Here is a 131,146-nt window from a genome sequence, read left to right on the forward strand (position 1 = left end):
CCTGGCATGCACAGAGCTGTGGGTTCAACCCCCAGCACCACTTAACTCAGGTATGGTGGTGCACACCTGCTGGCACTTTTGAGTAGAGGTAAGAGGCCATAAATTTTTTAAAATTAATTTATTCTTGTTACATCTCAATGTTTATTCCATCCCTTGTATCCTCCCATTCTTCCCTCTCTCCCATTTTCCCATTATTCCCCTCCCCTATAACTGTTCCTGAGGGAGATCACCTCCCCCTGTATATGCTCATAGGGTATCAAGTCTCTTCTTGGCAACCTGCTGTCCTTCCTCTGAGTGCTACCAGGTCTCCCCCTCCAGGGGACATGGTCAAATGTGAGGCACCAGAGTACGTGAGAAAGTCATATCCCACTCTCCACTCAAGTGTGGAGACTGTTCTGACCATTGGCTAGATCTGGGTAGGGGTTTAAAGTTTACCGCCTGTATTGTCCTTGGCTGCTGCCTTAGTTTGAGCGGGACCCCTGGGCCCAAATCTACCTATCATAATATTCTACTTGTAGGTTTCTAGGACCCTCTGGATCCTTCTACTTTGCTATTCTCCCATGCTTCTCTCATTTAGAGTCCCAGTAGGATGTCCTCCCCTCTGTCCCAGTTTCCTGGTAAGTGAAGGCTTTCGTGGGACATGCCCCTTGGGCTAGTATGCAGATATAAGTGAGTATATACCATTTGATTCTTTCTATTTCTGGGTTAACTAAGTCATTTTGATAAATTTCTGGCTCAATCCATTTATCCACAAATTTCGGGAATTCCTTGTTTTTAATAGCTGAGTAGTATTCCATAGTGTATATGTACCACAGTTTCTTTATCCATTCTTCTACTGATGGACACTTAGGCTGTTTCCATGTTCTGGCTATTATGAATAAGGCTGCTATGAACATGGTTGAGCAAATTTTCTTGTTGTGTGCTGGAGCATCTTCTGGGTATATTCCAAGGAGTGGAATAGCTGGGTCTTGAGGAAGCCCTATTCCCATTAAGAGGCCATAAATTTAAGATCACTTTCAATTACATAGGGAGTTGGAGGCCAGCCTGGGATGCATAACTTTATCTCTAAGTAAATAATAAAAATAAGAATGATTAAAAAACAGCTTACAAAAGCAGAAATCCTCTTGAAAAATATTTTATTATTGTTCATATGCACATGTGTGGGGTCATGTGTGTGTGTAGGTCAGAGGACAACTCACAGCAGTTAGCTCTTTCCTTCCACATTTATGTGGGTTCCAGAGATAGAGATTGGGATGTAAGTTTGGGCAGCAAGCACCTATACTGCCAAAGCTACCTTGCTGCTCCACTCCCAAGTTTTATATGTGTGTGTGTGTGTGTGTACATTACAATGCACATGCTGCGTGATTCTTGCCTCCCCCAAAGAAATTGTGTTTAATATATTATATACCCTACACTATACAACCTATCCTTGCCTGGGGAGGGGGTCAGTAGAGCATTTTCTGCCTTCCAAGGCTGATTCATACAAACATCTTTGAAAAACCAGTGTAGGAAAAAAGCAGTTACTGTCAGTGCACTGCCAAAATGCAGGTCAAGACCTATAAAGAATTGCCTCCTGGTATGGGAGTGTAGCTCCCATATGCAGTAAGGCCTGCATATGAAGATCAGTTGGGGACTGGTCATGGTGGCGCATGCCTTTAATCTCAGCACTTGAGAGGCAGAGGCAGGTGGATCACTCTGAATTTGAGGCCAGCTTGGTCTACAAAGTGAGTCCAGGACAGCCAAGGCCACATAGAGAAATCCTGTCTTGAAAAACCAAAATTAAATAAATAAAAATAAAAATAAAATAAAATAAATAAATCAGTTGGCAATTTAATGGAGTTGGTTCTCTTCTTCCATCCTTGGCTGGGTTCAGGAAATCAGACGCAGATTGTAAGGTATGGTGGCACCTTTACCTACTGATCCATCTCACCCTCCCTTAGCATACTTTTAAATGAAAATTCACATGCAAAAAAAAAAAAATGTAACAACAGTTACTTTAAAAATGTCAGAAAATAAAAGCTATGAAGGGTATAGCTCTCTTGGCTGTGGAAATTACAGTATAAACTTCTATAATTAAAGCATGAGTTAGGCAAGACAGCAGTGGGCAGATGAAATACAGGGTTAACAGTAAAGGTGGACCTCAAACCATCAGGACACATGGGGACATAAGAAGCGGGCGCTACTGGGTGACTGAGTGCAAACATGAGCGGTGAGTGAGTGAGCTGACCGGTCTGTAATGGGATAGGCTGAGGCTTCCCCTCAGTGTGCCAGCTGCAGCCCCTGTTCCACTGAGCCTGTTTCAACAGGTAGGGCGATTCAGGCTATCTGTTTATGGCTCACCACACCCTGGCAGCTGTGCTGGCCAAAGTACATTTCCATATCAATGCTCAGTTAAGACCAGGCAGACCTCTACTCAGCAGTTCAATTTCCTTGGACTTCGGTTTCCTCATTTGCTCCCTAGGCAATTTGGCCAAATCAGTGACTCTCAATGGTAGCAGCTCATTACAATCAGTTAGAGGACTTCAATCACCCCAATGCCTACAGTACCCCAGATCATTTAACTCACTCTTTGTAGGGTGTCCAGGCAGCTAGCTTTCTGCAGTTGGTGTACGTATATCTACGACTTACAGGATCTTCCAGTGTTTAGAGACTGAAGACTACTCAGCTCCCTGAACCTCCCTTTGCTGTCTTCTGACTCGGGAATGCCCCTCGCCCCCGCCACCCCCAGACAGGGTTTCTCTGTGTAGCCTTGGCTGTCCTGGACTCACTTTGTAGAGCAAGCTGGCCTTGAACTCACAGATTCACCTGCTTCTGCCTTCCAGAGTGTTGGGATTACAGGTGTGCACCACTGCGCCCTGCTCTGCCTTGGGAATGTTAAAACATAACTACCCATACATACTGTCCCAGTCCATGCCCCTCCTGCCTTGCAACCTGCTTTTGAGTTTGGGACAGCAGCCTCACCAGGGACTTTGTCCAGACCCACCTACCCCTGTCTCAGCCTACCTCTTGCACTTTGATGCTTGCACAAGGGGTCACAGTCACAGGACAGTCCACCCAGGTATGGCTAGGGGGCTTCCAGCTTCTTTCTAGTCATGCACAGCAACTGAGGAAGGGGCTGGGAAAGAGGGGGTGTTCAATCCCAGAAATTAAGGGTTTGACATTTCTTATCCCTGATGTAGATCAACAAATCTCTTCAAAGCCTGACCCTGGTGGAGGGCATTGAGGTGCCTGGCTGGTCACTGGTACTCAGACTACAGCAAAAGGGTCCACTCCCATCCTGCACTGTATCCAGGGGTCACAGCCTAGGAAGGAGGGAAAAGCCTTGAACTTCAGTCTCTGCTTTCACTAGCAGCATACTATGTAGGTCACATGGCAATAAACATGACCTTGCCCATTTTACAGGACTGGTGACAACATACTAGCTTACTGAATATACTTGCGCTGAGGTGCTAGGAGACTGGTTGGGAGCTCACAGACGTGAGAGGAACCACTCATCTGCCATGGAAGAGCCTGAGCAGGATAGCAGGGAGAGGTTGGCAGGTGAGTCAGGATCTCGTTCCCAACACAGTCCTCAAGGGGAGTGGCGGTAGAGGGTGGGAGGTTGGGAAAGTGGTGGCTACTGCTGTAGCAGTGGACCAGTCATGAGCAGAGCAACAGGGCCAAGGGTTCTCTCCCAGGACCAGTTACACAAATGCAAGCAGCAGCCAGCTCACTTCTGTCTGCTCTGAGCATTCCTTTTTCTTCTCGCCACCCTGTGAGCAAGGGCTTGTTAGCCTCATTTTCCTGATCACAAAACAGGTTCAGAGCAGTTAACCTATTTCAGGCCAATGTGTCAAAGGAAGAACTCACCACCCAGTTAGATTTGGGAAAGTCATGATGAGTTAGCAGAGATGCACAAGCCTATCACCCCACTTGCAAACTGATGTCTGCAACACTCTTCAGAAAGATGCCCGAGTCTCCTCCTTGGCAGAGGCAGATGAGACCGTGCCAATTCCTGTGTGCTGAGGAAGAGACTTGAAGCTGTGTGAGGGGGGCCGTGATGGGTAGAATTGTCTCCCCACTGCGAGTATTTGATGCCGCTGTACAAGCAGGGCTTGCATTTGGGGAGACTCAGGGTTTCAACTTTAATGCCCTATGCTGTTGGCTTGAAATTATTCAGCTTCTATACTGCCAAGGATTGTGTTCTGCCTTTCCTCCCTGGGCAACGCCGCGATGTTCTCCTTACTGCCATCTGCCTCTTCCACTGCCCTATAAAAGCTCACTCAGTTCTAAAGACTCATTCATCTCTTTGGAGTTTTTGCTGTTTTTGGTTTGGTTTTTCTTTCTTTTTTCTTTTTGGTTTTTCGAGACAGAGTTTCTCTGTGTAGCCTTGGCCATCCTGGGCTCACTTTGTAGACCAGGCTGGCCTCGAACTCATAGCGATCCGCCTGCCTCTGCCTCCGGAGTGCTGGGATTAAAGGCGTGCACCACCACGCCCGGCTCGGTTTGGTTTTTCAAGACAGGGCTTCTTTGTGTGTTTAACAGCCCTGGCTATACTAGATTTGATTTGTAGACCAGGCTGTCCTTGAATTCAGAGATCCTCCTACCTCTGCCTCCGAGTGCTAGGACTAAGGGCGGGCGCCACCACGCCAGACTCTGGAGTTTTGACATCCTCTGTGTTGGTCAAACCCAAACCTCAGGCATGACAGACAAGTAATGTACCACTGAGCAATAACCTTAGCCCCACAAGGTTCTTGTTTTTCCGAGACAAGGTTTCTCTGTGTAGCCTTGGCTGTCCTAGACTCACTTTGTAGACCAGGCTGTCCTCGAACTCACAGTGATCTGCCTGCTTCTGCTTCCCAAGTGCTGGGATTAAAGACTTCTTTTCCTAGCTAGGTGTGGTAGTGCACACCTTTAATCCCAGGCAGAGGCAGGAGGATCTCTATGAGTTCAAGGACAGACTGGTCTACAAGTCAAATCTAGGATAGTCAGGGCTATTACACAGAGAAACCCAGTCTCAAAAAACCACCCCCCACCCCCAAATAAATAAGACTTACTTTCCTTCCTATGGGTCGGACAGTTTCTCTATAATTGGGACTTTTCTGTTGTGTAGCTTCACAGAGACCTGGAAACAAAACACTGCATACCAGAAATTTAAGGGCACAGATTGCGTTTCTTTCCTAGATTAGACATACTTTTAGAATATAGACTTGCCTTCCTTTCATTTCACTGGTAATTAAGAAAAATCACTCAAGATTGAAACTAGGGCTTGTGGGATGGCCACTTGCCACACAAGCCTAAGACTTGTGTCCAATCCCCAGAGCCCACTTAAAGGTTCCACAGTGCAATGTGGCATGCCCCACCCAGAAATAAAGCTTGATTAGTTGAGATTAAAACTAATTACTGTCCATTTCCTGCCCTACCTGTGAGGGTTAGGTGATGTAGAAGGAAGAAGCTGAGGCAGGCACTGCTTACTTATCTGACTGGCAGATCAGGCAGGCACAGCCAAGTGCTGGTACTGCTGCTTCTCAGACCAACTCTTTCCTAATTCCCTTCCAGGTGGAAGGCAACAAGGCATGAACCCACGCTTGCCAACTGACCCACATGATGACAAGCCTGACACCACTAGTTTAGGTAAGGACCAGGCTCTTGAACAATGTTGTAGAACTGTGCTCACCATTTGGTTAACCCAGTGTAGTTTTAGTCCATACTGTTCTTGAAATAGGAAATTGGCAACATTTACACTCAATGCCATGTGAATCTTCATAGCTCTTATGGGGTGCTGTAAGAATCAAACCCAGTTACTGACGCCCGCCCAATGACACAGATTTCCTTTAACTTTTCAAATCGCCAACTAAGCATCACAGCTGCTACACACTGTCAATGTCCTGAATACCCACTGTGGACTTTACTTTTAAATGTATGTCTGCCTAGCATGCGTGTGCGTGTGCCTGGTGCCCTCAGAGGCCACTGGATCTTCCTGGAACTGGAGTTAACAGATGGATTTCAGGAACCATTTGGGTGCTGGGATGGAACCCAGGTCCTCTGGAAGAGCACCCAGAGCTCTTAACCACTGAGGCACCTCTCCAGCTCTCCCCACTGCTTATTTGAAATCTCTTACTGAAAGTATAGCTTAAAGTAGAGTGCTTACCTACACTCATTTAACACTCCGGCTTTAATCTCTAACCCTGAGAAAGTAAAAAGACGGGTGTGGTGAGCATGCCTGCCACTCTAAGGCTGAGGTAGGAGAGCCCTGAGTTTAAGGTCTGTTTGGGCTATATAGTGAGGCCTACTTCCAAATACAGAGGTTGGAGAGATGGCTTGGTACGCTGAGTGTTTAATCGCTCTTCCAGAAGCCCAGTTTGGTTACCATCTGGAAGCTCCAGCTCCAGAGGATCCCACTCTTGTTGGCCACAGGAACGCGCACACACGGCACTCAATGACACAGAAGTCTTTCTCAAACAAATGCACACCTTGAATGACCGGCATGGTGTTTGTAGTAGACTTGACAGAGGCACACACCTCAGTTGGCCTATGTTCTTAAGTCTCAGCTCGTATCTACCAAAGCTCCAAGTCTACTTATAGTTCAGTTTTCAGGGTTATCTCTGCTATAACTAGTAATGCCAACAATCTTTAAAATGGGTATTTTACCTCTTAAAAACTATGTTTAAATTTTTGGGTGATCAGAACTGGTGCTTAAAGTAAGAATTCAGAACTCCAAAGAAAACGACTTTATTGAAATTGAACTACACAGACAAGCACTGAGTTATCAGAACTTACTACAAGTGAGCTGCTGTGAACTGGGGATTCCCCCAGAACAAGTGGAGAAGATGAGGAAGCTGCCAAACACACTGCTCAGAAAGGTAGGTCACATAACCACCAAATACATAACTACAGTGGGTGAAATGATGGCCCACAAAGCCAATCATTCAGATTTTATGATCTAAGTATAAAAGTCAAGATGGTAGAAACTGCCTCAAGAGAGCCACAAAGCAGCTGGGTCACTTCCAGTCAGACACTTCTGTTCAATGCAGAAACAATGTTTCTTTAAATTCTTTCCTCAGGCTAAAAATGTAGATCTTAAGTTTCAATATCAGACTTCATTAGTTGAGAGAGAGCGAGAGAGCGAGAGAGCGAGAGAGCGAGAGAGCGAGAGCGAGAGCGAGAGAGAGAGAGAGAGAGAGAGAGAGAGAGAGAGAGAGGAGAGAGAGAGAGAGAGAGAGAGAGAGAGAGAGAGAGAGAGAGATATGATGTAGAGGTGGCTCAGAGGTTAAGAGCACTGACTGCTCTTCCAAAGGTCCTAAGTTCAATTCTCAGCAACCACATGGTGGCTCACAACCACCTATAATTAGTTCTGGTTCCCTCTTCTGGCCTGCAGGCAGAGAACTATACATAAAAAATAAATCCTTAAAAAAAAAAAAAGGAGTTTTTTCAGAGGTGGAGATGGCTCAGTGGCTAAAGGTACTGACAACACTTCCGGAGGACCTAGGTTCAAATCTCAGCACTCACACAGCAGCTCATAACTATATGGACATTCATGCAGGCAAAATACCATTGTATATAAAAGAAAAAACAAATAGATTAAAAAAAAATTTTTTTCCAGCTCAGCATGGTGGCATATGCCTGAAATCCCAGCACTCAGGAGGCAGAGGCAGGCTGATATCTGTAAGTTCGAGGCCAGCCTGTTCTACAAATCAAGTCCAGGATACGCAAGGATATATACAGAGAAAGCCTGTCCGTCCCCGACGCCGCCCCCCCCCCCCAGCCCCAAGATGGGCATGAAGGCACACACTTTTAATCCCAGCACTTGGAGCAGAGACAGATCTCTGACTTCCAGGCATAGGGACCCTGTCTCAAAAAATAAACCAATTAAACTATTTCCCAAGGAAAGGGAAAAGCAAACATGAGTGGTCATCAGTAACAGTAAGCCTCATTTCAGTGATTTCACATAGTATTCTTAAATCACTAAATCTCTCCCCATCATGTAGGACAAAGACATCCAAAGACTCCAGGACTTTCAGGAGATAGAGCTCCTCTTGGTGAAGAGTGGAAATTCTGAATGGACCCAACACACAGCATCACCTCTGACAGAGAGACCCTGCTACAACAGTAACGCTGCAAAAATGACTTACTAGCTACAGAAGAGTCTGAAATCATTTTGTCAATAATGAGACTAGTCCATGTGACAATTTGGCTAACCACATCTGAACTTTGGAAAATTTCCTCACCTTCAACTTCTCATAGTAACTGTTTGACAAGCACAGCGATGGTACCCAGGTGAGGCTAAGTTTTTTCTGAAGTGCTATCTATATATAGCCCAATACTGACCCTCTGCTTGCTTGTGAGCTCCTCTTTCCTACACAATGGAAAGACTTATGATCTGAGTCAACTCACTTCTACAGGCTGAGACTCGTGAGAACAGCTCACATCTCTACAGCTGGTGGCAGCTTCATGAGTGTAACTCGTGCCCATGTTCACTACCCATTCCTCTTATTAACTCCTTCAACATCAAGTCACCCCTGAGTTTAGTTACAACACCAGGGCGCCTCGGGGACCAACACAATTTGCAATCCCAGCAGCTGAATTTTTAGAGAAAAGACACACAATAGGCATTACCCAATTGTCAGAGCAAATGGTTTATTATAGCAACCCAGTGTGATTCTTACTGGAATGAGCCTACACCTGCAATCCTAATGGCAGGAGCACTGTAGGATTTGTGCTTTTAAAGAATGCTAGCTCCAATGTTCCAGCGATGGCTGATTGTGACTGCAAGGATGGATCCTCAAGTGACAACTCCCCTCACTGCCGTTTTGCCTTTGATAATAAGGACGTTTTAGACAGGAGCTTAAGGCTGGTTAATAGCTAGAAATCACCTTTTGCAAAATGTTAAAGATTGTTTTAAGATTAATAAATTAAATTGAAAAACAACAAGTTAGTCAAGAAGGCAATGTTATCCTCTATGCTAATGGCAGAACCGATGCAGTGGCTAGTTACAGTTCGTTAGGACAGTGATCCAATCACTAAGCTAGTGGGCAAGTTCTTTTTTGTTCTGGTAAGCACACTAAACTCCAAAACAAAATGGGAGTGGGGCAGAGCATGGGGCTCTGGTGGCCCAGAGGGCTTTAGACTTTCTGTGTAGCTGAGGGATGATCCTTAACCTCCCACACGCTGGCATCACAGATGCACAGACCCTTTTAAGTCCTAAGACAAAACCGGAGAGCTTCAAGATGAAGCATGTTTTCATTTTTTCCCCCAACTTCTTACCTTGAATGTAAAGACAACCCCTGCACAGGCAGTAACTCCACTAAGTGATTTCCAAATTGCTTTAAGTGAAATGAACCAGGCAGCAGGATGTAGACTAAGATGCCCCCGGAACTTACCTGGGTTAGAATAAAACCAACACTCTTGACTCCTAGCTGCACAAAACTGCTTATTTATAATGATGGAGACGTCCCTTTGTGCTTGTCAGCTATTGAAAGTCTTGGTGCAGCTCACGGCAGTATTGGCATGCTTACATGCACGCTGAACTCACACCTCAGAAGGACCAAGTCTCCCCTGAGTAGGCTGTGGCGGAAAGGGCTTGGGACTGACACTGGCTATGTGAACCCTGCACATCTGCTCGCGTTTTAAGTCATAAGTAAAGGTTTTTGTTAATACTTCATGGTACTTAACCCTTTCTTGTTTAGAAGCATCCTTTCCCTGACTGCATCCAAACAGAATGAGTCCACACAGCACATGTATGCCTTGTCTATAGTGTTCAGAATTCCAAATCTGACCCAAGTGTGGTGGCACACTTAACCCAAGCAATCGGAAGATTTGCAACTTCCACACTAGCCTGGGCTATGCAGTGAGACCATCTCAAGAATAAAAGGAGAAAGTGTAACTTAATCTGCCATGCATTGATGTTAACTCAGTATGTTAACCAGTCACTACCTACACCAAGACCTTTTCCCACTTAAATTTTTTTTATTAAGAGCAGCATATATACAAAAGCACAAAAACATACAGTTCAAAAAGAAAAAAGCCCGTCCAGCTTGAGAAAAAGCAGTGGCCATTCCTCTAAAACCTTTGCCCTCCAAGGTCATTCTCAAGTAGCAGCTAATGATCTATGTCAACTGATTCTTGTTTCTCTTTCATTTACCGTGTATTTTTAACAGCCTGTCTTGACCTTTACCAAAGTGAATCATAATGGATAGATCCTTCTGTGGCTTGCTTTTTGGAAACAGTATTACATCATGTGTCATCCATGGTCACACGTGGAGCTGAAGTGCATTTTCATGCCTGTAGAATTCCGCAGTGGGGAGGTGTCATACTAGTTATCCAACACAAATGCTGACAGGATCGTCCCAGGATTTTCTTTTCTTCATTATACAAGATGACATTAAGACATTTGTTCATCCTTCTTCTGACAACATGTAAGAGTTTCTGAAGAGCATGTACCTAGGGCTGAGTTACAGCACACTTAGCTGTGCCAAACTGTTTCCAAAGTTGCTCCTAAACAAACCTGTTAACAGACAACTCATCTACTTGGGATGGCTGAAGAGAAGAAATAGATCAGTTGTGAAACTCCGGAAATGCATTTTAATAGAAAATCCGTAATTCTGACACAATGAAAAAACCATTTACCTTCTGTTTTAGCTTACTTGAAACATATTTTTTAAAAGCAACGCATTCAACTTCAAAGTGCTATAGCCTACATCTCAAAATAAATGTTTCCAAATACAGTAACTGAAAATGGAAAATTCAGATCATATATGATGGACACCATCATATATAAAAAGACATTTATATGTATCTTATATTCCCCACCTCCTGCTTCCTGCCCACTTCCCCAGTACTTGGAAGAAAAGGTAACATCAGGATCTCCTAGCTAGCAGCTAGGAATAAAGGAAAGACAGGAATAAAGGAGAGATCACTGAACACTTTCAGCTGTTGCTTTTAAACCAAGAACAAGCATTACAATTGTAGTTATCAAGTTAAAATGCATAGCTATCTTGAGTCCTTTCACAAGCAAATAGAAACCAGTCAGAAACACAAGCTTGAAAACCTCCCCTGAAAAAAGTGTTACCCATAGAATGCTTCGTGCATAAATGGCATTTAAAGTGTTCTCAAGTCACTCATCTACACTGCATCTACCCATCTTTAAAAACAGAATTGATGTGAACTCAAAAGCTTCCACCATAAAAATTTCAGTTTGTATATAGTCCTAAAATCTTTAATTAGGTGGCTCAGCTCAAACGCTATGTGAACCAAGTCTTCTTAGACCTTGGAATGACCTTTGGTCCCCTTCTGTAACACTACCTATATCCAAGGCAAGAAACATTCAAGAACGTATCTAAGCGGAACACCATGAACAATTTAACAGCTCATGATTACAAAGGTACAAAAGTACTTTCAAACCCAGCTGGAATCTACAGTAGAGGCTATCCGTTTAGTCTGTCCGCCCTCTTCAGGAGTGGTCTAACAGTAGGCTCCAGTTCTCCACCCTCTTGAGAGTTAAAGAGCAAAGAGCCATCAGTCTGTGAACTACTGAGTAAAAAGCTCATTGGATTTTACAACACTATTTAGGAAACCTCCTCTTTCAGAGACATAGGTTACACAGCATAACCGAGACTTGCTTGAGAATACCTAAGAGACATGCATGTGCACGCATGAGCACGCGCGCGCACACACACACACACACACACACTTATGCAACCCCCTCATACACACAGACACATGCAAACACATGGGACTAGCTATAGCTATGAGTCACTCCAGTGATTGATTGATTATACTGCTATGTGGTTAAAAAGTTCCAAAATAAAAGGCATTAAAAAAAAAAAAAAAATCAACTAACTGCTTGCTGTTTCCAAAATTAAGATCAGCTCTCCAAAGAGATATGACACATACACAGTATTCTCTCACACACGCCAAATGACAAAGACAGTTATTTGGTCTATAAAATAGAAATACATTACTTATAGTAAGTTAGTACCTAGACTCTACACCTCACACCCTAAGGAGTAAGTTCTCTCAAATCCTGTATCTGCATTAATTGATCTCAATGTTCAGAGGACACCTTTTCACAGGAGCCCCAATTGCTGTTCTTCATTTTAATTCATTGTTCAGTCTAGTCGAGGCAGAAGCAAGCAACCTGGTATTTTAATACTTGAGCAGGCTTCTTAATACATCATCATCAAGCGACACACTACACAAAACAGAGCTTTGGACTGGGTGACTCTGTGCTTGTCAGACTGTTGTTGACAATTACCTTCATCTTCACCTGTCTGGTCTCTGACAAATTCAAAGACAGCCCCCTCACCTACTCTGGCATCTCTACAGCAGCCAGGGAAGCCAGGAAGGCTCTGACCCCATTAACATTTTCTCATATAGAGCTTCTAAAAGTGATGGCTTCATGATCTATCCCAGTTTCTCTCTGCATTGACCCATAATGCACACTAGAAGGAGCACAGTGGCAAAAAGAGTGAGAAAAGCTGAGACCCAGTCTCCATGTCCTAGCACTGATCAACATAAGACCACTTCCTACATAAGCCACTTGCCCACTTTTGTCTCCTATAAACTGATGGCAGTATTAAAAAACTAAGTCACAAGAAATTGATATGATATATAAACATTTGTAGTCAGGGACAATACTTTATATAGTTGATGGAGCTAGATATAAACATGCTGCTCCTTCCATGTGAACTGTCACCTGCTTTATTTTTTAAAATGTCTTCATTATATATACACTCCATACATGGAAATATGTACATTTATAAACAGACAAGACTGGGTTAAAAGAAGTTTTTGGTATAGGATTTAAAGGAAAAGAAGAAAGAACAAGTAGCTCAAAGTGTCTGAATGTCTGCCTAAATTATTTCATAGGTCGACAGAAAAAGACACTGCACGCTTATTCAGAACCTTTTACTACTAAAGAAACCTCTCAGGGGTGTAAAAATATATTCTAGTTCACTGTACACCTTTGCTATTAAAAGCAAATCCAAATTTATTCATAACCACCCAAAATTGAAGCACCATTAAAACATCAGACGGGAAGTTCTATAAAAAAATCACCCTTTAACAGGACAAGTTAGAAAAAACTGTTCACTAACCCCTGTATTAACAGTGCGCCTCAGGGTTAGAAACAAGGGACTACTTTGGAGTTGACACCTTTATTAGAAAAAGAGCAGTACTAAAGCCTTTCAATGACACAGACAATCAACTTTGTAACAGAAAGTCAGAGATACTTTATTTTCACTTCTAAATCCAAAGGCTAAAGTGTAGCCGAAGTGTAAAAATGGGATCCCACTTTGTTTGCTTCCTTCACACAAATACTAACGCTTAATCCTGTTTTCAAAGTCCGAGACTGAAAACTTGCAAGTAAACACTGAGCAAGCCACATGTTTAGATAGTATTTCTTAAAAAGTCTTAAAGAAAAAAATATGATACAGGACCTAAGTTTTCAAAGTGGCATTATGTGCTATTAACACATGTTCTGAAATCTGGTAGGTCACAACAGTCCTGAATTAATTTTTAATAATAATAATAAAAAAACAAATAACTAACTGAGCTTTATACTTTTTCTATGCCACTATAGCTTTCTTTCACCTCATTTTAATGTTGATCTTCACTTTATGCCGTTTTCAGTATTCTTCAAAAAATCTTCAACAGTAGTCCTACAATGCAAAATTTGGGGAAAATTGATAATTAGACAGCATATAAAAGGTAATATTTTATGACTAAGTGTTGGCCCAGTCGCTAACTGCTAATCATGATACATGTGTATATGAAATGTTTGTATTTTTTTACATCAAGGCATCGGGGTGGTTCTTAGAGCCATGAGCCTGTGTATGCTGCCTATGTGTGAATGGCTCACACAGTCACAACTACACTGCTTTTCTAAAACAGGAATGCCACCAGTAAATAACTAATTGGTACTTCCTTTCATTAAGAGTTTTTTATCCCACGCCACTAGCCCAAAGATCAAACAGTTAGAGGTTTAAAGAACACCTACAAAACCTAGCTTCAAACAGTTCTTTAAGAACCCAACCTCATCCGATAGTCAATCAGTTCTTCATGTTACTGATGCAAGCGTCTGTCCTTGCTAGATGCTGTTTCTTTCAATGTCTCAGCCAGTGACTATTCCTCTATACTATGGCTGACTGCAAATTCTCCTACACAGTAGGAAATGTTAAACACATACCTCTTAAAGACTTGAGAATTGCACTGAATGTAACAAGGCGGATAATATGAAGTGTTTATTGTATTTTAAATTCTTTAAAGATATCTAATTCTGGGCACCACTGCATCCCTACACACAGTTGAAAAAAAATTCCATTCTGTTAACATATGATTTTTAAGATTTCACGCAATACACAAAAAACCCCTCCTATGCTTCTCGTAAAGAACAAAAAGGATACACAACAGTTAAGCGTAAAGGTCACAGGCAATAGCATTCAAACACGGATGTGGGTAGAGAAAGGAGTACCTGGCATGAGTACCTGCTTAGTTTGACTGAATCCTTGATTTCTAATTTGGCTTTTCATGGGCCGCTCACAACACCAACGCTGTGTGAGGTATGGTAGTCAGCTGCAATAATTCATAAACCCTACACTTCCATCAATCCAATGCTACTGGCTCTCGAGTTACAGAACAAACTGCATTAGAATGCAAGGCAATAAAGCAAAAAACTAGAAACATCCTTGACAAAGAAATACTAGCAGTTTAATTAAAACAAAGTAGTCCAACATGTGCCTCAGAAATAGTTAAGTTTTTAAAGCATATGTTTCTGCCAATGTACCAACACAAGATGGACTTAATACCAAAAAGAAAAAAACAAAAACAAAAAAACAGTTCAACCTTTTTATTAAAAAAAAAAAAAAGAAATGACAGCAAAATCCCTAAAAAAAGGATAATTAACTTTTCAATGGCGACTATATTACATAGGTGGACAATAATTTCCAAAGAGGCACACTAATGGGGGCACGAAGTCTGCTACAAAATAGCTGAGACAAAACAATGTACCTCAAAATGTTTTGCAGGACTACACTGTCTTTTCCTTCAGAAGAGGCTTTTGTATGTCTTCTTACTCGGCTTAGATCCATCTTCATCTGTGCATACTTACGCTGCACTGTCAAACAGTAACAAAAAGCCCTAATCAAAGTGAGAAACAATACACTTACCTCTGTCTGATCTGAGGTCTTATCAGATCAGTTTTAATTGGACTGAGTGTCACCTTCAGATTTAATGTCTTCACTGGTCCCATTGACCTCATTCTTAGTATCACTTTCCTTCGATTCAGCGTTTGTGTCTTCACTTTGTTTTTCTCGACTACTGGGCTTCACACTACTTTTTTTATCATCAGATCCCCTCTTTTCTGCCATAAAAGAAGACAGACATTGACCATGGAATTTAGAGTAAAATAAAAACACATTACTCTTTAAAAAGGGAAACAATAGAAATAAAAGAACCATTTCCCACAGCCCGCAAGAAATAGTCTGCAGAATTCACCAGTGATGTTGCCTGAGATTATAGAGGGAAAGGCCAAGAAGGGGACTAAGAGGAAACAGAAGGCAAAACAGGAAAAGTTCTCATACTAGTGAAGACTTGCTAAATTCACCACATGATTTAAAACTTCAATAAATTTCATTTTAGATAAAGAATATACAAAGGCAACAGAAAGGTTCATAAGACAATACACAAAACTGTTAACATGAGTTAATTAAACTGCAAGGGCAAATGGCAACCACAAAGAACATTAGACATTTAAATGACACGTTCAGCCAATGAAATGTTTTATTTAAACAATATTTAGGAAAAGTTAAATACCCAAGAGGGACAATTAATAAAAAAATGGGATCTTAGAAAAATTCAAGAATCCAAATCTCTGTTTTCACTAGATGTAATGACATCTAAGAGTTTCTCCTAAAGGAAAAATTAAAACTCAGTTCGAATACAAATGTAGTTTCCAGCTTCCCTCTACTGTTGTGCTGGAAAGTAAAGCTAGGCTAAGGGGAGGTGGCATACTGTCTTCCATGCTATGTAACCCTTTAAAGAAAGATTCTGTAGAAAATGTTAGACACCTAAGAATAACTGGTCTAGCAAAGTAGGTCGTGATAGGAAAGAGAGAAACTCTATATGGACAGTACCTGGGAGAAGGGTGGAAATGCAAACAATGTCGTGAACTCATATCTTAGAGTGTATGAGGTTTAACATTTATAAAACAAGCGAGCATTGTCTAAGCAGTTAACTATAAGACCTGCTCTGCGTCTGACTGCGTGTGGGAGCTGTACTCTAACTGACCTTGTGGGGAAGTCCTCCCTTTGTGCCTTATGGGCTTCTCCGGGTGCACAGGTAGCTCCAATGAGGACTCCAATGAGGAAGAGTCGTCTTGTTTCCCCGTAAAGGACTAGTAGTCCAAAAATCTTGTCTTCTGGCCTATGTAAATATGGTAGATCTTAATAGTCCTAAGGATATCCATAATGTGTGGTGGATTTTAGAGTTATGGATTAAATGGAAACTCTCTGAACAAAGAGAGCATAGGTAGCTATGTGTGGGAAATGACTTCTCATTTGTGGAGTTAAACTGCTTCTGTTACGATTATTGCACCTGGAGCAGAGAACAGTGTTACTCAGCTGCCCTTATCAAATGTTTGCTAGTACAGATGCCTGCTCCCAAAGGCCAGAATGTTATCATTTGTATACTCAGGTGTTTAGAGCTGGACTCATTTCTAAAAGGCATCAGTCATCCTCCAGTTTACGTTAACTCTATAATGACATGCCCAACCAAGATAGGCCTGGTAGTGTTCTCAGTATCCAGTCTTCTCTTTTCCTGCCTCGCCAGGAAACTTAAGAGTCTTACTAAATTCACCTTGTCACCGGTCGGTAATTCAGGACACATTTTTGCTTTACCTATAAATTATACAAACATGTCTATTTAAGTGGCTGGAAAAGAATAACTAATACAACAATAGCAATCTGTAGTCAAAAACATCACAAAACACAGGTGATTGATTTGACCTGATACAAGAGTCACTAGGTGACATTCTTGGATATATATATATATATATATATATATGAGGAGACCCTCTCAAAATAAAAGCAGTAACCCTTTAACCCAACTGCCTTTTAAAACACAAAAGCAATTTCTGAATTTAAGATGGCAAATAATAAAGCTTCTGAGGTGTGTCATGTGTCCACCTCTGCAAATAAACGCGGGGGGGGGGGGGGGGGGGGGCGCGGCCCTGTTTATACTGCTCGTTTTTAACAGTCTAGAAAAAGTATCCAAGTCTAGCAAAATAGCTATAAAAAGCAAAACAAAACATGAGTGTAACAGCCATGGTCAGTGTAACATAGCAGCAAAGAACAGATATGTGGAAAAGGACAACATGGAATTAGGATTGAAAAGATCAGAAACAGGCCCTTTCTCTCGTCCAACTAATGTAAAAACCGAAGATGCTAAAATAATCCAAAAACAAAATTAAGTTTTAAGAGGAGTTCTTGGTGATTAAAAACACTATCCTCCAGTAAAGGCTAAAAGAGTATTTCTGTGAAAAGAGGCCAAACACAAAATTGGTAGTCTGTCACTATCACTAATACAGTACCTAACTACTGAGAGCTACAGATCGAAAGCAGAGGGGACAGCATGTAGCTGCCACACAGAACACTGTTGGGACACTTAGGTAAAGAACACAGAACCTAATTGCTGAGTTAAGCCAAGGCTGCACAACAGGACCAACAGTGTGCGTGTATTTTGCAAGACAGTATGGAATATTGCAAAGTTTACAAAGTGACTCCAGGACAGCCAAGGCTACACAGAGAGACCTTGTCTCAAAAAACAAACAAACAACAAAACAAAACAAAAAAGTAGCCAAATAAACCCAAAAAATCTACAGCCTAATCACTCTCCAAGGTGATACAAACTACAAAAACCTTCAGGGTACCAACTGAATAATGAGGCTTTAATATGATCTTAAAACCTCAGGTCAATTACCCATTTCACACATCAGAGCAGAAAAGAAAAAGAAAAAGAGCTTGAAATTGAGCTGGCTGTTCTGGAGCACAGTGAGTGGGATACGGGCTATCGACAGCACCTCTCATAACAACCAACCTTTCTCCTTGGACTTTCTATCTTGCTCTCTGTCCCGACTTTTACTCCGGTGTTTATATGACTTTCGATCTCGGCTTTTTGATCTTCTTCGATCCCGACTGCGAGATCTATGTTTTCTTTCTGATCTGTCATGGCTTCTGCTTCTTCGTCGATCTCTACTTCTTAATAATTTAAAGAAAAAGGAAACAACTTCAGCTGACATTACTATAAGGACTCATTTAATAATTTACTGCTTAATAATTAAAAAAAATTTAAGTAAAACCTTCCCTAAAGAAACAAATAAGGAAAGCCGGGCGTGGTGGCGCAGCCTTTAATCCCAGCACTTGGGAGGCAGAGGCAGGCGGATCACTGTGAGTTCAAGGCCAGCCTGCTCTACAAAGTGAGTCCAGGATGGCCAAGGCTACACAGAGAAACCTTGTCTCGAAAAAAAAAAAAAAAAACAAAAACAAAAAAACAAAAAGAAGAAACAAATAAGGAGCCAGGTGTGGTAGCACTCTAGGAGGCAGAGGTAGGTGCATCTTTTTGAGTTTTTGAGGCTAGCTTGGTCTACAAAGTGAGTCCAGGACAGCCAGGATTCTGTTACACAGAGAGACCCTGTCTTGAAAACCCAACAAAACAAGGTGCACACTTTTAATCCCAGCACTTGGGAGGTGGGTCTCTATGAGCTCAAGGCCTGCCTGGTCTACAAAGAGAAACCCTGTCTTGAAAAACCAAAAAAGAAATCTCAAGGCTGAAAATCTTCTTGCAGCTGGGTGGTTGTGGCGCACGCCTTTAATCCCAGCACTTGGGAGGCAGAGGCAGGCGGATCTCTGTAAATTCGAGGCCAGACTGGTCTACAAGGTGAGTCCAGGACAGCCAAGGCTACACAGAGAAACCCTGTCTCAAAAAAACAAAAAAAGAGAACAAATCTTGCAAATCAAAACTCAACAAACCAAACCAAACAAACAAAACCAACAGATATAGCGTCTGGTATACTGAGTCCCTGGAAAGATTATTTCAGATGCCCAAACAGGAGGGAACTAGCCAAGAATCCTCCCTAAAGATGGAAGCTCATATTTCTTTTGTTTTGGTTTGTGGAGACAGGGTTTCGCTGTGTAGCCTTGGCTGTCCTGGACTCACTTTGTAGACCAGGCTGGGCTCGAACTCACATCAATCCACCTGTGTCTGCCTCGAGTGCTGGGGTTAAAGGTGTGCGCCACCGCGCTAGGCAGAAGCTCACCTTTCAACCCTCATGAATCTACCTAGCACACAAGGGTGTAATGTCTTTTTCCTTTGACTTTATGACAGCACACAAGTAATATACATTCATCAGTCATTATATTTCTTTCTTTCTTTAGACAGGGTTTCTCTGTGTAGCCTTGGCTGTCCTGGACATGCCTTGTAGACCAGGCTGGCCTAGAACTCACAGCGATCCACCTGCCTCTGCCTCCCTGAGTGGTGGGATCAGTCATTCTATTTCAAATTTAGGATTTTAATTGATCATCACCGAGGGTAGCAACATGTGTTAGAAATAAAACCTAAACTTGGGTGGCAACAATCACTTACAGTTCTCCATCAGCCATGCAGGGTATTATGTCACTATGAGACAGTTTCAATTGATGACATTATATGGAACCCCACCATGATAAAAACCCATTTCATGTTCTTTGCTCATGACTGCACTGCTGTGTCATCATGAGCAAGGCTCTGTTAGAAGGGTTACATACCTGCTCCGCCTTCTGTCTCGACTCCGTGATCGTTTATGGTCCCGAGACCTGCTGCATCTTCGGTCGGAAGTTCGGCTTGAGTGTCTACTCCGGGAACGACTTCTCTTTCTTCTTTCTCTGTCACGAGCTCTCTCTTTCTCTCTTTCTTCTTCTTCTCTTCGTCTTTTCCTTTCCCGTTCTTCCCTTTCTCTCTCCCGTTCTTTTTCTCTTTCCTCTCTTTCCTGCTTCTCTTTTTTGAGACGTTCATCCCGGTCAGGTTCCTCTGTTCGTTTTCTTAACTTTTCCTAAGGAAATCAAGTTGTGTTTTTGGTTTGTTGTAGTACTGGGACCAACCAGAAAGCCTCAAGAACAAGTGATCCATCAGTAAGCCATCACCCCAGCTCAAGGTGGACTTTTATATAACTTCAGCCTTTCAGACATTCTCAAGCAAATTACAGACTAAGTTGTTTATGGAATCTCATATCCTCAGGGGGAAATGAAGAAATTTTGGCATCATATGTATGTATAAAACACCATTATTCGAGTACTTCTTTAGGTACTAAGTCTCAAATTCTGGTATTTGAAAATGAAGGAAATAAAATACTTTGATATTTTCCCAGGAATCATCACTGTTTGTTTTCCTTACATTTGTTCTGGGGATCAACCAAGAGCGGTGGGCGTGCTCACCAAGCAGGCTAACAGCTATATTGACACATCACTGCTTTAAAGAAATAAAAACATCAACAAAATGCTACAACAAAATACAGCATTTCAGTGGCAAACTATTACTATTGTTAGAAATTACAGCTTTTTGAGACAGGCAGGGTTTGTTATACAGAGCCCTACCTGTCCTGGACTCACTTGGTAGACCAGAGTTCGAGTGAGAAACTTACTTTTAATTCTTCCACAGTTGCTTTAATTTTGGCATAGCCCATGTGTTGTTTTCCCATCAAATGGTCATCTACCCGGGACTGGGCATCTCCTACTATCAAAAAGGCTCCACACACTTCACAAACTTCCATTTGTTTTTCTTGGGCAGCAAAACTTTCAATAGTCTGAAATGAGAAGTCAGTTGCTATGAGAGTATCTGAGGAAGAGAATAAACAAACTCCAAAAGGAATTTAACACTCCAGTTCTCCAGTCATAACTGAATACCAACTGCTCAGGTTTTAGAAAAGAAAGGCTGGAAAAGAGCCACCAAACCTGCCTTTTCCAGAAAAAAGGGCAGAGCAAATGCTCACCTGACCTAACTGCTAAACAGCAAATCACCCTGGAAAAGGTATGCTTAGAAAGCTACTTTAGCCTAAATTGCTTTCATACTGGCTTGATGACTCAATCATTAAGAACCTAACCTGCTGGTGAGCACTGGGGGCTTGCAGCACTGCAGGCTAGCAGTAGGAGCAGAACAGCCCATCGCCAGGACCTAAAGGACACTTTAAGACTTTGCCCATTTTAAGCTAAGGTAAATAGAAGTACCGAACAATTTAACAAAAAAGAAGATATAATTCAGGCTCAAATGAGCATTTATAGTTTAAGGCAAGGCTCAGCAGGTATGGGATGACATGAAAAGTTCACATGGAAGGAGAGAACTAATGCCTGTGAGTTGTCCTCTGTTCTCAACACACAGGCTGTGACAGGACCACACAAAGACACCACATAAATAAATGTAAAAAATAAAGAATACGGTCTGTTTGCAGTGAGATAACATATGGTGATTATTTCTATCCACAGTTCTTCCTCCACAAGGCAAGCCACAGAAACTTTAATCTTCCTTCACATTTGAGATTTGGGGTAGACCATCAAGAAATTCATTGACCTATATGTTTGATCATAAGGTCCTTTTTTGGGGGGGTGGGGGGGGGGGGAAGACAGGGTTTCTCTGTGTAGCCCTGGCTCTACTGGACTCGCTTTGTAGACCAGGTTGGCCTTGAACTCACAGTGATCCACCTGTCTCTGCCTTCGGAATGCTGGGATTAAAGGCATGCACCACCATGCCCGGCTTACAAGGTCCCTATTTTAAAGGGATTCTGCACAGCAGACAGAGTAAAGGATGCTGCAGGGAGGTCACAAAAAGATCTGGGCAGGCAGGCTGCTGGGTTCCCCCACTTGGTCTATTGCATTGTATCATATTCTTTTTATCTAATCACATTTCTACCCAGTAGTCCATGTTTGCATTATGCTTATTATAGAAAAGTCTCCAATATGACCCAGAAAAGGGCCTGAGAGCTTCCAGATACCTGAATACATGGAGGCTCCTAGAAGGTGGTGAACCTGAAGAGGAGATGGAAGCTTCGCAACCTTTCTCCCATACCTATGCATCTCTTCTTCATCTGCATCCTTTGTAATATCCTTTATAATAAGCTGGTAAACGTGTTTCAGAGATCTGTGAGGTACGGGAGCAAATTAATTGAACCCGAGGTGAGGGTTTGTGAAAGCTCTGAATTTTTAACGTTAGTCAGAAGCACAGGTAAAACCTGGGGCATGAGCGACATCTGACAAACATGTGCCTGGGATTGTGTGTGCGTCTAAGATAGGAAGGAGGACTAAGGGAGAAGGAGAAGCAAACAAGGAAGACAGAGCAAACACAAGCTTTAGGATTGAGCTCCCAGCTATGGAATCTAATCCTATGTCCAGATAGACTGCACTAAACTGTAGACACTTGGCTACTGAAAAACACTCCTTGCTTGGTACTGGAGGGAAATTGCTAGTTGGGGAAATAGCTCAGAGGTAGAGTGCTTACCTAACAGACACAGTCCTCTAGGTTTGGTTTCAGCACTGTGTGTGTTGTGGGTGGGGGCAGACAGAGGGGGTACACCAGACCATGCTAACTTTGAGGATTTTGCCCTACACCTCCATGTGGTCTGAGGATGCACTCATAATGTAAGGCAGAACACAATAACCTTGTAACCTGCCAACCCAAGACACATGGCCTTTTAAGAAAATGCTTGCTTGATCAAGACTGAATTTAGGATAACAAAAAACAGTATTCAAAGACTCTCCAACAAGAACAGATTCCAAGTAGTTCATAATTAACAGGCTTCTTGAGAACTTAAAGGGGTAAAACTCACCGAGGTGGTAGATCTTAGCAATTCTCTCTCTTCTTTTAACTGTTCAACCAGCTTCATCATTCCCTGGGCTTCTTCTACCTTTCCTTCAGATCCTAACTCTTCAATCTAAGACAGAAAAAAACAAAGTCAAGGCTCCTCCTCAATTAAGCTAAGATTTTACAGCTACCATGCTCCATTAGCATTTAGTGAATGTCTTTTGCTTGCTAGTATTTAACCCTCGTGAATTTTTAAAAGTAGCTTAGATGGCGTGGACTTTAAGTTCACAAAGATTAAGTGTGGACACATGTATATAACTGCAAAAAACATTACCAGTTAGATCTGTTCCGTCCCCACCCTAAAAGCTTTCTTCCTGTTCATTTTAACACTTCCGTCAACCTTATTCCTATACATAACTGGCAGGCAATCAATCAATAATCTGCTATCACTATAGACTAGATTGCATTTTCCAAATTTTATATAAATGGTGTTATATTGTGCCTTTTATGCCTTCCTTAGTCTAGCTTCTTCCACTCAGATGGTTTAAACATTTCTCCACATTACTGCAAATACGAAGTTCCTTTACACTGTGGAGTATTGCTTCCCTATACACAATTTAATTTTAGTTTTAAGACAGTATTCTGTCTCTGTAGCTTTGGCTGGACTGCAATTTACCACGCAGCCAAAACTGACCTTGAACTCAAGGCACTCCTCCTGCCTTCGTCTTGAGATCATGAGCCTCACAGCTGGCTTGCTCCAGCACTTGATCAACATTTGAACTGGGGCAAGTATTGGGTTTTACTGGGGTGGAGATACGAGTTTAAATAAAACTGAACAGCGGTGTAAAAGCTGTACAGACAGATTTTAATTTGAGTAAAGGAACAATTCATAATAAAGTTTTAACCTTTTAAGAAGCAAATTAAACACACACACACACAGAGAACAGATTAAACTTTCTTTTTTTGGAGACAAGGTTTCTCAGTGTTATATTGGCTGTCCTGGACTCACTTTGTAGATCAGGCTGGCCTTGAACCTGCAGTGATACTCCTGCCTCTGCCTCTCTAAGTGCTGGGATTATAGGCGTGCACCACCATGCCCCGCCAGATTAAAATCATCTAGAGTACCTGTACCTGAATCATTTTACACATCCACCAAGAATGTCTGATAATTCTAAAGAGACCAAATCCTTCACAACACTCAAGTACTTTATATTTTTATTTATTTTTTGTTTGTTTGTTTGATATTAGCTTTGAGACAGGGTCTCTCTGTACAACCTTGGCTGCCTCTGCCACAATACCTTTCTATTTATTCTTTTTAATGGAAGTCAAATACTGTTAAATATCTTCCTGTGTATCTTTCAGGTCTATTTTCTAACCTTACCAATCATGTGTCAGTCTTGCTTGTTTTCTAAGATAGGGTCATGATCCCATTATCTCCACCCTCTCCCACATGCTCCAATTATTTTCTCATACTTCTGTTAGCAACTCTCACCTGCTGTAGAAGCACATCAATTTTGTCTGTCAGAACCTGAATTTTTTCTTCATTTTTGCCTGTTGGACCAGCAGCCTATTAAGAACAGTAAAATGTGTTAATGCTACCATTAATAAGTAAAATACCAAAGAAAACAGTTCATACCCTTGAGCCCAGGGATAGAGTTAGTGGTAGTATGCGCTAGGCCTTGGGTTTGGTTCCAACATTGCTCCCTAAAGTAATAAAACACTCAAATTCTCATGGATAGATATATATTTCTCTTTTCATCTTTTTTTTTAAAAAGAAACAAAACACCAGGGGTCTTTCTTTGTTGCCCAATGGCCTTGAACTCAAGATCCTTCTGTCTTAACCTCTCAAGTGCTAAGAATATAGAGCAATTAAAGGGAGGACAAGAGGGATGGAGGGAGATTGAGAGTCACGGTACATGTCTACAATCGCTTGGAAAGTGGAAGCAGGAGATCAAGATTTCATCCCATCACTCTTGGAAAGCGAAGGCAAAGAAGCAGGCAAATCTCTGAGTTCAAGGCCAACTTAGTCTAGAAAGTGAGTCCCAGGGCTACATAGAGAAATTGTCTCAAAAACAAAATGCTGGGCACAGTGGCATACCCCCGCAACCCCAGCACTCAGGGAGGCAGCAGAGGCAGGTAGATCTGTGAATTTGAGGTCAATCTGATCTACAAAGCAAGTCCAGGACAGCGAAGGCTACATAGAGAAACTTTGTCTCAAAAAACAAAAAGACTTCAAAGCCATCCTCAGCTACAAGTTCAAGACCAGTCTCTACCACAGGAGACATAATCTCAGTGAAGCAAAGTGTTTAACCACTGAATGCTAATCCAATTGTCTTTGATTTGTGGTAGCCAATTATACACATAGTTGCTGATACTTGAAGAGAAAAATCCTCAACTGAGTGTGGTGATGTATGCCTGTCATACTAGTACTTAAGAAGTTGAACCAAGGGGGCTGGAGAGGTGGCTCAGAGGTTAAGAACACAGGCTGTTCTTCCAGAGGCCCTGAGTTCAATTCCCAGCAACCACATGATGGGTGCCCTCTTCTGGCATGCAGGTGTACAAAATAAATAAATAAATCTTTCCTTCTTTTTCAAGACAGAGTCTCTTTGTGTAACCTTGGCTGTCCTGGACTCCCTTTGTAGACCAGGCTGGCCTCGAACTCACAGCAATCCACCTGCCTCTGCCTTCCGAGTGCTGGGATGAAAGGCGTGTGCCACCACTAAGTAAATAAATCTTTAAAAGAGAAACTGAAGCGAGAGCACCACTGAGCTCCAGCCACAGTCACACAGCAAGACCCGCTTCAAAAAAAGAAAAGCTATTACTCATAAAACCAATGTTAGTTTACTAATGAAAATTGTCTAAGAACTACAAAGCCCAGAAAATGGGAAAGAAGAGACTGAGGCTAATCTGCGTCAGGCATGCATCATCTATACAAGAAGATCCAAGGCCTGTATGTCCATTTCTGGGCACTTCCATGACCTCCAGACTCAAACAGCTAACATCTGCTGGGCACCTAACCATGTGCTAACCACTAGTCACAAAATATGACTTGTCCAACAGTTACTTTTTTATTTCCAAGGCATGAGGCAAAGGTTAGTAATTTTCAGAAATTGGAAAATTTTGGATTCATGCCCAGATAGCCTGACTTGCAGCTGCAAGCTCATGTCACTTCTCACCTCCTACTTAATGTCTCCACCTGAATATTTGGAAGGCATTTCAAATTTGACATTTCTAACATAGAAACTGTAAGAGCAGAATTTCCTCTAGTTCCTAGCTATATTAAATTCTGTTAGTCACCTGGCTGCTCAAACCAGGAACCATTCAGGTAAAATGGATTTCTCCCCTCCCTGCTCACCCAAATCCTCACCCTGCAGGCTGTTGGCTTTTTTTTTTTTCCCCCTCCAACCATCGTCACCCAACCCACCACAATCATTACACAAGCCCCCAGACGACTTGCTGCCTCCACTGTACACCCTTCTCTATTCAGAGTGAGCCTTTAAAATCTATACTTCAGTTCTTTTCACACCCTTCACTCTGGCTCAGCTATGGCTGTTTGAAGAAATCATCTCTTCCTTCGTCTTTAAGCTTGCTGAACCTTGTCTCCCCACCACCATGAGGCTTCCTTTGGAGTCTGCTGGCTAGATCCTTGCTTGCTTTCCAAGGCCACTGTTAGAACTGTCTTTTTAGTCATGCTCTCCTTGGAAGAGCAATTCCCTTAGACAGCCTGGGCCCTTTGCTTATCCCATTTTCATCACGGAGGGGGATGAGTCACTGGGTCAGGGCTAGTCCCTAGAGGACCGACTGCCCGGCCATTCCTAGGATTAACAAAGCGGAAACCCCAAGGCCTAAGCTCCAGCACCAAAACTAACAAAAGAGGGGAAGGAAGATGCTTCCCTATACAAGTAACAGAGAGAAAGATGCTTCTTACATTTTATATGATTTTAAAGGACAAAGTAACGAATGGAAGCTAAGTTTAAAAAAATATGAGATACCTGGGCCTCCAGAGAACAAGAGCCCTTTACAAAGCCTAAGTTGATTTCATACTTACCCCAGAGGACTGCTGATTTTGTGATAATGCCAAACGAGCATGACCTCGTCTAATTCTACGCTCTACCTCAGCAAGTAAGCTCTGTAAGTATCGCAAAAAATCTCTCTCATAGCCGACTTTCATAAAACGAGAACTCTTCTCATACCTGATAAAATGAAAATAAATAAAGCTTTGAATATTACAAGTCATATATTCTCTACCACTCCAGCTCAAAGACTGATGCATAAACGAACCATTACAAAAAAGTTCTGGCTCTTACTTTATCCTATCAAAGGGAAAGGCGTTACATACTGCATTACTATTCGTTAATAATCAGTTTGTTGTTTATTTGATCTGGTGGTACTATGTATTGAACCCAGGGCTTTAACATATATTAGCAAAGTGCTCTATAACTGAGCTATATTCCATAACCCTGGTTTTTTGATAAATGGCCTAGACTGGCCTTGAACTTGGATCATCCTGTTTCAATTTCCCAAAGAGCTGGTTTTATAGGCCCACACTACCAGGCCCAGGTAAAAACACAAGCTTCAGACACAGGTTTAAGGACCAGCTATACCACTACTTTGAATCTGTGACCCAGAACCCAGGACAAATCGTCATCTATAAAATATGGGCCGGGACCAGTGAGGTGGTTCAGCAGGTAAAGATACTTACTGCTAAGCCTGACAACCTGAGTTTGATCCCAGCAACCCACATACCAGGAGCGAACTAATGCCTAGAAGCTATCCTCTTAGCTCCACAAGTGCTCCATGTCTCAGGTGCATGCAAGCGTAAAGTACGGCATAAAAACTAAAATTAAAATGTAATTTAAAAACGGCTATACTCTGAAAAGGAGGGGAGGGGGGAGGTTGAGCAGTGGTCGTATGCGCCTTTAATCACAGTGCTTGGGAGGCAAGGGCAAACATAACTTTGAGTTCAAGGCCAGCCTGGTTTACAGGGTGAATTCCAGGACAGGCAGGGCTACACAGAGAAACGTTGTCTCTAAAAACAAAACAACAACAACAACAAAAGCCAGGCAATGGTGGGACAGGCTTATAACCTCAGCAGTCAGGGAGGCAGAGGCAGGCACATCTCTGTGTAAGAGAGACAGGCAGAGACAGGCAGGCAGACAAAGAAATGGCTCAGCAGTTAAGAGCACCGTCTACTCTTTCAGAGGTCCTGAATCCAATTCCCAGTAACCTCATGGGAGTTCACAACCATCTATAATGGGATCTGATGCCCTCTTCTGGCATGCAGGTGTACACACAAATAGAGCATTCATATATGTAAACAAAATCTTAAGGAAAAAAAAAAGCTGGGCATGGTGGTATATGCTCTAATTATAATGCTACAGACAGTAGATATCTGAGTTTGAGGCCAGCCTGGCTTACATAGTGAGTTCCAGACCAGCTAGGCTACATAGTAAGACACCTTCTCAAATAATAAATAAATTTTTAATAAATAATAAACCAGACTTGGTGGCTCGTGCCTTTAATCCCAGCACCGGGAAGGCATCGGTAGGTGGGTGTCTGTGAAATCAAGGCCAGCCTGGTCTACAAAGTGGTTCCAGGATAGTTAGAGCTACATGTGAGACTTTATCAAAATAAATAAATAAGTAAATAGATGTAAGTGAAGGAAGTTGAGCATGGTGGCAAACACCTGTAATCCCAGCACTCAGGGGAGGCAAAGGCAGGTGGCTCTCTGTGAGTTCAAGGGCAGCCTGGTCTATAAAGTGAGTACAGGACAGCCAAGGATACGTAGAGAAACCCTGTCTGAAAAAGCCATAAACAAGTAAATAAATATAGATGAAGCTGGAAGCTTGGCTCCCTAGAACCCATGTAAAAAGCTGTGCAGACATTGTAGCCATTTATACTCCTGGTGCTTGAGGAAGGGGGATTCCTGGAGCAAGCTGGCAGGTACAACAGTCAGAATTAGCCAACAGGAGACATTGCCTCAATAAATAAAATGGAAAGTGATCAAGAAAGATAGGCTCCACATCCCCACCCCATGTTCAAGTGACCCACCCCCCTACCCCATGGGAGCTGAAGAGCAAGCTCAGTGGGTTAAACTGCATATTGCAACTGTATGGGGGCCTGAGGTTGGATCCATATAAGCCAGGTACAGTAGTACAGGTTTCTAACCCCAGAATTCTAATAGTGAGATAGAAAGAAAACACAGGAAAATTCCAAAAGCTTTTGGGCCAGTTAGCCTTTCACAAGAAGCACTGAAACAAGAGGACCCCACACCCCGTTTTTGTTTTGGAGACGGGTTTTTTGTTTTGTTTTGTGTATGTGTGCAGCCATGGCTGTCCTGGAACTCATACAGAGCCGCCTGCCTCAGCCTCCCCGAGTTCTGGGATTATAGATGTGCGCCACTGCACCCAGCAAGAGAGCCTATCTTAAACAAAGGCAAGAATGGACAATGAAGGCTATCATCTGACACACAAGGTTACAAAACAATTATAAAATAAAATCTAAAAGGGAAAACAGAGAAGTAAACATAAAATAATAATGTTAGGCATATAATATACATTCACATGGCAGCTACTTTCATTAATGAAGTTATTAAATCTTACCATGCCAAGCCAGTGCCTAGACTTATAGGCAACATTATTTCATATTAGTTCTAATTATTTCTTCAATACTTGTCTTTTAAGTAACTAGGAGGAGGGGGATTAAAAAAAAAAAAAAAAAAGATAACTCACTGTTTTCTTAGATTTTCATCATGAATTTTTTCACATGGACCTGAGAGAGAGAAAAGAAGGTGATCAATTACTTGCAACATTAATACCCCTTTTCAAGCCATAAAAGATTTGTTTGGCTTTTTTCTTTTTCTTTTTTTTTTTTAAAGATTTATTTATTATTTTGTATACAACATTCTGTCTGCATGTATATCTGCAGGCCAGAAGAGGGCATCATATCATGTTACAGATGATTGTGAGCCGCCATGTGGTTGCTGGGAATTGAACTCATGATCTCCAGAAGAGCAGTCAGTGCTCTTAACCTCTGAGCCATCTCTCCAGGCCACTTTTTCTTTCTTAAACAGTATCTTACTACCTCAGCTTCCCTGACAACTACAGCATGTTTTTCCTCTTTCTCTTTTTGAAAGTGTTGAAGGTCCCTGAGCATTCTCACTCACGTGGCCTGGGGTCAACCTGGACAGTGTATCCCTCTAGTAAGTGTCACTTCAGTCACAATCAAGCTATGTTGCTCCTTCTTAGGTGTGGGGTCGGGGACAACATGAGACACCTGAGGCTGTAGGTCAGTGGTAGAGCACTGGCTTTAACATGTACAATGCTCCGGGTTTGATTCCTAGTATCTCTGTGAAACAATGCAGCTGCATGGCTAATATGGCAGCCCTTGAAAAATAATAAAATATAAGCTGGGCGTGGTGGTGCACGCCTTTAATCCCACACTCGGGAGGCAGAGGCAGGTGGATCTCTGTGAGTTCGAGGTCAGCCTGGTCTACAAAGCGAGTTCAGTACAGCCAAGGCTACACAGAGAAACCCTGTCTCAAAAAAACAAAATGGTAATAATAATGAAGAAGAAGAAGAAGAAGAAAAGGACACATTCTATCATTGAGTAGACTACAGATACCAGAACGTATCCCGCCGAACCATGAACCATCGTGAAAATTGATCTCTTTAGCCTTCAAGGTCAACAAAGGGGACAAGGAACAACAGTGAGAAGACAGAAGGAAACTGCTCCTTACTGCCACCACACAAAACTTGGCTGCTATAGGCCACTGCTGTAACCCAGTACTGACAGGACCTTCAAATACTTATAGCTATGCCCCATTCTTAACCCCAAGTATGAGCTTTTCCTACTTTCTCGGCTTTGTCTTCTGAAATTATACTCCATTATTTCAGAATTTTCTGCTTTAAAAAAACTTTTTTTTAAAGATTTATTTATACACATGAGCCTTCTATTTGCATGTATGCTGCACGACAGAAAAGGGCACCAGATGCCATTATAGATGGTTGAGTCACCATGTGGTTGCTGGGAATTGAACTCAGGACCTCTGGAAGAGCAACCAAAGAGCTATCTTTCTAGCTCTTTTGCTTGCTTATTTGCTTGGGTGTTTGTTTTTTTGTTTGTTTGTTTGAGACAAGGTTTCTCTGTGTTGTTGCCTTGGCTGTTCTGGACTCTCTGTAGACCAGGCTACCCGTGAACTCACAGACAGCTCCCTTCCTCTGCTTTTCCAAGTACTGGGATTACACCTGGCTCCCTTTTATTTTTAATCTTATACATCAAAAATCGAGGTTATAGCTGGGCATAGTGGCACACACCTATAATCCCAGCACTCAAGGAGGCAGAGGCAGGTGGATCTCTGTGAGTTGGAGGGCAGCCTGGTCTACAAAGTGAGTCCAGGACAGTCAGGGCTACACAGAGACCCTGTTTCAAAAAAAAAAAACAAGAAAATTTAGATCAGGCTGGATATGGTGGCACACGCCTTTAATCCCAGAACTTAAAAGTTCAGCAACCCTTGAGTTTGTGGCCAGCCTAATCTATATAGTGAGTTCCAGGACAGCTAGAACTACATGGAGACCTTATCAAGTTTTTTTTTTAAAGGTTAAACAACTTTTTAATATTTACATTTTACCAGGGTAATAGCATTCTCTGTAGACAAAAAAGATTTGGAGGTTATTTCTGAAGTTCTTTCCTTGGAATCTGTCTTTGCACATCTTTTTAGATCTTTCCTAAATACTTCCACCGAGCCAAAGAAAGCATCTCCATATTAATTTCCCTAAATACTACAAAGCAGCAATTGATCAAGTTTTGCTCTCTTCAGGAAGCCTTCCTTAGCCGGGCGTGGTGGCGCACGCCTTTAATCCCAGCCCTCGGGAGGCAGAGGCAGGTAGATTGCTGTGAGTTCGAGGCCAGCCTGGTCTACAAAGTGAGTCCAGGATGGCCAAGGCTACACAGAGAAACCCTGTCTCGAAAAACCAAAAAAAAAAAAAAACAAAAACAAAAAAAAACAAAAAAAAACAACAACAACAAACAAACCAACCAAAAATCAAAAAACAAACAAAAAACCCAAAAAAAAACCAGGAAGCCTTCCTTCTACCTGAATGCTTCCTTTGCAAGTATACTAGAGATGCCATCCTAAAGAATTCTTTGTCCTCACTGTATTGGATACAGTACCAGAGCTTCTCCTCACACACATTCTCCTGGATAACTCTGTTGAGAAAGGATGCTTGGGAAACATGCTTGTTGAGACTTCTGTCCCAAACCATCTTTCTTCACCCCATACTTTGATGTTTTCTATACTAACTCTGGCATTAACATAAACCCTGAAGGTATTTCTCTGTCTTCACATTTCTTGCGTTGCTACTGACAAGTCGTAGGCCACTCTGAATCATAACTTTGTGTCCTACAGAGTCCTATGCTCCTTGTTCTCAAATTCACCATAGTGTGCCAGGGAAGGTACGGATCCTATTTTGTCGAGTCTATCACTTGATGGACTTACCCAATGTAAAGACTGAAATTTAGCACTGCATTTAAAAATGTTACTTCAAAAGAAAAAGAGAAAATGTATTTCTTGGGGCTAGAGAGGTAGCTCAGTTAAGAGCACTTATTGGCTGCTTCTAAAAGCTTTACTTTTAAGAAGTTCAGCGTAATTACAATCTATTCTTTCTAATGTCCACAGACCACTTATCTGAAGATACTAAAGGTAGATAAGATGTCTAAACAATTTCCAACCACCTTCCCCTGTACTTCCCATCAGGCCTCTTCCCTTGCCCATTTTATTATCCAAGTTAAAGGTATTCTTCAACTGTCTGCTTGGTTAGTATTCCCTGACAGGCAAGTTGCTTTTTAAAGACTTTTTGTGTTCGTACATCTACACGCGCACGCGCGCGCACTTCTGGCCAGAAGAGGGCATGGGATCCCCTAGAACTGGAGTCACATATGGTTGCGAGCTACCACGCGCACTTCTGGCCAGAAGAGGGCATGGGATCCCCTAGAACTGGAGTCACATATGGTTGCGAGCTACCATGTTGGGTGTTAGGAACTGAACCAGGTCCTCAGCAAGAGCAAGGCCCTAAAACTGTGAGCTATCTCTCTAGCCTTGACAACTAATTTAAAAGGATAATTCCAAATTCTGACGGGAAATTAGATGGATGGGCAAGATCTGTCAGCAAGGGCCTTTACCAAAGGAAACCAAGAACTAATTTTTTTGAAGGTATTCTCAGAAGGCCAGGATGCAGACAGGTTACTTCTCTGAAGTCTTCACCTGCTCCTCTATAACTGGGGGAAATAGCTAGTTATACCCTTCTAGATGACTTTAACCCCAGCACTCAGGAGGCAGAGGCAGGCAGATCACTTTGAGTTCGAGGCTAGCCTTGTCTACAAAGTGAGTCCAGGACAGCCAAGGCTACATAGAAACCCTGTCTTGAAAAGCAAACAAACAAAAATGAAACAAAACCAAAAAACCCCACAACTTTTTAATAATCTTATTTTTGCTCAGAATTGCCCAGTGTTGTGCTTAAATGTTCAAGATTCAGACTCTTCCAGCCATAATATGCTCTGACATCAGGAATATAGGAGAGCTCATAATTCAGCCAGAGAGCCTCTTTGGTCAATTATTCCAAAAATAATCCTTTATCTTCCTGGGGCACTGGGGTAGAAAAGTCAGCACCAATAAATGTGCAATACCTAAACTAGCGGCTCTTTATCGGGAGCTATTTAGACACCAGAGGACATTTGTCAATGTCTGGTGACGATTTTGTTGTTATGTTGTATGTGCTGCTGAAGTTCCAGGTCTGGGACAGGAATGCTGCCAATATCCTCAAATATATAAGAGAGACCCTGAAAACTGCTTCAAAATGTTAGCAGTGTCATGGCTGAAAAATCTCTCAACTGAAAATCTTCTGCATTTTTAGACTTAGGACTCAGCCCTGGCTTTTATGGTATTCTGGTTACCCAAATCCTGGACTAGCCAAGATTCTAGGATCCAACACTTACTTTCTCGGTCTCCTCAGCAGACTTCAATGCAGGTGATCTGTTGAGACTAATCTTCTAAAACTGTTTTGATACCCATGTTACTGCTGATGCCACGCCTTCAGCACATTTTCTATCTTAGCCAGCCATTGGTTGCTTAAACCTATAATCCCAGCATTCAGGAGACAGAGGGAGGAGAACAGGAGCTAGCTTGGGCAACATACGTTTCAAGCTAGCCTGGGCTATATAGTAGGGTGAGTGTATATGTGAACAATTTTCACCTTAATGTTTTACAAGTGAAGGTGTGAATACTTAATTATGCCAGTATGCTTAATAAGACTGGCATTTAGTAACATTCAAAATTAACCAAGAAATTACTTATTAGCAAGTTTTTAAGGGGAAAAGAATTTCAGGATTACAAAGAAAGTTTTGAATTTTGTTTGGACCACAGGGTCTTACTACATAATCTTGGCTGGCCTTCAATTCAAGCTTTCCTTGCCTCCTGCTGAGATTTTAGGCTTATACCACCATACTTGAAGACAGATTAAGTTCAAGTATGATAAAAAGGTAAACAGGAAAAAAAAAAATCACTTACCAAGATCAGATCGGGTGTTTGTGAACAGCTCCGCAGGACAAAAACCACAGAGATAATATTTACAAACCTGTTGAGAGAGAAGGGGGAAAAAGGTACTTTTAAAAACCTTAGTTCTAAAAATTCCATTAGAAGGGCACCAAATAATACTCTTTCTTTCTGTTTGTTTGTCTGCCTTTCGAGACAGGGTTTCTCTGTATAGTCATGGTTGTCCTAGACTCACTTTGTAGGCCAGGCTGGCCTCGAACTCACAATGATCCGCCTACTTCTGCCTCCCGAGGGTTGGATTAAAGGGGTGCGCCACCATGCCCAACTCCAAATAATATTCTTATGTCCTGATGTTTTCGTCTTTTTGAGTACAACTTCACCTGTTAAACCGTGACCTTTATATTCATTAAATTTTAATAAAAATGAACACAACTTACAGAAGCATCAGCTATGCTCTAGATATGTGTGTCTGCTCAGAATGATCCATTTCCCAGTAAACAGCGTCTTGTGTTTAAGAACTGGCTGTGAGCTGGCATGGTATTTGGGAGACACAGGCAGGTGGATCTCATAATAATGAAAAAAGAAATTGGGGGGGGGGGGGGCAGGGTAAGTCCCCAAGACAGGGGTTCTTTGTGTAGCCCTGGCTGTCCTCAAACTCAGAAATCTGCCTGCCTCTGCCTCCTGAGTGCTGGAATTAAAAGCATGCACCACCATGTTTGGCCAAAACAAAAGTTATTATCTAAAAACAAACAAACAAAAAATCTCTAACAGAAGCTGGAAAGATGGCTCGGCATTTAAGAAGATGTACTGCTCTTGCAGAGGACCTGAGTCCAGTTTCCAGAAACCAAGTGGAGAGGCTCACAACTACCTGTAACTCCAACTCTCTTCTGGCATGAACACATGCATACATGTCCTATGTACATCCACATACACACACCACCTCCCACTCACAGTTAATATTATCTTTAAAAAAATCTTTTTAAAAAACCACATTCTTGTAAATCCCTTTTTGTCATTTACATGAGATACATAGTGATACTTCAGTAATATGCATGTATACAAATATATGATTTCATTCTAACATTTTCTTTTCTTTTCTTTTCTTTTTTTTTTTTTGGAGACAAGGTTTCTCTGTGTAACAGAGCATTGGCTATCATGGGCTCACTTTGTAGACCAGGCTGGCCTCAAACTCAGAGATCCACCCACCTCTGCCTCCAGAGTGCTTTGATTAAAGGCCTCTACCACCATGTCCAGCTTCCTACCCTAACTTAATTTTCTCTTCTTACAGTACTTTGGTCCTTTATATAGTAAATTCCAAAAATCAATGTTCAAGCTTTTTAATAGACTAAACTACAGATTAGGACTGGGAACTTGTGGTCTAAATCAAAGATAACACTTATTTAAAGTAAACTGTAATTACAGATCATTGTGAGCCACCACGTGGATGCTGGGAAAAGAATCCAGAGCCTCTGCAAAAACTACAAGTGTTCTTAAGTGCCAAGCCATCTTTCCAGCTCCTGTGCTTTAGAAATACATGTTTTCTCAAATTATTTCTGAACCTCCCAGTGGGATATAGTAGCACATTTCTGCAATCGCAGCACTAGGAACCAAAGGCAGAAGCTCTAAGCTCAGAGCCTGTAGTAATCTGCCTCGCAAAATGACTAAAATAGCCAGTCATGGGAGCTTCTGTCTGCAATCAAGCACCTAAGATTCAAAGCAGGGTCACTGGGACTCTGAAGCCAAGGCTAAGAAAAAAGATTGCCCAGAAAGATGAATCCAGTGCTGGCAAGATGGCTCAGCAAGCAAAGGTGCTTGCCACCAAGACTTAAGACCTGAGTCTGATTCCCACAACCCATACGGCAGAATGAGAGCCAACTTTCACCAGCTGTCCTATGAGCTGCACATACACATCATAATATCTTCTCTGTTTTGGTTTTTTGAGACAAGGTTTCTCTGGGTAGCCTTGGCTGTCCTAGACTCACTTTGTAGGCCAGGCTGGCCTCAAACTCACAGCAATCCACCTGCCTCTGCCTCCTGAGTACTGGGATTAAAGGTGTGCGCCACCACACCCCACCCAAACCACAATTTCTTTAATCATGAAAGCTTTTTCAGTAGCCAAACAACACCAAATCAAACCAAAAAGATAAGTCCATCATATAGCAGTACACCAAAACTATGCCACTCTATCCTGAATGCTCTCCTTACATAGGCTCATCCCTATTCCCCACCATGCTGGAATAAAACCCAGAGACTGGCATGCAGCTGGCAGGTTTTAACCCATAGACTATACTTCCAGGCCCTAGACTGTTCCTGATTCTCCCCAGGAATTGGAAGAGTTTAAAAGCCAAACACATTAGAACATAGAAAAACTGGTAGTACATTCTTGGATGTTTCAAATAAAGTTATTAATCCCAACAATACAAATAAATCCACATACTATTTTATTTCATTTATTGTGTGCTGTGTTCATGTATGTTTGTGGGCAAATGCCTGAGAAAGTCAGAAGTGAATGTGGGGTATCTTCCTCTAACACGCCTCACTTTTGTTGGTGTGTGTAAAGGCTGCTAATACCAGCTGTCTCCTGCAGCTGTTCTCCACCTTAGTTATTGGGACAGTGCCCTTGCTGAACTTAAGGGATTGCTGATTGGTTAGTCTAACTGGTCAGTAAGCCCCAGAGATTCACCTGTCTCTGGCTGCCTAGCACTGGGGTAACAGAAACACTATGGTGCCCAGCTGCATAATTGGTATCTTTCTCTGGGATAAAATTGTGCCAGCTGCTTGAAATTTAAGACATTAGCCTTTGGCATTTAAAATTAATCACTGAAAAATATAAACCCTTATCACAAATTAACCCTGTCTCGAAAAACCAAAAGAAAAAAGGAAGCTGGGCACAGTGGCACACACCTGTAATCCCAGCACTCTGGGAGGCAGATTCGGGTGGATCAATGTGAGTTCGAGGCCAGCCTGGTCTACAAAATGAGTCCAGGACAGTCAAATATGAATCCTTTACTTAACATCCTATGGAATGCTCCCAGAATTTTGGTATTATAAATTACTACTAATTAGCTGGGTGTGGCGGTTCATGCCTTGTATCTCAGCATTCAGCAGGAGGATCTCTGTGAGTTCTAGGCCAGCTTGATCTACAGAGTGAGTCCAGGGCTTCTACACAGAGAAACCCTGTCTTGAAAAACCAAAAACCAAAACAAAACCCAAAACACAATTTACTACTAATATTGGATAGGCATTTGGCTACAAAAAGTGTGTCAAGTTCCAGGACTGGAGAGATGGCTCAGAAGTTAAGAACACTGGCTGCTCTTCCAAACGTCCTGAGTTCAATTCCCAATAACCACATGGTGGCTCACAACCATCTAGAATGAGATCTAGTGGCCTCTTCTGGTGTGCAGGTGTACACAGTATACACAATAAATAAATAAATAATTTTTTTAAAGTGTCAAGTTCCAGCTCTCCCACCCCTCCCAGTGGTAGTGTTCACATCTGAGTAAGTGAACTAAGTGAAGTGTACCCTGTACCACTACCACTGAGGTCTGCCTTCTTCAAGTTCCATTTTATAAGACGATGCTAATGAAATCTGCACTACAGGCAAAAACTACATGCCTGTAATTTCAGCTATGTGGCTCAGGTAGATTTTGAGTCTGGGATAAACCTGAGCAATAACAGTGAGCTCCTAACTCAGCTTCCTCCCAAAACAAAACAATCAACAACATGAAAAAAACCACTTAATGGTCAACCCTGATCACTTTTTATGAAGCCTGCAACTGCTATACATGCATTAACTTAAAATCCAAGGACACCAGAAAGTTTTACTATAGTTTCTTGTCCATATTAATACTTTAACTCTGGCTACATGCAGCCTAGAACCAAATGGGTATTAAGAACAGTCTCATCCAATAATCCTAGCTGACCTACATTTTGAGTTCCTCCTGCCTCGGCCTTCTGAGTACTGAGATTTGAGGGTTGTGCTCTCATGCCTAGCTAATTTTTTTTTTTTTTTAAGATAAAGAAACGTATAAACAGAAAAAGGAAAAAAGAAAGGAACTTCTCAAAGACAGTTTTGAACAGAAGGCTGTGTAAGAATCAGTCTGTTAGCTACAGTTTTGCTCCAGTTATACCATGATCATATTTTCGAGTAATTAGTCTTTGTGTCTCTCACTGTATTCCATACTCCTTTGCAGTCATGGCCCACACATTTCTGGTTACACATTTTGAATGATAAAATGTCGACCTTTGCCGGGAGTGGTGGTGCACACATGTAATCTCAGCACTGGGGAGGAAGGGGCAGGCAGATCTGAGTTCAAGGCCAGTCTGATCTATAAAAGTCAGTGCAGGATAATCAGAGCTATGTGTAACAGAAAGCAAATAACAAAACTAGCAAACAGAAAAACAAACAAATCAATCTTCCACAGCAGCCAGGCAGTGAACATCTCCACTGCTAAAAGCCTTCAATTGTTTCGCAATGTAATGAATCGACACCAAATTCTCACTTAATCTCAGTATCACTCCCTACCCAAGAGACCCAAACAAGGGCTTCCGTTCTAACCGTACTAAAAACTTCCCAATTGCACTCAAGGATAGTAACGTGTCTTCTCTCTGGCTCTCCTTCAGGCTAATTCTTACCAATCCTTTAGGTTCCAGTATTTAAAGGCCACTTTGTATGAGAAACCTGTCCTGAGTCTGATTTAGATCAACTGAATCACTCAGAAAGGACATTCTCCACCCTGTTCAACTGCCTTTAGGCATTTAATATATAATAGTAGGTACCATGGACTACACTAACTTTTAAGAGTTTATTTTTGTGTATGTGTGGGCATGTATATGCTACAGCATGCACCTGAAAGTCAGAGAGCAATTTGTGAGAGTTGGTTCTCTTTTCCAAATGAAGAAATGGCTCAGCAGTTAAGAGTACTTCCTGCTCCTCTGGTCAGGCAGCTCCCAATGGATGTGCAATTCCAACTCCTGAGCATTCAAATGGCCTCCAACTCACAGAGGTCTGCCTGCCTTTGCCTCTCAGAGTGCTGAGACTACAGGCATGCACCACCATGCCTGGCCCACTCAATCTTTTTTTAAAGTTTTTTCTTTTTACATTGACACTATCTGCTAACATCCTCAAAATTTTAGAAATGTACATTTAGTTCAATTTACTTCTTAGATTGTTAACCTTTAATGAACAGGTTATACTCGAATTAAGTAAGGTAAGTGACAAAAGCAACTGCAGTCACATGATGTGGAAGAGCACTCCTATAGGCAAGAAGATTACTTAAGGACAGCCTGAAAAACTATTTTGGTCCCAGCAAATAAACCAACTGCATTTGACTCACTGCAAACGTTGTAAAAGTCAGTTACATCATCCATAGTTAAATTCACTTTTGGAAGGAGGGTCTGAATATAAAACTCCAATGTGAACTACAAAATTCATATTATATAAAAAATATACTATCTGGTCTGCAGATGTACACGCAGGCAGAACACTACATACATAATAAATAAATCTTTAAAAAAATAAATAAAAATATAAAAAAATAAAAAAAATATACTAAAAGCTCCATATTAGACCTTGTAATTCCCTACAGTCTTCTGTAATATAGCTTCTAATGGCTTCTCTGACAATTGTAATCTTCCATGTAGACCTTAACTGAAAGGTAGCCCTGGGCAGTAGCAGGTACACCAACCAAACCTGAGACAAACTGCTTAGTAGAAACTCACCAGCGACTCCCAGCACTCTGGAGGCAGAGGCAGGCAGATTACTGAGTTCAAGATAACACACAGAAACTGTCTCGAAAAACTAAAAACAAAACAAAATTAAAAAACACCAGCAGCCAACCTGGTCTACAAAGTAAGTCCACGACAGCCAAGATAACATAGAAAAACCCTGTCTCAAAAAACTAAAAAGAAAAACAAAAAACATCGGCGACTGTAAGCAAAAGAAAGCAGAAACAGGAGGCAAAGGAGCATGCTAATGAATCACTGAAAGGGCTGATATAGGATGAAAACTATTCTCAAGCTACACAGCGAAGAGCCTATAAAGCACTAACACTAGTATACCACTCAAGACTCAACAAGCTGGGTTTGTGGGGGTTTTGGCACCCCAAAAGCAAATGTGGGCCATCAAGATGGCTTAAAGACTAAAGGCATCTGCAACTAAGTCTGAACTCCCAAGATCAATCTCTAAAGCCACATGGAAAGAGAGAACCAAGTCTCTAAGAGGTTGTCTGTCCTCTGACTGGCATGCACGCAAGCATGCACACAAGTGCGCACACACACACACAAATTTAAAATTGTAGCGATAGCCAAGAATAGTTTTAACATGCTTGTAAACCCAGTATTAGGGATATAGAGATCAAGAGTTTAATCCCAGCCTTTAATCGCAGCACTCGGGAGGCAGAGGCTGGCAGATCTCTGTAAGTTTGAGGGCAGCCTGGTTACAAAGTGAGTCCAGGACAGCCAAGGCTACACAGAGAAACCTTGTCTCGAAAAACCAAAACCAAAACAAAACAAAATGTTCGTGCTCCAATTCCAGTAGGGTCCTATTCCCTCTTCTGGTGCCCACATAGTGCATAGACATACATACAGACACCCATATCAATAAGATAAATGGAAATGTGTGTATACAAATACACAAATATATTTTAGATAACGTACCATAGAGCTAGTACTAACACTAAAGTAAGGTTTACTTTCTTTCCCCCCTCTGGCTTAGCAGTTAAGAACACTGCCTGTTTTCCAGAGGACCAGGGTTCAACTCCCAGCATCCTCATGGCAAATCATAAGTCTCTTTAATCTCAGTTCCAAGAGATCTGAAGCGCACACACATTCATGCAGGCAAAATATATATACTAAAAGCATATATTAGGGCTGGAGAGATGGCTCAGAGGCTAAGAGCGTGGCCTGCTCTTCCAAAGGTCCTGAGTTCAATTCCCAGCAACCACACGATGGCTCACAATCATCTATAATGAGATCTGGTGCCCTCTTCTGGTGTACATGCAGGCAAAATACTGTGTATATATGATAAATAAATCTTAAAAAAAAAAAAAAAGCATACATTAGCTGGGTATGGTGGCACACGCCTTTAATGCCAGCACTCAGGAGGCAGAGGCAGGTGGACAGCAATGAGTTCCAGGCCAGCCTAGTCTACAAAGCGAATGCTCTGAAGCCAAAAGGTACAGAGAATCCCTGTCTCAAAAAAACAAAAAAAGACAGGGTCTCACTATGTAGGTCTGGCTAGCCTGGAATCTAGAAGTGCTGAGACTAAAGGCACAAAAGGAATACCACCATGCACTTTCCATTTTGACTGCTAAATATCTACAGATGGCTTTTCTCCATCTAATCCAACAATGGCAGGGAAAAAAATCTGAACACAGGCCAGAGAGGTGGCTCATTGGGTAAAGGCACCTGCTGCTACGCCTGAGCACTAATGTCCATCCCTCCATCTTTCCACACACACACCAAATAAATTTCTAAATGTTACTTTCAAAATATTCAGGAGCTGGAGAGATGGCTCAGAGGTTAAGACTGACTGCTCTTCCAGAGGTCCTGAGTTCAATTCCCAGCAACCACATGGTGGCTCACAACTATGTACAGTGTGATCTGATGCCCTCTTCCGGCCTGCAGGTGTACAGCAGGCAGAGCACTGTACATAATAAATAAAATATTTTTTTTAATTTAGGAAGAAAAAAATTTCAAATTGGAATAAAAATGCAAAGCTATGTTGCAGTGTCAGGTGGTAGTGACACAATGGTGAACCTTTTACATTCCTCACATGCTGGATTTGTCCATCTCTTGGGGGTATTTATTTATTTGGTTTTGGTTTTTGGAGACAGAGTTTCTCTGTGTATCCTTGGCTGTCCTGGACTCGGTTTGTAGACCGGGCTGGCCTCCAACTCAGAGATCCTCCTCCTGCCTCTGCCTCTGCCTCCCGAGGGCAGAAATTACAGGTGTGCACCACCAAGCCCGGCTAGAGGCGAGGTTTTTATTACCAACCAAAAGCACAGCATCTGACTGACTTGAAGTAAGTCCAAGAGCTTCCTTCTTCATGCTTACTGAACCCTACAGTATCTACGCTATTTATAAAAAAAGGCCACCTGTTTCGTCCCTGGTCATGACCTTCAGCACTCACCTTAGCCCTGCAGCAGTATCTGCCTGGAAATCTTTGAAACTAGAATACAATGCAACTTCATCCTTAAAGGCATGATGACAATCACTACATAGTGTATCAATAAAAAGCATTAAAACAGTGTGGAGAGATGGCTCAGAGGTTAAGAGCACTGTCTGCTCTTCCAGGTCCTGAGATGGCTCATAACCATCCATAATGTGATACAATGCCCACTTCTGGCATACAGGTGTGCATGCAAATGGAGCACTCATATACAATAAGTAAAATCTTTTTTAAAAAAAAAAGCATTGGGCTGGGGAGATGGCTCAGCGGTTAAGAACGCTGCCTGCTCTTCCAGAGGTCCTGAGTTCAATTCCCAGCAACCACATGGTGGCTCACGACCATCTCTAATGTGATCTGATGCCCTCTTCTGCAGATAAAGCACTCATATACAATAAATAAATAAATATTTAAAAAAAATAAATAAATAAAAAAAAAAAATAAAAAAAAAAGCATTGCTGAGCAGTGGTGGTGCACACCTTTAATCCCAGCACTTGGGAGGCAGACATAGGTGGAGCTCCGTGAGTTCAAGGCCAGCTTGATCTACAAAGCAAGTTCAGGACAGTCAGGACTATACAGAGAAACTCCGTCTTGAAAAGCCAAAAACCAATAACTATATAAATAAATAAATAAATAAATAAATAAATAAATAAATAAATAAATAAATAAAAATTTTAAAAAGCATTAAAACTGAAAGGAGGGCTAGAGTGATGGCTCAGAGGTTAAGAGCACTGCTTACTCTTGCAAAGGTCTTTTTTAAAAATATTTTTTATTTAATTTTAATTTATGTGTGTTGGTGTGAGGGTGTCAGATCTTAGAGTTACAGACAGTTGTGAGCTGTCATGTGGGTGCTGGGAACTGAACCCAGGTCCTTTGGAAGAGCAGGCAGTGCTCTTAACCACTGAGCCACCATATGGTGGCTCATAACCATCTATAGTGAGACCTGGTATGCTCTTTTGGCATGCAGGCATATATGAAGGTGAAACATTGTATACTTAAATGAATAAATCTTTAAAAAAACTGAAAGGAAAGCACATCCGTGGCCGAGATGACATTAAAGCCTTAATTATTACTTTCGCCAATGAGAAGTCATACACTTATCCACACATATCACTGCGCACCATTATTCACAACGCACGTTCAGAACCAAGCGAGTAAGGAGCCAATCCTTAATCCAAACCCACAAATGTCCTACTTGTGTATCAGGGAGACCCTACTTTTTCCTGACCTTGGTTGTTGTTAATTTTTGAGACAATTTCAAGGTGTAGTTCTGACTGACCTTGAACTCACCAAGATCCACCTGCCTCTTGCTCACCAGTACTGGGATAAAAGGTGTGTCACCAAGCCCAGCTAATTTTTCCTAACCTTTTAAAGGCTTAGATTGAGGAGCAGTGGTGGGGCGCCCCTTTAATGCCAGCCATCAGGAAAATTGAGGCAAGGGGATCACTGAGATCCAAGCCAGCCTTGTCTACAGAGTGAGTTCCAGGACAGCCAGGGCTACACAGAGAAATCCGTCTCAAAAACCAAACAAACACAAAACCTGTTTGGGGATAGATGTCCAAGCAGTTAAAAGCACAGGCTGTTCTTCCAGAGGGTTTAAGTTCAATTCCCAGCAACCACATGGTGGCTCACAACCATCTATTATGTGATCTGATGCCCTCTTCTGGCCTGCAGGTGTACATGCAAATAGAGCACTCATATACATAAATGAATCTTAAAAAAAAAAAAAAAAAAAAAAGCTACGAGGGTCAACAAAAACCGAGAGTCTAGTGATAAACAATGGGGGCAATAAACACAATAAACATTTCAAAATCTCAGGCGTGGTGGCACACGCCTTTAATCCGAGCAGTGGGGAGGCAGAGGCAGGCGGCTCTCCGTGAGCTCAAGGCCAGCCTGGTCTACAAAGTGAGTCCAGGACAGCCAGGGAACACAGAGAAGCCATGTTGGGGGGGGAGGGGGATCCACAGGGGACTCATGTGTTGAAATCAATCAATACACTAATAAATATGACTAATAACCAACACCATAATTATACCCTAAGAAGACTTCTGAAGTCAGGTATCATTTCCATACAACTTTAGCCAATCACTTTTTGTTTGTTTGTTTGTTTTTTGAGACAGGGTTTCTGTTTAGCCCTGGCTGTCCTGAACTCACTTTGCAGAGAACAGGTTGGCCTCCCACGCATAGCGATCTGCCCGCCTCTGCCTCAGAGTGCTGGCATTACACATTTTTAACGTAAAGAAATCATGTACCCCATCTTATTTCTTCCGCATCGCAAAAGAGAAAATTGTACTTTACTAAAACCTTGTGTTTAAAAGCAATACATAGAGCCAGGCGTGGTGGCACAAGCATTTAATCCCAGCTTTGGAGAGGCAGAGGCAGGCGGATCTCTGTGAGTTCGAGGCCAGCCTGGTCTATAAAGAGAGTCCAGACCAACCAAGGATACAGAGAAAACCTGTCGCAAACAAACAAAACAAACAAATAAATAAAAATAATGCATATGTAACTTTCCTAAAAAGCCTATCAGTTACCAAGTGTGGAAACGCCTGCAATCCCAGCACTCTGAAAGCTGGGCAAAGATTTCAAGTTCGAGAACCACCTGACCAACAAAGTAAAGCACTGTCTCAAGAAAAACAAAACAAAAGCGTTTGTTGAATCATTCCCTCACATTTTATTAGCAAGTGATCTAAAACTGCTGCTTGATTTTAACTGCAAAGCAAGGTCTGGTGCATCTATTTTCCGGGTAAGATCTAAAACAGTGCGCGCCATGCACAAAACTAGATAAAAAATACTTGAAATACAGTACAATATTTGTACGGAGCCAGCATCAGAGAACCGTGCAACCTGGACCGTGCTACAAAAATTAAGAGTTTTGCCGATTAACAAGAGATCTTGAATGAGCTGCTCGGCTCCAGCCTCACCTGTGTGTGAACCTGGACTTATATACTTAACTCTTCTAAGAGGGTAAAAGGATCGATTGAGTTTACGTGAAAAGCAAAAACCTTGACAACCGCCTACCTCAGGGACTTAAAACAACTGCCATCAAACAGTACTGGCAAATACTGTTTACGACAAACTGTGAACAAGTTACCTGCTTCAAACGTCTACCTTCCCAAAGAAGTGTCGAAACAGAACCTCTCCTAACTAACGCACTGCCACGATCCCCCCCCCCCCACACACACACACGAGTACTGGTCAGAAATCAGGCTAAATACGATGGCTGCACCCAGATAACGGAAGACTTTTGCCCTTCTTTTTCAAACGGTAAAAACCCGGAGCTCGCTCTTAATAAAACGTGCCCTTCCTTTTCTTTTCCCGCGTTTCCCGGCTTCACCAAGGTGCTTCTTTTGCCCCGCCGAGCGCAATCCCGGACTTCCTCCACAGGAACAACAAATCACCCAATTCCCGGGGTTCGCGCGGAATCCTTCCTCCTGGGCCACCCTCCCGCCTCCCTCAGCCGTCAGGTGCTTCAGTCTGCGTGGCCGGGACCCCAAATCGCGCAGGGACACCCACCCACCCCCACCCGGGCCCGGCCCGCGCCCTCCCCTCCCCCCCCAGGCGCCTGGGCACAGGCCCAAGGCCCACGGGACTTACGCTCTCGTGGTCCCACCGCACGTTGCTGCGCTTCTCGTCCGGGGCGAGGTTTCGGTCCCGGCCCATTAACTCATCCAACAATTGCGCGGCCGAAATCATGGTGCTTCCTCCGGGCGGCTGCTCACACCAGCCCTAGCACCCACCAACGAAAAACACCAGCCACTCGGCGGCCGCCAAACCCCTCGGCCCACTCTCAAGCCGAAAAAGCCTCTTCCAAAGAGCAGCCGATAAGACAAAATGGCCGCCGCCCGGGCCCCTTCCCAGCATGCCGTGCGCCCGCGGAGACACGCCTAGGCCCGGGCGGTGCGGTGCCTGCGCCGCTTCGCGGGCGACGGGGGCGGGACCTCCGGGCCAGGCCTGGGGCAAGCCGGGGCCAGACGCTGACTCCGCCCCGCCGTGCCGTGGTCCGCGCAGCCTTAGATTTCCCTAGTCGCTGTGGAGCTCGGCCTTTTTCACTTCGGGCAAACAACAAGCTAGACCCGAAATGGAGAAAATGTCCCTTTGTCCACGTGGTGCCCAGGCTGCCATCTTCCAGTAAGGGAAACAAGAAGAGAAAGCTACGTTCGTGCTCAGACTCCATTTTCCTAGTCGCTATAGTTACTGTCTCCTCGACATTGGGTTTACTTCACTGTCAGCAGCCCCCACCCACCCACCCATTTCGATGCTAGGGACCAAACTATGACCTTAAGCTTAAATTCCCAACTCCTCTACCTGGTTTTGTCCGGATTTCCTTGACTTTTAGGGTGGAAAATTGAGGGATAGGCTATGTGCGGTGTGGGAATTATTTATTGCCCCTAACCCTCCCATCCAGGAATTTATTTTCCTTCGTTTTGTGTGAAGTGCAAGTGTTACTGTGTGTTTAGGGGCCCATAGAGGAAGAGAAGAGGTCAAACCTCTACAGTTCGTTCTTTAGGACCCATCCACTTTTTGTTTTATGTGCTTTTGGTTTTTTTTCGAGACAAGAGTTTCTATGTGTATCCCTGGCTGTCTTGGAACTCTGTAGACCAGGCTGGCCTCGAGCTCACAGATCTACCTGCCTCTGCTTCCCGAGTTAAGGACATGAGCTAAGAGTCTCGGCCCTACACGCCTTTAGCCCTAGCACTTGGGAGCCAAAGGCAGGTGGATCTCTGTGAGTTTGAGGCCAGCCTGTACTACAGTGAGTTCCAGGAAAGCCGCGGCTGTTACAGAGAGAGACCTTGAAAGAAAGGTGTTGCACTGGGACCTCAGCTTTCTGTCAGCCTGAAAGCCTCAAAGGTTCTGTTATGTCTACTTGCCTAGCACTGCAATTATAAACCACCGAGTTTTTTACATGTTTGTGCTGGGGATTAAACTCTGGTCTTCATGCTGAGTGCTGAACTCGGATTCTGGAATTTCTTCAAATGTATTAATTTAATACTTTTGTTTGTTTTTCGAGACAGGATTTCTCTGTGTAGCCTTGGCTGTTCTGGACTCACTTTGTAGACCAGGCTGGCCTCGAACACAGTGATCTTGCCTGCCTCTGCCTCCCGAGTGCTGGGATTAAAGGGGTGTGCCACCACGCCTAGCTTAATACCTTTAATTATAAAGCGTGCACACCTTTAATCCCCAGCTATCCAGAGACAGAGACAAGAGGGTCAAGTCCAGCCTGGCTCACTTATGGAGTTTGGAACCAGTCATGGCTACATAGTGAAACTTCGTCTCAAAAACAACAAAATATGTGTGCAGTTGGGAACAGTGGAATAATCTCCCCCACTTGGTTGGGTGGAGCAGGGGGATTATTGTTCCAGGCCAGCATGGATACACTGTGAGTCCCTATCTAAAACAAATTTAAAAAAAAAATTTAAGCGAACGACAAAACCCCAACCACCAGATAGCTAGACTGAAAGGCATCTGCTGACAAGCTTGACCCATCCCTGAACACCGTGAGAGGAGAAAACCAACTCATTGTTAGTAATTAGGCAGCAGAACAGCCCTCCCAAAGGCCCTGAGGACCATGGGAAAACAGGAAACCTCAAAGCCACCCTAAAATATGTCGCTGTCATCAGAAGCACGTCACCACCAGCCACCAGCATTCAGGTCCCCCTAAATTACCAGTGCACTCTCTGCTCATGCACCAGGTCGCTTTACACAGGATGCTCACAAACCCCCCCGCATCTCTCCCTCTTTCCTTCTCTCCCTCCCACACTCTCTCCCCTCTCCCCAGAGATCACCTCTGTCTACCCTTCCGATAAAGCCTCTTGGGTCTGCCTCGTGGTGTGGCTTGTATGTCTATCACACAGTCACACCACGCAAGCTCCAAACTCATGAAAGTTGTCCTCTGACCTCCACATGCACATCCACACATACGGACTATGGCATATAAAATAGAATGTAAAAAAAAAAAAAGATTAGGGTTAAAAATTGGAGCCCTGGGTGGCTAAAGAGACGGCTTAGCGCTTAAGAGCACTGTCTGCTCTTCCAGAGGTCCTGAGTTCATTTCCCAGCAACCACATGGTGGCTCACAACCATGCATACCCTCTAATGCCCTTCTCTGGGATGCAGGTGTACATGCGAATAGAGCACTCATATGCATAAAATAAATAAAATTTTTTTTTTTAAAAAATAGGATGCCGGAAGTGCTGCTCACGCCTTTAGTCCTAGCACTTAAGAGGCAGAGGCAGGCTAATCTCTGAGTTGGAGTCCAGCCCGTTCTATAGAGTTGAGTTCCAGGATAGCCAGGGCTACACAGAAACCCTGTCTCAAACAACCAAAGGGCTCAGAGGCAGGCGAATCTCTGTGAGTTCAAGGCCAGCCTGTTCTACAAAAAGAGTTCCAGGAGAGCCAGGGCTATTATTCAGAGAAACCCTGTATTGAAACAAAACAAAAAACAAAAACAATTAAAAAAAAAAAAAACAAAGGGGAGGGGACAAAAGGGACCAACCTAACAACAAAAACCTCAACAAGACTTCCTCTCTCCCTTTGTTTCCTCATCTGTAACTAGGGTTATGTGTCTTCCTCATCAGCATTAGCATGAGAACTAAATAAATTGCTACACTCTGCACATTGGTAGAGGAGACTCAACTTTTTGTTTGTTTATTTGTTTGCTGAGACGGGGTTTCACTATATAGCCTTGGCTGTCCTGGGCTTGCTTTGTAGACCAGGCTAGCCTTGAACTCACAGTGATCCTCCTGCCTCTGCCTCCCGAGTGCTGGGATTAAAGGCATGTGCCACTGCCCGGCTGCCAACGGGTTTTTAACTCTGTTAGTAGCAAGGGAGAATGATTACCTTTTCGTTGTCAAAGGGCAGAGGTCAGCTCCCTGTGGAACTGCTGAGAACCATGAGAAAGCTCCAACCAGACAGGGGAAAAACCAGACCTCAAGCTCAAGACTGATTCTCCTACCTCAGCCTCCCAGTGTGCTAGCATATTTCCCCAACCAGAAACCTGAAGAGTTTACAGTTAAGGAAAGAAAAAAAAAGTTTAAAAAACATGAAATTGATAGCATTGATGAAAACTGTTGAAGGTCTGGTAGCAGAGGAACTTTTAAAAAATATTCTTTGAAACCCAGCACTTGGGAGGCAGAAGCAGGCAGATTGCTGTGAGTTCGAGTCCAGCCTGGTCTACAAAGAACATTCCAAGCCAGCCAGGACTAGTACACGGAGAAACCCTGACTCAAAAACCAAAACCAAAACCAAAACCAAACAAAAAAGCACGTGGGAGGCAGAGGCAAGTGGATCACTGTGTGTTCAAGGCCAGCCTGCTCTGCAAAAAGCAAGTCCAGTATAGTCAGGACTGTTACACAGATAAACTATGTCTTGAAAAACCTAAATATATATATATATATATATTCTTTGAATCTTATAAATAGAAGCTAGATTGAAATGTGTTGAAAAACTAGAGGGAAGCAAACCCAAAAAAAGGCTAAAACATAACACTTAGGAAGCTGAGGCAGGAGGATCAGAAATTAACGGCAGTCCTTGGCAGAATGAGAAAAACCAAGGCTTCCTCCACTACTCCACTGTAACTTTCCAAGGCCACAAATGTATACCTCTTAGTCCTTTCTTCCAGTTCTGCTACTCTTGAGCCTGTGAGTCGCCCATCACTAGCCCCGCCCACTGCATGGCTCCTCCCCCCCCCCCCCCCCCCCCAGCTTCCTGTTGTTCATCCTCAAGCCTCTTGGAGACTTTCCCGCCATCATTAGAATTCTGAGTGTTCTTTCAGAGTCCTGCCTGGCTGTCTTCTCTCAGTACTCACCAACTCTCTTGGGATTATCTCTTCTGTTTCCATGACTTCAGCCAGCACCTTTGCTGCTGAGTGTCAGGTCTCAACCTCAGCTCAGATCTCCTTTCTGAATTTAGTATTCACGCCTACCTGCCCCAACCTCCCACTTACTGGGCTGCTCCACTACATAAAAGTAAAAAACAAACAGAAACACAGCTTCCTGGGCCAGAAGTATATAGCCCCAAGGCAGAGAGCCATCCTGACATGTGTGAAGCCATGGGTTGAATCGTTGGCAACAAAAGAGATGAAAACAACAACAACAAAAAACAAAAAAAAACCCAACAACAACAACAGCAAAACTAAATATAGGTCCCCAGACAACTGAGTTAATAGATTTTAGCTAATTCAAGTCTAAGGAGATAGCTCAGTAAAGTGTTTGCCAAGAATGCATGAGGACGTAAGTGTGGATCCTTAATTTGCTTTTTTGTTTTTGTTTTTGTTTTTTCGAGACAGGGTTTCTCTGTGTAGCCTTGGCTGTCCTGGACCCGCTCTGTAGACCAGGCTGGTCTCAAACTCACAGAGATCCTCCTGCCTCTGCCTCCCGAGTGCTGGGATTAAGGGTGTGTACCACCACTTAGCTCTTAGTTTGTTTTCTGTTGCTGTGTGATAAACATCATGATCAAAAACAACTTAGGAAAGGAAGGGTTTATTCCATTTTTCAGCTTATACGCTATCATAAAGGGAAACCGGGGCAGGAAGGCAAGCAGGGCAGGAATCTAGAGGCAGGGCGGGAGAGAAAGCCGTGCAGCAATGCTGCATACTGGCTTGGTCTCCTGGTTCACATTCAGTTGCTTTTCTTTTTCTTTCTTTCTTCTTTTTACTTGTTTTGTGTGTTTGTGTGTTTTTGCCAGCATGTATGTATGCATGTGCACATGTACGTGCTTAGATCTAAAGAAGTCAGAAGAGGGCATCTAACCCCCCCGGAACTAGTTACATATGGCTGTGAGCCACCATGTTGGTGCTGAGAACCAAACCCTGGGCCTTTTTACAAGGGCAGCAAGTGCTCCTAACTGTTGACATCTCCCTAGTCCCTAATATAATCCTTTCAAGGAAAGAAAATTTACCAATTCTTATTTTTTTAAAAAAAATGTAAATTTTGGAGTGCATCTAACTTTTGTTGCTACTGCAACAGATTTGTTTGTTTGTCTTTCCAGTTCTGAAATGCCGGGCCTTGTTTGGGTATGTACTCTACCACACGTGATAAAGTACCTACTACCATCTTTGTTTTGTTTTATTTGTGTGCCTGCATGCTAGAAGGAGGCACCAGATCTCACAATAGATGGTTGTGAGCCACCATGTGGTTGCTGGGAATTGAACTCAGGACTTTTGGAAGAACAGCCAGTGCTCTTAACCTCTGAGTCATCTCTCTAGCCCTTGTTTTGTTTTTAAGACAGGGTTTCTCTGTGTATCCCTGACTGTCCTGGAACTCACTCTGTAGACCAGGCTGGCCTCAAACTTAGAAATCTGCCTCTCAAGTGCTGGGATTAAAGGCAGATGTTACCACTGCCAGGCCACTACTATTTTTTAAAAAGTGCCTTTCATCATCATCATTATTATTACTGTTATTATTCATTTGGTTTTTCCTGACAGTTTCTCTGTGGAACAGCCCTGGCTGTTCTGGATTTACTTTGTAGATCAGACTGGCCTCAAATTTAGATATTCGCCTGCCTCTGCCTCCCAAGTGCTAGGATTAAAGGCGTGGACCACCATGCCTGGTCATACTATCTTTTTTTTTTTTTTTAGATGTGTTTATTTTGTGTATATGAGTGTTCTGTCTTCATGCACACTAGAAGAAGGATTCATATTCTATCACAGATGGTTGTGAGTCACCATGTGGTTGCTGGGAATTGAACTCAGGATCTCTGGAAGAGCAGCCAGTGCTCTTAACCACTGAGCCATCCCTCCAGCTCCTTCCTTTTTTTTTAGATTTCTATTTCTTTCCATGTTTTTCCAGGTTGTGTTCATCTGGAGTGCCAATCCATCCATATCAACATCAGACGGAGTACCACGCTGGATCTGAGAATTAAATTTTAAATTGAGGAAGCAAGGAAAAGCACAAGCTCAAGCAGTGTTCCAATTTGCCACCGGGGTCAGTGTGAGTGCCTAGTCAGTTGCTATGCATCGCTCCTGGTGTGCAGTGTGTGCGGTGTGAATTCCTGTATCATAATAAACAGACATTGCTTTTTCTTAAACAGTAACAAGACAAACGCATGCTGTGCGCCCTTGGCAGCCCCGAGAAATGGAAATAAAGACTCTCTACCTATATTTATCCCTTTCTATTTCATCTCCTCTTTGTTCAGGCCCTCCTCTCTGCCTCCCCAGGGCGTTTTCCTTAATCTTCTCAGCCCATCTGCAAAGTTCTTGCCAGTGCCACATCAGGAATCTCTCCAAGGCACCTGAGCTCAGCAAAACAATATTTTCTGTTTCTCCCACTGGGTGGTAAAACAGTGCCAACCGAGGCTCTGAGCCCCATTAGCTAGGTTAGGCAAGGAGTACTGCACACTGCTGTTTATGAACGCACCACAGCTCTACCCTCAGTGCCTAGGTTCAGGACCGAGATGACTAAGCACCCCTCCCCAGCCCGCCCCGTCTTTCTTTACAGCGCTTTCAGAGTAATAATTATAATTTATAAGATATAATGAGTTGCATTTTATGAACTATAAACAATGTTCATTTTCATGAAAGCCAAGTTAGAAGAATTTCTGTCTAAAAACGATAAGGGGTAAAACAATAAAACTGAAATAAATATTCTAGCCAAATGGTCCCAAGCACTGACAAAAATAAGAAAGAACAGTGTCATCTATCTCTGCAAATAATGGGCATATTATAGTAGGATCGTTTTCAGCGCATTTCCCGTCCTGCTGGGTAAAAATTGGCTCAGATAGAAAAAGAGCTACCCAAACTTGGGACAGTGGGGGTGGAAACCCACCAATTATTATTTTTTTTTTTTTTTTGGTTTTTCGAGACAGGGTTTCTCTGTGTAGCCTTGGCCATCCTGGACTCACTTTGTAGACCAGGCTGGCCTCGAACTCACAGCGATCCGCCCGCCTCTGCCTCCCGAGTGCTGGGATTAAAGGCGTGCGCCACCACGCCCGGCCCCCACCAATTATTTTTAATGCCTGCTAAACAGCCTGCTCCAGAGGATAAGGCTTTTCTGGCTCTCAAGCAAGTCGGGTCCCTCCGCCCCCCAACTATTCCGGTGTCTGTCCTCGCTGGAAACTGCTGGGTGGGAGGTCTAAAAATAGCCAGTGAATCACAGCAGATAATCCAGTGCGGTGGTTACATAAACAGCCGGCCGGGGCGGTGGGGCCGCGGGTCGGAACGAAAAATATCTGGGTCAATGTTGTCACAGTGAATAGGGTCCCCCGGAGCCGGCCTTCGGAGGCGCGGCGGGGGTGGAGGCCTGGGCCTGTGGGCCAGGAGCAGCTGGGGATCTGCCGGCGGGCGGGCGGGAGCACAAGGCCCCGGGCCGGGCGCGGGCGGAGGCGCGAGTGGGGCGGGTGAGCCCAGCGCTCCCTCCCCATGGCCCGGAGTGGGCCGCGGAGGCGGCGGCGGCGCTGACAGGCTCAGGGCGGGGCGGCCGGGGGCCCGGGGCCCTGGGGAAGATGAGCGCCCTCCTAGAGCAGAAGGAGCAGCAGGAGAGGCTGCGGGAGGCAGCGGCCTTGGGGGACATTCGGGAGGTGCAGAAACTGGTGGAAAGCGGGGTGGATGTGAACTCCCAAAATGAGGTCAACGGCTGGTAAGTGGCGAGCGGGGGAGGCCTAGGGTTCAGGGCCACTAGCTCGGGGCGTGGAGCAGTCATCAGTGACCCAGGGCGCCGGCTAAGGTGAAGCGGGGTACTTTTAAGGCCTCCCAGATTGTGCCCTTTCGAGACTAGCCCTGACCCAATTGCCTCGTGCAGACGGGGGCGCATCTTCCCCAGGTCATACCTTCTGTGGTCCACCGCGGACAGCGCCCTCGGGGACACTGGAGCCCACTCCACTCCCCGTGCGTGCCCCCTTGTTAGCTTGGCTCGAATGGTGGTAATGCTAGAGGCTTTGATTTCTCAGCGACTCTGCTCTGGATTTCATCAGGCTTGAGTTATTTTGCCCCGGGCGCTTCTGAAGAACACTTCGTGCAGAGATGAAAGCATAAGCAACCGATCAAATGCCAATCTTAAAACCAGCACGATTTCTTTAGCCAAGACCAGGAAAAAAGAAACAAGAACTACAAAACCCCACCACTTGCATAATAATTTTGCCTCTGTTGTTTCAATACAACAGTGGTTTGCTGTTGCCTCTTGAGAAGAGACTCATTTGTTTGCCCTGTAGTGCTTTGTTTTCTTAGTACAATTTCCAATAGAGAGTTTTACCCAAGGCTTTAGATGTCTAATTGTAGATGGCCTCCTTCCCAATTAAATATGGAAGCAATCTGTCTGTCTGTCTGTCTCTCTCTCTCTCTCTGTTTTTTGTTTGTTTGTTTGTTTGTTTTGTTTGTTTTTTGGGACAGAGTTTCCTTGTGTAGCAGCCCTGGCTGTCCTGGAACTCTTCTTTGTAGACCAGGCTGGCTTCCAACTCACAGAGATCCTCCTGCCTCTGCTTCCTGAGTGCTGGGTTTAAAGGTGTGTGCCACCATGCCTGACTAAGGAATCTCATTTTAAGATGTGATCAAGTCTTCGGTTTCAAGTAACTGAATGTGGTATTATTCTACCCCTTTTGGAATTTACATTTAAATTTTTATTTAATTCAAGTAATGTTTTGTTTGGTTTTGGTTTGGTTTGGTTTGGTTTGGTTTTTGGAGACAGGGTTTCTCTGTGTAGCCTTGGCTGTCCTGGACTCACTTTGTAGACCAGGCTGGCCTTGAACTCACAGCGATCTGCCTGCCTCTGCCTCTCTGAGTGCTGGGATTAAAGGTGTGCGCCACCACGCCCGGCCTAATTCAAGTAATGTTTAACTAGTCTCTTGGGCTAGTTTAAAGTTAAAATGAGTTTGAAGCCCCCATCGCTATTCCCCTATAAATCCAGCCATACATTTTGGAACTGAAAGGGCACTGGAAATCATTTGAGTCCCAGACAATGCTTGCCCTGGTCGCCCAGTTGTTACTATCATATCAGAGTCATACCTGGTGTACTTTCTGAGAAATCTACCAGACTCCTTACCATAGAGAAACTAGCCCAGACAGCTGTCCACAGCCACGGGACAGCGGACACTACTTTCTTGACTTGAAATGTTTGCAATTAAAACACTCGTAGTTGTGTTTGCAGTTAAAACACCCGTAGTTGTGTTTGCCTTGCCCTGGTGTCCAAGTGTGAATTTCTGTGTTGGCACTGGGAGGCAGTGCTTTATAGCGCAATGAGCTGCAGGTTGCTGCAGGTTCTGCCTGCCTAGCTGTGTGTGGTCTTGTCTGAGCTACTTCCCTTTCCAGTTATTTCAGAAGGATTGTTAGCGTTTATTGAGATGAAGGATAGTAAGTCGCGACCACTCATTGAGCACGCTCTGGCACAGGATGTGCTTTCAAGCCGTTGACCTGGCTCCCAACTCTCTGGGGATATAAGTTATTGTCCTTTTCTCCATTTTAAAGATTAAGAACCATCCAATTTTCAAACCGTCCCTAAATTACTAAATTTGGTATTTCATTAGTCTACATGACCGTTAGCCTTCAAGTAACTGGTAGAGCTGGAAACGAGTCCAGCACTGAGCCCTCAGCACCATGCCTGCCATGTGAGTGTCAGGTGAGTCTGAAGTCACGTGAGGAGGCTTGGCAAAGAGGAAATTCTAACTCCAGTCGATTCAGTCCAAGAGGGGATTACTAGATTTCCTTTATCCCGCCTTAGGCTCTTGGCCTAGTGCTTTGAGTCCGTCTCATCTCAGCCTCTTCTAGGACCAGGGCACAGCACACTGTCCTTGGTCCCTGTCTTTCCTTCACACACCACAAACCATCAGCCATTCTGCTGCCGCCGTGTTCAGATAGCATCTGCCTACCTCTCACAAGCTCTTTGGCGGCACCGTCACACAGAGCCACCACAGTTTATCTTGTGAGACAGGGGCATAGTATTGGTCCTAGTCTCCTTGCTATACTGCAGCCGTCACCCTGACTTAGACGTGGATTACTTCACTCAAAGTCCTCATTACCTCCATGTTATTCTGAGAAGAAGCCAGTTTCCACTCCTGTGCTTGACCTTTGAGCCTCATGTCTTGAGATTTGCTTCCTTACTCACTTCTTTCCATTCCCCTGGCCTCCGAGAACAACAGTAAAGCCCCAGTTCTAGACTTTTGCATTTTGCCTTCCCTCTTGTCTAGAGAGCTTTTCATCCATATGCCCATGGTTTGCTCTCTGTCCTCTTTCAGATCCCAGCTTAGATGTTAGCTTCATGGTAAGACTTTTCCTTGTCTGTCAGTTTAAAACTGCAACTCCCTCCCAACCCCTGCCATTCCCTAATCTCTTGCTCTGTTCCCTATAACACTTATATTCACTTAGCACACTACATAATTTGCTTATTTGTTTGCTAAATGAGTGATGAATGTTCACAATAGTAGGCCTTTCTTTCTTTTTCTTCTTTTTGGTTTTTTCAAGGCAAACCTTGTTTGTCCGGAACTTGCTTTGTAGACCAGGTTGGCTTCGAACTCACAGAGATCTGCCTACCTCTGCCTCCCAGAGTCCTGAGATTATAGGCATGCACCACCTCACCGGGCTTAGTAGGTTTTTCCTCTTTCTTTCTTTCCTTGTTTCTTTCTTTTTTTGTTTCTTTCTTTTTAGACTTGGCCTTGCTATGTTGCCTGGCCTGGCCTTAACTCCTGTCCTCAAAGTTACCTTCTTCCTACCCGAGTCTACTGAGTAGTTGGGGCTATAGGCAAACCCCACTGTACCCAGCTCCTCAGGGGGTATTTTGAAGATTAAATGAGTTCAGCCTTTAGAACAATGCCCAAGATGTAAAGTATTATGTTTGTGTTAGCTATTGTTATTTTCTTCTTATTAGGCAACATGTTGGGAGACATATAAAATTACCCTGGAAAACAGCCAACTCTTTCCAACATTGGAAACTAGGCTGTGACTGCTTTCAGTTCTTGGTTGCTCAGTAACCACAGTTTCAGCAGTGATGAATGATGCCTGGTTGATGAATGATGCCCAAAGCCTCTGGTCTAAAATACTTCCCAGCCCTAATGGGATAGTCTGACTGCAAATGTAGAGTTTAAAGAGTTGAGGTTCAAAAATAGAGTTTCCACATCAATTGTAATTCAAGTGTCATGTGTCCCCTTTGGCCCTAGAAACAAGCATAATGGTTTATGAAGAAGTTGAAAATACTGCCTGGCTGCAATGGTTGTGAGTTCTAGCTGCTCATAGTCACTCGACTCTGGTGGTACTCTAATTACGGCAGCTGGTTCGCCTCGGGGCCTCTCTGACCCACTCCCAATGAGTTACTCGCTCACTCTCCAGCTTGCCATGGATGAGCAACTTACCACTAGCAAGCAAGAACTTCTTTCCAAAAGGGAATATACTTTTTTTTTTTCCTTAGCCTGAGCCTTTCATTTTTGGGTACTCATTTATTGTAATTATTCACTTTTCAAGCTTATGCCACAGACATCTCCATACAAACAAACTCTGAGCTGCAATTTCCTCAGAATCAAGGAACATTTGGATCTCTCTATCCTAAACAATGTCCATTTTATCCTAGGTTCACTAAGTGATAAGAAATAAGCACTTGGGCTGGAGATGAAGCTCAAGGGTAGAGTGCTTGCCTAATGTGAGGTCATTGTTTCAGTCTCTGGTACCACACATGCGCGTGTGCGCGCGCACACACACAAGCATCTGTATATGTCAGGTAGATCCTTCTGTTCACCCTCTGCTGGGGATGTGCTCAGTGAGGAAGCACTTGCCTAGCATGTGTGAGGCCCTGGGTTGTCGCATCACAAAATAATTTTAAAGGCCTCTTCTCCATTTTTTCCACATGGCCAGTCATTTTTTGTCAAAGAGAACACTAAAGGCACCTGGATGGTGAATGATGGTATGGACTGTCGCTTTGAAATGTTTGTGGCTCCCTCCCAGTCATTCAAGCTAGAGTTCCCTAAGTCATTAATGTAAAGGTATACAAAGCAAATCAGCTTCTCCTGGAATGAACTAAACATTACAGATAGGTGCACTTCCCAGGTGAGTGGTCTCTGCTGAGCCTCTGTGTGTTCATTATCTCATCTGGGTTTGGCTATAAGGTCTGGAGATGCTTATCTTGGTTAAATTAGAGTTGGTGAGTATTATGTTCAAAATGGGGAATGAGTGAGGAGAGAATGAGTTCAAAATGGGAAAAAAAGTATTTTCCTTCCATAATACGCATTCTGCTGTGTGCCTGAGGATGCAACTTCTGTTAAGATGGCATTTTTGAGGGGTGCTCATTAAATTTGTATTCAATGTCAAAGTAACAGTCCTTTGGACTGTTGAGCACCTCTGTGTATACAATATTAAGTAGTTTTGCTTAAGTGAGGCTGTTCCGGAAGGAGAGTCTGTTCTTGAAGCACTTTGGCTGTTGATGGCCTCGTTTTCGGTGTCTCCAGAGTACAAAGGATGTATGCAGGGTCTCACTAGAGGAGGATATGTTTGTAGCCTTCTGGAGACATTGAGAAAAGGCAGCATTTTGGAAAATGGAAGTTTGGAAATCATATATGTGCGTAGGCGTGTGTAGAAAAGGGAATAAGCAGCTAAGACTGATGCAGTCGTCCCTGCTGTGGTAACGATAGACACAGCAGAGGAGCTGCAGATAGGAGATAGCTCCTGGTAGAGCGGCGTCCTGAAGTGTCATTGCACTGAAGAGCCTGGGGTTAATTGATGTTTCTTGTGGACTAGAAATTAAAACTTTATTTATTTTGCAGTGCTAGGCTTGAACCCAGGTAGGCTTTGTGCATTCTAGGCAAGCACTTAACCACTGCGTTACAGCTCCAGCCCCGAGAATGAAATTTAAAAATATTAAAATATTCTTACTGGGGATTGGGGGGTGGGGGTGTCTCTACGTAGCTTTGTCTGGCCTGGAACTCACTATGTAGACCAGGCTGTCCTTAAGATGGACAGAGATCAGGTGGTGTAAGCCTGTAATCCCAGCACTTGGGGAGCCAGAGGCAGGCAGATTGCTGTGAGTTTGAGGCCAGCAAAGTGACCACAAAGCCAGTCCAGGACAGCCAAGGCTACACAGAGAAACCCTGTCTCAGAAAACAAACAACAACAACAAAACAAAAACACACAAAAATTTACAAAGATCTGCCTGCTTCTGCTTCCCAAATGCTGGGATTAAAGGTCTGTGCCACCATTCTTGGGTATATTAATATATTTTTTAAAAGATTTATTTATTTATTATGTACACAGTGTTTTGCCTGCATATGTGCCCGTATGCCTAAAGAGGGCACCAGATATTATTATAGATAGTTGTGAGCCACCATGTGGTTGCTGGGAATTGAACTCAGAACCTCTGGAAGAGCAACCAGTGATCTTAACCTCTGAGCCATCTCTCTAGCCCCTATATTAATATTTTGATCATCTGCTTTATAAAATGAAAAATTGAAATTGCTGACCTGACTTCTGAGTTCTAGCTGATGTCTAATAAGCTTGTGTATATTTATCTACTGATATTTATAATTTGAAATATTTTTGTTGTTGTTTTGTTTTGTTTTTTGAGACAGATTCTCTCTGTGTAGCCTTGGCTGTTCTGGACTTGCTTTGTAGACCAGGCTGGCCTTGAACTCACAGCGATCCACCTGCCTCTGCCTCCCAAATGCTGGGATTAAAGGTGTACACCACCACGCCTGGCTAATTTGAAATCTTGAATCACCTTTTCTCTTTTTCAGTCATTCTTTCTCCTTTCTTTGGAACAGGACCTGTTTACACTGGGCCTGTAAACGAAACCATGGGCAGGTGGTCTCTTACCTGCTAAAATCAGGAGCGGACAGAGAGATTCTGACAACCAAAGGAGAAATGCCAGTGCAGTTAACATCAAGGAGAGAAATCAGGAAGATTATGGGAGGTGAGTCTAAGATGTATTATTGGCCACATTGATGCTGACCAAATAACTGGTCTTATTTTTTTACTATGTCAAGGTTGTAATTCCATTTTTTCCCAAGGAGGCCAATATTATAAGTTTTTGTTTTGTTTTGTTTTTATTTTGTAAAATTGAAAACAGTAGTAAAAATGGTAGTCATAAACCTAATGAAATGTTGTTTTCTCTTTTGACCTGAAGAGGCAGTAAGTCCTGACCAAAGTGTTTGCCGCGTTTCAGCTGACACTAGCTCTCACTGTGCTCGTTTCTTATTAAGTTTTATGTTCTGTATTTTTCTATTTTTAAGTGGAAGAAGCTGATGATGACGAGTTCCCCCAGCTGAAGAAGGAGTCAGAACTGCCCTTTGTTCCCAACTATCTGGCCAACCCACCCTTCCCTTTCATCTATACCCCTGCAGCAGAAGACTCCACCCAGCTGCAGAATGGGGGTCCCTCCACACCTCCAGCATCACCCCCTGCAGATGGCTCGCCTCCATTGCTTGCCCCCACAGAACCCTCTCTGCTAGGGGCCTTTCCTAGGGACCACACCTCTTTGGCACTGGTTCAGAATGGTGATATTTCTGCCCCCTCTGCCATGCTCAGAACACCAGAAAGCACAAAACCTGGTCCTGTCTGTCAGCCACCAGTGAGTCAGAACCGCTCCCTGTTCTCTGTCCCATCCAAGCCACCTGTGTCTCTGGAGCCACAAAATGGGACATATGCAGGACCAGCGCCAGCATTCCAGCCGTTTTTCTTCACCGGAGCATTTCCATTTAATATGCAAGGTAACACTTTAGCAGCAAGCAGCCTCAGCAACAGGAGACTGAAGATTATTTGTTTGTTTAGTTAGGGTATACTTATAGAACTAGGAGAAAGTTACAAGACCTGCCTAAGGGACTCTCTTCACTCAATATTCATAAACTGTATACTTTTACCTTAAAATAGGAAAATATGTTCCTTTTCTACCATTCCCAGGAACAAGAATTTTCTCATATGACTATAGTACAGGTGTTGAATTTAGAAAACACAATTTTGATTTAATATTGATTTAAACTGGTAGTCCATACTTAAATTCTGTCAGTTGTCTTAACAATAGATATTACACTTGGTTATTATGCCATTTTATTATTCTTTAATCTGAAACATACGCCATCCCTTTACCCTTTATTGTCTTGTTTTGTTTTGTTTTTCCAGACAGGGTTTTTCTGTGTAGCCTTGCCTGACCTGGACTCAATTTGTAGACCAGAGATCTGCCTGCCTCTGGCTCCCTGAGTGCTGGGATTACAGGTGTGTGCCACTACCTTCTTTCTTTTTTTTTAAAAGAAAGATGTATTCAGGCTAGGCGTGGTAGCATGGATCATGCCTTCAATCCCAGCATTCAGGATGCAGAGACAGGTGGATCTCTGTTGAGTTTGAGGCCAGCCTGGTATACATAATATGATCTAGGACAACCAGGGCTGTTACACAGAGAAACCCTGTCTCAAAAAAAAACAGAAAACAAAAAACAAATCAAAACAACAACAACAAAAACCACAGACAGAACTAGAGAGGAAGTATTATGGGGTTCAGCAGTTAAGACTACTTTCTACCCTTGCAGAGGACTCTGGTTCCATTCCCAATATCCACATTGTAGCTCACAGCTGTCTGTAACTCCAGTTCGAAGAGATCCAGTGCCTTCTGCATTATATACACATGATTCACATACATATATGTAGACAAAATATGTAAAATAAATACATCTTAAAAAAGATTAAATTTTTTTTAAAGTTTTTTTTTTTTTTTTTTTTAATGTAATGAGTGTTTTGCCTTCATGTACGTATGCCATATATATACAATGCCCTGAGAGGCTGAAGTGGGTGTCAGATCTCCTGGAACTAGAGTTGTAGACTGTATGAGCCACCTTCCGTGGGTACTTTGAACCAAATTCTGCTCTGGAAAAACAGCAAGTATTCTTAAAAGTTGACCCATCTTTCTAGCCTTTCCCCCTATTGTTCTTGACTCTATAATTTTGAAGGGCTCAGAGCAGTTATTTGGTGAAAATACGGCTTTCTGTCATTTCTTCTTTATTTATTACTTGGTATTATGCTATGAAAGGGACTTTGAGGGCCAGAGAGATGGCTCAGAGGTTGAGAGCACTGACTATTCTTCTGAAGGACCTGGGTTCAATTCCCAGCACACACATGGCAGCTCACAACTGTCTGTAACTCTAAGATCTGACACCCTCACACATACATACATACATACATACATGCATGCATGCATGCAAAACACCAATGTACATAAAACAAAATAAAGAAAGGGACTTTGAGTGACTGGAGAGATGGCTCAGTGGTTAAGAACACTCTTCAGAGGACCTGGGTTCAATTCCTACCACCCACATGGCAGCTCACAACTGTCTGTAACTCCAGTTTGGACGAAAAATAAAATAAAAACAAATCTCACTAGAAAAGGACTTTTCTTTCTCATTTATAGACATATAAACTTGTGATTTTTTTTTCTGGTATGGGTGTTTTGCCTGCATGTATGTCTGAATACTATGTCCAGAAGAGGGCATTGGGTTTCCTGGAATGAGTTACAGATAGTTGTGGACCACCATGTGGATTCTGGAAATTGGACCTAGGTCCTCTGGAAGAGTAGCCAGTGCTCTTAACTGCTGAGCCATCTCTGCAGCCTGGACTCATGATTCATATTGTATTTAGTGTGTTGTAATTAGATGCAGTCATTCTTTTGATAGTCAGATTGTTCCTGACTTAGCCAGTGGGAACCCCTTCAAGCTAGTTCTTATATCCTGTGGACACATCCTCAGTATTCTTGGAACACATCCTTATTTCTAGTGCAACAACATGTTTCTGATTTATACTGTCATTCTTCCCACACCAACACTGCAATCTGCCGTTTCTCCTAGGAGTTCTGGGTCTTTTGGGTAGAAAATTAGATTTAGAAGCCAGGATGTGGGCACTAGGTGTCCTCGCTGTTATAGGTGTAACAGTTCTAGGCTTAGTTAGAGACTAAGAAAAAGGAAAACCATGGACGTGAAGAGGAGACAGGAGAAAGGAAGGAAGCAAATATTTATATATACATGTTTGTATATGTATAATACATTGTTCACATATACATATTCATATGTGTATTTCTTTGTGTGTGCTTATTTTAATTTTTTGTTCTTTTGGCAGGATCTTTTTTTTTAAATAATTTATTTATTTTACTTGCATTGGCGTTTTGCCTACATATATTTCTGTGTGAGCTTGTTGGATCCCCTGGAACTAGAGTTCCAGACAGTTGTGAGCTGCCATGTGGGTGCCAGGAATTGAACTCAGGACCTCTGGAAGAGCAGCCAGTGCTCTTAACTGCTGAGCCATCTCTCCAGCTCCCTTTTGGCAGGATCTTACTATGTAGTTCCGCCTGGTCCAAAACTTACTATGTAGAACAAGCTAGTGTTGAGTTCATAGAGATCCACCTATTTCTGCCTCCCAAATGGTAGGATTAAAGTAATGTACCACCATGCCTGGCTATTTGTATCATTTTAAGAACATTGGAGACCACAAGTTTGTACACATAACTCTTAATTCCAGTAAATCCATAGAGTCTGCTGTACACGTTTCCTTTTCACCTACAATTAACTTACTTCCTAGTTTTGAAAACCCCATACTCTACCTGCTAATATTGGTGACCCATGGTGCTGTGAGGGACCCATACTTTAAGAGCAAGTCAGAATCTCCAAATGTGTGTAAATACTTGGCTTGAGTCATCTTGACACCGGGCTTGGCATATAAAGGCGGAGTGCTTTAAACCCTGACTCATGAGCAGCAGTGCTACTCTTATTAAGGTGCAGTGTTTCAAGTCACATTTAGATTTAAATTTGTTGTTGTCCCTTGCTGTTTTGATTTGGTGGTGGTTTTTTGTTTTGTTTTGTTTTTTGTTGTTGTTCTGTTTTTGTTAATTGATTTGGGTACATAGCTTAGGCTGGCCTGGAACTCACTATGTAGACCAGGCTGGCCTTGAACTCACAGAGATCTGCTTGTCTCTGCCTCCTGAGTAGCTAGGATGAATTGTTTTGGTGTTTTGAGACAATGTCTCACTAAGTAGTTCAGGCTGTCCTGAAACCTGTTGTCCTTCTCTCTCCACCTCCTGTTACTGGATTATAAGCATGTGATGCAACCCATGCCTGGCTCCTTTACGTCTTTATTTTAAAGAGTGTTGTATTGCCTAAGTGACTTTAGAATTGTTGAATCCTGTCAGAGTTACTCATGTACCACATTTTGCCTTCCTTCTTTCTGACCTTCTTCTTCTTTCCCTACTCATGTATACTTGGTACTCAAACCCTTCGGGAGTCTTTTCCTCCTTTCGTCCAGGCACCGAGATTAGTGACCCTCATAGAACTAGGGTGGCTGCTCCTGCCTCTTTTGCTTGGAGAACTATGGCGGAGAAGGCAGAGCCAGAAAGGATGTAAATAAACCCTACTGAGTGGCCTAGGGTTTCTTAGTGAGTGATGCAGCCTTACATTACATGCACCGTGCTATACCAAGCTCTGTGTTACCATCTCTCTCTGTGTGTCTTTCTAGAGCTGGTACTCAAGGTAAGGATTCAGAACCCATCTCTTCGAGAAAATGATTTTATTGAAATTGAACTAGATCGGCAGGAGCTCACCTACCAGGAACTGCTCAGAGTGAGCTGCTGTGAGCTGGGTGTTCATCCAGACCAAGTGGAAAAGATCAGAAAGTTACCCAATACTCTGTTAAGAAAGGTAAGAGAAGTCTGTCAGTACAAGTGACTCTGTTTGCATTTGGAACGTACCTAACTTCTTCCTTGGTTAGTGAGTCACCGTTGAAGGGAAAGCCAGTAGAAGAGAACTAAGGAGACTGAGGCTAGAGCCCAGTGCTAAAGCACGCGCTTGTCATGGGCAAGGTGCCAACCTAAATTTTTTTGTTTGGTTTTTTTTTTTTTTTTTCAAAGCAGAGTCTCTCTGTGTAGCCTTGGCTGTCCTAGACTTGCTTTGTAGACCAGGTTGGCCTCGAACTCACAGAGATCCGCCTGCCTCTGCCTCCCAAGTGTTGGGATTAAAGGTATGTGCCACCACGCCCGGCTTGCTAACTAAATGTAATCCACGAGCTTTTTTTCCCTTTGTCTAAGCCACAGAGACCCTGGTTTACTTGCTCTTTTGTTTATTTATTTTGAGACAGAGTTTTGATGTGTAGCTCTAGCTGGCTTGGTATTTGTTGTGTGTCCCAGGCCAGCATTAGACTTATGGGAGTGCTCCTGCCTCTGCCTTTGCTGGGATTAAAGGTGTGAGCTACCACAGTCTAATACACTGACATTATTGAAGGTTGGATGATAGCAGGATGTTACATGGGCCTGTTTCACTTGTTCCCATGGTGACCTGTGGGCTTGCCTTAGTGCTCTGCTAGGGTATGCGCTATATATGATGAGATGAGGCCCACCTGGGCATCTGTGTGACCCTCCAGCCAGCTATGGGTTCTCCAGCATCAAGTTTCTGGCTTCTCTAAGTTCCTGAGGAAAACTGATGCCCACCTGCCTGATCCTTTAGGGTGTTCTCATCATGTAGCAGACCGTTACTGCTTTCTCCATATTGTCAGGTTGCACATGGGGACTGATGACCACTTAGCTGCCTCAGGGATTTCATTTTCCTTGTAGATTGAAGATGGACCAAAATACTGGCATCAACACAACCCACAAAACATAGACACAAACTGTTTCTATTAATCTGTTGCTCTAGGCTGGCAAGATGGGTAAAGGTACTTACTGCCAAGCCTGATGACCCGAGTTTTGTCCCGGGGCCCCATGTGGTAGAAGGAGAGAACCAGTTCCCACAGGTTGTCTTCTGACCTCCACCCGTGCATCACGACACAAACATGTCACACTGAATAAATAAATAAACAAATAAAGGAGTTAACTAAATGAAAAGAAAAATTTAATCCATTCCCCTGTTTTATTTTAGGACAAAGATGTTGCCCGACTCCAGGATTTCCAGGAGCTGGAGCTGGTTCTGATGATGAGTGAGAATAATTTTCTGTTCAGAAATGCTGCATCCACACTGACTGAGAGGCCTTGCTACAACCGGAGAGCTTCAAAACTGACATACTAATGCAGCAGGGACTTTATTACTGAGTATTGTGACAGTATGTGTCACCTCTGGGCCAAAGGACAAGCCATTGATCCCAAAGCCTCAGATGCCCACCAGGGCCCCTGGTGCCACTGCGTAGTGTACACTAACATCCTGCCTCAGCAGGTGGGAACCCCAACCCCCAGCAGCGGTGCCACTCTTCCAAGCCTCTTGGTGCACAATAAACCTATTGCTGAATCTTTGAACAGCTGAAAAGTAGTCTTGAGGGGCAGAAGCCGAAGGTACGATAGCCGGTGTTATATGTGCAGAATCTAGAGAGCTGTGGAAGCAGCAGCTGAGAGCGGACCTATTTCTAGCCACTCGTGTTGACAGTGCACCTGAAGGGCCCGGTGCACTTCTCTTGGTGTTGCATGCTCATGAAGCTCCTGAAATTTTGAACTGACTAGGGAGGAGGACTGAGGAAAGAAAGCACAGGTGCTGGACAAAGGGAATCTGGTGTGACCTGTGGCTGTGAGGTTTCATATAGCGTATTTATAAATGTTACTCAGGTTTAAAGTATTTAAAAATATAGTTACCTAATTGTAAATAGGCTGTTAACCAAAAGAGCTTCCCCTCCCCCAGTTTTCTTTTGTGACCACTCACGACTGCTCCTGTCTCAGAACAGTCACCTTTGCATCTCCTCCCCTCCACAGTCACTAGAGGGCTCTCTAATGCTTTCTAAGGGAGCCACTACCTTTTTACTCTGAGGCAGTTCCTGTCATCCTTGTTTAATTGCACCATTCAAGAAGAGCACAAACTGCTGGTCTGCGTCCACCACTCCCACTTCCCACCAGAAATGAAAAGCAGTTTTTGAGCCTGAATTTGTTGCTGTTTTAATGGTTATTGTGGGAAACTGAACTAAAGGAGTTAGCGTCTTTATTTTTGTATCAAAGATAAAGGTTATTTTGGAAATTATTAGGATTTTTACATAACTCTGAAATCTGTTGCTTTTGTAAACAAATTGTTCAATCTTAGGAATCCCCCTGTCACCTCCACAGTCAGTTGTGAGCACCTGACTAGACTCTGGAGCATGGTGTACGAATCTTTTCCAAGCGTGCAGTCAGAGAGTCTCCCCCGCCTCGGCATCAGTAAAGTTGAGAAGCCTCCGTTTGCTGAAACAAACAGCTTACCTTTAGAAACAGGACCTGGCCCACAGGTGAGCAGGAGACAGGGCTGGAGCAGCTGTCGGCGAGGATCCCTGCTGTCTTAAGCTTTTGCCCCATAGTGCCTATATTTTCCAAAGAACCTTCACCTCCTGACTATTAGTTTTCTTAGCACACTGCAGTTGAGCGAAAACACGCAGGTGTCAGTGGAAGAGAATGCTGCGCTGAGGTTATGGCCTCCGCTGCCGCTTGAGTGGCAAGGTGAGGTTCAGGTGTTCTTCAGGGCCAGCTTCTTGGCATCACTGTGTAGTGACTGGATCGTACCGCCCCTGGTACAGCTGGCAACTTCCCCTTGTAGAGTGTTTGCATAGCAGAACAGCGGTTGCTCATCACCTCTTCCCCAAGTGCTTTAATGAAGGGCCCTCCCTTGTGTTCCAACCACTCAGAAACCACTTTATCTAGATGTTCTAACCTTTTTTTCCTTCTAATTTGCTTTGAAAAAAAAAAACTTCCTTTACTGATACAAATAAGTGTGATTCTATCTTGGAAGAAATAAATTCAGTATTAATTCATGTCTAAATTACTGGGGTTCAAACTCCTTCAGCCACCCCAATTGATTAGAGATCCTGAGAAACAGTAGAGACCAGCTGGGAGGTGGGCTACAGAAGACTGCATGAGAACTCAGAAGCAGAGTGACCAAAGGTCTTGGTGTCCCAAGTAACTTTGCCAGCTGCCCTGTCCTTTGCAGAAGTACTGTGGTCAGTGTCTCGGGCAGTGGGTTGAATCTGCACAGTTGCTCTTAGATGAGTTTGAAGTCTTAATCTATGCATTCAGAGAAATATTTTTATATGCTTTGTGTAATTTATACCAAGGGAGTTTCTTTTGAGCTTTGTTAACTGAATGCACCCCCCCCCCACTGCATATTTAAAGCATGTGTTCACACTGTGTGTAAACATTCACGGAAGACTTTTCCTTGTGTGTTGTTGACTCTTCAAACATAACAGATATTATTAAAATTAAATGTTAACTGGCCAAGCCCATTTTCTCTCATTTTGCCCTGGTAAACAGCACTGAATTCTAACCTCAGAGGGTTCAAATGGCCCTAAAGACCCATGGGGCTGGCACAGTGGAGGAAAATAAGGAGGACCAGCTCCCTAGCTGAGCCACCTCCACCCCATCGCTGCTGCTGGTCCCCTGTCACCCCTCAATAGCATCAGGAGATGGATTCTGTGTGGCATCTTCCCTCCCAGTTCACAGCAGCCGCTTGGTTTCCCTGGAGTCACCAAGCCAGCTAGATAGAGGTCATTCCCCCATTAGGCACATTTTTTGATTATCCTATTTATTTGATACAACGGAGCCTCCCCTTTGGGCTCTCAGCATCTGTCATGGCCTCAGTGAGTACAGAAGCGAACTCCCAAGACAGGAGAGGAAACAGCCTCACACCTTCAGATCTTTAGCTGAGAAGGATGCTGAATGAATCTCCTGTTGGTTTAGGCCGCCTAGCGCCTCACAAAGCAGACGTCATGCCAAATTGGCCTAATAAATCAGAGAGCGCAGCAGAGACCTTTTCTTAGCACCAAGGAGAGGCAGAATAATTTGGGCATTTGTGCTTTCATACTTGCTCTGTCACAAGGATGGAAGTCACTTTCCATATACCCATAAACATCCTGGGCAGAAACAGCCTGCCCAAAGCAAGACAAAAAATGTGGTTATTAACCTTTAACAAATGGTCCTGCAGCATAGGCCAACCCAGGGCACACAGAAAAAGCAGATCAAAGGAGTCATCTCCTCAGTGACTGCCAAGCACTTAGGGTGGGGAAGAGAAATAGATGAGGGTGAGAAAGTGAGAGGGTGAGAGGAGATGGCGGAAGAGGTTCTTTTTAAGTGGAGTCCTGGTACCAGGTAGACTCTGATTGAAGAAAGTCAGTCTTTGTTGGCTTGTTCGAAATGGCTCCAGGGGCTGCGGAGGCAGGGACCTGGGACACTTGACCTTTCCCTTCCCCCAGCTTCACCTAAGGTTCAGTGGCCTCTCTGGTGAAGAGGCAGGAGGCTGGAGTAGAGAGCGCACACTCACTTTAGCCCTAGAGGACAGCTTTGGAAGACTGAGCAATGCAATGGACCCAGAAGTGCTCTCAACAGCATTCCAGGAAGCCATGGCCTCGGCAGATTCCAGGGTCTTTTATTTCTTACCTTTTCTCAGTATCTGCCCAGCAGAGGAGGAGGTACTGTAATCTCACTGTGAATTTTGGCTCTGAAGATGGTATTTGTAGCCAAAAGTTTTGAGTCTGAAGGTTTCAGATAGCTGCAGCCACACAGAAGTGTAGGAGGTCCCCTGCCTGCGCTGCTTCTTCAAGAAGATTGTAACCCCCCCCCCCCCGGACTTTGCCAACAACGGAAGAAAGCAGCATGTGGTACAAATGCTGTTGTTGATCACACAGCTTTATTTCATCAGTGTGAAGTGGATTCATCAGGCAGAGGTCAGAAGTGGATTGAGACAGCACCATACAGGAACTCCATTCCTAGGACAGGCTGACCTAACAGTCCCTGGTCCAGGAGGAAAAAAGTTCATTTAAAAAAAAAAAAAAAAAGGAAAATGGAAATATGAAAGTATAGAGGCAGAAGGAAGGTCTCTTAAAAACTGCAGTACAGCCGGGGGGTGGGGGGGGGGGGGTGGCGCACGCCTTTAATCACATCACTCAGGAGGCAGAGGCAGGCAGATCGCTGTGAGTTCGAGGCCAGCCTGGTCTACAAAGTGAGTCCAGAACAGCCAAGGATACACAGAGAAACTGTCTCAAAAAATAAAAACAAAAACAAACAAACAAAAAACCTGCAGCACAGGAATAACGGTGGGCTAGGACCAGGAGACCCAGGCACTGGTCTGAACTTTATTTTGAACTAGTTGTGACCTCCAACTGACTTCTTCATTCCAGTGTTAAGTATGGCTAGTCTGTGAGGCAATTTGCAGAATTAAAAAAAAAAAAAAGTCTCACAAATGCCCCCAACTCATTGCCATCACATCCATTCTGCAGATACCTGCTGTCAGTTCAGACAAGGAAGAGTCCCTTGGTGTGTATATTCTAGGCCAGTCCTGCATCTTTGGCCATCCCATAGAAGATGCCTCCAGCTGCAATGAGGTTGACTGGAGAATCAAATTCAGCTACTACCCCTTTGTCCAAGACCAGGACCCTAGCCAAAAAAAAAAAAAAAAAAGGAGTCAAGTCTCTGTTAGCCTAGACCTAGGCCTGGAGGCCAGCCCTACCTTTGGGAACTACTCAGACTCCGCAGTGACTTGGCAGCCCACCCACTTCAGTCAACCCACTCTGATAGGCCACATGTACACACTTGCAAGGCTGGCTATTTTCGCTATTTTGTTAGCTCTCTCCTAGTGCACGAAGCGGTTTCTGAAATCAAACACAAAGTCCTATTCATCTCTGCTAGTCTGGGCTTGGAAAGCCTTTCCTAATGAGCTCCTGCTCTTGCTGGGGTCGCAGGGCTTCAGCAGGCGGTGTACAGGGAGCCATGGGCCTGGGCACTGGGCCCTGTGGACATCCATCTGCTTTGTGCCAGCTCACATAGGCACACACAGCAGGAAACCAGGCTGCAGTGAGTCCAACACTGCAATGTGGGATTTGGGCTGCTGCTGCTACTGCTACAGGGATCAGCTGCCCCACCCCAGGCAAGCCTGTGTCTTAAGTTAGAGCCGCCTACCAACCACCACACACACACACACACACACACACACACACACACACACACACACACACACACACACACACACGATGGATGCACCTGCCATGAGACTCACAGGCAGTTGCATCAGGGTAAGGTGGGAGGGGCCGGACCTCCCCCCCTCAAATCTGGAGAGAGAGAGACTCTTTTGTGAGAGGGGCAGGTTGCTTTCTGAGCCCCACCTGCTGGGCTCCTAGATCTCTGTGCTAGGAAGGAGTGAACATTACCACCTGGCCACTGTCCAAATCTGGCCCAGTAGGCTGTCACATCCAAATCCATTTCCAGTGAGGGACATCTCTTGGCTCTTACTGTGAAGACCAATTGAATCTGCACAGTCTTCAAGTACAGCTTTTGGGGTCTGTTCTCTCTGGCTCTGCTCTCCAGCCTCAGTGTTCTCTGCCTTGGGGCAGTGCTGCCTCTGTGTCTGAGTTATTCAGTTCCCTCCTTCCTCACTCCTCCTCTTTCACTCCTTCCCTATCCTTTGGGCCTAGCTGGCACTTTCTTAGTGGAGGGGGGCCCCTGCCACCTTGTGTAGACTGACTTCTCTGCCTGCACACAGGGACCCCTTCCTGTGGCCTCTAATAACAGGCTCTGTAACCTGACCCTTTGATTAATTTCTGCCTGCCCTTTTAGAAGGAGTGAACTCCCAACCCCCCCCCCCAGGGTGGGGCCCAAGCCTCCTAACCCCAGGGCTGCTGAGGAATGAGTCTGGAAACAGATCCTCTTGGCTCAGGCTGTCTCTGGAAGAGCCCAGCCCTTCCAGCTACTGGCACTTTCCCCCCTGTGGGGTCCTGAATGGGAGTGGAGGGTAGAAATGGGATGGGACAGACACAAGGTAGCATCAGCCATTCTCACTGCCCGACCTTCCACAGCTCCCACTCCCCCTCACTGGCCCCCCTAGCCCCCCCACTCCCCGCAAGATCCTGCTGGCTGCATGGAGACACTTCCCAGAGAAAGCCTCAGTTGACCCATCATGCTACCCAAGGAAGCCAAGAGATTGTGAAGGCAATGCTTCCTTCCTTCTCCTTGGAGGAACAGATGCTAGGGAGAATCCCAATACACGGGCTTCCAGGGGGCTAGGGAGCAAACTGATGTTTCTCAGTGTTACCTTCAGTTTAAGCATTATTTCATTGACTCCTCACAGCGGTTCTGAGCGATATGGAGCAGGCCCAGAAAAGCTTTGCAAGCTGCCCATAGTCACACAGCAATCAAGGGGCTCTGTGCCCTGGCTCAGACACAATGCCTTCTCCACCCACAAGCATCAGCTTTTTCAGGCACTGTTAGGTAGAGTCTAGTGACCAAGGATGGGACCTAGGAACCCGTCATGGTTCTCCCAAACAGCTTCATGACACCCCCTGGGACCTGTGCTTCCCCGTCACAGATGGTGGTGAGGTGTAGATGAAGTGACCAGACATGCAAACTAGGAAACTTGGGAGTGACATAAGGAGCCCTTCCCCTCCCCTTCCCCAGTAAAGTCAACAGTAAGAAGTGCAGGGGTGGTCTGTGCAGTTTCCAATGGCCAGGGAGTCTGGTGTACCTTTCCCCACATGTGGGTAATTCCAAAAGGACTCTGTGTCTTTGTATACGTCATTGTACCCAGTTAACCCTGCTCTATTCTGCTTCTTAAGCGTATCTTGGGAACCCCACTCTGTACCCCCATACCATGGCCAATCCCAAGAGTCTCATACACAGATACTTTCATTTGCCTTGCCTCTTCCTGACTCCCAGGTGATAGCCTCAGATCCCCTCATGTGGCTTCCCACAGCCCACCTGTTATAGTCCATAATCGTGTTGAGCCGGTGGGCAATGGTCAGGACAGTGCAGTCTTCAAACTGGGTACGGATGGTGCCCTGGATGAGGTCATCAGTCTCCAGGTCAATGGCAGCGGTGGCCTCATCCAAAACCAGGATTCGGCTCTTGCGGAGCAGGGCTCGGGCTAGGCACACAAGCTGCCTCTGGCCAACACTGAGAAGGAAGGCAGGTGTTTCCAGCTAGGTGCCCAGGCTGCTCTCCAGTCTCCAGTCTACCCTAATTTCCTACGTGTTTGGCTCTACTCCTTCACACTATCCCTGGACCGGCTGCCTAGCTTTCTTGGTTCTGCCAAATCTGCCCAGGAGCAGGGACAAAGGCTTATACCATAATCAGGAGGCCTGGAGGGCTAGACCCAGACCCAAACATCACCGTGAGAGCTCTGCTGTAGGTATTCTCAGACCTCCACTTCCTGTGCTTCCCTTTCCGGCCATTCTGCACAGGGTTGTCTTTGCTGCACATTGTCAGCCATTCCTACTTTAGTAAGAACAGATTTGGGGGGGCTGGAGAGATGGCTCAGTGGTTAAGAGTATTGGCTGCTCTTCCAGAGGTCCTGAGTTCAATTCCCAGCACCCATATGGTGGCTTACAACTATCTATATAATAAGATCTGGTGCCCTCTTCTAGCCTGCAGGCATACATGCAGGCAGAACATTGTATATACATAATAAATAAATAAATAAATAAATAAATAAATAAATAAATAAATCTTAAAAAAAAAAAAGAACAGATTTGGGATTCCTCTTCCTGGATATTTGCATTCAAACCACTCCACGCCATCTTGCTAAGCTATGCTTATACCATTGTGTCAGTCGCCTCCTACCCACATAAGGAATAGAGACTATGGATCTATTTGGGAGACTTGTAAAGGAAGGAGCTGGGGACTCCCCATCTTTGTTCACTGGGAACCAGGAGGGCTGATCCTTATCTTCAACCTCTGGCCCTTGAAAGCCAGAACCAGTGAACAAAGCAAGGCTGTGTTCCCAACCACAGAGGCCACAGCAACGCCCCCTCCAGCCTTCCACCTCCCCCCCTGCCCCCAACACACACACCCAAGGACAAATACCTCAACTCTTCCCAGAGGGGTGAGTCACAGCCAGAATAAAGACCGGCCTCCCTCCATGGCCTCTTCCCGCAACTAATGAAGGTTTTGGCAGCAGAATGAGCTGCCAGATAGAACTCAGGGCTGATTAATGGTGAGCCTGGCACAGGATACAGGTTATACTTAAAGAGCCCACAAGCTCACAGAGGGAGGAGGAGGGACCGTTTCTGTCTCTGATCCTGGCGTGAAGGGCTACAGAAGCTCTGGGGGAAGTGCTGGGGACCAGCAGACTGCTAAAAGCCCTAGAGACAGGGGCAGGAGAGCCCATACTGCCAGTACCCACGCCCCATGTGGTTATGTAAGTAAAAGCCAATTAAAGCTACACATTTACCTTTACAGGGTTTTTGGAGGGGGCAGGAGGAGGGAACGGAACCCAAACATCACACTCACTAAGCAAGAGCTATATCTCCAGCCAAGGCTTGTCTTGAACTTTTAATTCTCCTGCCTCAAGGAGTCGGGACTACAGGTGCATGACATTAGGCCTGCACCACATGATAAAGCAAGCAAGTGATAGGGACAAAAACCTCACACTTCCCTGAATCCTTTGTCCTGCCTCTGGCTGGCCATGAAGTTTTGGGTAAGTAATTCCATTTCTATTTCCGGCCCATGGGGCAACAGTGATGATTAAATGAGATGGCGGAGGCCAAAGTACTTTGAATACTGCAAAAACATTAAGCACTTGGGCAGATGTGACCTTTTGTTTGTTTGTTTCAAGTTTTGAAACCTGAGTATGTGCTGAATATAAAGAGGAGTAAAAGAGGGTTGGGAATGTGGCCGTGGCAGAGTGTTTCTGGGCATGTACAATGTCTTACGTTGGACCCCAGCACCAAAAGGAAACCATAAGAAAAGAAGAGAGGGCAGAAGGGGGGCTGGGGGGCGGGGGGGGACGGACATGCTGACATTTCACAGGAGTACACGCAGGCTAAGCGCTTCTCAGCGGAACCGACCCAAGACTGCTCCCTTCAAAGCGTAGCCACTGACTGGCCACATCTGGCTGTTGAAAGTGGAAAATGCAGCCATGTGTGGTATATCACTTCAGGAGGCAGCAGGCAGAGCCAGAGGCCTGAAGAGGTGATCTCTCTGTGAGTTCTAGTCCACCCCGGTCTACATAGCAAATTCAAGGACAGCCAGGGCTACTACATAGAGAGACCCTTTCTCAAAAAAAAAAAAAAAAAAAAAAAAAAAAAGGAAAATACATACAGGATTTTAAAGTTCTGTGAAAAAAAAAAAATGCAAAATGCAAAATATCCTGATACACTCAGGAGGCATAGGCAGGTGGATAGCTGTGAGTTTGAGACCAGCCTGGTCAACAATGCAAGTCCAGGACAGCCAAGGCTACACAGAAAGCCCCTGTCTCGAAAAGCCAACCAACCAACCAACTGATAACATCCTCTTTTCTTTTCTTTTCTTTCTTTCTTTCTTTTTTTTTTTTTTTTTTTTTTTTTTTGAGACAAGGAATCATTGTGCAATCCAGAGGTATGGGATGATAGGCACATATCACCTAATAGCTTTTATATTGATGACACATTGAGTGTTATTTTAGATACATTGGGCTGAGTAAAATACGCTATAGAATTTATTCCAGGGCCTGTTTAGTCAGTGGTTCTCAACCTGTGGGTTGCAACTCCTTTGGGGGGGTCACATGTCCGATATCCTGCATATCAGATGTTTATATTATGATTTATAACAGTAACAAAATTACAGTTAGGAAGTAGTAACAAAAAACAATGATTTTATGAGTGGGGGTCACCACAACATGAGGAGCTGTATTAAAGGGTCACAGTGTTAGGAAGGTTGAGAACCACAGGGTTAGGTGGTTCAGTGGCTAAAGGCATTCGCTGCTAACCCTGATGATCTGAGTTTGATCCCCATAACCCATTACCTCAGGAGGAGAGAACTGGCTCCTGTAAGTTGTCCTACACATAAGTACCATTAAACAAACACTTAAAATTTAAAAATATGTATTATATTGGGTATGGTGGCGTACCCCTATAATTCTGATATTCAGGAAGCTGAAGCAGGGGGATTACCTTGAGTATTAGGCTAGTCTGGACTGCATAGGTATGAGTTAGGTACATTAAGTTTTTAAAAGATGCATTTTTATTTATGTGTATGCTTATGTGTCTGTGTGATGTGTGTGTGTGTGTGTGTGTGTGTGTGTGTGTGTGTGTGTGTAAGTGTGGAGGTCAGAGGACAACTCTGTAGAGTTGATTCTCTCCTTTTACCTTACATAGGTTCCAAGGATTGAACTCAGGTCACTGGGTGTGTGTGGCAAGCACCTTTGCCCATCGAGTCACCCCATTGGCCCGTACCTCTCTCAAGAAAGACTATCCCTATTGTGGTGGGATAGTCCAATTTAAATGCTTGGCCCATAGGCAGTGGCACTGCCAGAAGGTGTGCCACTGTGTGGGCGGGCTTTGAGATCATTTATGCTCACGCTATGCCCAGGGTGGAGGGCAGACTTCCTCCTGCTGCTTGTGGATAAAGATGGAGAACTCTTCGGCTCCTCCAGCACCATGTCTGCCTGCACCCTGCCGTGCCGCCACCCACCATAATGATAGCGGACTAAGCCTCTGAAAGTGTAAACCAGGGCTGGAGAGATGGCTCAGCAGCTAAAAGCACTGACTGCTCCTCCAGAGGTCCTGAGTTCAATTCCCAGCAACCACATGGTGGTTCACAGCCATCTATAATGTGATCTCATGCCTTTTTTTTGCCCTGCAGGGGTACAAGCAGGCAGAGCACTGTATACATAGTAAATAAATAAATCTTAAAAAAAAAAAAGAAAGAAAGAAAGAAAGAAAGAAAGAAAGTGTAAGCCAGCCCCAGGTAAATGTTTTCCTTTTTAAGAGTTGCTGTGGTCATGGCAATAGAGGCCGTAACTAAGACAACTATGCTGCCCATTAGAGAAAATACATATAATTACACACACACACACACACACACACACATGTACACACACATATATATACATATATATGTGTGTGTGAGATGTGGCTTGCATTATATATATATATATATTTGTCTTATTTATTATTTTATTTATGTGGGTATTTTGCCTGCATGTATGTCTACATACTACACGTGCGCAGTGCCTACCAAATCCAGAAGAGGAGGTTAGATTCTTAGAATACGAGTTACAGCCATTGTCAGCTGCCATGTGGCTGCTGGGAATTGAACCCAGGCCTTCTGGAAGAGCAGCCAGTGCTACTAACTGCTGAGCCATCTCTCCAGCCCTCAGATTATGTTATTAGCAGGGAGTACAAATGCAAACTGGCATAGACTAGCATTATCCCTATTCTATAGTGAATGTAAAAGAGACACAAAAATGGTTAAGCAATTTGCCCCAAATCATACAGTTAGGCCTAGGAATAAAGACTTAGCAGTAAAGAGCTTGCCCAGCATTTGTCAATCTAGCACCAGAAACAAACTCAAATGAAATACAAAAGAAAATCTGGGTATCGTGAGGTTTTGACTCAGTAAGAACGGACTGCTGATCTCTGGAACACACAGGTCAGGATCTTGGGACATGGGTCCTGAGGGTCTGGGGTGGGAGTGGGGGTGAGGGGTGAGCTAACAGTCTCCATCCTGGTAGAAATCTTTATGTTTCCAGAGCACCATAGGTGTCCTCTTGTTCCATGGGTACATCACCCTGGAGCCCAGGGGATTCCAACAGGGGTGGGATTGTTTGAAATGTTGGTGGGGTCAACTAAGATGAGAACCAGTGTTCTGGTTCAAATCCCAAGCATGCCTTCTCTCAGCTGCGCAACCTTGGCTAACCCCTTGCCCTCTCTGAGTTTGTTTCCTAAACTGCAAAGTTAGGTTTGTATGAAGAGTCTGTGAAGAGGAGGTGCCCTGGGCTTGCTGAGACTATACTCCATACAAAACAACATTTCCATGCCACTCCGGCTGTGGTGTGTGTGTGCGCACGCGCTTGCTTGCTTGCTTGCTTGTGTGGATTGGTGGGTCATCTGGATTCTCTCCAGCACCCACAGGGTCCCTAGCGGGGTGGAGGGGGGAGGGAGGGGGCAACATTCTTTTTTTTTTTTTTTTTGAGACAAGGTTTCTCTATGTAGCCTTGGCTGTCCTGGACTCGCTTTGTAGACCAGGCTGGCCTCGAACTCACAGCGATCTGCCTGCCTCTGCCTCCCGAGTGCTAGGACTAAAGGCGTGCGCCACCATGCCCGGCAGTGTTCACTCCTACTCTTACCTGAGATTATCCCCACCCTCAGCGCATTCGAAATCCAGGCCTGCTGGCTGGCTGCTCACAAACGTGTGCAGATGGGACAGCTCCAGGGCCCTCCAGATGTCATCCTCCGAGTAACGGCCAAAGGGGTCTAGGTTCATGCGCAGGGTCCCCGAGAACAGGATGGGGTCCTGGAGACACAAGATGATCAGAGAGAACTAGTTTAGACTCGATAAGGGGTCCCCGAGGGGCGTGAAGGAGAAAAGCAATTCAGGCAGCTGCTCTCTGCTTGGTCCGCAGTCCTCCAGAAGGAAAACTTTACCAGGGCGATTAAAAAAAAAAAACTTGTCTGTGGGGGCGTGATAAACCTCAGCTTGGCCAGTTGCTAAGTCTCCTGCTGGCGCTACTAATCTGCCTCTGAAGTGTCTACTCGGCATAAAAGACACCCTAAGGAGCCAGAAAAGGCTGTGCCATTTGGAGCTCTGCAACTAGGAGAGAAAGAAACGACACCTCAGCGTTGTTGTGCTGGGAGGAGCCTATGGTCCTTTTCCATTTGCTAGCCTGGCAACCCAAGGGCAATCCTGACTGGCCAAGGTGTTTCCCTTTCCAGATCTGTGCGTGGCTGGCTCTTAGGTTGACTCTGCTCCCCGCTGTGGAGGCATCCCCCCAACCATAAGTTCCTGAAGTTTCGGGGTGGGGTGGGGTGGGAGGTGGATGGAGGAGTAGGCTCAGCAGGCTCCTACCTGAGGGATGATGGTGAGCTGAGAACGCAGGTCATGGAGGCCAATGTGTGCCACGTTGAGCCCATCAATGCAGATCTCACCGGCTGCAGCCTCCAGGATTCGGAATAGGCAGAGGGTCATGGAAGACTTGCCGGCCCCGGTGCGGCCCACTATGCCTACCTATGAGGCGCCAGAAGGGCTGTCAGCGGCACCTCCGGTTTCCAGCCCGCAGCCAATCCGGTTAAAGCACCCAGGTTCTGCCCACAAGGGCTCTGGCAACGACCTCAGACACAAGTACCTTCTCCCCACCCTGCACATGCAGAGTCAGGTTCTTGAGCACCAACTCCAGGCCTGGGCGGTACCGCACGGAATAGTTCCGGAACTCCACCGTTCCACGGCTGGGCCAGCCTTCTGGAGCTCGGTTGCCTTCCACCACCCAGGGGGCCTAGCAGGAGACAGTTGGGTTCTTATGTTCTCATGGGGGGGGGGGACACTATTCAAGCCCTCCCCTACTGTTCAGCCCCACCTCTTTCCAGACACCTCAATCCTCACCCACCATGGTCCCTTGTGGGGAGGCCTGGCACCCTGTGGTTCAGTGAATCCTACATTCTTTGACTTTTTTTTTTTTTTAAATAGATGGAACCCTGGGCCTCACACAGGCATGCTACGCATGCTACCACTGGACCATACCACCAGCCTTTTCTATTTGATTTCATTGCCCCAAGTGCTGCTGGGGTTCTCTCTCTGCCTGCATTAGCCCCTCCTTTCACCTTTTTCATTCATTCTTTATCACCAAACGCCACCAATGAGACAAAGCTCTGGTTCCGGGAGGCTTTCGTTCCCAGCATACACAGGGGCAGATGATCTATACAGAAGCACATCTGTATAGTGGAACAAGGGATGAGGGCTTGGGCCAGAAGAGTTTGGGGTTACTATTTTATGCATTACTCAAGAAGGCTTCCTAGCAGGTCATGATAGCAGTCATCGGAAGGAGGCGAATGGCTGTCTAGGGAAAGTGCAGGGCAGACAGAGGAGTGGTGTCTGCTGTTTGTGGTCTGCAGGACAGGGACAGGTACTCTGGAGTACCTCCCAAGTGCTGGGAGTATAGGCATGAGCCATCACACCAGGTTTATCTGGTGTTAGGGCTAGAACTCAGGACTCTGTGTGCATGTTTGTTGCACACCCACTTTACCAAAAGAGCCATCACAATAGAGCAGGCTGGTCTCAAACTCACAGAGATCCTCCTGCCTCTGGCTCCCTAGTGCTGAGATCAAAAGACATGAATCACCACGCCCAGCTCCCAGTGGATTTGTTTGTTTGGTTGGTTGCACGCTAGCTGTTCTGTGCAGGTATGATATGGACAGGTGGGCTCAGGTCTGCTGGGGTTTTGTAGGCAAAGATAGGCACAGGTTGAAAGCACCTCCTGGAGGAGCATAGACACAGTCTATGCTATATAGGGAAGGTGAAAAGGACAGGAGCGGATGGCTGGAGCAGCAAAGGCAGGTCAGAGCACAGGTCTCAAGGAGCGCGGAGTACTGTGGGCGTGAAACGCACAGTCGGCGGGAGGGGTTGAAAAAAAATGGGCTGTTGGACACTCAGAGCTTGGAGATGGTTCAGCTTCGGGGCATTCTGAAATATGACCTCTTTGGAGAAACATCTCTCCCCCACCTAGGAGAGAACAGTTCCCCCTCCCTAAAAAAGGGCACGCCACCTCTGTTCCTTCGGCTGGGATGCTCATCTTTTCCCTGTGCCACCCCTATGTCACCTCGTCTATCAAAACTTGCCCTTCCTCTGACTCTCACTTACTCCGGGATCACCTCAACTGACTCTGCCCCCCACCCTCCCAGGCCCCCCTCCCCCCCTTTGGGCCGTGGGTGCAGCCCCAGAGCCTTGCCGTTTATATGCCTCATGCCTCCCGCTGGCTCAGAATCTCTTGTTCAACCCTGAGCCCTCTACACCCTAGCACCAACCACGGCCTGATACTCTGAGAGTGGGATGGATGGATGTCACTTAAACAGCTATAGCGTGGAAACACAGCTATGACAGGCCAGCAAGCATCCTTCCTCAGGGCATCCAAGTACCCTCTGCTGCAGGGCTCATCTTGAGACTCACCTCAGTCTCGGTCTTGGAGTATTCGCTGACTCTCTCCACGGCTATTATATTAGACTCCAAGTCGGATACCATTCGGATCATCCAATTCAAAACCATAGTCACCTGAACAAAGGGACTGTGTCATGGGAGGGGCTCAGCAGTGACCTTCCTTCCTTCCTTCCTTCCTTCCTTCTTCTTTCTTTCTTTATGGTTTTTCAACACGGGGTTTCTCAGTGTAGCCCTGGCTGTCCTGGAACTCATTGAGTACACTAGGCTGGCCTTGAACTCAGAGATTCGCCTGCCTCTGCCTCGGATCACTGGGACTAAATGTCTGAGCCACTAGGCCAGGCTGGGGCTTTATTTATTTATTTATTTATTTATTTATTTATTGGTTTTTCGAGACAGGGTTTCTCTGTGTAGCCTTGGCCATCCTGGACTCACTTTGTAGACCAGGCTGGCCTCGAACTCACAGAGATCCGCCTGCCTCTGCCTCCTGAGTGCTGGAATTAAAGGCGTGTGCCACCAATGCCCGGCTGGGGCTTTATTTCTTGATCAGTGGAACCCCATCCCATCTAAGACCTACAGGTGTGTGCTGACTAGGCCTCTGATCAGAACTGTGCCTCGGGCCGTGACAGTGCAGACTCAGTGGAGGATGGCTCACTCTGTGCTCATAAACTTTAACATGTATTAGACTTCTCTGAGCATCCTGTGAAAATGCAGTGTGAGTCAGTAGGTCCAAGACTCTCTATTCTTAACACGCTCCCAGAATATGTCAGCGTGGCCAGTCCAAGGACTGTACTGTGTTACCAAGAAGCATTGACAGAAATGTAGAATCCGAGCTCGGGCTCAGAACTGAACCTTGTGAATGAGAATGAACATTTTAACAAGATCTCCAAATGAGTCACATGCACAGTTAGGTTTGAGCAGACAGGCCTGTCGACATCGCTTTGTTTACCGATGCATTCGGATCTGAGCCACCTGAGGCCTCAGCAGTGTGATTTGCTTCACAAAAAAAAAAAAAAAAAAAAAAAAAAATCCCATTTGCAGGTTGTATAACTCCTTGACCACACAGGCTGGTGTCAGGGTGACCTCCAATCCTAGATGCCAGTCACCTGATATGCTTAAAGCCACCCCTTATTCCTCCACTTCTACAAGGCATCGCTTCTGAGAAGCTGGGGTAGACTGAAATGCACAGACGTTCAAGCCCTTCACATCCAATTGCTTATTGTTCATATGAAACCCACTCACACCCTCCTGTATGCTGTAGATGATCTCTAGCTCATGGACGGTGCCTAACACAATGCCTACAAGGCACATCATTTACATGTACTCAGAGACACAGTGAAGTCATCTTGCTGGTTTTTGCTTGTTTTCTGCTCTGCCTCCCCCCCCCCCCCCCCCCCCCCCCCCCCGCCCCGGTAGACGCTTCTGAATTTTTTTTTTTCAGATTGCTTTGGGGAAGGTTTTTATTTTGTTTTGTTTTGAGAAAGGGTCTCACTATGGAGGCCAGGCTGGCACTGAAGTCACAGCAATCCCCCTGTCTCAGTTTCCTCCCAAGTGTTAGGATTCCAGGAATGCACCATCATTCCTAGCCCCTCTCAAGGGGTTTTCTACCTGCAATTGGTTTATTCTTTAGCAAAGAAGCCAAGGACACAAAGAGCTGGCTGTAGCTTCTTTGAAGGCAAGCAGCTACATCATGTAGTCTGGCCCCACTCATCCTGTATTTAGACCTCAGTCATGTTGAACGTACATCTTGCCCAGATATGGCAGTTCTATTTGGACCAAGCTCCAAGGTCATTTCCCTAGCATCTCAGAGCAGGGAAATTCCTTCAAGCTCTTGGCTCCTTCCCTCCCTCCCTCCTTCTCTTTCTCCTTCCCTCCCTCCCTATATATGGGTTTGAACCTAGGGTCTTGCATTTGCTAGGCAGATGCTCTATCAACGGACTACATCTCTATGCCTCTTGCCACACTTTCTTCTTCCTGGCAGGAAGACCTCTCCAGCCTGCATCACACTCCCTTGCTGGCAGAATCTCCCGGTGCCTGGCTTTGAGAACCCAGCTGGGGCTCATCTGCATGTGACACAGAGGAGGACATTCAGGAGATGCTTGTGAGCCCTGTGTGTCCTCTGCTCCAGGTAGGTAGTGGCCCTGCCTACAGTCCCAGATCCCACTTTACCTGCAGGGCATAAGACACAGAAAGACCCACAAGCCCAGGACTCAAGCTGTTTCTCCCGATCACTGCAAACAGTGCCGCAAAGAGCACCACGCAGTTCCCCACGAACTCCACGTGGACACCCAGCCATCTGTAGGGACCGATAGGGAGGGGATGGACAAGAGGCAGGGAATGCTGGAGCCCACCCAGAACCACAGAAAGCCTGTGGGCACCTGTAGAGGAAAGGGGGGCTCCTGACCGGTTGGAGGCGATGTAGGGGTAACAGCTCTTCTGGTTGTTGTCCACCTTAGTATCACTGAGGACCTGGAAGTCTTGGATTCGGCCATAGGCCCGGATGACACTGGCGCCCGTTACTGTCTCCGAAAAATGGGAGAAGATGGGGGAGCGGCTGATGGATTCCAGCCGCTTCAGCTGCCGAGATGTGGCCACATAGAAGCGCTGATGGGGGGGGGGGGTGGGGATGGGAAGAGAACTCCAGTCAGGCATGTCAAGCTACCAGCTCAGCCCTGCATGTCCTCCAAAAAACTCCCCAAGTGTCCTCCTACTAGCCTTCTCCTCCCACAAGGCCGTGATGTCATGTCCTATGGTCCCTTGAAGAACAAGAGTCCAGACGAACATTACACCCTTGCCGTCAGATCAGCTCTGCTCAGTCAGCCAGGCCACCTCTTCCATGAAGCGCTCTCTGATTCTCTATGCCTTCCTGTCTCATCATCTTTTGCAGACCATAACAACATCTTGTTTATCTGTCTTTTGTTTGTTTGTTTTTGTTTTCTGAGACAGGGTTTCTCTGTGTTAGCCTTGGCTGTCCTGGACTCGCTTTGTAGACCAGGCTGGCCTCAAACTCACAGCAATCCGCCTGCCTCTGCCTCCCGAGTGCTGGGATTAAAGGCGTGCGCCACCACACCCGGCACTGCCTCCCTAAATTTCTATTTCTGCTTAAAGACCCTAGATATGTGCTCACATTCAAATGACTTTGCAAAAATAACTTTGTATCTTTTTCCCCCCTGAAAAAGTCCCTCTTACCCTACCTACCTAGTTGCTTAAGGGTTAATCCCACAAAACAATAGTTCTGCCTTCATTTTCCAGCCTGTATTCTGTAGGACCCAAGATAGCCAGGCCTCCACAGGAGAGGCTTATAAGAGGCTCTTTACCAGCCTGGTGGTGGTGGCGCACACCTTTAATCCCAGCACTGGAGAGGCAGAGGCAGACGGATCCCTGTGAGTTCAAACTGTTTACAGTGGTTTACTCAGATAACACCAATAGGTGTAGGGGCTGAGAGGAAGGCTCACTCAGTAGAGCGCATGCCACACAAGCATGAAGACATTAGCTAAGATTCCTCAGCATGACAGTGCACATCTGCAGGGCCAGGTAGATTCTTGAAGCTCATTGGGCAGTCAGCTCTGCATCCAATGAGAGACTCAGTCCCAGAAAATAAGGTGGAGAGTGATTGAGGAAGACAATTGACCTTGACCTCTGGCCTCCACAAATATATAAATACATATGCATATACACAGACACACGTGTGCATATACATAACACACACACACACACACACACACAAAGTAAGTAAAGTAAGTAAGTAAATAAAATACAGCCAACCAGAAAGGGTCCCAGGGCTGTCAGTTTATAAACACACATTTCATCCTCACATCATCCCTATGGAGTAGATGCTAAGAGTCTATTTTGCAGGTTAGATAAGTGAGTTTCAAGGAAGCGAAGCAATAAACTATAGTCCCTGATCCAATCCGGGCACACCCTAGTCTACAAAAATGCCTGGTCCACATCAGAAGCCCCACCGCCACCACCACCACCATGCTCCCCGGCCACTCTAGATCTCCACCTGCCCCATGCCATCAGTGCCCCACCCATCCACACTGGCACCTGCACAAAGCCATAGAGCACAGCCAGAGGCAGGATGACCACAGTGAAGAGCGGCGTGCTGGCTATGATGACCACAAGGATGGAGATGGATGTGCTGAAGGAATTCAACAGCATGAGGATGGTGGGGGCCAGCACCTCATCGATGACGTATATGTCCTTAGAGAACCGGTTGAGGATGCGGCCTGAGGGCGTTGTGTCAAAGAAGGACTGAGGTGACCGGATCTTGTTGTGCAACAGAGCTGCGTGCAGCAGGCGGGCAGCCTGGATACTGCCGACCACCATGGTGAAGGCCGCCAGCATCACCAGGATCCCTTATTGGGAGAGGCAGAGGGTGAGTCATTCACCTTAGCGGAGGAAGCCGGGAGAAAAGGGCAGGATGAGACATGGGATGGCCAGGTGGACTTATGGAGGCTCTGAGACGGGGATTTGGTTTTGTGGTTTGGGGAGTGGGCAAAAGAGAGGAAAGGATGAGGGAGCCCCTTCTGGGTACCCCAATGTGTTCACCTTGTAGTATTCCCAGGGCAGCATAGACACCTAGCCTTAGGGAGGTACTGTTCTGCTGGCCTTGTACCACCTTGTCATTGGTCCAGGCGCTGAGCCACACATTGGCTCCAATGGCAGCTGCACTTTGGCCCACATACAGAAGGCAGATAGCTATTGTGGTGTAGAGCCCCACAGACTTGGCATAATGCCAGAACACGCTCAGCCTCACCTGTAAAGAGTGGCCGCGTCATCTCCATGAGCTCTTGGGGCCTGATCATCTTTCCCCAGCCCATACCCATCCCATTGCATCGTACTTACATTGCCTGTCTCTGCTGTCTCCTCTTTGATTAACGCACCAGTCTCCTTAGTCTTTGTCACCTGCATCTCCTTCTCTGATAGACTCATATGCCTCTTGGGCACAGGCCGATTCTGGCTCTCCCCTTCTGAAGACAAGGAGCTCATCTCTCTGTGGAGGCAACTGGTCAGACCCAGGCAGGAGGCCACCGGCACACTCCCAGGATGTGAGTGTCAGGCAGTTGTATTCTATCTGCTGAGGCTCGGGAGCCCTGACGTAGCCTTCTGGGGACTGGAGAACTCTAGGGAATTTACCTCATGAACTGCTTGCGGACCTCATACATGGCTGGCTCGTGGTCCGTCAGGTCGGTGTGTGTGCTGAGTGTGTCTTCAACCAGCAGCACCTCCTCATCTGCTTCTTGCATGGCTGAGGCAGGGAAGGAAAAGGCACAGACTCTGATTGCTCCTTCTGCAGCCCTTGAGACCCTAGCCTCCCTGCCAGTAGGCAGTCTGGATGGACAAGCAGGGGGCAAGGAGAAGGCTTGAAAGGCTAGCCAGAAGGAAATGGTTTAGGCAATGAAAGAAAAAAAAAAAAAAGCTTCCTTTTGGAGATTGAGAAGGGGACTCAATAGATTGAAGACTTGGGCTCTGAAGTCAATCCTGCTGATCTTAAATCCTAGTTCCTTGATGGCAGCAGGGCCTTAGGCAGGCATGGGTAAAGGGTAACAACCATAGGCAGCTCATGGTACCACCAGTCACTGTGAGGAGAAAGGACAGGATTGTGTTCTGAGCTTATCAAGGGTCATAACACTCGGGGGATGCTCATGCAGGCTGGCTGTGTACACAGCCTCAGGCAGGGGAGCCTAACAAAAGGCCTGAGAGTTGAGTGTTGAGGGAAGGAGCTCTGACTGGGCAACAAAGTGGGGAGCAGTGCCTTTTGTTTCATGTTGAAATAAGCTTTTTGCTAGTCTACTGTCTGAAAGAGTTTCAGGTCATAATAATTATTAGCAATTCTTGTTGGTAAATAAATGTTTTTCTATGTACTTATACACTTACTAGATAATTCAACCATAAAACAGTCTTAGTACACACTCTGGTCTGAGGTTATGTGTCCTTTTATCAAACTGGGAAGACAGACTCTGAGACCCATACTGCTGACTGGCGTCCTGCAGTCAGCAGGGAGGAGCTGGGATCTGACTGCATCCACACACATGGCTCCAGTTTCCCAGAACTAGGTCCCCAGCATCATCTGGGGCCAGTCCAGAGATACTTGGAAAGCCCAGACAAGGTGGATGCTGGGTAATGATGAGAGTTGGGAAGGCCAGGGATGGTGGGTACTAATTTTTGGCCACCTTCATGGTCCTCCTGGTCTTCATTGGGTGCGTAGTTCCGGAGGAAGTTGGCAAAGGAGCCATCATGCTGCAGGAGGGCCGAGTAGTGACCCATCTCAGACACCTGTCCATCAGCAAGCACAATGATGATGTCTGTCTGGGGCAGGAAGCTGATGCCATGGGTTACCAGCACCCGAGTCTGTGGAGAAGGCAGTAGGCTCTGAGCTGCATCGCTAGGCATACACCAAGCATGGACACAGAACCATGGGAGGTAATCATAGGCCAGGCATATCCACAATGTATCCCACACCAGCCAGCGCCAGCTCAGCATCTCTGGGATGTGCGTCTCCATGGGTTTCCCCTGACCATATCCTGATTCTCAGGTTCCAGCATCTCAGTCTTACCCAACACCCTCAGCCTCCCATCTGTTCTCTCCTGGGACCAGATCTCGTCTCTGAGCAGAGCTTCCCGTGGCCTCACCTTGCCCGCCAGCACACCTTCTGGTCCAATCACTTGGTCGAAAATATGTTTAGCCACATGAGCGTCCACAGCCGACAGTGGGTCATCCAGCAAAAAAATGTTGGCATTACTATAAACAGCTCGGGCCAAACTCACTCGTTGCCGCTGGCCTCCAGATAGATTAATGCCCTAGAGGGAAGAGAAGGTCGGTGATGTCTGGTGGTAGACGGGAAGGGGCCAGACAGGCCCATGGGGGATGAGGGCCTATTCACTGCCACTCAGCGAGGCAAACCTCCAAATCTGTATTTTATAGGATACTTGGCTATTTCCACAAACTTGTAGCCCATGCAAAGCCTGTAGCCCTCAGAGGAGGGCGTGTTACCTCTTAGAATCCTCTGCGGAGGATTCTGGTTGGCTGCTCTGCCCAATGCCAGCATTTATAACAGAGGAATGGGAAAACAACAGGTGGGATACCCATAGACTGGAATATTATTTAGCCCTCAAAGGAAGGAAATACTGATACATGCTACCACATGGACAAACTTCAAGGACATTATACCACCTGAAATCAGCTGGACACAAAAAAGGCAAATATTGTGCAACTCCACTTACACTGGTGTCTAGGGTAGCCAGATTCTGAAAAACAAAGTGATGGTTGCCAGAGGCTTGGCGGGGGTGGGGGGTGGGGGGTGGGGAAGCAATTGAGAGCTGCTCAATAAGGGCAGACAACAAGTTTGAGTGACATTTGGAACGACAGGGTTCTAGCAAATATTACATAACACTGAAAATTACATAACACGATTGAACTGGGCATGAAAAGATAGTTGAGGTGGTACGTTTAATGTTAGGTGACCTTTACCATATTTTTAAGATTCATTTATTTATTTATTTATTTATTACGTATACTGTGCTCTGCCTGCACGTACACCTGCATGCCAGAAGAGGGCATCAGATTACATTATAGATGGTTGTGAGCCATCTATCTATCTATCTATCTATCTATCTATCTATCTATCTATATTTAAAGGAAATGCTTTAAGAATAAAAGCAAGGATGACAAGATAGCTCCATAGAGAAAGGTGCTTGCCATCAAGTCTGAGGACCTGAGTTCGATTCCTGGTACCCAAAAGTAAAAGGAGAAAATGGCCTCCACACATACACGGTAGCATTTGTGTGTTCTCCCATGCACCTCTCCTGCAAATTCATGTAATAAAAAGCAAGCCCAAAGAAGAAAAACACAGCTTCCACTGGGGTCCCATGTTTTATAACTTAAAGGTCCTAATCAAACCAGGCATTGTGGTGCATGTCTTTCATCCCAGTACTTGGGAGGCAAAGGCTAGTCTAGTCTACAGAGCCACTAGGGTCAAAGTGCACCAAATGCCCACCTGCGACTACCTAGGCTCAGTCTCCAGCAACACTGGGTAAAAGCTACAGTCTTCAAATGGCCTGCGGAGTTCTAAGCGCCCCAGCTGCCTGATACTTCCCTCGCTTCTCTTTCTCCTCTTGGCTCCTGGATCACTCTGCTTCAACCACGCTGGTCTCCTCCTTGGGCTAATGCCAGTCCCACACCTGCCTGAGGCCTTGAATTCTCTATTCTCTCTACCTGGGATGGCTCCAGACTAGATACCTAGATAGCCAGGGCTCCGTGGCCCCATGCGGGACTGTTCCTTCTTCAGGTCTCTATTTCTCAGTGAGGAACCTCCCTGACAAAACAGCCTGGCACAGATTCTTATATTCCTGAGCTGCTTCATCTCTTCCCCTTTAGGATTCTCTAATATATATATAATATATATATTATATATGTATCTGTGTGTGTATGTTTCTTATCTTGCTTATTGACTTTCTTCTGCTAGAGTGTAATATATATAAAAGCAGAGATTAAAAAAAAAATCCTTGTACATTTACCACCATATAATATTCCCTGGCATTAATAGATGCTTAATGAAAACCTGGTGGATGAACCCATGAATGATGAGATCCTCTTTCTCAGTCATTAAGGGGCTGGAGAGATGGCTCAGTGGTTAAGAGCACTGCCTGCTCTTCCAAAGGACCCGGGTTCAATTCCCAGCACCCACATGGCAGCTCACAACTGTCTGTAATGCCAAGATCTGACACCCTCACACCAATGCACGTAAGTTAAAAATTAAATAAAATATTAAAAAAAAAAAAAAGAGCCATGCAAGATTATTTCAGGTAAGGTTAAAAAAAAAAAAAAAGAGTCGCTCAAAAGTGATGCTTCTCCTCATACAGACCCTCCACTCCTGCCTCCTGCCCTTCTTCTCTCCTGCATAGACCTTTGCCATGACTTCAGGCGTTCTGTGGTCCCTGTCTGTTCACCGTTTGCCCTCCCTGGAATATAGCTGTTTCCCCAGTGCCTGGCACAGACCTGGGCGTGATGATACATGAACGTGTGAGTAGAGGGATTTGAGATTGGGCTCTGGCTAACAGTCTCATGAGCTGACCCCTCAGGGATGAGACGTTGGCTCCGTACCTTCTCCCCGATCTCTGTCTGGTCCCCACCAGGAAGCACATCTAGGTCAGGTAGCAGGGCACAGGTCTCCAGAGCCTGCTGGTAGCGCTTGGGGTTCATGGGTTGGCCAAATAGCACGTTATCCTGAAGTGTGCAGTTCTGGATCCATGCCTGCTGGGGCACATAGGCCACAGAGCCCTGGCCAATGGCAGAAGGGAGAAGGTGCCTTAGAGTTTGCCTGAAGCTGACCAGACTTGATGCCTTTCCAAGAGACCCTCCCTGCCTCACCTTCACAGACACCGCACCTTCCAGCTTCTCCATCTCTCCGAGTAAGGCAGACACCAGGGAAGACTTCCCGCAGCCCACGGGCCCCACCACAGCCACCAGTGCCCCCTTCGGGATTTGAATGTTTAGGCTAGGAGCAACGAGCAGTGGTCAGTGGTCAGTGGCTGGCCTTGGGTCCGGTCCAAGCCTTCCACCTGCAGACCTGAGCCCTCCTCCCTCCCTGACATCACCCTGGCAATGCAAGTTCTTGCATTCCTTGCCAAAGATGGCGACAAGGAGGGAAGGGGCTATGTTTGATCTGACCTCTGTCCACTTTGGATAGCTGGCAAGCGAGTGACAGAAGATGAATGGTACCTGTGCAGGGTAGGCGGCAGGTCCTGGGCCCAGGTGAAGGTGCCATTGTTTATGGTGATGGCATAGCCTAGGAGGATCAAGATGCATAGGGTCAGCAAGTCTAGGAAGAGAGAGGATCCCTGGAGTGAGGGCAGAGGGAGGAGGAGCCCTGGGGGAGGGGTAAAGGAAAGGACTTGATTAGCAGAGGGACTGTGGAATTCAGAGAAGATGGGGTGGGGGGTGGGGGTGTTCACAGAAGGAATCTTAAGAAGCTTGGAGCAGGATGCCCTGGGGTAAGGGTGTTGGGACCTGGGGAGATGGTCTTTCTTTCCACACACTGAGGGTCAAGTTCATCTTGGTTTAGGAAATCCTGGATCCGGTTCAGAGACACGCTGATCTACAGGAGGGTGTGGGTTAGCCTCACCATTGCTCTGTGGGTTCCCAACATCTGCGGCTAAGCAGGGCCTCCTGAGGACCTACTCACTAATGTTAGGGCCCTTGCTATAACCGAGTCTTGCATGGCTCCCACTGACTGAAGATAAGGTCTAGTTTGCTAAAAGGAGGCCGTGTCGGAAACTCAGACCCTGTGACTCCAAACCACCCATTTAACCTTTATGGCTTTCCCTGACACCCTTTCCCCAACTGATTATTTGTTGATGCTAAGTGAACTTTCCTGACTTCCTCACATATCCTAAGTCCTATAGACACCCTCCTTCCCCTGTGTTACCTGGGTCAGGCCACTGATCAGCTGAGGCAGCAAGTTGAGGGGGCTCTTTAAGATATTGAACAAAGACAGAGACACAAAGGCCTTCTCGGCATCCAGCACGTTGGTCTTATCCACACTCACGTACACTCCGAGGGTGGCCAGGGTCACCTGGGTAGCATGGGGGGGGGTGGCAAAGGGAAGGGGAAGATGAACACCAAGTGGAATCTGTTAAGCCCCAGGGGGTCCCAAGACCTGGGCTGGCCTCCCAACTGCCAGGAACCCCACACCAGAGAAGAGCCTCACCAGAAAGGGGGTGCAGACCCAGATGAAGGTGGAGAGAGCCTGCAGGTAAGCGCCCTTGCGCAGCAGTTGGAGCTCGCTCTGCCTGATTCTTTCTACCTGCTCCAAGAAGCTGGGCTCCCAAGCATACAGCTTCAGCACTTTGATGCCGTTCAGGATCTCGTTCATCAGCTTGATGCGGGAGTCCTTGAACTTCATTTGTCGTACCTGTGTAGACAGGGCCAGTGGTACGCCCTTTCCCCTCCCCAGACCTCCTACCAACTGGGCGCACCCCTCCCGTCCCATCCCATCTACTGTAGCCATGACATGTTGCTTGACCGGCCTCCCTGCCTCACCTCAAATGCTCAGAGCCCTGTTCCCACGTAGCCTGTGACCTCGGAAGAGCAGCCCCATGCTCAGTGTCTCCTCCAGCTGACCTCACCAGGCAGCATCCTTTGCCTTTGCCTCCCATTCCCACCCCCACCTCTTCACACAATGACCCCAGTCAGACTATGAGCCTCCCAGGGGCAGGAATTGTTTGTTTTTCTGCTTACTCAGATCCTAATCTGAGGTCTGGCATACCACAGTGATTTATCCATTCAGGTCTTGGTTGCTGAGTGCTTACGTTCCCCAAGCCATGTGCCAGATGAAGGATACCATGATGAGCTAGCTATTCAGATGAGACCCTGGCCATCATAAAGCTGATAGTCTAATGGCAGAGGCAGACAATAAAAAGTAAATGCCAGGCTGGGCATGGTGGTGCATGCCTTTAATCCCAGAATTCAGGAAGAGGCAGGTGGATCTTTGTAAACTCAAGGCCAGCCTGATCTACATAGTGAGAGCCAAGATTATATAAAGAGGCCCTGTCTCAAATCAAACAGAAAAGTCATTACCAAATTAGATGCTTAATTATAAATATCATTGTGTGTGTTCCAAAGAAAAAGGATAGGGCACAGTAAGGGGATTAACAGGGCAGGGCAGGGGAAGGACATTGGGGGTAATCAAGGTGGTTTTCTGAAGGAAGTGATGTTTATCCTGAGAAGTAAAGGAACAGAATGTGGCCAGGCGTGGTGGCGCACGCTTTTAATCCCAGCACTCGGGAGGCAGAGGCAGGTGGATCATTGTGAGTTCGAGGCCAGCCTGGTCTACAAAGTGGGTCTAGGACAGCCAAGGCTGACACAGAGAAACTCTGTCTTGGAAAACAAAAAAAAAAAAAAAAAAGGAAACAAAAAAAGAAAGGGGAAGGTGTTAAAGAGGCAAGGAGAGTAAGGAATATGCTAGAAAGAGGGAATAGTACATGTAGTGGCCCAGAGGTACACAGGGTTCGAAAAGGCCAGCACATCTGGAATGTGATCATCCAATGAGGATTAGTAATAGAGACAGGCAAAGTCCAAGGGAGCCTGGAGGGTGGTTGTGGTGGTTTGAGTGAGAGTGGTCTCCATAGGCTCATATATTTGAATGCTTAGTCACCAGGAAGTGGAATTGTTTGAAAGGATTAGAAGGATTAGGAGGTGTGGCCTTGTAGGAGGAAGTGTGTCAACTGGGAATGGGCTTTGAGGTTTCAAAAGCCCAAGGCAAGCCCAGTCTCTCTCTCTCTCTCTCTCTCTCTCTCTCTCTCTCTCTCTCTCTCTCTCTCTCTGTTTGTATGAGGATGTAGCTCTTAACTACTTCTTCACCACCACATCTGCCATGCCTACTGCCTGATTCCTACTATGATAATAGTGGACTAAACTTCTAAAACTGTAAGTAAGCCCCCAATTAAATGCTCTCTTTTGTAAGAGCTGCCTTGGTCATGATGTCTCTTCACAGCAATAGAAGTGTGACTAAGATAGTGGTCTTACTAGTTTGTCATTTATCCTGTGTGTAGAGGGAGCTGCTGAAGACTTCAATGATCATTTGCCGATGGCTAATTCATTGTCTGGTTATCGACACATCACCATAAAGTGGGTAAATGTTTGAGTCCTTGTTCTACCTGTCTCTGGACAGCCAGTTTCTCTAGCTGTGGTCTTTCTGCTGTGAAACAAGACTGTCACTACAGTGATGGGGATCGAGGCGGTAAGGTTTGTACAAGGGGCTGTGGCTATCACATTCAGTACAGGGAGTCGAGAAGCCCTGAGAATTGAAGGTGAACACTGGCCCCCAGCACCTTATCCTAGCTGGTGTACCCTAAAGGTACAGTAGGTACCTTTAGCATCACCCACCTGATAGGTTCGCATCTTGATGGACACAGCTCCGTTGAGTGGTATCAGCAAGACTATGACAGCCACTCCAGCCAGGGCTGATGGGCCCAGGATCTGAGGACGCGCAGATAAATGGAGGGTCAGGCAAGACAGATGAACTTATAGATAACCAAGGTCTTCAGACAGAGCTCAACAGAGACTGGCTGACTTGATGTATGATGGACAAGAGACGAAAGACACTAGTCAGGCAAGGAGACAGAAAGCCACAACCACATAAACGGAAACAGCCAGCTATCAGATGATGACCACAGATGGCCAGCAACACAGAGAGAGAGAAGGATACCCAAAGTGGTCTCGATGGCAACAGGGCTGGAATTCTATTACTTTGATAGTTTGAGGCTTGCCTGAGCTACACAGTGATTTCATGATCATCCCGAGCAACTTAGGCAAGTATGAGACCACTCCATCTTGAAATTAAAATTCAAATGGCAGCCAGGCATGGTGGTGCACACCTTTAATCCCAGCCCTCAGGAGGCAGAAGCAGGAAGATCACTGTGAGTTCGAGGCCAAACTGGTCTACAAAGTGAGTCCAGGACAGCCACGGCTACACAGAGAGACCCTGTCTTGAAAAAAAGAACACAAAACAAAAACAAACAAACAAACAAATCAAAAGGCAGAAGTATTAGTGGCAGAGTGTGTGCTAACATATACATGGCCCTGGGTTCAATACCAGAACTACAAAAAAGACGAAAACGTAGGAAAAGAGAAGGCATGGTGGAGAAGATGATGAAGAAGCAGGAAAGATAATACCAACAAACCAACAATAATAGCTATATCCACACCACCCTGCCTCCGAGCACCCGTTGCCTCTGGCTTTTGAGGAATAAATTGCAGCTTAGGGTAGGAAAACTGACTAACCAGGTTCCCCTGCTACCTAGGGTTGGTCTCATTGGCATGACACAGCTCATCTGTCAGCACAGAGAGATGTCAAGGAAAGGACAGAGGTCAAAGTTCAGGAGTTACCTGCCAGAGGAAGTATATTGCCAGGATGACCTGCAAGGGTACAGACCACAGCAGGTTGATGAAGGGAGAAACATCCATGAAGCGCTGGGCATCCACTGACATGAGGTTGACCATTTCTCCCACGGTGGACTCACGTTTAACTGAGTTAGTGATGACCAGAGCCTGCAGATAAACAATAGGGAGGGGAGTGGGTGGACCAAGCTTATGATATTTCCCCAGGCAGCCTAGAGATGACCTCTCCCAGTGTGGGTCCCACTCTGGCTGACCTTCCTGTAGATGACACCTATGATGGCAGTCCGTAGCCTCAAGGCCATCACAAAGATGCAGTGGTAATATTGGTGTAAGATCAGTGTCTGCATCATGGAGCTCACGAACATCAACCCGGCCAGCAGGAAGCCCCACCAGGTTGGGGCCGTGGGGTCAGATGTAAACCTGATGAGTATGCTGCCAGGGGGAGACCAGGTATGAGGCTGGTATGCTCTTCTCAGCCTGTCTCCCCACGTAACAACTCTTATCTCCAGCCTTGCCTGCTTGTCCCCACTTCCCTGCACTGTCTTATGCTCATCTTGTGTCCCCAGCTCTGGACCTCTAATCCCGAAAGTGTTCTCCCTCCTCTGCCAGAATGGCTGAGGATCTGCTGGGGACCTCCTCCTTTCACAGAGTGTTTAAGAGAGCTGAGTCCCAGACATGGGACCATGGACTTCCACTGAAAGGCATCTCCTCTTAAAGGGTCCACCTAGCCAGCACTTGGCCCTGTGCTAAGCCTCTTTCTCCCTCTGACCTCACCAATTAGGGAAATGTCCATGGTCCCTCAGTGGCACAGGGCACTTGACAGGAGTAGCTCCTGAAGTCTTGCCTCTCTCCTGGCTTGTGCTGACCTCTGACCCTCTTGGGTCATCTTGCCACCTTGTCCTACCCCTCCCACACTGGGGCAAGGCTAACCTTTGGAAATGTAAACAAGATGCCCTTCCCTGGCTTTCTCTTTCCCCATCCCTACCCCACCCTTGGGCAGCTTTCTCTAGCTATCCCAAGCTGCATCTCTGGAGTCATGCTGCCTCAGCCCTTTGTGACTCAGCTGGTTGCACCTCCTCTCTTTCGCTTACTTATTTCTTCAAGGATAACCTCTTGAGCCGGTACACATTCTCTGACGTGGCAGGCTGACTTCCTGGCCTTTCCAGGCATGCCTGTGACCCACGGTATTCTCCCTGAATTACCTTTGGCTTCTCCCACAAGACCCTAAGACTCTAACTTATCTGCAAATCTAGTGGCGGCTGCTAGTGGTGTTTCATGAATGTTTGCTGAATTGACGAACGTGTACAAAGCGGGGAAACAATGCAAGGCTCAGCCCTGTGTCTCACTCCGTCATCGGAGTGCTCCCTCTAGTCCACACCTCTCCTGTGACAGATGGCAGAGGCTGCCAGAAGTGGAAAGAGCTCTCTAGTTAGACTTCAGAGCCCCTTGTCTTACCAGCTATCTACTTCACCTGAGTGTCTGCCGTCACATTTTTTTTTAATAAAGGAAATATGGTATTTCCCTAGAGGACGCCTGAACAAGGCTAAAGGGAGGTGATTATTACTGACAGACAAATGCTGTGTACAGCTGTATGTGGAATGGGACCGGGAAATGGAGGTACAGAGGCAATGTTGTTGGCTACAGGTCACCCAGAAAGCAGAGAAAGCCCTTTCAGTTCCTGGTCTAGGGCAGCCAGCCATTCCTCCTCCCAGGAGAGGGTTGCCGCAAAAGGGAGTGTGGTGAGACCTGAGCAGCTGTGGGTTGATGAAGGAGAGCAGGTCCTGGATCAGCTTGAAGCAAGCACCCGTGATCAAGGAGGAGCTGAAGGTTCTCACCAAAGCCCACAGAAAGGAGGGCTTCTGGGACTTGCGTCTGGCCCTCAGTAGGACTTCATCTTCGCCTGGGATCTTTCGCTCAACTGCTGTAGTCAGGAGCCTGTTTGGGGGAATAAACAACAGTGGGTGGGAATGTGTACCTGGCTTCAAGAGACCAAGGACCAGTCTAAGCTGGGAATGGAGGAAGAGGAGGAGGAAGAAGAGGAAGAGGAGGAGGAGGAAGATGGAGAGGAGGAGGAAGAAGAGGAGGAGGAGGAAGAGGAGGAGGAGGAAGAGGAGGAAGAAGAAGAGGAGAAGAAAGAAGAGGAAGAAGAAGAGGAGGAGGAGGAAAAGGAGGAGGGAGAGGAGGAAGAAGAAGAGGAGGAGAAAGAAGAGGAAGAGGAAGAGGAGGAGGAGGAAAAGGAGGGAGAGGAGGAAGAAGAAGAGGAGGAGGAAGAGGAGGAGGAGGAAGAAGAAGAGGAGGAAGAAGAAGAGGAAGAAGAAGAGGAGGAGGAAGAGGAAGAGGAAGAGGAAGAGGAGGAGGAAAAGGAGGAGGAAGAGGAGGAAGAAGAAGAGGAAGAGGAGGAAGAGGAAGAGGAGGAGGAGGAGAAGGAGGCAGCAGCTTCTTTCTTGGCTTTCAGAACTGGAAGGGGAATAGACAACATCATCCCCCAGGTGACTGTCTCCGGGTATCAGGGGATGCTTGCTGAAATGAGCACGATGAGCATTCTTGTGAGCTCTTCCCACCTCCAACAGCTGACTTCAGTAAGAACACTGAGGCCGGGAGAGATCAGGGCAGGTACAGTAGGAGGCTTAGTCTTTGAGCAGCTGAACAGGGAGGGGGTAGAGGTATTATGAGGGGATAGAGAAAGGGGTACAGCCAGCAGCTGGGGGTCCCAAAGGCCTTTCCAGTGGCCCCAAGGCAGAGGAGTTACAACACTCCTATCCAAGCCTTGTACTTGTTGCATCCCAGTGGCTCTGGGATGAGGAAGCATTGATTTCTAAACCCTGGGTTGTGGGCAAGAAGGAAAAGCAGGTGGGGGTGGGTCCTGGATGAGAGGTTGCCGGCTCCAAGGCCCTCAGCCTCAGGCTCTCTCATTCAGGCCTGCCTCCAGACAACAGAGGCAAGATTGAGAGGGCTGGCTCTGCCCTCCCTAGGAAAACCCCTGCAATTTCCAATTCAAATCAGGCCCAGTGGAACAAAGATCTTATTAGGGCCTCTGGGCCAGCTGGGTGTGGATTATTGCTCTGTCAACATCCAGTGGGTGAGACCTTGGCTGAGTCATTAAACCTCTGAGCTTCAAGTGCCCCCTCTCTGAGTCAAAGGAGCGACAGAGTGAATACTGTAAGGCTGCTGAGAGAGTGAACGGGGTACTCTGTATGCTCAGAGCTGTGCCTAGCATACACTGTGTCAGCCTCCCCTTAACCTCAGCCAAACCAGGGAGGACGGGGTCCCACCCAGGCCTTGCTCCCACCTGCAGCATCCTAACGCTGCTGAGACATCCCCTATGCTTGCTGTTCTCCCCAGTCCTGCCTACACATCCCAGGTCTTTGGGCAAACACCACAGGTGACTGGGGAGTGTGGAGGGCCAGGGTATTGAGGAGTTAGGGCCTGAGGGCACAGGGAGGTCTCTCTCACCCTGATGTTTGGTCCTGTTGCTTCTGCCAAGCTTCCAGTAACCGTTGTACCACCTTTTGAGAGCAGTCATCCTCAGGCAGAGACCAGAGGTCGTGCTCCTCCAAGGGATGCCGATAGCCAAGGATGGCTAGCCTGGTGGAGGGAGGAGGAATCCCCTCACAGGGTCAGATGCCTAGAGAAGGGCTGAAATCTCTAGGGCCTCAGGTATGGGGGGGAGGGAGGTCCCCCTTTACTGCAGCACCCAAGGTCATTTCCATGGCGAGCAGGCTCTCTCTTGACTTGCACCTCTCTCTGCCTCTCTCCTGTATGTCCCCAGATGCTCTTATCTGTCTAAGGGCCCTGATGATGAAATTCACACTGACTAGGCCTGAGTGTGCACAAGGCAGGAGGGATTCAGGCCGGCCTCAGGTGCATGTGGTTAATGAGTTGTCACCCAGGTCACAGACACAATTATCCTGCTCGGGCCACTCCGAGGGGCAGCCAAAGAGATGACAAGCTGGAAGCTTATCCCAAACAGGAGAGGTTAGAGTTAATTATGGTCTTCTTTCAGCCTGTCTCCTGTGGCCTGCCAGACGCAGGAGTAGCCTGCAGCCTGGGACCTAAACTCAGCCTTTGCCCTAAACCCCCAGCCCAAACAGATACTTTTGCCTACCCAATTATTGGGGTGGCAATGTGGGGGAGGGGTGAGTCCGGCCAATTCCTGGGGTTCCTGGGCCTCCCTTGCCCCTCCTGATGTCTAAGGTAAGAGCAAGAATGAACTCACTTTGTGAACCACCAGAAAGACAGGCGGGAGAAGAAGCCAGCACAGGCCTCTGGGCAAGGATTCTAGAAGGAGAGAGATGAGTACAAGGGGATCAGAAGCATTCCCCAGCATCTCCACACCTAGGAGAGGCAGGGAAGGTGCCATTCCTTCATGCTCAGTCTGTTCACAAGCTGTGCAGGTGGCATCTCTCCACTTGGGTGAGATTGGAGGGATGGGGCTGTTGGTGTCATTTGGGCTGAGGTACAAACTGTGAAGCCCCTGCACTCTCCCACAGCAAACTCACAGGGTCCACATTCTCCGGGGAGAACAAAGGCAGCCTCTCCTTGAAGCAGGACAGGACGAGGGAGCAGAGCACCAGGGCGAAGTAGATGTAGAAAGTGGTGAAGCGAAACGGATCGGAGATCTTACCCTGGGGGAGAGTAGAGAGGGACCTCACTGGCCTGCAGTTCAGCACCCTAGGGTGTCGGGCTCATCTGAAGCACCCAGAGGATACAGAGTGGTGGGGAGGAAGTGTGTGGTGTTGAGGGCAGTGACATGGTGAGGACTTGTCTTGAGCCAGGCATTGTGCTGGGCCAACATTCATCAGCTGGCTCCTTTCCTGAGAAAAGGAGATGGGGGGGCCACCTGACTGTCAGTGCTCCATCCCACCCACCATCAAAGAACGCGGCCCGACTGAATCAGGTGCAAATAGAGCTAATGAGCGGGTCATCACACAGACATGTTCATCACAGACACTGGCCTCCCCCTCCTATCCCCCACCCCTACCCCACCCCAGCACTTCCAGGAGCATCTAACCATGATGGGATCTTTGACCCACTTGCATTGCTCAGATCTCCCACTTCCTGCTATGGGGACAGAGATGTGGCAGGTGGAGGAACGGCATGAAAGGCGCAGAACAGAGGGAATCCTGGGATTGAGAAGCCTAGAATCAGGAGTAACCTTGAGCCTTGAATCCACACCCCTGAACAGGGCTGGACAAGGAAGGGCTGACCCCTTACCTCTGACGTGGCTGAGAGGATCTTGGAACGGAAGGGAATGATGGCACAGATCACACACAGGAGCCAGAAGATGATGAGCACCCCCGAAGACCGAACCCCCCGGAGCCGCTCATACTGGATCAGCAATGTGGCCAGCAGCTATGCAGGAAGGACGGGGAAGGCTTGGCCAAAGCACACACATGTAAGCCTGCTCTAACTCCCTCCCATGTGCCCAGATGCTTTTGGAGTCACCCCACCCTCTGATAACTGCCCTGTGTCCACCCTCTTCCTTAGAGCCCATGGCCTTAACATACTCTACAGCCCTCACTGGAGACCTCCCCGCAGTTTCCTGGGCCCCCCACACTAACCATGGTGATCCCCACCACCAAGGGTGTGACAAAGAAGACAAGTGCAGGAGACGAGCCGTGGATCAGGCCGTGGAAGGAGTAAAAAAGGTCCACCCATGAGACACACCACAGCAGAACACCCAGGATCTGCAGACAGTGCACAGATTGGAGTCTCCATTCCTAATGGCAGCGCTAGTCCCTGACAGGGAGAGGTCCCTGTGTATGCAGCCATCATAAGCCACCAGACCTACCGGGGCCGACTCAGAAACGTCTAGAGTGACGGGAAGTTTTGGTGTTAAACATTTTACAACTTTGAAAACAGGGAAGGGCGGCAGACCCAGTTGATAGGTTTCTAAGGCCTGGAACTATGGGGGCAGGGGCAGGGGCGGGGGCAGGGGTGGGGGGCAGGGGCGGGGGGGGGGGCAGGGGCAGGGGCAGGCTACGAACATTGGTTTAGCTGTCAGTGAGGGCAAGGAGTTCATTAGAAGGAGAATCCCTTAGGTCCCCCCACTCAGATGACAACCCTGGGTCCCTGACCGTCTTGAGCCTGGACAGGTGGGAGAGGACGATGTAGCCACGCTTGTGGTGCCGCAGGTAGAACAGGTAGCAGGGCAAGGTGGCCCACAGGTAGATGCTGGGGATCCAGGCCAGCAAGGAGTTCTGGAAACAGGGCGTTAGGTCTGGAGTATTGGTATATATAGACAGGTTGGAATCCTGGGGAGAGAAATAAAACAGTTTGGTGTTGTGGTGAGCCCCGCCCCCCCTGCATCCCTGCAGGCATAGTTGTCCCTCAGGGAGATGACTGGACTAGGCAGCCACTCCACCCACCCAGGGAAGTGGGCAAAGGGTGAAGGATAGGTGAGGCCAAGAGACTGAGCATGCCTGTGGGGAATAGGTGAGCAGGGATGGTCTGGTATGAACTCCTAGGGAGAGCCTGAGGCGGCCTCATGTCCTCATACTCTTTCTAATTGAGGGATAATTGAAGTGCAGTATAAACTGCACCCATTTAAAGTGTACCATTCAATGAGTTCAACAGTTACATAACCCCTCAAAACCACTGCCACAATAAAGCCATGATATTTCCATTATCCCATAAGGCTACCTATGTCTCTTTGCATCCCACCTCTGCCAGGCTAACCGTGTTCCTCAATGCTCCTAATCTTTCTTTCTGCCTCCCCCCCCCCAAAGGAAAACAAAAGGAAACCTTTCTCTCTAGGCCTCTCACAGGCAAGGACAGAGCTTCGCGGGGGGGCGGGGGGGGCGGGGGGAAGGCTTAGGTGCCTTTAAGGCGGGGTGGCCATACTAAATGGATGGCTTTATTGCATAAGTGTGGGGACCTGAGTTTGGGTCCCTAGAACTCACTATTTATTTATTTATTTATCTCTTTTTAAACCAACCCACCATAGGGGTCCATACTTGTAAGCCCAGCTCTGGGGTGGCAGTGGTGGCGGGGGCGATGTGAGGAGGGGAGACAAGTGAGTCCCTACAGCTCATTGACCAGCCAGTCTAGTGGAATTGATGCGCACGCACGTTCATTGGGAAACTCTGTCTCAAAAAAACAAAGGCGGAGGACCAGCAAGGTGGCTCAGCAAAGGCACTAGCCACCAACCAAGGCTTACCAACTGAGTTCTACCCCCAGATCTACACGGGAAGAAGAGAACTAACTAACTCCCTGCAAGTTGCTCCCTAACCTTCACTATATACACCGTGACACTTGCACACATCCCGTTAAAAAGAATGTAATAAGAATACAAAATAAATGTAGGTTAACAATCAACCCTGGATCTCCAAATGTGTACATGAGTGTGTGAACGAACACACACACACACACACACACACACACACACACATGTTGGTCATCCCCCTTGTACAGCCCCATACTTTTTTGGAACAAGATGAGGTAATAAATTCATTCGCAAATGCTTTCTTTGCCTTCAGATGGTTTCCTCCAAGGTAGCTAACGTACTCATCTTTCCCCCTTCTCACAAAGTATTAGATGTTCTTTACAAAAAGCTCCTCCAATACAAACAAATAATGAGAAAACCGCTTACCATCCCATCCACCTAGAGACAACTGCTGCCTGAGGAAACGCCGCCTACCTCCATTTAATTTGTATGCAAGTTGAACACGCACATAAACCTGCTTTTCCTGAAGCAGATTTGTTTTCTGTTACTGGAATTGGAAGTTTCTCTCACATTTGTGTGATTCCAGAGGCTTGGCTCGTTCAGTACTTTCAGATGAGATTAAAAAAAAAAAAAAAAAAAGTACCAAGGGATGCCCTGTGGATTTGGGGTGGAGTTTGTTGGGTCCAGGGATGCTTGGTATGGTAACCTGCACTTACAATGCCATGGATGGGAGGTGAAGAAAGAAAGGCTTACTTGGTGAGCCTTAGGCCAATAAGAGACCCTATCTCAAAAAAGGTGGGTGGTATTTAAGGCGTGGCGCCTTAGGAACAGTGCCTGAGGAATGACATTTTAAGTTGTCCTTTGGCTTGCATGTATACACACATGCATGTGGACCTGCACATGCATGTAAAAGAAGAAGAGGAGGAGGGGGAGGGTGTATCCAGGGTTCGCTATTTTGTGGGTTCTTCTTTTTCCCCACCTTTTAGTCCCCTGCCCTATTTCACCCTCTATCATTAGATAGGAGAGAGGAGAGAAAGGACAGAGGGAGAGGGAGAGGGAGAGGGAGGGAGGGAGGAAGGGAGAGAGAGAGAGAGAGAGAGAGAGAGAGAGAGAGAGAGAGAGAGAGAGAGAGAGATCCTTGAATCTAATTTCTTTCTTTTTGTTTCTTCTTTGGGCATGACTACTAACAAACCACAACCAACCTCCCTAAATGAACAACCACCGGCACCACCTAACGTGACGCTAGCATTTATCTACCTTCTGAAAAGTTCCCAGAATTCCAAACGTCTCACACAATTGCAGAAACGATCTGCAGCTGGCAAAACCACGCCTCTGCTACAGCATGAGGCAAATCATAGTCAGTTCCTGCGGACAGTCTCAGCAGCCCCATAACAGGAGTTAAAATGAAAACACATTCTTACAATATTTCTGGGTTTTTTTGGGGGGGGGTTGAGAAAACAGAATTCTAGGATTCTCACTACAGAGGGGGAGGAGGAGAAAGAGGGTCTCTGTCGGGGTGCCTGGCACTGGCCTGGCTTTGAAAGGAACTGGAGAAGCAAGTTGGGTGTCTAAGCTTTCCTTACAGTCTCTGCTCCAGCCCCGCGCCTCCCTGAGCCTCCTGCAAGCCACCCAATCCCTGAGCTTTCCCAGAGTGCACGGGAAATGGCTTCAGCCATTCTCAGGCTTGCTTATCCTCACCTCTAGGAAATGGCTCTTTCCTGGTCTCTCCACTTCCTGGCAAGTATTTCTTACCAGCGAACTCTGTGCTCACAGCCTCAACCCCTGGGTTGTTGTGTCACTGTTCACAGACCTTACTGAGGAGCCGCAAAACCAGGTCAATAGATGGAATCTCAGAGTCATTTTGATTTGCATTTCTCTGATGACTAAGGACGTTGAGCACTTCTTTTAAGTGTTTCTCAGCCATTTGCTATTCCTCTGTTGAGAATTCTTTGTTTAGTTCTGAGCCCCATTTCTTTCTTTTTTTTTTCTGAGCCCCATTTCTTAATTGGTTTATTGGGTTTGGTGGTGCTTAATTTCTTGAGCTCTTTACATATTTTGGATATTAGACCTTTGTCAGATGTAGGGTTGGTAAAGATCTTTTCCCAGTCTGTAGGCTGTTGCTGTGTTCTGTTGACAGTATCTTCTGTCTTACAGAAGCGTCTCAGCCTCATGAGGTACCATTTTTTAATTGTTGACCTTAAGGCCTGGGCTGCCTATCAGAATGACCAAGATTGAAAACTCAAGTGACAGCAGCTGCTGGTGAGGATGTGGAGAAAGGGAAACACTCCTTCATTGCTGGTGTGAGTGCAAATTTGTGCAACCAGTTTGGAAACCAATCTGGTGCTTTCCCAAAAAACTGCGAATAGGGCTACCTCAAGGCCCAGCTATTCCATTCCTTGGAATATACCCAGAAGATGCTCCACCACACAAGGACATATGCTCAACCATGTTCATATCAGCCTTATTCATAATAGCCAGAACCTAGAAACAACCTAAATATCCCTCAGTCGAAGATTGGATAAAGAAACTGTGGTACATTTACACTACGGAATACTACTCAGCTATTAAAAACAAGGAAATCCTGAAATTTGCAGGTAAACGGATGGAACTAGAAATGATCATACTGAGTAAGTTAACTCAGACTCAGGAAGACTCACATGATATATACTCACTTACAATTGGAACTAGCCCCAAAAGGAAATCCCATGAAAGTCTTCACTTACCAGGAGATTGGGATAGATGTGGGGACCTCCTATTGGGACTCTAGGTGAGAGAAGTATGGGGGAATGGGGAAATAGAAGGATCCAGAGAGCCACCTGGGCCACCAGGGGGGGAGGAGTCTGCTCAAACTACTGCACCAACCAAGGACAATACATGCAGTAAACATTGAACTCCTACTCAGATCTAGCCAATGGACAGCACATTCTCCACAATTGTGTGGAGAGCTGGGACTGACTCTGACATGAACTCTGGTGCCCCATATTTGACCACTTCCCCTTGGTGGGAAGGCCTGGTGGCACTCAGAGAAAGAATAGGCAGGCTACCAAGATGAGACTTGATAGGCTGTGACCATATGGTGGGGGAGGAGGTCCCCTTCTGTCACAGACCTAGGGGAGGGGAATAGGATGAAAGAGAGAGGAACGGGAGGAGACAAGCAAGGGGATAACAACTGAGGTGTAATCTGAATAAGTTAATTAAAAAACCAAAACCAAAACCAAAACCAAGTCAATTGCCCCAGTCTCCTCCTAGGCTAATGGTACTCACAGCCTCTCATGCTGTGGGGACTCCCAACCATCAAATTATTTTCATTGCTACTTCACAACTGTATTTTTGTTTGTTTGTGTGTTGTGTTTATTTGTTTTTTAGATTTTCAAGATTGGGTTTCCTCTGTGTAACAAGAGCCTTGGCTGTCCTGGACTCGCTTTGTAGACCAGGCTGGCCCTGAGCTCACAGAGATCCACCTGCCTCTGCCTCCCAAGTGCTAGGATTAAAGGCGAGCGTCACCACACCAGGCTCATAACTGTAATTTTGCTATTGTTATGAATCATGATGTAAATATGGACATCGGATATACAACCCCTGTGAAAAGGTCATTTGAGGGGTCACAACCCACAGGTTGAGAAACCACTGTCCTGGACCTCTGTGGCCTCTTTCCCATTGCCTCGCAGATGACATCCCCATCTGCCCTCAGCCTCTTCATGTTCAACACTGTTTGTACCAAACTTGTTTACTTCCTGAAAGGAACAGTAAATGCCATTGGCGCTGCCTGTCTGTCAAAACCACCACTAGGCTTCTATTTCCGCCAGGCTGGTGGTACTGGCCCCTTGCTGGGAGAGCACTAGATGGGTAAGTGTCAGCACCTGGCTTTCACCTCTTTTAAACCCTGTGATCTCAGACAAGGAGATCACCTCTTGCCTCTCGGGCCCTTGGCATCTTCAGGGTTAGGGTTAACGCTGGGATGGTAATACCTTAACTTGGCCATTCTCACCTGGTCCCTCTCACTTGCCCTCTTGGCCATCACACCAGCTCTCTAATCTTCCAGGGAGGCTCTGTTCTCTTTTCTTTTGGTACCGCAAGGATATGGATGCTAGCCTTCCCCTTCCTTCACAGCCATGCCTCAGTCTCTTCACTGGCTCCTTCTCTTGGTGTGAGAGCGCCCAGGCTCAGTCCTTCCTCTTCTCTATCTGGGCCCACCTTCGGCTGATCTCTTCTGTTCCAGGCCATGTAGATACCAATGTCTTTTGGGTTCATCTCTCTATCCTACTGCCCCCTAATCATCAATCCAACTCTTAACTAGAAACCGCCACTCTACACACTGTGTAGCCTGTACACTTGTCCCAGCCCCTTGACCTGACTTTGAGTACTGTTTCTCCTGCCTCAAAGCAGCCACTGACCTTTTTGCTGTTCGTAAGCACATGCTAGGTACATTCCCATCTTGGCGGGGTCTTTGCACATACCACCCTCTCTTTCCAGACTGCTCTTCTTTCTCACGCTTAACTCTTTCCTTTTCAATGAAGCCTGTCATGACCTCCTTCATAATACCATCACCTTCACCAGACTCCAGACGTTCCCGATCCCCTTACCGCCTTCTCTCTTGCAACTATCCCCTAGCATGGCATGGTACGTAATTTATTCACTTATGACATCCACCATTCATTCCTTCTTGCTAACATACACTAGCATTGAAGTAAATAATTTTTATTTAATTTATTGTACCAAACACATAGTAAGTGGCTAGAAAAAGTAGTTTAAATAGCTTAGGTGAGGGGCATGTGGGGAATAGCTCAGGGGTTAAGAGCACTTGTTCTTGTAGAGGACCGGGGTTTGGTTCCCTGCACCCACATGGTGCCTCACAACCTTCTGTAGCTCTGCTGTCAGTTCTTCTGACCTCTGGAGGGTAACAGACATTCCCGCGCATGGCACACATACATGTATGCATTCAGAACCCTAGTACGCATAAAAAAAAAATACATCTTTAACTTGTTTTTTTTTTTTTTTTTTCCAAGAAGGGTTTCTCTGTGTAGTCTTGGCTGTCCTGGAACTCACTCTGTAGAACATGTGGGCCTTGAACTCACAGAGATCTGCCTGCCTCTGCCTCCTGAGTGCTAAGATTAAAGACATGGGCCACCACACCTGGCTATCTTTAATTAATGCATGCCTGCAATTTTAGCCCTCAGAAGGCTAAGGCAGGAGGATTGCCAAGAGTGCAGGGATAGTTTGGTATATCTGGTAAGCTCAAGATAAGCTTGGGCTATATAGCAAGACATGGCATCAGAAAGAGCATAAATATATATGTGTATATATATGCACATATATAATATATTTATATATTAAAGAAATGAGAGTGTTAACAAAGAAGATAATATGATACACTCCTTCTAAACCTTTAGGGGCTCCCTACTACCTAGAAGACAAAGTCCAAGTATCTTATTATGGGACGTAAGACCATCATTTTGCCTCGAATGATCTATGGAACTTCTAGGGGCCTGGGCTCTCTACCTGTGTGTCTAGGGAAGGCCACCACATCCTGCTTCCCTTTCCTTAGCCTGTCTTTCCCCCAATCCCTCTCTGGGTAGACCTCTGTCCTCCAGTGCCCTGGTCACTGCTGCTCTTTCTTGAAATACAGTTTTGTCCCCTGTCACATGCCAGCTGGCTCCCACTGTTTATGCAGCCCAGCCTGGCTAGAGGTCCTGCACGGTTCTCTCCCCACCTTCTTTCTTCCTACTCCCTTTACTCTCTTCCGGCCATCTCCTCCCACCCCGAGTCTGCTCTGAGATTCATACTTGGGCACCTCTACTGTGCCTGGTCTCTCTTGTTTCACCTCTGCAAACCCCAGCATCTCCCCTGAGCAGTGCTGGGCGGGCTAAGGAGCGTCCTCTTCCTCCTCAAGCATCCTTTCTCATCTAGAATCAACACTTGTTGGGAATGCCACTACCACTTCTCCTTTTTCCTCCTCTTCCTCCTCCTCCTCCTCCCCCCTCCTCTTCCTCCTCCTCTTCTTCTTCTGGTTTTTTGAGACAGGGTTTCTCTGTGTAGCCTTGGTTTTCCTGGACTCACTTTGTAGACCAGGTGGGATTACAGGCGTGCACTACCATGCCTGGCTGGGAGTGCTACTTCTTGGAGGAGCTTTCCTGTCTTGCAGGATTATTTTGGAGAAAGGTTCAGTGCTTCAGACACTGCAGCCTGGCAGCCTGCATCCAGGACACACAGCATGGAGGCACCTCCTTCAAGCCATGTGTATCCGTGTTCGTGTCAGAGAACTGGGGCTGTGGCACATACACGTTACATTCCAAATCTTTACGCAGGATGCAGCCGGAACTCATTTGTCCTTTATGGCTCCTTTCCTCCCTCTCTCTCATCTTTCTTTCATTTCCTCCTTATTAGGAAATCAGGCCCAGGGGCTTGTATATGTTGGGCAAGTGCTCCATCAGTGAGTTAGAGTTCCAGATATAGGGGTTCGAGACAAGGTTTCACTATGTAGTCCAGGCTGGCCTCAAACTCATGATCCTCTGGGTCTCATCCTCCTATGAGCTGGGATCACACACATGTACCACCATGTCTGGCCTATTTTATGTTTTCTCTCAGACTGTATAAGCCCACACACTCCTGCCCTGTCAATCACAGAGCGGGGTCTAACACCAGAACTGATCAGGGAGAGCAAGAAGCAGACATGGTCTAGCCCTGGATTGCTTTTCTTTTCTCTTCTTTTTCTCTCCTGCCACTTTCTTTCTTTGTTTTCTTTTTAAGGTAGCGTTTCTTATAAAGTTGGCCTTAAATTCCTGATCATTCTGTCTTTACCTCCCAAGTACTGGGATCACGAGTGTGTACCACTATTCCTGCCAACTTCCATTTTAAAAGCACTTTTGAAAATTCAAGCATGACATACTTAGAGAAAAGCACCCATATCTCTGAAATAGAAATCTCCATAATTTCCTCCCCACAGGTGTACTTAGCTGTATAAACAGAATCCATATCAAGAGATACAACACTGGTGGCAGGAAGGGGCCCTGGCGCCCTCCTCACCACTGCCCACCACAGAGAATCCATCCTGATCTCTCATGCAATGGATGAGTCTGTCCAGCTTGGAGCTTCCTGTAAATGAAACTGTACTGTGTCTGCCTCTTTCAGACAACATTGTTGTGGTGTATTATTCCTGAGGTCCACACAGTGTTCCACCGTGTGAATATTCAATTGAGAATACACCCCACAGAATACAGTCTCCAGGCAGCTCCGACTGAGACGCGTTGATGTCTGGACCACACGTCCTATACTAAGCCTCTAGGTATCCCAGCTATGCTTTTTGTCTTTGTTTCTGGTCCTGGAGATTGAGTCAAACACGCTAAGCAAAGTGCCCCGACACCACTCCAGTTTGTGAGATTTTTAAAAGATACCCACTGGGGAGTAGGGAGATGGCTTAATTGATAAAGCGCTTGCCACACAGGTGTGAGGACCAGAGTTCAAATCCCAGAATCCACATTAAAAAAAAAAAAAAAAAAAAAAAAAAACCCACATTGGTAATCCTGGTACTCCTATGGCCAGATGGAAGGTGGAGACAGAATTCTTCAAAACTTGTGAGCCACTTAGCCTGGCATATACTGCTGCAAACAAGAGACCCTGTCTCAAACAAGGTGGGTGGTGAAGATGAAGATGAACACATCAGGTTGTCTTCATATCTCTGCATATACTCTGTGGTACACACACACACACACACACACACACACACACACACACACACACACACACACACTTCCATACATGATATCTCCATAACTACAAGCAAGAAAATGCTCTTCCTGTTACAGTTGTGTGCAAATATGAAATAGGCACCTTCTTTCAGTTCAATACATGTGAAACTTTTGAAAACTATATATTGAGGGTTGGGGAGATGGCTCGGCAGGTAAGAGCACACACCACCAAGCCTGACATCTTGAGTTTGATTTCCCAAAACACACACGGTGGAAGAAGGGAACCAACTTCTCAAAGTTGTCCTCTGACCTTCTACACAGGTACCATGGCCTGCCCCTCACCCCCACTAGAAAAACCTCTATATGTACCACCCATCTTGGTGGTACAAGAAATGGAGGCCAGGATCTCACCCAAACAAGGCAAGCACTCTACCATTGGCCTATAGCTTCACGTTAGATTTAATTATTTATTTACTTATTTATTTATTTTTAAAATTTTTTTATTAATTTATTCTTGTTACATTTCAATGGTTATCCCATCCCTTGTATCCTCCCATTCTTCCCTCCCTCCCATTTTCTCCTTATTCCCCTCCCCTATGACTGTTCCTGAGGGGGATTACCTCCCCTTGTATATGCTCATGGGTATCAAGTCTCTTCTTGGTAGCCTGCTGTCCTTCCTCTGAGTGCCACCAGGTCTCCCCCTCCAGGGGACATGGTCAAATGTGAGGCACCAGAGTATGTGAGAAAGTCATATCCCACTCTCCACTCAACTGTGGAGAATGTTCTGACCGTTGGCTAGATCTGGGTAGGGGTTTAAAGTTTACTGCCTGTATTGTCCTCGGCTGGTGCCTTAGTTTGAGCGGGACCCCTGGGTTATTTATTTATTTTTATCTTGAGGCTTGCCAAGTTGCTAGGGTTGGCCTTGAACTTTGGACTATCCTACTTGTCCTGTTGCAGCACCTGAATTACAGGCATATGTCACCAACACATGTCACCATGGTGCTCTGACTTTGATAAATCATGTGTAGCCTCAGCGACCTGCTAAGTGAAGGTAAAAAAAAAAAGTACCCTAAGTCTTTTCCAGCATCATTATTGTTATTGTTATTATTATTATTATTTTTACTGCCCTCGCAAAGTCACTATTTTGTGGCTAACTCGAAACAAGTTTTTGAGATGTAAAATAGAGGTGTTGCTGGGCTCAGTTTAGAGAGGAGAAAGTGATGCCAACAGCTTTGGCAACAGCTTCAGGGACAGTTGGCACTGTAAAGCCAGGACAAATATCTTGGCACTGGGGATGCCATGTGACAGCGAGATCCATGTGACAGCAAGATCCATGTGACACGCTACCAAGCCTGACAACCTGAGTTTGATTCCCAAAAACACACATAGCAGAAGAAGGGAATCAACCTCTCAAAGCTGCCCTTTGAGCTCCACACAGGTGCCATGGCAGGGCCTCCACCTCCACCAGAAAACCCCTATATGTTGAATGAGTCTTCCTGACCTTGGTGGGGAACCAAGATGGGCTTCTCCCAGCCCATTCTTCCTGGACTCATGTACCAGAAGACACTTTCCCCCTGAGGCTTGCAGACCTTTAGGGGGTACCCCATGTCCTCCTCTTGTTCTTTTCCTATGCTGCATCCCCCCCTCTGTCCAACTTCCAGCACAGGGCCAGGTACCCTGGTGCAGGCTGGAAGCTGCTGTTAAAAAAGCTGTGACAGGGGAGTAGGGGGTGAGAGAGCCTGCATACGTATGGACAGGTGACTAGCTTGGCCTCACTTCCACCATCACCCTCACCCTCAGACAGGGTTTCTCTTTATAGCTTTGGCTGTCCTGGACTTGCTTTGTGGACCAGGCTGGCCTTGAACTCACAAGGATCCACCTGCCTCTGCCTCCCTGAGTCCTGAAACCAAAGGCGTGAGCCACCATGCCGGGCTGACTGGCTTGGCTTTTTAAGGCCACCAGAAGACCCAACCCTGGTGCTGTAGATGTGTAATACAACTCCACCAGTTTTGTTTTGTTTTTTTTTCTGAAGCCAGTTCTTGTGTAAGGTGGGCTAGTCTTGAACTCACTACATAGCCTAGGCTGGCTTTGAACTCACTATGTAGCTGCCTTCACCCCCGCCAGTGTCATTATTACAGGTATGTACCCCTATGCTCAGTTCTGCCACTCTTGGTTCATGTAATGGTGGCTGGTTCCTGCAACCTTCTGAACTCCAGGTGCAAGTAATGACAGACCTGCAGTCACCTTCCCTGCAGGAGTGATGAATGGCAAGATGCCTAGCTGTCACCTGGCCACACTTTGGGACAGCAAGCTGTTGGGGACATGTTTCATGACACAAACACTGACACTACAGCCACAACCAAGTGATCTTGGGGAGTGAGGACCGCATGGTTGCTTTGAGTTCGCAAAGGTCCTGTCTGGGGTCCTCTCCTTATGGGAGGTGTGTTCTGATTGGACAGTCTCCTTGGAGACAGCAGGTACCTGGTCATTCCTGTATCCCAGATTATTCCCCCAGAGCTATTGGTAGAACATATCAAGCACCACAGGTCCGGAACTGGGGGCATCTCTTCTTCTGATGCCCACTGACCTCGATGACTGGCAATGCCTTCCTCCCTCCATCCCTCCTGAGCTCTCCTCCCCCTCCCTTCCCTCCTTCCTTCAGGACAGAATCTTCCTGTGAAGCCCAGCGTTCTCTCTTTGTCTCATTTCCTGAACCCTATCCATCAGCAAACCCTGTCCACTCTGATCAGGTGGGAATTCAGGTGCGGTGATATATATATATACCCTAGCTCCATAACAAACCTATCCTAGGCCACATAACAATATCCTGTCTAAAACAAAATCAGCCCCCCCCCACCCCTGCATACACACAAAGATTAAGCAGAACTCTGAGCATGCTATATTCAATCATCCTTATCCAGAGACAGGAGCCTTCACCTATTTTACCCTGATCTCTCTAGAATCTGGCTTCTCTACTCTCCTGCCTGGATGATCTCCAGAGCCCTCCCCTCTGGTTTCCTGCTGCTGGCTCCACCCCTTGTCCCTACATTCTCTTTCCTAGTACAGGAAGCATTGGAAGCCTAAGCAGAACACACACCCATTGCACTGCTTTGCTTTTTTTTTTTTTTTTAAACCAGCATTAAGGAAAAAGCAGGAAACCCCACACAGCCCTCAGAACCATTGCTAGCTTCCTATCCTGTCTGACCTTCTTGCTTCCATCATCCTTAGGACCCTGTCCTGGGACCTCGCCACACTCAGTCTTCACTTGTCTCTGAGCCTTCCCTGTGTGCAGGCTCTGCTCAGGTCACACTGTCTCATGAAAGTTCACCTTGACTTCCTGATTAGAACTGCGACCCACCCCAGCTCCCTTCTTATTCCTGCACCCGCCCATTATCCCTTCTCTTCTCTCCATGACCCCTGACATCTTCTCTCATTTGATACAAGTGAATCGTTCTTCAGTTGTGGCTTTTCTACCTTCTCCCGCTAGAGTGCGTGCTTCCCTGAGGACAGGTCTGCTAAAGCGCAGCTTTTATGGAACGTGATGCCCCTCGCTGCCTAGAGTTTGCAGCCTGCTCACCTCAACCACAATGACTTTGGTCCCTCTCTCAAGGAAAAGCACCCTCAGACCTCAGAGCGACCATACAGTCTGCCTTCTCACCTGCCGGCCCATCACTTCCGGTGCTTAGCCCAGAAGGCACATACTCTGTATACACTGGCTGAACAAAACGCATGAATGAATGAACCAATGTGCTCTCCCAAGCCCCAGCTCCAGTGGCAAAACAGCATCATGCCGGTGTTTCTCTGGCACTTAAGGCACCATCCTGACAACAAAAGGAGCCTTGGGCCTAAGATACTAACATGTAAATGACATCAAGGACGAGTCAGTTGTGATCATTTCCCCAGACTCCCACAGGCAAGTTGGAGGGTGGTTCCTTAAGGCTCCTCTTCCACTCCTGGTCTGAGGAGCACCAGCTGGGAGGTAGCCCACAGCCCCGCCTGCTGTCAGCCACTTGGTTGCCACAGCAACAGCAGCTTCCTTAATACTGCGATTAAACAGCTGGATGAAGCTGATAAGGCAGAGGTCCGGCACCCAGAATGGACCGCAGGGCAGATGCCCATTAATGGGTACCGAGGCTGAGATCCATATAGACTCAGGCTCAGGGGCAGAGGGAGGGGATGAGGGCTCCAGAGTTCTTTGCCCCAGTTCTGCCAGCAATCTCCCAGGCCTCAGGCTGCTGACAGGCTCTGTCCAAAGAAGATTCATTACTTCCTCAATCCTGTATGGTGGGGTGGGGGCCCCCCCATCTGTGCTAGACAGCTCCTGTGGTCACTGCGAAGGAACTGATTGGCAAGATCATGTGTCTCATCAGAAACTGGGGGAAAGGGGGAGGGCGCATTCTGGTTTCCTTCCACCTCACTGAGCTACTCAGACAAAAACAGGAAGCCTGGGAGGCCAAAGAGGGTTATGCTGGGCTAGCCTGTAGCTTGAAGAACAAACACACCTCTCACTCCTGTAAAAGGCCTGGCATCTCCCAGAGATTTCTGTTACTGAGTGCCGCTGTGTGCCAGAACACCGGGAGCTGTGGTTAACTTGGAACTCGAGTCCAGGCAATGTAGCCCCAGTCCCTTGGGTTCAATTCTGCCCCCTTAGTGCCCTGCCAGTGCCTGTCGTGACATCCACCTGCACCAACCCACTCAAGTCACTCACCATCCTTGACCCTTACTGCCTGCCCTCTCTCCTTGCAGTTCATCCATGGAGCTGAGGGGTTAGGAGCTGCCAATACCTGGCCATGGACCAGCTGAGTCGCGGGAGCAAACGGCAATGTCTGGTTTGGGAAAGAAATTCGACCTAGGCTGGAGACCCCATTCCCACCCGGCTCCACAGCACAGCCCCTGGACCAGCTTCAGAAAGAGTAGTTCCCGGTGGACCAGAGGGTAGTGAGGCAGAGGTAGTGACCCCCGAGGCAACTGGCAAGGGAAGGTGGAAAAGTCACAGACTTCCAGTCCTTGCCTCCAGGGCAAGTGATTTGCACTCCAAAGCCTTTTTGTTGCTATTGTTTTAAGATTTACACACACACACACACACACACACACACACATACACACACACACTCGCGCGTTTTGATGTCTTGATGTTTAGAGACAGGGTTTCTCTGTGTTGCTCTAGTTCTAGCCATCCTAGAACTCACTCTCTAGCCTAGGCTGGCCCTGAACCCAGAGGTTCATATGCCTCTGCCTTCCAAGTGCTGGCATTAAAGGCGTGAGCCACCGTGGCCTGGCCTTACTTTTTATTCTTAGTTTTGTACAGGTGTGTCTGTGTATACATCTGCGCTTGTAAATGCAGGTGCCCAAGGGGGCCAGAAGTTGGAGGCCCTGCAGCCTCCTCGAGTTACAGGTGATCATGATGTGTTCTGGGAATTAAATTCCCATTCTTTGCAAGAACAGGAAGCATTCTTAACTACTGGACCATCTCTCTAGCCCCTGGGGTTTGCTTTGTGAGATGGGGGTCTTATGTAGACCAGGTTGCCCTCAAAGTAGACATGTACCTGAGAAAGACCTGGAATCCCAGATCCTCCTGCCTCCACCTGCCAAGGGCTGGGAATTACAGGTGTGGTGTGGTGTTGGAATCAAACACAGGCTTTGTGCATGCTGGGCTAGCATGCCTCCAACTAAGCTGCATCTTCAAGCCCTTAGTTTTGAAACAAGATCTCCCTATCTATGGCCAAGGACGGCCTCAAACCCGTGGCAGTCTTTCTGCTTCTGTTTGCTGAGCATTGGGATTCCAGATGCGGCTCCAAGACCATTTCGGTTGTGGGGGGCGGGATTTAGGGTGGGGAGGGAAGCCAGTAGATTTCACAAAGCTTCCTCTCCCAGCTTACATCCCTGACTCACTTCCTTTCCTAAGCTTCTCCCTTAGATCAAGGCCAGGGAATAGAAGGCAGAAATCTGGGATCACAAGGGACCAAATCGCCCAGCCAGAAGCCAGAGATCAACTCAGAGACCAACTCCAAGAAGCCTGAATTTCAACATCTCCAGCTTTAATGAAATGGGTTTTCCAAGTCTCTGGCCTGGCAGGGAAGATTCGGTCCCCGGAAGGAGACGGTACCTAGCAGGCTTAGAAGTGGGCACTTTCCACCCATCTGTCCATTCAGTGGCCATCCTAATTCCAGCTTCCTTGCATGTCACCGTCTTCGTTTGAGAGCCCAGATACACTGAAACTTGAGCTTTGTCCATTACTCATGCCTCTTGATGGTTGCCTTACTTGCATTTTGGGCAATAATTCAAGAGGGAGCCTTGGAGTCCCTCATACCTAGAGCCCTAAGGTTTTGTTTGGGTTCTCTTCCCACAAGGAGGCTGCACATCAGGCATTTACACGCTCCTAATGACAGGGAATCCAGTGCTTTTCAGGAAGTCTTGATCATTTTGTATACATGCAAAGTAAGCCTCTGGATTTCTAATGCTTCCTGAAGGCCTTGGATCAAGGTTAAGTATACAAACCGACTAAATTTTCTAAGGGCAGTCAGTCCGTCCAGGCCTCTCGCTTCGGCCCAGTGACTATTGGCTAACCTGTCCCCAAACAAACAGTGATAAACAACAAGAGCAGAGATAAACCCTAACCTCCTCTGCCCTTAGTCTCTGTGTCTCAACTCACTCTTGAGTGTTTTTGGTTTCTTTGGTTTGGTTTTAGTTTTTCAGACAGGGTTTCACTGGGGTAACCCTGGCTGTCCTGGAACTTGTTCTGTAGACCAAGCTGGCCTCCCAAGGGCTGGGATTAAAGGTGTGTGTCACCACTGCCCAGCTGGGTTTTGTTTTTGAGAAGGGGGTCTCATGTAACCCAGGCTGACCTCAAATTCCATGCATAGCTGGGGGGCTATCCTGTAACTCTTGATCCTCCTGCCTCTACTTCCTGGGTACTGGGATTATAAGCACGTACCACCATGTCCTGGTTGTTCTTGCTTTTTGAGACAGATCTGCCTCGGGCCTTCTTTTGGAATTTGTTTCCACACAAATTTAAGGTATACTCTGAGATGTTGATAATATGCCCAATGAGGTGAGGACCAGGAAGTGAAGGAGACCTATTGTGCCACCTAGTGTGTGGTGTGTGTGTGTGTGTGTGAATATACGTGTGTGGTGTGTCCACAGGATCACAGGTCTCTTAATGGAGTGGAGCTGAAGGCATTAACTTCCTGCTCCCTGGGGTGGGGTGGGATGGGAGGGAGAGCTGGAACTAGAGCCTTTGTCCCAACAGTCGGCCTGTTTCTCACAGGACCATGGCTTTGACACCCATCCTGACCTCATTCGTCTCCGTCTTCTCTCCAGTTGATAGGATTACAGGGACCTGCCATCAGAGCTTCTTGCTTCTTAACTCCATTTCACATTCTCTATTTCATGTAATCTCCACCAAAATCTTGCAAGGCAAGCAGCAGGTGGCTCATTTCCTCATTTTGCAGGTGGGGAATGAAAGGCACAAGAAGCTAGGGCAGGTCTGGGTTAATGAGTGGCCCAGCAAGGCCCGGTCACCCTGCTGATGGCTCCCCTTTCTTCTATGTTCAGGCTCTTCCCAGCTACCCCGGTCAGTTCTCACCACAGCCCCCAAGGTTCAGGGGTTTAGATGAATTGCTTGTGATGCAAAGTAGCATAAAAAAAAAAAAAAAAAAAAAAAAAAAGAGTAGCTCAGAAAGTCAGCCTATTGGGTAACTGAGCTATAGCTTAGGGTCCAGCCTCCTAGCCTGAGACGCTTCTACACTGTAGCTCTGCAAGCCCCCAAGGACAAACTCAGACCCTAACACAAAGCCACTGACAAGCGCCATCCAGGAATGGTCTTCAGAAGCCAAGATCACATGGAAGATGTTTCCAGTCTGAGGTGGGCAGAGGATTAGTCAGTTCCCTGTCATTAAAGACATCTAAGCAGAGGCTCACCCCCCGCCCCCCGCCCCAAGGGTCACAGAAGAGACGAGCCCCGAGCTCCGACCCACAAGATCTCACACACACTGTAAAGTTCCAGGGCTACGGTGCCTGAGGCTCCAAAGGGCAGCCAGGTAATGAGAAGGCTGCCACCACACCACAGGCATCTCGTCTCTTAGTCAAGCACTGTGTGACAGCACTGTGACCTTGCCATGGCCATACCAACCTGGTGTCCTTTTCTCCCCAAGACTCTCCCGTTAAAGGCTCTGCCCCTAAGCCCCTGCCGTAGCATATCTCTGAGCTGGGAACACAAGGGAATCCTGTGGTTTCATGCTTCAGGCTTTGGGGAGTACTGCCTCGGGCAGTCCTAATGACTCATGACTTTCACTACCACCCAGAAACAAGGTGCTCCTGAAGCTTGGTATATCTGCCAGTTTTCAAAACTTTTTGCCTAGTCACTGTGCTGTAGTCACATCTACCAAGTCCAAGTGAACAGAGAAAGGGGGTTCACTGATAAAACAAGGACCCCCTGGGAAGAGTCACTGTTCCAGTCTGGCTGATGAGGGGGCTTCCCATGGTTTGAGCTAGGATCACTTAGTGACCCAAAGTAAAAGAGTGGTCTCCAAAGACACTTTTTATTTCTGTTTGGCGATAAGGTTTCATGTCTGGAACTTATCACGTAGGCAAGGATAACCTTGAATTTCTGGTTCTTCTACCTTCCAGCTTCCAAATAGTGGATGACAAATTGCACTGCCACATCCTCTTGACATGGGCGTAGGGATGGGGGGGGGTAGGGGTAGGGGGTAGGGGTGTGGAAGGGTGTACTCTATTGCTCTCACTTCTCCTAAATTCACATAACCTCTTGTGCCTAGCCCAATCCAAGACACCTTAAGGGACAGCCCTAGAGTATGCATAGAGGTCACCGCCTGTGCATAAACACCTCACCTTCACCCCTGCACACTATAACTGCACACATCAGATACGTACAAACAAATAGGCATCATGGAAAAAAAATGTGCAGACTGGGATTCTGAGTCTAGATTTGAAACCAGCCTAGTCTGGGCAGCCCCTGGGTAAAGCAGAAACTAACCCCCTATTAGGTCTACACGGGACGCCGAGATCGCATCTTCAGTTGCCTTAGCCTGGTAGAGGAGTGCTAAGTCTGCACACAAGTCACACATCCAAGCTGACTGATGAAACCCACAGAAGGTTGCTGTGTGTGCGCGCTGGAGGGCAGTACCAGGGTTTGGGCCTGAGCCTCCAGCATGCCAACTAAGCTCCACACCCATGAGCTATAACCCCAATACAAAAAGGGCTGCTTTTACTTACTTTAGTATGATTTTTAATCCAGCTTTGGTTTCATGGAATTGTGTGCTTTGGGGCAAGTCCCTTCACGTCTGGACCTCCATTTTCCCCCATCTATCAGAGCAGAGGGTTGGGCTAGGAGCCTTTAGTCTACCTCTCTTTCTTATGTCCTGTGTGTAAATAGGGCCTTGACCACAGAAGCGGTGCCTTCCCCTCAAAAAAAAAAAAAAAAAAAAAAAAAGCGAACAAAACAAAAACGGGGCCTGGAGGGTCTATCTGTACCAAGGACCCGATTGAGCAAGACTCTGGATGCCCTAGGATGTAGGGAGGGAAGACTGGATGAACAGTCAAGCCATAGTTAGTGGGTCAGGTGCTGGGGGTGGTCATTCACCAGGAATGCAGACAAAGTGCAAAATGCTCCTTTCTTCCCTGGGATCAAATAGGGCCTTACAACAACGGCATGCCCCTGTGCTTCCCAGGTCCTGATGTCCTGCTCTACAGGTTCAGGAGCCTCCTTCCTCTCTAGCTCCTCCACACGGGGTAGGGCAGGGCATGGCGGCAGCATCGTGGCCGTACACTTTTCCAGCGCCCATCGTTCCCTCTTTGGTGCTTAGAGCCTCTCAGGTCTGGCTACGTACATTCTCCTTCTAGGGCGTCAGCTGCTGCTCCAGCGCTTACCCCAGAAGGCTGTGCTGGGGCGGGAGACCAGACTTCCCTTCAGCAGCACGGGATCCCCGCCCCCCAAGCCTCAGAGGCTTGTCTTACCCAGAATTTGGAGTCCAGCTCCCCGGAGCCACACAGACGGTCCATGTGGCTCAGGTGCTCGTCAGGACTGGGATCTTAGTCCAGCTCAGCGCCAGCAGAACTGCCCGGGGAGCCGCCTCCAGACTCCCAGCTCCACCACCACTCCTCTCCGCCCCGCCCTCAGGCCCTCCGGGTCAAGTTCTCCAAGTCCCGGCAATTTCGACACAGCCTCGATGAAACTGTTAGTACCTAAAATTGCAACGCTGAAAGGGACTGTAGAGTGACGAGGGGATAGTTAACAGTACTATTTCCTTCCAGTGGTCCCTGAGCTTCTAGACCCTGAAGCTGTTGGATCTGGGACAGAGCTGATCCTCCGTGTTCCGGCGAGGGTGGGGCCCGGGAGAGGGGACTGAAATACAGTCAGGAAAACCGGGAGAGGTATACAGCAATTTTCTCACTTGTAAAAGAAGTCCTTTGTAAAGATAGGGTCACTTCTGACTTTATGAATACAGGGTCACCTCAAGTTTCATCATCTATAGTATGTGAAGCGCTTGTTAGCCTAGTCTCTCCACATGTTGTCAGACAACTGACAGGCACCAGCACCATGTGTGTGATGTGTTTATGTGCATGTGTGTAGCAGGAGAGTGAGGCATGAAGTTGGTCCCAGTACCAAATAGAGGAGTGCGTGGTCCTTTTAAGTTGCTGCCTTCTTCTTCTTCTTCTTCTTCTTCTTCTTCTTCTTCTTCTCTTCTTCTTCTTCTTCTTCTTCTTCTTCTTCTTTATATTTAAGTTGCTGCCTTCTGAGGCTCTGTGGCTTCCTAGTCTTGCCCAGGGCACTTCACACTGGTCAAGTATGAATAGCCACAACAGACTCCTCGACACAGGAAAGTATATAAAGCATATGTATTGCATGTAGATATCCAACCTATGTTAATTCTATTTCAGCCTGGCCATGGTAAGGATGGGCTTTGAGGCCCACACTAGCACCCCCATCTAAATACTGAGCCTTCCCAGCTTGCCTGTGGTGGGATGCCCTCAATCTCGCTCTTTCCTTAATAGGATCCCAACTCACCATCCCTCTATGGAGCTGAGCAGAACTCCTCTTGGTTTAACTTACCCCTATCTGTACCTGAAAGCTCCTGGATATGTGTGTGTGTGTGTGTGTGTGTGTGTGTGTGTGTGTGTTGTCAGCCTCCCTTGGCACTTGTTTCCCAGTCAAGACAGGGTACTTCTAGCCTCCTGGATTCAGTGTGGATGTTAAGGGGATCCAGCAGGACACTGCATTTCAAGCAGGAGACAAATGAGCAAGACCAGGGTTGGATTTGAAAATCAGTGGAATTTGTTAGGCTGTTGTCTTTCGGTACCAGCTCCTGCTCTGACTCTGTCAGTCATGTTGGGATCCAGAGAGGTCCCTGATGCGGAGCCTGAGCCCTGATTAATGGCAAGGAGGTGGGGGTGAGCATCCAGCTAGTGGCTAGGTTCTTGAGGGAGTTTATATAAAACCATTTGTTTTTGTAAAATCTCTTCTCTTGAGATTTTTTTTTCCTGCAGTTTTGGGGAGAGAAATTGAGAGGAATGATTTAAAATTTTTAAAGTTTATTGCTTTGTGGAATTGCCACAATGCAGCCAATCCCTTCTCCCTACCTTTCTGTTTATGTATTTGATTTTATCTTTTTAGTAATGAATAGGCTTATTCAGTTACACTTGTCCTTGGGGATTATAGGGAATGGCATGAGACAGGTGAATTTCCCAAAATTGTTAAAAAGAGAGAAAAAAAATTTTACATATATAAGCAGGACCATTATTTGTTTTGGGATGCCCATTACAGAGAGTGCAGTTCACAAGTATCTGCAAAGAGCTTGAGCAAGCACTCATATGCTTGAGAGGAAGCAAAGACAATGCCTAAAAAAAAAATCAATGCAAATGTGACAATTTTTCTCAATAAGCAAAGACATTTCTACGAATCACATCCATTTGCCAAAGATCATTAGGATGAAGGTCCCAGAGATTGGCTGTTCTGGGGCTGGGGGATGGAGGGGGTTCAACAACTCACTGGACAGTTTGCTGAGCTTGTATCTGTGACACTGAGACTGTGCCTATAATGCTCTGGCTCCTTGATGAGAGGCAGTGGCTTGTTGAAGAGAAGACATGACGAGCCAGTCAGCATTATGACTTCTTTATGTAAGGCAGCCAGATAGGTCATGCAGTATGGCATTGAGTGTAATGGATAAAAACAGGATGAATTCACCTGTGAAGGAGGCTTTGAGTAGAGCTAAATGTTGATTACAAGAAGTCTGAGGTATGAGCTGAGGTGGCTTTCTAATGGCTTAAGAAACTCCATTTTATGCTAGGCATCCGTCTTGGTGCCCACTAGCCATTTGCCTCTGACTCCAGTCCCTGGAAGATAAGTTCCCAGTAACCCTGACTCAGTGACCCTGGCCCAGAAATGTACAGTCATGACCTTCTACTTGTTTTGATATGACTAACTGCTTTTTTGGCTTCTGTAGCTTGCTGACATAGACACTCAAGGATTATTATGGGTCGTTTTGACCACTTGGCAGAGCAGACCAATTTTTGCTTGCTTGCATAGATATTGAAGGTCTTCGTGTGTGTGTGTGTGTGTGTGTGTGTGTGTGTGTGTGTGTGTGTGTGTGTGTGTGTTGCCTTTAAAAAGCCCTTCCCTGCTAGGCAGTGGTGGTGCATGCGCCTTTAATCCCAGCACTCAAGAGGCAGATCCATGAGTTCAAGACTACCCTGGTCTACATAATGAGTTCCAGGGCAGCCAGGGTTACACAGAGAAACCCTGTCTCACAGAAACCAAAGTAAATAAATTAATTTTTTTAAAGGGAAAAAATAAAAAATCACAGCATGCCTGAGATTTGGCTTTAAGGTCTGCTGTCCTGTTAGCAGGTAATTAATATGTCCTTTAATTATAACCAGATTAAGCCTATGGTCTTTTCCAAGGGGTCAGGAACACCAAAACATCTTGAAATAAAAGTGGGATGCCTTGAGCAGATAGTGAGAATCAGTTTGTAAATTGAAAGGCTGCACAGGGATTTGTTTGAAGGCAGCAGAGCAGCAAAAGTTCTACCCATTGGGTGGGGGTTGTTCAGGGGTAACAAAAGAGCCCATGTTCCATCATCACACCGTGGAGCCGCGCCTCTGCCTGATGTATTTGCTCTGTCTGAGAAATGATCAACGCAACAGAAGTAGGATGTGTACTTGTGGGAGAGCATGCCTGTAAGGGAAGTCATGGGATGCCACAGTCTTTATAGGAGGGAGGTGAAAGGAGATCTGAACCCACAGAAACTCCATTCTTCCAGTGAGAGAGAGAGAGAGAGAGAGAGAGAGAGAGAGAGAGAGAGAGAGAGAGAGAGAGAGAGAGAGAGAAAGCTGGAATTGTCTTGAGTTACAGAAGGATACAGAATATTAGGGTCTTGTCCAGTGATTCAGGCAGTTCCGCTTTTGCCTTGTTGAAAACAAGTGACTCTTTGCTGAGTAAAGTGACTCTTTGCTTAGGTGTGTTGGGAAGAAACAACTGTCTTCAGATGCTGAAAGGGAAGTTAACTGTCCAATGGCTGCCCTAAAACCTAAGCATCTGTGGAAAACTAGTCTTTGTTTCAGAGCTGCAAGGCAAGGAGTTCGAGTGTGAGGTGAGTCTAAGTCGCAGCTCCTTTAAGAGAATCCAAACGGCAAGGAAGAGCTGCGTAGGGGATTCCCAGGAAGACTGAAGCCTGTTGATATTGCCCGAGAGTGGTTGAAGAGAAGTTCACATTGTTTTTCTTGGAACACACAATTTTAATCATTAAAGTTTAATAGAAAAATAGGTAACAGTATGTCCACAATAGCTGGGAATATTTGTTCTAATAGAGCATATTGCCTTGTTAACCCACCATTGACAGAATGTGGGGACTGTTGATCACACATAGGGAAGAACATTCCATAGGAAGCAAGGCATAGACGCTTGATTATAAAGAGTAGGTATTGAAGAAACAAATCTTTAGCATCAGGATGTAATGGGACAGTTAAAAAAAAAACCCTTAAAATCAATAATAATAATAACATGAAGCCAGGTGTAGTGTCACATGCCTTTAATCCCAGTACTAAAGAGACAGAGACAGGTGGATCTCTGAGTTTCGAGGCCAGCCTGGTCTACAGAGTGAGTTCCAGATAGCCAAGGCTACCCAGAGAAACCCTGTTTTGAAAACAACCAATAATAATAGTAATAGCAAATAATAATAATAGTAATAATGATGATGATGATGATAATGATGATGAAGAAGATGATGATGATACTATGCTACTACTACTAATACTAATACTAATAATAAATAAATAAAAACATTGGTGTTTGAGGGACCACGGTAGGAGAGGGAATTTCTGGCTAAAGAACACCAAAGGGATGATGATGATGATGATGAACATTAACAGCACAGAAATCATGTAGAATCCTCTCCATTTACCAGATTGCTTGGGTATACAGAAGATAGGAATAATGAAGGCCTAAAAGATGGTTTAGTATGGTTGGCCTCAAGTGTTCTTGAATTAGGTGATATAAATGTTTAAGTTTGTCGCTTCAATAGGTCACTGATTTACCCCAACTGGGAGGACGTTCTATCCAAGAAACTTTGGGTAGGTATTTCTTAGTCGCCTTTCGGAAAAAGGATGGCCAGGTATAGAGCTATTCCAGTCCCAATGAAGCAGGAGGTCTTGTCCCCAAAGGGAGGAAAGTTAACGATAAAATAGAGGGTTGCAAGATGCACTTGGATTCTGGGAAGCAGCACATAAGCCTTCTACATTTGGTAACGGATGACTTTTGTCAGCACCCCTTGGATGTCTAAAACTGGAGACAAGCATTATTAGAGGGACAGGATTGCTTACCTATAAGAGAAACACGAGCTCCTGTGTCAATACTGGCAGTTATGGGGCTCTGGATGACTAAATCTGTAATATAAGGTTTATCACAAGATATCAACCGAGTCAAGTTCGCATCTGAGGAACCAAGTTTTGGATCTTGTCAGTAATCATCAAGAATGTGTGGTGTCAGATAAGGTGTAATAATCAATTGTTCTAACTGAGTTAGTGCTGGGATTTCTTGGAGTAGCTGGGAATGAACCATAGTACAAATTTGATCTGTATAATTTGAATCCATAACATCTGGGCAAACAAAAACACTCATTATAATCCAATCTGTTTTACCTAAAATTTAGCCAAAACATTTTGTAGGAGGGAACCTCCGTAAGTCTGTGGGGGAGCCTCATTACTTTCCCTATTACGCCTAACTTTAGATCTTTAACAAAAGATAAATCCAATGTTGAATTATTTTTAATAGCGGTGATTAAATCCCTCATTGTCTTTGGTTAGGGGTGGAGCCAGATGGAGTGTTTCAAAAGGCCTGAAGCGGGTGAGACCAGTAGTGGCTACAGCTGGCAGTGCTCCTAGCAGCTGGGAGACAGTACAGGGGAGGGGACGCTGGGCTTCCAAGCTGGAGGTGAAAGAGGGCTGGTTAATGTCTCCTGCACAACCCTTGGCACTCATTTTCCCATTTCCAGAATTGGATCGCCTTCTTTATCAAACTTAGAATGACACTGATTGGCCCAGTGAAAACCCTTATTATACCTTGGGCATATTTTAAAAGCAGGTTTACCATGAGACTTATTTGTATCTGTTTGTGTGCATTGTTTTTGCACATAGCCTCCCCCTCCCTCCCCTGTGCCCTCCCCCTCCCCCCCCACTCATTTAAAACATGCAGGAGATTGCAAGGATGGTCCTAGAATTTGGGGTTTGTGCTCCCTGGCACCAAAGTCTGGCATGCTTTGACCATAGCGTGCTGTCTTAGAGGTTCTATTCCTGTGCTGAAACACCATGACTAAAAACAACATGGGGAAGAAGGGCTTATTTGGCGTATACTTCTGCGTCGCTACTCACTGTAGGAAGTCAGGATAAGAACTCAAACAGGGTAGGAAGCTGGAGGCAAGAGCCGATGCAGAGACCATGGAAGGGTGCTGCTTTCTGGCTTTCTCAGCTTGATTTCTTACAGACTCCAGGACCACCAGCCCAGGGCTGGCCCCACTCGTCATGGCTGGGCCCTCTCCATCAATCACTAATTAAGAACCAGGCTTGCCTACAGCCCGATCTTACGGATCTTACAGTTTTCTCAATTGAGGCTCCCTCTTCCCTAATGACTCTAACTTGGGTCAAGCTGACATAAAACCAGCCAGCACAAGCCCTGCCTATGACTACCACGAATGAAGACGTCTCTTACAGTCAAAATTTGCCTTTTCATAAACTAAGGAAAGAGATATGGTGTGGGCAGCCATTTTACGTTCTGTCTCCCCGTAACTTGCATTAGTAGACAATTAAGGCTCATATGGGGGTTCTGTGCGATAGCGGAAAAAGACTCTGAAGGAGGGCTAGGATCAGGGAATCTTAGTCCTAGCTCTTCTGTGGCTCTACTGATCTGTTTATTAAGCAGGGTGTTGGTACGTTGTAGAGCTATGCTTTCAGAGTTTCCTTGACTCTGGTTAGTTGCTCCTAAATAATATTTAGAGAGGGTTGCTGCCTTCGATCATGAGCAGCAATAGGCAGGCATGCATCCATCTATCCCTCAAATTTATAAACTATACTGAGCAGTAGTAAGAATTGTTTTCATAAGGGCTTGCCAGTCAAAAGGTATCATTTTATAATATTTACTGTAACATCTACTACTCCCTGGTAAAATGGCCTTGGTCCCCCCTTTCTCTATAATGCGCTTCTTAAAAGCTTTAAGCAGAAAAACAAGAGGCCTTCATGGCTGAGAATTGTCTTCTCTATAGCTAGGGTATGAAGTTCAAAGTTCTCCTCCTTGAGACGACTCATCAAGGTATTTGTGTAAGTCACTTTGTGGATATGGGCTACCAATTGGCAGAAAAGTAGGCAGAGAGATGCACGAATTATAGTAGGTAGTGGCTTTTCCAGATGTTCCCCTCTCTTCTGTCGATAACTCTACAGCACACCTAATATGGTTTCTGTTAAAGCTATTCTATGCAACAGCACAAATGGTTACCAATCCAACCCCACCCTTCCCAAGTTCCTAAACCAAGTGTCCCACAATCCAGATACCTGGGGCAACACTTCTGGATAACACTTAAAAGCTCATAAATTTGTCCTAAAGACATCTTAGCTCTGATTCTTATAAGCGGAGTCACTAATTGCTGTGCATGAGCACAGTGTTTCCCCAGAGGGAAATCAAAAGCCAAGGTAAACCAGCCTGGCAAAAAGGAGCCAAACCAGGCTCTTCAATACCTGTTGGAAAAGCACCTGCTTGCTTCCCAATTACCAACACGACTTTCGCCTTCTCCGCCAGACTTTACCAGGGCTGAAGAGGATGCTTCCTTCTGCAAGGCTCCAAATGTGGCTATGCCATATAAAAGAAGGACAACTACCTCTTGGTGTCCTTTATCCAAGAGTGGGGCCTCATACATGGAGAAGAGTTTTGGTCTCTCTTGTCCTAATCCAACTGTAGAAGAAGCTTAGTCTGAAAGAGATCTAAGACCCTCTAAAAACTGGATCATGAGCAAAGGCCATCCTCTCTGTCGAACAGCACAGCAAATCCTGTAATGAAAGGCAGTCAGGGGTCTTCGTCATCTTTTATAGAAGTCTCAAAGCGGGGTGACGGCCGGGGGTGGGGGCGGGGGGGGGACGCGGCAGAATTGTCTTTCTGGCCCTACTGATTCAGAACAGCACACAAAGCCATAATCAGTATTATGACTCTATATTTGCATATTTTCGGGGCAGGGGGCGAGAAGGAGGGGTGTGGCTTTCAATGCCTTGCTGCTTCCAGCAAATGGTCTTAGATCTGGTTACCACATCTTCCATACACATACACTGTTCTGAGTCAGGGGCACGAAAGAGTCCCGAAGGAGAACACATCCAAAGCATAGCAAGTGATTACAAAAAGGTAATTCTGAACAGCTTGAGTGCACAGCTGTAAAAAGGATGAGTTCATAGCTATAAATAATCTCAGAGCACATGGTTAACTTGTTACAGGTTGGGTGAAAGTTGGATTTGTAAAGAGAAAGTTTAAACCGCATTTCTCAGAACACCATCTCCACAGTAGGTAGGTAGTGAGGCCATCCTGACAGGAGGAACGGTCCCCCAAGTGCGTACAGCTCACTCACTTTTGAGTGTTCGGAACCAAGATGTTTTCTAGCCAAAAGGCTGATGAGAGGAGAAACAAAGGGCATGTGGTTTGAGCCGAGGCATCCAGGGGAACACAATCTGGTTACCTCACCCTCCTTTCTGCCTGGCTGTGACTCCATACTAGATGGGCGATGCATGTGCTATGCCTCCTCCGCCTGTGAGCGTCTCCAGGCAGCCTGAAACAGGGATTTCCTGGCAAGAAAAAACGGCAAGAAAAGATGACTGCAAATGCAGAGCAGGTGTGACAGCAGGGACAGAAAAACAGGGCAGAGGAGACAGGGAGACCCAGGCACAGGAAATGCTGCCTGAGGGTGGGGCAGGTTGGATCTAACAAAAGGGACAGTGTAGAAAATGCAGTGCTGTCCTCACCACACCGTGTGGCTCATTTAAAGACTATTGAAGTCCGGGAACACCCCTAAATTATCCTCCAGGCACATACCCTGCCTCCCACTTCTGGCTTCCCACTCAGTGGGTCCATTTCCTCCAGACTTCAGCCTAGCTGGAGCCGCCTGCTCCCCTCCCAGTCTCTGCAAGGCTGCCCTCTGCCCCAGCCTGTTCCCCACCTAATTGGCATGCAGGTAAGGGCTTGGCTACTGCACATGATTCCAGAGCTTCCAAAGTAATAATTAATAGGCTCTGTGGGCTTCAGCCAAACTCATACAATGGGATGGGGCCAAGGCACACAGAGGGTAGACTTTGTAGCAGGATTCCCTCCTGGAGTTTACTGGGCAGCTAGGTCATTCCTTGATACACTTTATCCTACCCTATAGGTAGGACCAGTCCACAACTAAACTTGCTTTGAGAGTTAAGTCTCCTATCCAACATGCCACCTCGGTCTGGGATTAGTTTATTGGTCTTAGGGGGGCATCATTGGCACTAGGGGATCACCCTCCCTTTCCACCCAGCTGTGGGTCCCCAGCACTCTAATGACATAGTCCAGTCTGAGCTTCCCCACAGACAGGATTTTTTATTGGGAGCTGCTTCCTCTTTGGAGCTATACAGTGCTTCTGTGTGTGGAAGGATCCATCAGGGTTGGTATCTTCTTCCTGGTTTTATCCCTCTTCAAAAGAGACCCTAGGTGGCACCAGATGAGAGTGCTTTGTGCTGCCACCTGGCGTCTAATGCCCTCACTACGCTGCTGTCACAGATGTGGGGCAGGTTGGCGGCTCAGCAGGCCAGGAGAGAGGGAAAGAGACAATAGGCTGGGATGGGAGAACATTTGAAGGTGAGGCTGTGAAGCCTGTTTGGAGAGGGGGCAGAGGCCCTAGGTGGGGACAGGAAAGGAGAAGGGTGGAGACAGAGGTGGCTGAGGTGAGCAGGTGCCAGGGTATCAAAGGGCAGGGCCATTCTTGGGTGGGGCGTTGCCCAGAGACCTGGAGTGACTGCAGATTCTGCATCTGCTTGGAGTTCCTGGAAAGCATCCAGGGTCAAAGGGTGCCTCCACCAACCCTGCGGGCTGGGATCATGTCGGAAGCCAGCATCTCACCAGGTGGGGCCAGTGGACCTCTCTAACCTACCCAGCGTATCACACAGAGAACACACACACAGTTCTAGAATCCAAACTTAACTGCTTTAAGAAAGTGTCCCCTGGCCTCCTTGTGAACTCGGTTCATTCTGGAAGTGTGATTCTTCCCATCACTTCCCATTCCCCTCCCCCCCGACCCCCAATGAGAGCGGACTTGGGGTGGTGTGGGCTGCAGAAGGCCAGCCCTAGAGTCAGATCCTAACTCTGCTCAGTCCTGCCTGCGTCACCTCAGGCAAGCCCCTTAACCCCATTGAACCCGCTGCTGCCTGGAAAAATGCTAGCCGGTGCTTCCCTAAGCTTAAGCATTTGGAGGAGTGAGTGAGAGACTGTGTGTGAGCCTCAGGTTTGTTTTTAGCACCAGCTCAGATCACTCCTTCTTTCCAGTTCCCCACACCCCCAGGCAGGCCTTTTCCTGGAGCCTTGGGGGTGGAGAAAACCCAAAGCAGCCAAGCCTGAGGTGGAGGCCTGGTGCTCTTGACACACTTTTCTCTTTGAACCCCAGAAAGAGGACTAAACGAAGGCGAAGCACCCAGGAAGATAGATGCTAGGGCTGCCAAAGGCACCTGCCCTACCCCACCACCCCATCTCAGAAGCTCCTGTGAGATTCCAAGCTTGCTTTCTCCCCAGCCCCACCTGCCCCAAGATCTCCAGCTGCTGGCAAAGACCATGACCACTGTTACTGTTCTGCCCAGAGGCTTTTGTTTGTTTTTGGCAGGGAGTATTGCATAGCCCAGGCTGGTCTCCTGATGCCCCCGTAAGGTGCTGTTTCCTGCTAGAAGAGTGCTTGGGACCACAGATGGTGTGTGTGTGTGTATGTGTGTGTGTGTAATCTTGGTGAGGGGAGCTTGCCTTCTCACGGGGTGGCACAAGTAGCTCTCCAGAGAGCAGCCCTAAAGCATAAGCAGTGTGGCCCCAGGCAAGCTTCCTTAGTCCTTACTGAGAAGAGCAAAGCAGGGGCAGGGGGCAGTGAGGGAGGGTAATAAGAGAAGTCTGGGTAAAGGGAGAGGGTTCAGCCCTCTGCTTAGCCTTGACCCAGAATCTTCTAGCCCCAAGAGGAAGAAGTGGAGGGCTGGAAATCCCAGAACCCCTCCTTCCCAAACCTCCCACCCATAAAGGACAGACGGCTACAGAATTTTACAAAAATACAGAAGCTTAATCTCTAGATCCAGGTGGCAAAACTCTAGGAATTTTGCACAGCTTCCTTAAAAAAAAAAAAAGAAAAGAAAAAAAAGAAAGAAAGAAAAGCCAGCTTCTACAAGCACCACCATTCTCCAGCTGAGAGGGCTAGAGGGATCAGAGCTTGGCACTATCATACACCCTAGGGAGATCAAACCAGGTGTTTGTTTCAATGAGTGGTATCTTTTTTTTTTTTTTTTTTTGCCCAAAAGAGCAATCAGAAAAGCTCTCTCAGCTTAGGAAATAGGCCAGAGGAAGAACGCCTGCAGGTCCAGCCTCCCAGCAACCAGCAACCTGGCACCCTGGGCTCCCAGCTGCCTGTGTAGGTCGGGGGCTGGTGAGTGAGGGACGTCGCTGAAG

General features: G+C 46.1%; 4 protein-coding genes across 8 annotated transcripts; 2 read left to right on the forward strand and 2 right to left on the reverse strand.

Moving 5' to 3' along the window:
- The first annotated feature begins 3,500 nt into the window (after positions 1–3,500).
- Positions 3,501–8,114, forward strand: Ankrd40cl (ANKRD40 C-terminal like). Its single transcript, XM_051158961.1, has 4 exons — positions 3,501–3,540; positions 5,539–5,613; positions 6,667–6,842; positions 7,968–8,114. The coding sequence occupies exons 1-4, from the start codon at positions 3,501–3,503 to the stop codon at positions 8,112–8,114; spliced, it is 438 nt and encodes a 145-aa protein (XP_051014918.1).
- A 5,070-nt stretch (positions 8,115–13,184) lies between these two features.
- Positions 13,185–46,365, reverse strand: Luc7l3 (LUC7 like 3 pre-mRNA splicing factor). Of its 4 annotated transcripts, none has more exons than XM_051158317.1 (12): positions 46,107–46,365; positions 34,361–34,427; positions 29,529–29,568; positions 26,846–26,990; positions 24,290–24,364; positions 22,823–22,927; positions 20,648–20,809; positions 19,776–20,059; positions 18,070–18,230; positions 15,197–15,337; positions 14,986–15,091; positions 13,185–13,637 (listed from the first exon to the last, which is right to left on the reverse strand). In XM_051158317.1, exons 1-12 carry the CDS (start codon positions 46,203–46,205, stop codon positions 13,589–13,591), a joined length of 1,434 nt encoding a protein of 477 aa, XP_051014274.1. In that variant the 5' UTR covers positions 46,206–46,365; the 3' UTR covers positions 13,185–13,588. The 4 variants fall into 4 exon arrangements, with proteins under 4 accessions (XP_051014274.1, XP_051014276.1, XP_051014275.1 ...); XM_051158318.1 differs by lacking the exon at positions 13,185–13,637 and adding an exon at positions 13,919–14,528; XM_051158319.1 differs by lacking the exon at positions 14,986–15,091 and having other exon boundaries at positions 15,144–15,337; positions 46,107–46,363.
- A 7,504-nt stretch (positions 46,366–53,869) lies between these two features.
- On the forward strand, positions 53,870–67,086 carry Ankrd40 (ankyrin repeat domain 40). 2 transcript variants are annotated; one of them, XM_051158321.1, is made up of 5 exons: positions 53,870–54,082; positions 60,174–60,322; positions 60,642–61,118; positions 64,896–65,077; positions 65,928–66,233. In XM_051158321.1, the coding sequence occupies exons 1-5, from the start codon at positions 53,949–53,951 to the stop codon at positions 65,943–65,945; spliced, it is 960 nt and encodes a 319-aa protein (XP_051014278.1). In that variant the 5' UTR covers positions 53,870–53,948; the 3' UTR covers positions 65,946–66,233. The 2 variants fall into 2 exon arrangements, with proteins under 2 accessions (XP_051014278.1, XP_051014277.1); XM_051158320.1 differs by lacking the exon at positions 65,928–66,233 and adding an exon at positions 66,290–67,086 and having other exon boundaries at positions 53,872–54,082.
- Positions 67,087–70,589: 3,503 nt separating this feature from the next.
- Positions 70,590–120,064, reverse strand: Abcc3 (ATP binding cassette subfamily C member 3). The gene is made up of 31 exons (XM_051158327.1): positions 119,926–120,064; positions 101,178–101,354; positions 100,662–100,787; positions 100,315–100,452; positions 99,600–99,725; positions 99,317–99,378; positions 98,554–98,685; positions 96,847–97,035; positions 95,355–95,532; positions 95,089–95,250; positions 94,087–94,179; positions 91,910–92,113; positions 91,628–91,774; positions 91,210–91,297; positions 90,922–90,988; positions 90,571–90,697; positions 90,304–90,480; positions 87,834–88,001; positions 87,375–87,552; positions 86,338–86,449; positions 86,047–86,194; positions 85,750–85,957; positions 85,246–85,556; positions 83,603–83,802; positions 83,368–83,494; positions 81,214–81,315; positions 79,400–79,546; positions 79,123–79,281; positions 78,404–78,570; positions 73,057–73,251; positions 70,590–70,743 (listed from the first exon to the last, which is right to left on the reverse strand). The coding sequence occupies exons 1-31, from the start codon at positions 119,968–119,970 to the stop codon at positions 70,635–70,637; spliced, it is 4,569 nt and encodes a 1,522-aa protein (XP_051014284.1). The 5' UTR covers positions 119,971–120,064; the 3' UTR covers positions 70,590–70,634.
- Between the last annotated feature and the right edge of the window lie 11,082 nt (positions 120,065–131,146).

The sequence above is a fragment of the Acomys russatus genome, chromosome 16 (genome assembly GCF_903995435.1).
Source record: "Acomys russatus chromosome 16, mAcoRus1.1, whole genome shotgun sequence".
NCBI lineage: Eukaryota > Metazoa > Chordata > Mammalia > Rodentia > Muridae > Acomys > Acomys russatus.

What these genes read in the sequence shown, in the direction of transcription:
- Ankrd40 (XM_051158320.1), top strand. Translation starts at nt 53,949, where the DNA reads ATGAGCGCCCTCCTAGAGCAGAAGGAGCAGCAGGAGAGGCTGCGGGAG. An exon ending in CAAAATGAGGTCAACGGCTG is followed by an intron (nt 54,083 to 60,173) that starts GTAAGTGGCGAG and finishes TCTTTGGAACAG; the next exon opens with GACCTGTTTACACTGGGCCT. An exon ending in ATTTCCATTTAATATGCAAG is followed by an intron (nt 61,119 to 64,895) that starts GTAACACTTTAG and finishes GTGTCTTTCTAG; the next exon opens with AGCTGGTACTCAAGGTAAGG.
- Abcc3 (XM_051158327.1), bottom strand. Translation starts at nt 119,970, where the DNA reads ATGGACCGTCTGTGTGGCTCCGGGGAGCTGGACTCCAAATTCTGG. An exon ending in TGATCAGTGGCCTGACCCAG is followed by an intron (nt 91,298 to 91,627) that starts GTAACACAGGGG and finishes ACCCTCCTGTAG; the next exon opens with ATCAGCGTGTCTCTGAACCG. An exon ending in ACTCCAAGACCGAGACTGAG is followed by an intron (nt 79,547 to 81,213) that starts GTGAGTCTCAAG and finishes GTCTCCTGCTAG; the next exon opens with GCCCCCTGGGTGGTGGAAGG.
- Luc7l3 (XM_051158316.1), bottom strand. Translation starts at nt 46,205, where the DNA reads ATGATTTCGGCCGCGCAATTGTTGGATGAGTTAATGGGCCGGGACCGA. An exon ending in AAACACCCGATCTGATCTTG is followed by an intron (nt 29,569 to 34,360) that starts GTAAGTGATTTT and finishes TCTCTCTCTCAG; the next exon opens with GTCCATGTGAAAAAATTCAT. An exon ending in GATGAAAATCTAAGAAAACA is followed by an intron (nt 26,991 to 29,528) that starts GTGAGTTATCTT and finishes TCATTTTATCAG; the next exon opens with GTATGAGAAGAGTTCTCGTT.
- Ankrd40cl (XM_051158961.1), top strand. Translation starts at nt 3,501, where the DNA reads ATGGAAGAGCCTGAGCAGGATAGCAGGGAGAGGTTGGCAG. An exon ending in GCCTGACACCACTAGTTTAG is followed by an intron (nt 5,614 to 6,666) that starts GTAAGGACCAGG and finishes TTGGGTGATCAG; the next exon opens with AACTGGTGCTTAAAGTAAGA. An exon ending in CAAACACACTGCTCAGAAAG is followed by an intron (nt 6,843 to 7,967) that starts GTAGGTCACATA and finishes CCCATCATGTAG; the next exon opens with GACAAAGACATCCAAAGACT.